Below are 116,926 nucleotides of genomic sequence, written 5' to 3'. Positions count from 1 at the left end.
GCTTTGAATGCACTTAATAGCATTGGTTTTTCACATTGTGATATCAAAGCAGACAATATATTGTTGGTAAACCCTCAATTACAGCCTTTCAAAGTGAAGCTAGCAGATTTTGGACTAGCTACTAAATCAAGTAAATTGTGTAAATACGATACCTTTCAACACTGTAGTCACCGAGCCCCTGAGATTTTCTTGGGTCTGAAGGTCAATGGAGCAGTTGACATGTGGTCTTTCGGATGCACTTTGGCATTCCTGTACCTTGGTAAAAGCCTGTTTCCAGTAAATACTAATTATCAAGTTATGAGAGCCATTTTGATGATTATAGGTATTCCTAATGATTTACTGAATGAAGGAAGCAAAACAGAAACTTATTTTAAACGGGTGGAGTTGGCTTCTAGAACCGTGTGGAAATGGAAAGGTCCGGCTAAATATACAGGAGATGTAGGTTTCCCACTTGATACAACTTATATTGACAAGGAAATCTGGTCTCTGGATGATCTCCCAAAACTGCATAGAGCACCTGAGAAGCCCACTGAAAATGAGGACACCGAAGGATTCATTAGTCTTCTCAAACATATGCTGCAAGTGGATCCAGAAAAACGGACCAGCCCTGATGAAGCACTCCGTCACCATTTCATAACTCAAGAACACTTTTCCTGGGCAAATAATAACCATTCAGCAACTCTAGCACAGAAAAATATGACAGAGATCCAACTCAGTGCTTGCCAAACACAAACAGCATCCAGCGTCAGGGAGAAGCTCACCCCCTTCTCAGATGGAATTGTCGTGGCCTCAAACAAGCAAGTTAAAGATAAAGCTGGTGACTCCGAAGACGTCTTTTCCAGCAACAAGCAAGTTAAAGATGAAGCTGGTGACTCCGAAGACATCTTTTCCAGCAACAAGCAAGTTGAAGATAAATCTAAGGACACAGAAGAAGGCATAAACTATAATTCAGAGATGAAGGAGGTGCATCTAAGAAAACAGGCCGTGTTGAGTGAAAGTCAACCTTTCAAAGCTCAGACATTAAATCAGAAAGATATGACAGAGATTCAACTAAATGAGAAAGAAGATGAGAAAGTTGTTACAGCCAGTGCTGACAAAACATCATCAGCCAACAAGGACAGGTCCACATCTTGTGTGACCAACACTAACAGAGTTGATGGTGCAACTTATGTAAAAGTCTATATTGGACGCAAGCGAGTGAAATGTGGAAAATCACCTGCACCGATGTCAAGACATATTCCTGTCGCAATATTCGAGCGAGAACGACCACAAAATATGTGGCTCACCACAATAATTACCAAAAAATCCAGTGTTGCTAAAACTGGTGATGGAGTAACTGCTAACAATGTGCACCAGCCACACGCAGCAAATAAAGAAACAGAAAATCTTGCTGATTTTCAACAAACTCCAACCAGCTTGAAACAAACTTCTGTCAACTGCTCAGGTGGCATATCTGCTACTGAGAATAAAAACAAACCAGCATCAAAAAACGTCCACAAGACCACGGCAGCTAGCAGAAACATGCCATCCTCCGATATGTCCAACACAGCTGCAGCCAGTCCATGTAGAGAAGACCTTTCGCATTTTGTTGAGGTGAAAACCCGCAAGACGTCTTTAAAAAGGATTAAAAAATTCTTCTCCCAGCTATTCGCATGTTTCAGAGGAACAGAATAAATGGAAACACACAACAGACACCAGTCAACGTTATGTGTCAGACAAGCGGCATCCATCGGGTCTGAGCGTCCTGGACCCCGCCACCCGTCTCATACACCTTTTCCTAGCATGGTAGGTAACCTGGTAACATGGTAGGTAACATGGTAAAACACCCAGCTGAGAATCTGAAATGTTGATATACCTAGTTAGCATTTTTTGCTAGCATACTAACATGCTAGCTAACATGCTATGTTGCCATGACAACAGATCTTGTAACGTGTTAGGGACCCAACAAGTATGAATCCTGTCAAGTTTGGTGCAGTTCCCATGTATTCCTGTGGAGATATGAGCAAACCGTTTTTCATGGCGAGAAGGCTTTTTTCCGTCAGTTGCCACGGTTACACGCTTTTTCCTATTAGAAAGAGTTGAGGAGCGTTTGGTCCCAACTCGTCAGAAAGCTTCCTACCAAGTTTGGAGTCAGTCGCACGAATCCCCTCAAACTAGTTCGTTCAAATACGATGCGTATAAGGTGGAACAAATGACCGCGGTGAAGTTGGTTTTAGGTTGGATATTCGACAGACATTCATCATTTTGTGTTCAATAGCTTCCGTTTCACGCGACCAAAACACGCAATTCCTGACCTGTATTATAGCACAAGATGAGACAAACAAGACACAACCCTTTTGATTCATTTTGAAAGCTCCTTCTGTTATTTATAATTTTTTACAGTAAAAAAATCTATATTTCTTCAATAGCTTTCACATCATGTGACCGAGGGGCCCCAATCCTCAACAAAATTATTCTACTGAGACACACAAACAAGACACACCCCTTTTGATTCATTTTGAAAGCTCCTTCTGTTATTTATAATTTTTTACAGTAAAAAAATCAATATTTCTTCAATAGCTTTCACATCATGTGACCGAGGGGCCCCAAACCTCAACTAAATTATTCTACTAAGACACACAAACAAGACACACCCCTTTTGATTCATTTTGAAAGCTCCTTCTGTTATTTATAATTTTTTACAGTAAAAAAATCAATATTTCTTCAATAGCTTTCACATCATGTGACCGAGGGGCCCCAATCCTCAACTAAATTATTCTACTAAGACACACAAACAAGACACACCCCTTTTGATTCATTTTGAAAGCTCCTTCTGTTATTTATAATTTTTTACAGTAAAAATATCAATATTTCTTCAATAGCTTCCACATCATGTCACCGAGGGGCCCCAAACCTCAACTAAATTATTCTACTAAGACACACAAACAAGACACACCCCTTTCGATTAATTTTGAAAGCTCCTTCTGTTTTTTATAATTTTTTTACAGTAAAAATATCAATATTTCTTCAGCTGCAGGTGGAGGCCTGCATGACCTCCAGCAGACATCCAGCAGGCACCCGGCCTGCTGGAGGACCTCCAGGGCCCCAGTCCCACTCCTCCCCAGCCAGCCTGCTGCAGCTGGAGGCCCGCACCCAGCTGGCTAGAGGACAACCAGAGTCCCCGAGCCCTTCTTGGCCGCCGCGGAGCCGGTTGCGGAGCCGGTCGCGGCGCACCGCCGCGGAGGAAATGCTCCTGGCGAGGGCGAGCCAGTGCCGGGGAGAGGTCCCCGCCGCTTGCCCCCAGAGAGGAGAAGCGGCGGGGATCCTTCCGCACCGGGCGGCCGTCCCTGACCCGTCGGGTTGAGTCCCCCGGGCGGACTGCCCGGACCCCACCCGTTTACCTCTTAACGGTTTCACACCCTCTTGAACTCTCTCTTCAAAGTTCTTTTCAACTTTCCCTTAAGGTACTTATCGACTATCGGTCTCGTGCCGGTATTTAGCCTTAGATGGAGTTTACCACCCGCTTTGGGCTGCATTCCCAAACAACCCGACTCCGAGAAGACCGTGCCGGGGGCCGTTACCGGCCTCACACCGTCCACGGGCTGAGTCTCCATCAGAAGGACTCAGGCCCCTGACCGACTAAGGTTGTATTCGAAGTGGGTTAGGGGTTGGGGAGGACGCCGCCCCGACGCTCCCATGCGCGCCCCGACGGCAGGTCCGTCAGGCCCTCGGACGGGCTGGCGGGAGTGCGCGCGCTGCGGAGCGAGGGGTCGGTGCCGGAGAGGGGGCCGAGCCAGGGAGTCCGACGGACTGGCCGGGGCTTCGACCAGGGTGGAGTTTGCAGCGGGGAAGGGTCGGAGGAGGTAGGGGAGACGCGACGGGACCCGAGGGCACCAGGGCGGAGAGAGGGGGACCCTGGAGGGACCCCTCTTCCGCCCGCAAGAGACCTCGGGCACGCACGCCTCCGTCCTGTCACACCGGTCCATCCACTGCGGAGCCTCGGGGGCGGGCCCTGTGGCTCTCGGGGAGAGAGCCGGGGTCCGTCCCCTCGGCAGGTTTGGCTGGTTGGAGAGGCCCCGCGTGGGGTGCTCAACCGTTAATGATCATTCTGCAGGTTCACCTACGAAAACCTTGTTACGACTTTTACTTCCTCTAGATAGTCAAGTTTGATCGTCTTCTCGGCGCTCCGCCAGGACCGTGACCGACCCCAGCGGGGCCGATCTGAGGACCTCACTAAACCATCCAATCGGTAGTAGTGACGGGCAGTGTGTACAAAGGGCAGGGACTTAATCAACGCGAGTTTATGACCCGTGCTTACTGGGAATTCCTCGTTCATGGGAAATAATTGCAATCCCCAATCCATATCACGAGTGGGGTTCAACGGCTTACCCACGCCTCTCGGCGAAGGGTAGACACACGCTGAAAAACAGAAGGAGCTTTCAAAATGAATCAAAAGGGGTGTGTCTTGTTTGTGTGTCTTAATAGAATATTTTAGCTGAGGTTTGGGGCCCCTCGGTCTCATGATGTGGAAGCTATTGAAGAAATATTGATATTTTTGCTGTAAAAAAATTATAAAAAACAGAAGGAGCTTTCAAAATGAATCGAAAGGGGTGTGTCTTGTTTGTGTGTCTTAGTAGAATAATTTAGTTGAGGTTTGGGGCCCCTCGGTCACATGATGTGAAAGCTATTGAAGAAATATTGATTTCATTACTGTAAAAATTTTGTAAAAAACAGAAAGGGCTTTCAAAATGAATCGAAAGGGGTGTGTCTTGTTCTTGTGTCTCAGTAGAATAATTTAGTTGAGGTTTGGGGCCCCTCGGTCACAATTTGTGGAAGCTATTGAAGAAATATTGATATTATTAGTGTAAAAAAATTATAAAAAACAGAAGGAGCTTTCAAAATGAATCAAAAGGGGTGTGTCTTGTTTGTGTGTCTTAGTAGAATAATTTAGTTGAGGTTTGGGGCCCCTCAGTCACATGATGTGAAAGCCATTGAAGAAATATTGATTTCATTACTGTAAAAAAATTATTAAAAACAGAAGGAGCTTTCAAAATTAATCAAAAGGGGTGTGTCTTGTTTGTGTGTCTCAGTAGAATAATTTAGTTGAGGATTGGGGCCCCTCGGTCACATGATGTGAAAGCTATTGAAGAAATATTGATTTTTTTACTGTAAAAAATTATAAATAACAGAAGGAGCTTTCAAAATGAATCAAAAGGGGTGTGTCTTGTTCTTGTGTCTCAGTAGAATAATTTCGTTGAGGTTTGGGGCCCCTCGGTGACATGATGTGGAAGCTTTTGAAGAAATATTGATATTTTTACTGTAAAAAATTATAAATAACAGAAGGAGCTTTCAAAATAAATCAAAAGGGGTGTGTCTTGTTTGTGTGTCTCAGTAGAATAATTTAGTTGAGGTTTGGGGCCCCTCGGTCACAATTTGTGGAAGCTATTGAAGAAATATTGATATTTTTACTGTAAAAAATTATAAAAAACAGAAGGAGCTTTCAAAATGAATCAAAAAGGTTGTGTCTTGTTTGTCTCATCTTGTGCTATAATACAGGTCAGGAATTGCGTGTTTTGGTCGCGTGAAACGGAAGCTATTGAACACGAAATGATGAATGTCTGTCGAATATCCAACCTAAAACCAACTTCAGCGCGGTGAACAAATGGCAGTGAAATCCAAGATGGCGGGCACACCGTTGCCATGGCAACAGGTGTTCGATTGACGTCTTTGCTGGACTTGGGGTGTTACACGTATGAAAACTATGAACTTTGGTGCAGATCCCATGTATTTCTATGGAGATATGAGCAAACCGTGTTTCATGGCGAGAAGGTCATTTTCCGTCGGTTGCCACGGTAACACACTTTCTGCTATTAGAAAGATTTGAGGAGCGTTTGGTCCCCAACTTGTCAGGAAGCTTCCCACCAAGTTTAGAATTAATCGCACGAATCCCCTCAGACTAGTTCGTTCAAATTCGATGTGTGTAAAGTGAAAAAAATGGCAACAAATGGCCGTACACACCAAGAAGGCGGGCACCCCGTTGCCATGGCAACAGGTGTTTGATTGACTTTTTTGCTCGACTGGGGGTGTTACACGTGTGTGTGTGCCAAGTTTTGTGTTCCTACGTCGAAGTAGACTTTTGGGACCCCATTCATTTGGGGATTTTTGGGGTGTCTAGGTGGTGCTGTTGAGCCAATTTTGCATTGAAAAGTATGCGGACCTTAGAATATCCGAGTTACGCCGGGTTTGACGTGTGTGCCAAAATTCACAACTTTTCATGGGTGTTTAGGGGGTCAAATTTGACGTCGAAATGCTTAGGAGTATAATAATAAACATTTCAGGAACAATAGGGTCCTTCCATACTTCGTATGGCTTGGACCCTAAAAATCAATTTTATCATGTAAAGCACTTTTCCTACCAAAAACACACACAAAGTGCTTTACATGATAAAAACAGTTTATGCATGTTAAATAAAACAAACCATCACACATCAAAGTAGCATAGCATTAAAAAAAATTATTGTTATCTCTGTAGTAGAAAAAAAATTACCAAGAGTCTGGTATGAGTAAAAGTATATACCGTTTTATTACAGGAGAAGTACAGAATACAGAATTACTTTCAAGTTGAGAGCTATCGTCCGACTCCGGGAAGTCAGCAGGGAACTCTGACTTGCTGAATCAAAGAAAAACAGATTTATTCAACCCAACTCTAGCTGAAGGCCAACCATAGAAACTGATAAAGCCAGTGGAGGGAGACTGGATGGCGCCACTGTCTTCCAGTTCCCAGAAAGGATTCACGCACAAACAGGCTGGTATTACTAAACAACTGTTTCTATCTAGCAGGTGCAACCAGTCTCAACATTTCCAAGGCCTGGAAGAGTGGTCAGCCTGACTTCACACAAGCCTGCACAATAACCCAGCAGAAAAGCAATAACTTCAATATTCTGTAAAAGGAAAACACACATTATGAAAATGTAATGTAATAAATCAATAATTGTAATAAATGAATAAAGAACAATGATTATACATGTGGTTATTACATGAGTAAATATGAGTGATTACCATATGCATTAAAATTACTTTCACATCTCTCACACATGTAGTCACACAGACATCCACACATGTAGACAGAACAGTTACCCCCCCCCATTCTAGGAAAGGAAAAAATAAATACATAAATAATAATAATTAACTTCCGGATCTGTTAATTTCTTCTAAGAAGCTGCGCCGGCAAGTCATCCCTGGAGCCACTGCCATCAGAAGCCTTGACACACACACACACACACACTATCAAATAACAATCACTAAACAGAAAATAAATAAAAGTCTTTAACTTACATTTACAGTCTCCACTTAAGCAGTAGGGTCAGAAATATATGCATGTGGTTCTACCTTTAAAAAGGTCAATATTTGTTGTTTTACATCTTATAAGAAAAATGTTATTGCAGTCAATTAACATGTGTAAATATATATATACTTCACCTTACACAAGTTAGGGCTTAATCATCAAGAAAATTAAACAGAAATGAGAGTTAAATCTTTTCATATCTAATGTCAGAGCAGGAATAGATCACTCTTCTTTCAGCCACTAAACTGAAGGCTGATTAATTTTAAAGATGGACTTTCATAAGACTGCACCACTACCTTAAATGATTCCATGGCACTGATATCTTCTGTATAATCTGTTATATTTACATGCATAGAAAACAGATGGAAGAAAAAACAAGGTGCTAACGTTATGCTAACAAGTCGGACAGCTTGATTTTCACTGTACCAAAAACACAATCTGAAATGTTAACCCAACCTTCTGCTTCTCAATCAGTTATTTAGCTAAGTGCAACTGAGACGATCCGTGTCCTCGAAACTGGTCTCCCAACATTTTCACCAACACAAGGAACATGAGTTTCATCCCATGCAACAGCTGGTGAGACACACACGATGGCTGGCGGGAGCAGTGGTGGTTTGTTAGGCTCCACACCTGCTCTTTCATTCCTACTTTTGTGCAAGTTCTTTTGGCTAATCCTGGCTGCGTTTGTCCATACTGTTGTACAGCATTGCTCCTATGAGAAAGAAATCAACAACTGGATAAATAATCCAGAAATCTCAACTCCAGACCATAGCACAGAAGACAATGGATACACCTGCACATGGCTAATTTGTTTGCAGCTTCTCCAGTCTTTCATGGATTATTACTTTAACCTACTACTGTTTAACTCATCATCATTGTCTCAGAGATAACAATATGAGTGACTGTTGTAACTGGTGAATTTTTGCACTGACTGGATCAACCTTGCACAGTTAAACTCCTCATCTTGTGTCACTGAAAACAACTGTCACTACTAATCTTTGCACTGGACTATATTATTTGCTGGCTATTCTCACTTCTTACTGTGTATAGCTAAATACCTCCTTGTATAAGTCTTGTAGATATTGAAATTTTTATACTGTTTTTTATTTTTTTGCTACCTTAAGAAGCACAACTGCTAAATGACTGTACAGCTGCAACACCTAAATTTCCCAGCTTGGGATGAATAAAGTACTTCTATCTATCTATCTATCTATCTATCTATCTATCTATCTATCTATCTATCTATCCATCCATCCATCCATCCATCCATCCATCCATCCATCCATCCATCCATCCATCCATCTATCTATCTATCTATCTATTGGACCATGCCTGACTGTGATGAAGCACCAAGTAGTCTCATAAGCACCTCTCCCATGATTGTAATACCAACCCTGAACTTTTTTGGACATGGATATCATGTTGTTTATTTAACTTGCTGTCAACAAAATCAAGTACATCAAGCTACAAGCAAGATTAAACAACATACAAAAAGCAGGAAGAAAGTACGGTCATTACTACTACTTCTGCTCCTGTTAGGTGGTGACATGCAGCTAAATCCTGGCCCTGGTCCAAGTAACAACAGTTTGGGTCAGTCTGATGGTCTACAGACTGAGGCGTGTCTGCAGCGGCTACCAGTGGCCTCACATGGAACTGAAGTGCTAAGGACTTCTACTACCCCTGCACGGGATGGAGATTTCTCATTCAACTTGAATCTTCACACATTTCCTACTGCTGCAGCACAGGTTGGAAATATTGAATTCTCTACTATAAAACAGGATACAATGAGGAGTAACTCACAAAAACACTACTGCAGCTCTGCTCCTCACTTTAAAGGATCTGCAACATCAAATCACTCAAACAACATCACTGGACCTGCAGCACAAAAGCAACGAGAACTCAAATATTTTCAGACAGTAAATCATGCAAAGGTGATTTGGGGACTCAAGGGTTAAAACAAAAGGTATATTTGGAGGCCAGCTTAATATTAGAAGTATTTATCAAAGAGCGATGAAGTTAAACACTTACTGAGTGATTCTAATTTAGATTTTTTAGGTCTGAGTGAAACATGGCTTAATGGTAACATTCCAACAAACATGACTGACGTCCCTGGTTACACATGTTACAGAAGGGATCGACAGGGTGGAAAGGGAGGGGGTCTTGATTTATATCCGAGACATTTTTAAATGTTCTGTTATTGAATTGGATGCTTGTGGTTTAGAATGTCTGTTTTTAAATGTTGTGCTATCACCTACAATGAAATTTAATATAATGGTTTTTTATAAGCCACCCTCTCATAAAGTTTTATTTTATGAATGAATGAATGAAATGAATGAAAAATACTTTATTAATCCCAAAGGGAAATTCAATATTGTAGTAGTAGTAATTTTTTAGTAAAACAATCACATTAATTAATTAAGGGCTTTGTTCTTCAGCCTGATAGCTGCTAGAAGGAAGGATCTTCTGTATCTCTCTGTCTTGCATCGGACTTGAACAAGCCTCCCACTGAACACACTCTGTTGTTTCGTCACGGCGTTGTGTAGAGGGTGTGAAGGATCTTCCATTATACTACAATTGCTGCTGCCACCTAGCGGCGCATTCTAGAACAAAAGTTAGATTGTTATGGTTAATATAAAGTTATGGTGATTTTGATAATTTGTTGAAGTCATTTAATGCACAAACTGAAACCATTTTAATGGGAGATTTTAACATGAATTGGATGGACAATAATAAAAAGGAAAAACTCAAAGTGATTGCAGCAAAACATAAATTGCATCAGATCATAACTAATCCAACAAGAATCACCAGAACTAATAAAACACTACAGATTTAGTTTTCGCAAACAAACCAGAACACATGATTAAAATTTACAACCTTTTAACGGGTCTGTTTGATCATAATATGACCTTAATTGTCAGAAAACTGACCAAAAAATGACTACGGACAGGTTTTTTTGGACCAACAATAAAATTTCAACAAAATGGAATCCCTAAACAGAAAATGCTCCAATTTAAAAATGAGCTCAAAAACATAAATTGGGAGAATCTATTACAAATTGAAAATGTAAATCCGTGTTGTGATTTTCTAATGGAGACACTATCGAATACAGTTCAGAAGTTTACATGTTCATTTAAAAATAATAGGAAAAAAACTAATTTACCCTGGATAAACAATGATAATAATAAACATATGAAAAAGAGGAATTTTGGCATTGAAAAAATCAGCCCAAACAAAATTACAAACAGATATGCTTGTCTTTAAAGGACTAAGGAATAAAGTGGTCAGTGAGCTGACGAAAGCAAAGTCATCTTATTTTATGAAACTGTTTGCTGAATCACGGGGTAACAGCTCAATTATCTGGAAACACATCAACAAGCTAACCATTAGAAAGCCTATTCAAACTAAATCTATAACCAAACTAAATATTAATGGAAAAGTTAGTACTGATGATGTGGAAATTGCAAACGTATTAAATAATTTTTTGTTAAATCTGTGGAAGAGCGTGTCGCAAATTTTAATACCTGCCTTGTGTCATGTGAAGAGGTGACAGATTCTCCCTCATCTTTTTACATCACACAGGTAGATCAGGACAAGATCAATACAATTATCAACCAGCTAAACAATTCAAAAGCTAAAGATATATTTGACTTAGATACTTCGCTAATCAAAATGCATAAAGCAATACTGACAAGACCAATAACACATTTAGCAAATCTATCTCTTAAAAAATGTAAATTTCCTCAAAATTTCAAAACAGCTGTTGTGACCCCAATTTTTAAATCAGGAGCACACGATGATGCATGTAATTATCGACTCATTTCAACTGCACCAGTAATCTCATAAGTTATTGAAAAGCTAGTAGCTAAACGATTGATGAGCTTCTTGGACAACAATCTCCTCCTAAGCCCTAAACAATGTGGATTTCGACCAAAATATTCAACAGAAATGGCCATATGTCATTTTACAGAAGCCATTAAAAGTAGTTTGGATCAAAGTAAAGTCGTTGGAGCAGTGTTCTTAGACTTTAAAAAAGCCTTCGATACTGTCAACCACGAAGTACTTATGATAAAACTGAAACAACTAAATTTCTCCCAGTAAGCGTTAAATTGGTTCAAATCTTATCTTAAATCTAGAAAGCAATGCATTAAAACAAATATCAAACCTGCTATACAAAAATGTAACCTAGGTGTACCACAAGGGTCGATACTGGGGCCTCTGCACTTCTGCTTGTATGTAAATGATTTATCTAACATCTGCAAAGATGCTACCTGCCAACTGTATGCAGATGATACTATCATTTGAGTAACAGCAGACACTCCTCAACAGGCTGCAGAATTACTAACTAAGCAGTTGGTTGGAATATCTCAATGGCTGCAGGAAAACTGCCTAACTTTAAACTATACAAAAACCGTTTCAATGTGTTTTTCTTTAAAGATAAAAACACAGAAAGAGTTTAAAGTATATATAGACCAAAGGGAAATTAAGGAAGTTTCTGAGTTCAAATATCTTGGGGTAATTCTAGATTCTAAACTTAGGTTTGATGCTCATGTTAGGAAAATGTCCAAAACTATCAAGACTAATATAAACTGTTTCCCTATGATAAGGCCCTATATATCTACCAAAGTAGCTCAAATGTATATGCATGCAATGATATTATCACATATGTCGTACTGCTCTATCATCTGGAGCCAGGCTTCAAAATCTGCCATGAAGCCTTTAATGTCATTATATAAGCAAACTCTAAAAGTATTTGATCAGAAACCAGCAAAGTGGTATTATTGCCAAATTCTTAAAAAATACCACATACTGAGTTTTGAAAATTTTCTTAATTTTTCTTTCGTGAAAACAATATTTAAGTGTATGAATGGTCTTGCCCCTGATGTGATTTGTCAGTTAATACACAAATATAATGAAGGCATGAGAACAAGAGCTGGAGTGAGTGGGAACTGTAGAGTCAAAAGGTGCAGAACCACTCTGGGACAATCATCGTTCTCAGTCAAAGGATCACAGTTATGGGACACTTTACCACAGGATCTAAAGTCACTGTCAGACATGAGGCTCTTTTCTATAAAACTGAAGCATTGGCTGAAACAACAACAACACTGTGAACACTGAAAACTTGATCTGGACGTTTTTCCTATCCATGTATTTTACTTTAAATGTAACTTGTAACTGGACTGTACTTCTACCTTTGTCGTTAACTTCTAACTCTGTTTATCTAGATCAAAAAGCCTAACCAGGGATGGGGGCAGTAAATTAGCCTTTGGCTAGAAGCCTTGTGTACACTGCATCTGTTACCTAATGGGTGATAATGTAAAATTGTACTGTCTCTGCAAAAACAAACAAACAAGCAAACAAACAAACAAACAAACAAATAAATAAATAAAAAGTCTGGCTTTCCCAGCCAGACACGAGGCCAGCATGTTTGTCCCAGTGAATGAAGTTTTAGGACAAAATGGGACCTCCTTACAAGCTATAACAACAACGTTTATGTCCTAAACTACATAAAAACATAAATCCAAAAACACCTGTCGCTAACTGAGTGTGTTTCTACTGTAATAATGGGTAGAAAAATAAAATGAGTTCCATTTTATACTCACTAGTTTTAAGACCAGGTAATACAATGTCTAACTAACATGCCACCCAAAGGAGTACCAGTCACACCCACGCCCTGCTACCTGGACCTGCCTGACTGTCTGGATTTAGAAATAATCACCAGAGTTTAAGCACTAATGTGACACAATGATATTTAAAACATTTTAGTAAACAGGATGCGTAACCTTCACATCTCTGCTACGGTACAATAAAAAGAAAAATCTAACTTGCTGATTAAAAACCACATTATGAGCAACTTAACTGCCTTTCCACTAAAAACTTGCTCTAATCTTAATTAAGATTTCATGTTTTACAAATAAAACTACTGCTGCTTTATTCTGTTTTAATTCTGTTTCCACAATCCACCAGTGAGTTTAAAAAAAATAATCATCTGCTTTTCTGAAGCATCACCAGCAGAAGGATGTGGCACTGATTGCATGTATTGGCAGTCTTGGAGAGAGCTGGTAAAAGGCTCTTATCTGGCCACATTGGGGATTATTAATGCAGCTGGTCTGCAGCCATAAGCATCATTAGGAAAATGAATCCCAAAGAATTCCTAATGAAAAGACAAATGGCCTAAATATCCCAGCCTTGGCTGGGGAGGGGGGCTTTGCATTTACATCTTCATGATCTAAGAAGGCCTCAAACACTCAGACATGTCTGTAACTCAAAGAACTTATCAAACACACACTCATTTCTCTGATGATTAGCTTCGCTTCAAGGTTGATAAATCCTAACTTTGAAATAGTTTAGAACTTTTAAACTCTAAAACTTAAAAGTTCCAAAATCTTCTCCAGTGTAAGAAAAATCATTTGGTCTTCAGGACAACCTCAGTTTGAAATGATGGACAGTCTCCATTAAATACAAGAGCAGGGACAGCTAAGACATGGTCTTAAAGATATGTGCAGAGGAAGTGAGCTGGAAAGAGTTGCATCATGGGAAAACTAGGAAAACTAGAACTTCAGGATAACTCAGCAACACCACTGTAACCAAACCTAACCTTTGTTTAAATCCAACACTGAGCTCTGCGCTGACTGAATTTAATAGCAGCGCAACAGAAAACATGAACCTGATCTCTTTTTAATGACATGCAGCAAGTTCAAATAAGTGGCTTCAGTGATAACTTGGGACTGATGGCTCAGCCACACTAATGTCCACAGATTCAGTGATCAATTAGATTATGCAACTCTTCCCATTTGACACAGCTGAAATATATTGATATTATATTAATATATACAGCAAAATCGACCCTTTAACAATCACAAAATCAGAGACAAGAAAACATCTAACCCATGCAATACAAGCTGATTGCTGTTTTTGTGGTGCTGTTCATAATAACACAGATTCCAGATGTACTAGTGTAGCTTTTTTAAACAAAGGTGAGTTGTACTCCCTACATGCCAGCCAAAATAGTCATCACAACTACCTGCACTAAAGAAAACGATCATTTCTGTAAAACAAACAGAAAATCCAGTTTGAACTGATGAAGGTGCCATTTTCTATTTTCGGTGTTGCCGACAGTCTTAAGTTAGTCTTTCCTTTGCTGTCTTGTCTCGAAACTTATATCCACAAGGATTAAAGCCCATTTCGTTGAAAAAAGGAAACAAAACACAACAACAAAAAAGTTTCTTATTGTGCTTTGTGAGCAGTTTTCTGTCCAAAATCACAATTTTATGCCCAGTTGCATGGGTTCGATTGGACAAAGATAAATGTCAGTTCTTTTTCTTCATTCTTAAGTGCCAAACAGAAAACTTCTCTTCATTTTAATAAAGCCGCTCTCTCCTGTTTGCTTACACCAGACGCACCGTTGCAGCAGGACAAGACATGGAGTTAGAACCCCCATACTTTATAAACATAAAAACATAATAAAATAAACTTAATATCATATATCAAGAAATCTTATCAAATCCAATTTTCTCACTGCACAGCTAATTTCACTTGATTATAGTCTGAATTTTCTTAAATAAACTTTTCCCCTAACATTAAGGTGGATAATTTTCCAACTACTGGAGCAACAATCTGAGGCAAATCTTTCTTCTTCAACCTTTGCTCAAGACTTGAAGACAAGATGGGAACAAAGTGTATCTGTTACCAGTACGTGGCGCTGTAGGCTGCGATTCTGTTTTACTCCACAGCGGCATCATCATGGTCACAGACAATTTCACTGACATAAGTCTGAAAGAGGAAGAAGAGGAGGAGGAAGGAAGAGAGACAGTGGTAGGCCGAAGACGACAGGAACGGAGCTGTTCAGCATGAGAGTGGAGGAATAAACTGTTACAGATCACCTTTGTGTCTGCAGACATGTCCTCTCGTCCTGAGAGCAAGACAGGTAAGCTTCCCCTCTGACTTCTTCCTTTTAACAGCTGTTTGCATGTCAGCATAAACGGGTTAAAAACTCCCACTTCCTGTTACTTTCCCTCCTAAGATTAAGGTCTAACAATAAATGACATGATGATGTTTTCCTCTCTTTAGCCTCTCAGCTTGCTCATTCTCTCACCATGAAACTGAAGGGAAAACTCAACACACAGCTAATCAAACGCTCTGAGCGAGTTAAACACACCCCATCACAGAGAGTCAAACCATCGGATCTGAACCTGAACCAGAACCAGAACCAGGTACACACACATACACTGTCTGCTGGGCAGACAGAGGCAAACTAGAAACATAAATAACTTTTCATTTCACAGGAAAAATCCATCCCTAATTATAATAGGATTGAAATGGAGTTTGGGTGGACATACTCTAAAATCTGAACAAATTTCCATAAAAAAATTGATAATATTTTCTAGGATTGTGAAGTCAAAGCGCGCTGAACTGAACAAATAAATATAATATTAATGTAATAAAACTAAAACTGTGATTTTAGAAAATATGTAAAAAACATCAAACTATAGATGAAAACAACAAAAGTCAAATCTTAAGTTTGTCCTTAAGTTGTAAATAAACACTGAAACACATTGAACGATATAAGGAAAGCTAAACTTGAACTTAATGAATAATTCTTGGTGCAAAGACTTCGCTTGGAGAACTTTGAACATGGCAACAAATCTGGAAGGTTCCTGGCTAATCAGTTAAAAACAAAAAAGCAGAAAACAACAATTTCCTCTGTAAAGGATAAAGAAGGAAATATCAACCATGAGCCTGACAAGATAAATAACACTTTCAAAGAATTCCAGAAAACATTAAATGCACCACAACTAAACACAAAGATGAGAATATTTATCAATTTCTTCATGGCATCAAGCTTCCAGGATTGAAACTTGAAATGGCCTTGGATTCACCTCTTTCAGTCGGCAAACTCCATGAATCTCTCCAGCATATGCTCAATAATAAAGCTCCAGGTCCAGATGGTCCAGGTCCAGATGGTCCAGGTCCAGACGGTCCAGGTCCAGATGGTACAGGTCCAGAAGGTTTTACAGCAGAATTCTACAAAGAATTCTGGACCACTCTGGCACCCACTTTCTACAATATGATATTAGAAATAAAAGAAAAACAAAAACACCTTCAAACATGAACCTAACTAGTATTACTCTACTATTAAAACCAGGTAAAGACCCGACACTTCCATCCAGTTACCGTCCAGTTTCATTAATAAATGTAGATCTTAAAATAATCAGCAAAGCTTTGGCCAGAAGGATAGAAAAAATAACGCCTCTAATTACACATCCTGACCAAACAGGCTTTATTAAACATAGACATTCCTCTACTAACAGCAGATTATTCTACTCTACATAATCTGGAATCCACAGTCATTTCTTTAGATGCAGAAAAAGCATTTGACCGAGTTTTGGTCATCTATCATAGACTGGATAAAAATATTATATAACAACCCAAATGCATGTGTGAAGACCAATGATCAAACTTCTCCAAGTTTCTGTTTGCAGAGAGGCACCAGGCAGGGCTGCTCGCTTTCTCTTTCACTTTTTACTATTTTTATTGAACCCCTAGCTGCTGCCATAAGACATTCATTCATTCATTATCTGTACCGCTTAGTCCATTACGGATCAAAGGTAAGCTGGAGCCTATCCCAGCATTTTATTTCTATCGGTTAACAGATGAGAGGCAGGGTACAACCTGGACACCAGTCCATCACATCTTAATGCAGGCAAGTTGGAGTGGTGGATGGTGTTGATTTTATTACTTTGTTCTCTACATCCTACCTGAAAATGAGCAAGGCTAAGAGTTAAAAATTCATGATTAGGGTAAAAAAAAAAGTTGTAAACTTATTGGTTTGGGTTCCTGTCACATGACATGGTGCTCACAGTTTTTAAACTTGGACCATGGAACTCCATATGTGGACAAATGTTTGGACTTCAGAGGACATGTTTGGCTTCAAAGTATCCTGGGTTTTTATTTCTATCAGTAAATCATTCTTTTTTTGTTAAATTTGGAATTTGTTAATTTCTCTACGAGGAAAGATTTAACAGATTTTATAAACTGCATGATAACTGTATTACAGATTCACAAACAGAAGCCAAACAAACTGGATAAGTTACAGAAGTGACATCATTATGACATCATAAACACTGTATTGGCTGATGGGAAGTGTGTGTGTTTGTTGAGTCTGTGGGTGTGTTAGAAGACCAACAGCGGGCCGTCATCAGCTCTCTGCAGTACCTCAAAGCTCTGGTGGACAGACTGGGAGTGGACAAGCCTGGGGGAGACAAATTGGTCATGGACCAGTCTGTGGTCGGCGGCTTGCTGGGCGGAGCCTCTGGAAGAGTCTTGGAGGCGGTCCACACTCTGGTTCAACTAGAGCCACAGCTCCACAACAGGTCGGTTCTTCATACTGTTCTCAAAACATAGGCTTCAGAGACTCTTCTGTGTCCTCACCTGTCTGCCCCCCCTGCAGTAAGACTGTCTCTGCCTGTCTTACTCGTCTCTACCGGTCCCTGGCTCAGCTGATGCGCTGGGCAGATCGGGTAGTGATGCTGCAGGGCATCTCCCATGACAACGAAGATTCCTCCGAAAGTGCTACCACAGTGATCAGAGCTGTGCTGGACAGTGTCAAGGTGAGGACAGATATTGTCTTCCTATTTATTTTCTTGTTTATTTTAGTAATGAGATGGACAATGAGAAGTCTGTTTTAGCTGTTTATCTGTCTTTGGTCTCATGTCTGTCCCGTGTCTGCTGTTGTCCCTTCCTTTTCTGTCACATCATCTCAGTAGCTACGTTTACATGGAGCACTTTAATCTGATCAATCGTCCAATCAGAATAAAAATGTGTCATGTAAACGTTTTAGCTGATCTGATCGGCCTCGATCGGAAAGAATTTTCAATCCGATTGAGAGGGGTGGTTTAAACCTTTTCATGATCGGATCACCAGGAAAAAGTAACCATGTGTACACTCATTCTGATCGTTTTGAGGTGAATGTTGTCTCTGCGCAGGCTTGAACCACGTGGAGGTTACGTGGCGGATACAACGTTTTTGTTAGAAACTGGACAAGCCAAGGATTATTGTGCATTTTGACAGTCAAAAGGTCCAAAATTAAAACAAACAAACAAACAAAAAACTTTTTCTTCTGAACTAGTAAGCACTGTGCATGTCAAACGCATTATGATATTAAATCTGTTCAATACGCAAATACAACTGATCAAATCACTTGATTTAGCGTCCGTGTAAACATGTCAGCTGGAATCTCCAATCAGGCTGATTTCAGTTGGATAGATGAAATATTTGTCCATGTAAACGTAACTAGTTTTTTAGTGGACGGTGTCAGCTGGGGGTTAACAGTGGGACAGACGTTAATCTGTCCACTCTTTACTGTGAACTCTTTTGATATTTAATCTCCTCCTGATCAATTAAGTCACTTGAGTCTGTCCTGTCCTTTTCAATTCAATTCAGTTCAATTCAGGCAGCACAAAAATAAAATAATGTCAAGGTACTTTTACTGATGCAACCCCTTCAAATATAATACAATTTAACTGAGTTTATTGTAATCAATTAATAATCAGATTCAATCCAATTTATTATATAATCTAGTTATAATTAAATCAGATTTGCTGTTTTCCAGTGATAATGTAATTTAATCCAAGTCACTGTAAATCTTTTAGAATCCAGTTATAATTTTATTCAATCAAATTACTGTAATCCAATTATAGGCCAATCAAATCATGTTCACAATAATCCAATTATTATCAAATTATAATCAAATTTAACCAAAATGACTGTAATTCATATGAATAAAATTTACTGTAAACCAATCATAATACAGTTTAATCAGTCACTTTAATCTGATTATAATCCAATTCAACCCATTTTACTATGATTCTGTTATAATTCAGTTATAATCCAATTTAATCCAAGTCACTATAATCTGATGAAAGTCCAGTTCAATTCAATTAACTTTAATTTGATTATAATTCAATTATAATTACATTTGATTTAGTTTATTGTAATCGAGTTATAATCTAATTCAATCCAAGTTACTATAATCCAAATACAATCCAATTCAAGCCAAATTACTGTGAAGGTATTATGATTCAAGTCAATCCAATTCAGTGTAATCCAGTAATAATCCAGTCAGTTCAATTTATCATACTGAATAATCCACATTAGTCCGATTCATAATAACTAGGCTCAGTTTATAAAATTACTTTTATTTTCCTGTGTCCATCAGGTGTTGGTTCGACTTGTTGCAGAGAGGCAAGAAGGCTCCGCCCCCTTGTCCCCTGTCCAATCACAATCAGAAGGATTTGGTGACAAGGACACATCAGACAGCACATCAACCTGTTTGATTCCTGCACAGGATAATGAAGAAGTGAAGACTGATTTAAAAAGACTAGAGCCCCCGATACCAGCGCCTCCCAAACCCCCGATGCTCCCCCTCCAGGTGACACCCCCTCAAGGAATGAGGTGATTCTGAACTCAGATTTGATTCGCTGACTGACTGTTGGAGATGAGTTTTATGTAAAATGATTATCGATATGAGCTTGTTGTCCACTCTGTGTTGACTGGTTCAGATCACTTTGGTTTAACTTGCGTCAACAAGACTGAGCTGAGTTGGGTTGGACTAGGTTAGGTAGTTTATGTTGGCCTGGTCGAAGTAGTCTGTGTTGGCCTGGGTCAGCTGGGCTGGTTTGGTCTGGGTTAGGTGATCTGGGTTGATCTAGGTCAAGTGGTCTCGATCAGTCTGAATCAGGGGATCTAGGTTGGTCTGGGTCAGGTATTCTGGTTAAGTCTGGGTTGGATGAGCAAGGACAGTCTAGGTTGGTCTAAGACATGTGATTTGGGTCAAACTGGCTCAGGTGTTCTGAATTATTCTGGGTCAGGTCGTTTGAGTTGATCTGGATCAGGTGATCTGGGACAGTCAGCGTCAGCCTGGTTCAGGTTTTTTATATCAGTCTGGGTCGGAATGTTTGGATTGGTCTGAGTCAGAAATAAGTCGGTCTGGGTTGGATAATCTGGGTCAGGCTGAATCAACCAGGATCAGGTGTTTGAGATCAGTCTGGGATGATCAGTGTCCAAACGTCTGTCTTGGTCCAAAGATCTGAGTCGGTCTGGGTCTGGAATGGGTGATCTGGATCAGTCAGAGTTGGAGTGGGTCTGGTGTTTTGGGTCTGTCTTGGCCAGTCTAGGACAGATAATCTGGGTTGTTCTGGGAAAGGTAGTCTTTGATTAATGGGACTTTCATTTAGTCAGAAAGCAGGCATCTGTTTGCTGAGACAGTCAAAGAGTGTGAGCAGAAATAAAACCATGGATGAAACAGGAAGTAGACTGTATCATGCCTGCCACACACTTCCTCTCTGTAACAGCAGAAGAAGAAGTGGGAGTGGGGGAAACAGACAACAGCAGACAATCTCAGCGTTTTCTTTCTTTCTTTTTTTTGTCTTTTTGTGGAATTAAAAACATTGATGGTTTCAAAGTCTCATCTTTTTATGGGCTGTCTCCAGATCTGAGCAAACTGCTGAATTCTGCTGCTGTGGTTTGGATGTCTTCATGACTCCAGTGTTGGCAGGTTTTAACTCAAAGGTAGTTTAAGAGTCTTTTAGAAAATGAGCGTTGATTTTAAATGTGACAACAGGCTCACAATAGACTTTTGAGTAGTGTTTTGTCAAAAGATGGTGTTAAACGAACAAGTTTCAGTCGTTTATGGTCAGAAACACACTTAGCTTTGAATCAGGCAGCCCTACAGAACTAAAAACAGGTATTCAGAGAAAAACGTCTGACTGCTGTCACTGTGCTGTGATTGGAGGAATGCAGATCCTCTTCATCACAGTAGGAGTTTGGTCCTGACAGGTAAATGAACTGGAAATTTTTCACACCCAAATACAGCAGAAAGTCAATGGACGTTTACAGGTCGATGACAGGTGGCGGTGAAATGTTTAACTTTAGAAGCTAACTTTTAGTTTTTCTCTGTCTGTCTCAGTCCTCCAGCTCTCCCTCCTAAAAAACGCCAAACATCATCCATTCCCAGCCCTGCTCCCTGCAGGGTTGCCATAGTAGCACCCATGATACGAGAGCCTGAAGTATACACAGAAGTTAAACAGGTATGCCCACCTGATTTATGGTAACAAAACACATTTATATTCACAAAATGGATGTAAACAGAAACAATCTTCAACCAAGTTGGGTTTTTTTTGTTTTGCCAATTTTGTGTCATCTGAGAATGTGTGCACGAAAGGGCAAATGTGTCCTGTAGCCAAAAACACTTTGAGGGGTCAACAAGATAAGAAAAGTGCTAAATAAATCTGAGTGTATTCAAGTTTATTCATCTAAATAATTACAAATCAACAGTGACTTGACTGTTAGTAAATTTAGAGTAATCTGGATCTGTTATGGGTCTTTACAAATTTGATAGAAATACATTCATTCATTCATTTTCTATACCGCTTCGTCCAATTAAGGGTCAAAGGAAAGCTGGAGTCTATCCCAGCAATTTGCAGGGAAGAGGCAGGGTACACCTTGGACAGGTTGCCAGTCCTTCGCAGGGCCAGCACAGAAAGACAAAACACTGCTCACACTCACTCCTTAGAGTGATCAATTAATCTAATATGCATGTCTTTGGATGGTGGGAGGAAGTCAGAGTACCCAGAGAGATCCCATGTATACACGGAGAGAACATGCAAACTCCACACTGAAAGGCCAGTCTTCGAACCTCCCCAGCCAAGGCTCAAACCAGCTACCTTCTTGCTTTGACACCACACCACCATGCAACCACTGAAATCAATAGAAAAACAGTTATTAAAGAGCAAACACACCAAACAACTAATACAGTTGTGGCTAAACAGCTAACACAGAAATAACATAGTTAGCAAATGGAGTATTTTATTAGGTTTAATACATGTTAGACACACGTGAGCATGGTTTAACACGTGTGCATGAGCAATGTCTGTGTGCATATGTGTGCATGTATGCAGCTGACAGCCAGTGGAGCTAGCATCTGTTACAGTATTGTACACATAGACGCTGTCTCATTGCAGACATACATCTTCTATACTGGCCAAGAAAAAAGTTGTGGCATTGTGGCAAGAAATAACAAAAGCTAGGACCACCCCTGCTTTAGAGTATTTGTTTATTCCTTTATCTTTTTTTCCATCCTTTTAAAGGGATGCAGAATCAAGTTGATATCTGGCTTTAGCTGGACAAGCGCAGCGTGGTGCCAAAGACAGAATCCCTGTCAAAATATAGAATATGCACCCTTCTGGTGTATTTTATTCTGCTGGGAACAGCATTGTTAACTTTTGTCTATGAGCTGCATTGTGCTCGGGGGTGAATCTCTAACAGGACGCATGGTTTCTGAATCAGCATGAAACAAAATAGACAAACATGGCACCTCAGAGGCCCTGAGCTATTTTAACTCACAACACCACATGTGAAAGTGACAAAGCAGAACTGCACTGTCCTACATCGGTTTAAGTAGATGCACGCTCTTTCTTTTACTGATAAAATTCTGACAGTAAACATCCTGTTAACTCAGCCCTCCTTAACATCTCTGAGATGTAAAAAATGTTTGTAGATGTCTTATTTCAATGATAAACATAATATTGAATTAATAAAATAGTAATGAAAAGAAAGATTTCTAAAAACAAATATTCATGTATGTTAACATCAGGGTTCTTACCATCAAAAATTAATGAAGTAAAATCTTCTGAGCTAAATAAATAAATACATTTCACAGTTCAGCTGAGAGTCTGAAACATGCTAGTCCCACAGATTTTTTTATTACCTCTGCCGAGATAAAAGTCATGTATTTGGCGGCACTCGTTTGTCAGCAGTATAACTCAAAAGTTATGGATGGATTTTGATTAAATTTTCAGGAAATCTCAGAAACTGAATAAGGAACAAGTTATTAGATGGGAGCAGAAGGAAATGGGATTTGGGAGTGATCCATATCACTGCCTGGATCCAAGATTTTTTTTAAAGGATTCTTCACTATGGCGAGATAATTTTGATTAAGATTGGTTAAGATGGTTAAGATTGAGATTAATTTTGCCATTAGAGCTTCTAAAAGAACAAAAAACAAAAAACCCCACAATCATTGACAAAAACAATTACAATAACTTGGTAGAGGTCTGCACTTTCAGAGTGCTTCTAGTTTATTTCTATTTTATTTTTGACTTCCCACTGGGGTATATAGCAAGATATCAAAGACACTGAACATGGTCTTTATCACTGTTTCACGTCCTTCATGTTACAGAATAAGTAATCTGAGACGGTATGTAGTTCTCTTGGATTTAAGTTCTGCCTTTGACTCTCCATCATATGGACGGTTGGGATTAAGGATTCAGCTCTTAATTTAAGAACCTTTCTGCTTTCTGAAAAAAGAACCTTTTCTGTCTGTCAGTAAGTTCACCTCAGTGATTCAGCTCAGTTGCGTAGTTGTGGTGTACCACAGAGCTCATTAAATGACTATGCTGATTATACATATATATATATATATATATATATATATATAGATAGATAGATAGAATGATAGATAGATAAGAGGTGGGACTCGATTAAAAATTTTAATTTATTAATCACAGGCTTTGTAATTAATATATTTTCCTTATTAACATAATATTTCTCCCAAAGAACAACATTTTTTAATTTAAATGGATTTTAGTGGACAACAGACATTAATATTGTAAACTCAAGCTCTAGTAATGTGTGGAAAAATGTATTTAACTGCATTTCAATTCGAAACAGTAAAGAATTAAATAGAAAACATCCCTGGCCCCAAATAAACAGACATAAAGTTAAAATGTTGTTTTAGGTACTTTAACTAGTTGCTCCAGCTGTTCTCTAATTAAAAGTCTTACATTTTACAATACTTTTCATTTTTTAAATGTTTTCCTCCTTCATTAATAGACATGTGATGGTAAACCAGAGCAGGATCAGCAAGCAGCAGCTTTGCAGGTTTCATTTTCAGTCTGGTTGTGGAGCAGAGGTGATCATCTCTGACTGCAGCTGTGAGTGCTAATGGACGGGGGAGGCGGGGGAGGCGAGGGAGGCGGAAACGCTGCACATTGAGAAGAAGTAAACTATACATGCTTTCACGTCAGTTCCAAAAGTCTCAAATAACTCCAGAAAAAGTCACTATATTTATCTCTAGTTGCTTTTTTAAAAAAAGAGTCACTTGATGGTTCAGAAAACTTGTGTATATATATATATGTGTGTGTGTGTGTGTGTGTGTGTGTGTGTGTGTGTGAGTGAGTGTGTTTTCTCTGTCACCAGTTAGAATGCATTTTCTGTTTGTTTAAAAAAACATTCGTGTTCTCATGGTTATTACTGTGTGTTGCAGGAGTTGGATGATGACTGTTTGAAGCGACTCTCTTCTTGTTCTGCTGACTCTGCTGCCCACAGCATAAACTGTGGTAACACACAAACACTTACCGACACACACTCGTGTTTCTTTTCAGCAGCAGAGGGGTGCGAGTGAAGTCACTTCCTGTCAGTTGACATTTCCTGTGTGTGATGAAATGTTGTTCAGTAGAGCCTCCTGCTGGAGCAGCTTTAATATTTAAATATCTCTTTGTCTGTTGTCTCTCCATCCATTGCCTAAACCAATTTGCCAATCAATGTTTGCAGGCTGGTCAGTTCGGCAAAACATTAAAACATATCAATAAAATCAAAAGCAGGTCTGATCAGCATTTACGCAACAGATGTCACATAGCCGGGATGTATTAAACTATACTATTAAACTATAAAATAAAAAAAATGTAAATCAGTTTGAAGGAGAAGAGAGATAAACTGCTTCAGAAGTCAAAGGATAGCTACATTTAAAAAAATGAACACAGGAGAGTCGATGCTTAAATAATGTGAATAAATAATGTATTCATGACCAAAACGTCTCACTTCCACTCATGTTTCCAGACATTTACACTGATCTTTTTATGTGATCTTAAATCTTGGCTGCAAGAAAACTTGATGTCAGTGTTTTCTTACAGCTGATATTCAAGCTGCATTTCTTCTCCCAGTTACACCAGCAGTTTTCATCCCACTGACAAACATCAAAATGACTGCCTGGTCATATGATATAATATTCCAGATGTTCACAGAGATTAAAGTATCTCAGTTTTCCTCTTATGGATGTCATCTACAGTTTTTTTATCCTCTTCCAGGTTTATTTTCCTGTTAGGACAACTACTTCTATTAAGTTACCACATCGTAGCCTATCCTCTCCTCTGGTGTCCCTACACAGGCGAGTTTATTCATCACAAATTAATTTTTTTTCTGAACTTTTTAAACATCAGTTCAGATTTTCACAATTTCGTTGTTATTAAGTTTACATCAGTGAAACCTGACTCATCGCTTAATTTATTCTGACTTCATAAGTCCCGGATCAAACACCTCGTCCCAGTATGAGATTAAATCATTTACAAGTACACGTGTGTGGAGACCCTCTGGTGACATTTGTAGAAATAAAATGAATTGGTGGCCATGCATTTCTAATGCATGACTCCAAGATTTTATCCTGTGGCCTTCCATTATTAAGTCATAAGAATGAGATACGTAAGTAATGGCTGCAGATTGCTGATGCATAAACAACTTGCCTAATGTCTGCATGTTGATTTCATTTCTAACTGTGCACCCAAGTGTCCTGTTGTGATAAATCATAACAGACTGCAGGATATTATTATAACGAACCATCTCTGTATATGATGTTTTGGGTGTTTATGTAGGATGTATGTGCATTTATCTTTCTAACGGGGCTGCCAGCTGATCTGATAACAGGTTCCTGCTGCAGGAGCGACAGCCATTGACATACAATCCTGGACAAATTAGTTTAAGATGAAGATTTAAACACAGGACTTAACAGACATGAAACAGGCAGATGTCAGTGCTGATGACTTGATCTGAAACTAATAAAAAAGAAGGATGAAGAAAAAACGGGTGTGAAACAAGAACAGGACGTAAACACAACGGAACACATTAAGGGCTCTTCTGCGCCCCCTACTGCCAAAACAGAGGAAATTTGACTTCATATGACTGTTTTCACATCAAGACAAATGTATTTATCAAATGTTACCTTAAACAAGTCGCCTGAGACTCTGTGGTTGTTCTGAACATTCATTCAGTCTGAGCCTAAAACAGTGTTTTAACTCAGTGTCTTGTCCACAGAGGATGATCCAGACTATGACTTCCTCAACACAGACCTGTCCTCCTCCGAGACACTCCCCCCTTTCCCTGCATCCTCCTCTCTGGCCCCCGCTCTCCCAGAGAAGAGACGACGCAGCTTTGCAGGTGAGGGAGGACACATCTGACCCCAACCCCACTTTTCTCTTTGTCTGTTTGACTGTCTGTCTTCATAAACCAGGAATAATCAACTCCCAGACCCCACCCTCCTTTGGATTTGACTCCACCCCAGAGGACCTGAGCTCTGCAGTCAGTAAAAATGTCACCGGTCCTGATGAACCCGTTTCCTCCCCTCTTTCCCCCAGCAAGACCCCTCCCCCCCTTCCCGAGAAGAAACGGCACAGTAAGCAAAAACATAGCTGCTGATAAATGATCAATCACTGTATCTGGATGTTAAACCTGAATTAAGCAATCTGCCTGTTTACATTTCTATCTGTGTATCTGTCACCCTGTCTCCTTTTGTCTTCCTGTCCACATGTCTTCCTGCCGACCTGCCTACTTTCTACCTGTTGGCCGGCCGGTTGGCCTGTTTACTTGTCGACTTGTCTATCTGTCTGTGTGTCCTCAGTCCATCAGTATCTGCAGATCTGTTCGTTGTACAGTGATCAGTCTCCAGTCCTATTCTATCAGAAGCCTCCGGCTTTAAGTCAGAAATACAACAACAAACAACGAGACCTAGACGCCACCAATCAGACACATAAGACTCACCTGGAAACAAACTTTGCCCCCTCACCTGAGCACCTTCCTGCTCCTGCTCTACCACCAAAGAAGAAACAGCAGGTGAATGAAAGAACCTGAATTTTTATTGTGTGTAAAGACATGAGAAAACTACTTTACCTTGTCAGGAGTCTAAAAACCTGAGATCAAACTCACCTGGCATTCTGTTTCACTGATTTCGTGCATTTTTATTTGTCATTAGGATTCAACCAACTCAGAGAGTGAAGACTGTCAGAGTGGAGACAGGTGAGACCTCATGCACTCACCTGGTATTTCACCTGTGCAGACATATATACACTCATGCACAGGCATGTACACACATACACCTGTATACACACCTGTGGACTTTCACAGCCTCAGTCTCTTCTTCTCTGCAGTTCACAGAGTGACCAGCAGGAGGCGGAGCTCAGCCAGAGTAGCAGTGAGGAGGAACTGGTGGAGGAGTTGTTACTGACCAACCAGCAAGAAGTCCTTGACAGAATCACCATGAAGTCAGAGGTAAAGCTTCACCCTCTCACCTGTTCACCTCATGTCATTAATCACACCTGTGTCCTGACTCTGACCTCTGTCTTCTCAGGACGAGGAGGGGCCAGATGTTAAAGCAGCCTCTCCTGAGATCCTATTGGTCCATGCCACAGAATGCAACGGCACTGGTCAGATTCATACACATTCATTCATGACATGTAGCATCAAGCACTTATTTACAGATGTGTGTGTGTGTGTGTGTGTGTGTGTTTGCAGAGCAGGACCTGTATCGTGAGGCCTTCCTCTGCACCTACAGGAGCTTCATCAACCCCTTTGACATCATCAGCAAACTGCAACACAGATATCCTCAAACACTCCACCTGCATGAACACCTCAAACACTGCAGTCATATTGAAGTTTCCATGACAACACTATAGTTTCATTTGCACCCCAAAAAACAGAGTATCAGATCTGAAACAAGAAAGAAGCTCTCCAATTCCTCTGATTGTTTACACATGCAATGCAATGTTGAATGTGATTATTGATTAGTTTTAACTGAGTGAAGCTGAGGAATTGACATGTCGACAATGACAGGAAAACAACAGGATGTGACATTCATGTAAAAGTAGGACTGGCCTCTCCGGTCTGTGGGTAAGATAGCCTGCGTATTAACTATATGATGTTACAATGGGCTTATATAACAGCAAGCACAAAGGATTGAACTCGAGAACATAATTCAATATAACCAACTCATCTTGTATGATTCCAATCTGTTATTACCTTATTTATAAAGAAAGCTAGCAAGAAAAGATAACCATAACATAACAGGTTTCCCTGTAAAAAGCCTTCACTCTGCAGTGTCTGACCTCAGCATACCACATGATGGACTGTCTGATTATTTTAGGATGGTGGGTTTATGTTGGCGTAGAAATCCCAGACTCAAACATAACCAGAAACAATTAAAACAAATCATTACATTTATAAGAATAATTACACATATGCTCATCTGGCAATTCAGATTCTTCAGGTGAGACCTTTTCCTCAGGATGCCCAGCTTAAACCGTGAAAGCAAGCCAGTAGAATCAGGTGCTTTTGTGTTTTTTTGGGACTTTGGTACCATTTTCTACTCTGTTTAACAGAAGGTTAAGACAGTAAGAGACACATTAGAACAATTCTTTAATAAAAAGCTTTTTTTTACTTGTTCATCCCACCTATGCAGGAGTGTTTTTTTTTTTTTTGTTTGTTTTTTTTTTACACGAACAGCTTGAACCCAAAGTGAGTCTATCTGTTGATCCAGATTGTTTGAAGTGAGTCCTTATCCTTCAGCACATACAGACACCTGTGTGAACAACAGGAATCTGCAGACGTAACAGCTGCCAAAAACACCTTTCAGCTGCTGGTCAGAGTGGTGGAAGACCTGAGGTGAGAAACACAGAGGCACACACCTACCCAAACTACTTATGGTAAATGATTTGTACTTTTAGCACTTTTTTAGTCATATGTTGACTACTTGAAGTGTTTTTGCACTACTTGTCACATTCACCCAGTCAAACACATGGTCACACAGTACTTCTATTGGTTTATACGAGAGACTTGTTAACGTTCACAAAACATTTATACCCCGATGGACACATCAGGAGGCAATATGATGTGTTTTGCCCAAACACACTGATAAGACAAGACGTATAGTCTAGGGAATCCAGGCATTGATTCACTGACCATCCGGTTAGTAGATCACTGCTCTTCTACAGGTGGAAAAGCAGGAGACTGCCGTTCATGTCCTCTACAGCTAAGACATATCCCCGTCACAGACAACTTTCTCATGAAGTATGAGATAACTTGGCCAAACTAAGACTGTTCTTTTTCTTGCCACATCAAGAACAAAAAGTTTCCTGTTCTTGCAGAGTACGTAACAAACTTAAGTTAAAACCGCTCCAGTCCAGTTTGAATCAGAGCCACCAAGGCATCTGAACCAGGTTCAAGATCTGGACTGAACTCAGGAGGACTTAGAGAACATGTCACACACTGCATGTTCATTAGTGTGTGTGACTTTGGTGTGTGTGTAGTGCTGTAGAGCTGGAATCTGATTTGCTGCTGCTGCTGATGGATCTGGTGTCCAGCCTTCTGATTGTTGGAAAGCTGGGACCAGCCCACCTGCTACACTCCAACATTCTGTCTAAGATGGAAAAGAGGTGGCAACTGATTGGCTCTCATCAGTTGGTCCGTCCGCTCGCTGCGAAGGGCGTTGCTGCCAGGTAACTGTCACCTGATTGGATGAGAATACCATATGTTGGGCTGTTATTGGCCAGTATTTACCTGTCCATTTAAACGTCTGACAGACCAGGAACTCTGCTGGACTTTGGGAGTCAGGATTTAGCCGAACAGCTGACTCTGCTGGACTCTGACCTCTTCTACAAGATTGAGGTATGTAGCTTTCCGTATCTCACCTGTCAATTGTACATTACCTGGCTTTCTCACCTGTTGGTCCAAGACTTGTTTGTTTCAGTCCATCACCTTTCTGTCTCACTTTGTGATCTCGCCTGTATGTCTCACCCATATGTCATGTTAGTCTAAATCCCACCTGTTGTCTTACCTATCTAGCTTCCAGAGGTGTTGCTGTGGTCCAAAGAGCAGAATGAGGAGAAGAGTCCAAACTTGACAGCATTTACTCAACATTTCAACAACGTCTCCTTCTGGTAAAATGCTGAGCCAGTGACTGATAGTGTCAGTCACTGCCCTGGATGTTTTAGATGTTTCCTGCATCTCAACACCTGGCTCAAATGAACACGTCTATAACAGATTCATTCAGATCTAGATGATGACCTGAATCAGCTGATACAGTGTTGAAGCAGGGAGCCACCAAGCAGAGAAATAGACCCTCTTCTTCACTTGCTTAATCAGATTTCTGCTTTCGGAATTTCATGTAAACCCTTTCAGATAAGCCAACTCAAAGCTTTTCGAAGATTCAGCTACAGTTTTAATGTCTGGGCTCTGAGGTCCTGATAACAACATGTTATTATTTACTATTGATAAGCTGATCAATCACCTGTGTGCCACCTCAGGGTTCGGTCAGTCATCATCCTCCAGGACAAACCTCACGACAGAGAGAAGCTCCTGCTGAAGTTCCTAAAGATCATGAAGGTAAACCATGCTGATGAAGATGACGGTGATGTGTTTGCAGGCATTTAGCAGCATTAAGACTTCTTTGTGACTGATTTATATTTCACACTATGTTTTATATTTGGATAAACCTGCTTTTAGAAGTTGTAGTGAGTCTTTCAGACACCACAGCCTGAGGTATTCTTGCTCTTTACTGAGGCTTGTGATGTTGATAAGTTTGGATGAATGGGTTCAAGGGAAGGTAACCTCCCTGTGAAGGTCTCCTCTCCATGTTGTCCTCATGCCTACAGGTTTTCTGTAAAACTTTTTCCTCCCTGCTCTCACCTGTTGTGTTTGTACTGTGTTTCTGCAGCATCTGCGGAAGCTGAATAACTTCAACTCATATCTATCCATTCTGTCAGCACTGGACTCTGCCCCTCTGCGTCGCCTTGAATGGCAAAAAAACACCTCTGAGGTCAGTTTGGGATCATTGGTTTTATTCAGTCTTTGGTCAGTTTGCAATAGTTCATTTAAGGTCTTTTCTTTTGGCTTGTTCTCAGACTCTGGAGGAGTTCAGCTCCTTGATAGACAGCTCATCTTCTTTCAGAGCCTACAGAGCAGCTCTGGCTGAGGTGGAGCCTCCCTGCATACCTTACCTGTAAGTCAATAACCATATAGGCTATATGTAAGGGATAATGCCTAACAAGGTGTCTATTCACTTCGGACGGTTCACGCGTTGTCCATTAATTAATTGTCCAAGAAAATAAATAAATAAATAAATAATGCGTTAATGTTGTTTTTTACCTGTAAAATCATAAGTTTTTCACAAGAAGCGGCTGTGTCGAATTTTTTGTTGTGACGCGTTGCCAAGGTAACCTGCTCTGATACAGAACCTACAGCTCAGTCGACCGCAGTTATGTTATGTGACACAAACATCTCAGAGGGTGGGTGCAGCTCTTACAGCTTGTGTGTGTCCAGAGGATGATGCAACATTTTGTTTCAAACAGTCAAAGTCCACAGATAGTTTCCTACATCATTCAATAAGCCTGCAGGCTGCTCTGATCTGGCGTGTCTGCTGCCCGGCGTCTGAGTTTCTGTTGCCACAATAACCAACTACCGTTTAGTCGGCGCAGTAATTCACAGCAATAAGGCTATTTCGCTGGAACTTCTTTCATAGGTGTCCATTATCACTTTTTATTGGACACCCTCCAGCCAATCAGAAGCGGGTATTCACCCAGACCATGGTATAACCACAAGTATACCCTACCAGTAGGTCTGTGCCGACGTCTGCCCTTTCAGTTGGTAAATAGCCCCCCGTCTTTAGGTCAGTACCCTGTTGAGCTACCACATACCTGTTTGTGCCTGTCTTTTCAGGGGCTTGATTCTTCAGGACTTGACATTTGTCCACCTGGGGAACCCTGACTGCCTGATGAATTCACAGGATTCAAAAGTTAACTTTTCCAAACGCTGGCAGCAGTTCAACATCCTGGACACTCTGAGGAGCTACCAACAAGTGTCAGTTAGCTGCAGTACTGTTAGTAGTATTTGCTGTAGTATTACTGTGTACTGAGTGTTCTTCTGTCTGCAGGCGTTACTCTCTGCAGCCTGATGATGACATCATATCGTTCTTCAATGACTTCAGCGATCACCTGGCAGAGGAGGCTTTGTGGGAACTCTCCCTTAGGATCCGCCCAAGGAATACCCCTCGAGTCAGTCAAAGATGAGGTGAAATAGTGACATGTCTTTCATCTGCTAACCAACCATGGACCAACAGGAGACGGCAATGTTCATCAAACCTGGACACAGACTGGATTAACCTTTGCTAACATGGACACCCACATAGCTTACTGGTTGTAGCAGGTGGATAAACCTGGTGCTAACCTGAAATGAACAGCTACACCACTGGATTGGTGCTCATATGGGGATTGTTAGGGCTAGCAGTATCTTAACTTTTTGTAATCAGGGTGATGCAATATCTGGACTGCTCTTAACTCTATTCTTTAAACAAATGCAGACTAGACCAGTGCCAAGAAATATTATCCTAACTAGGTGTTGCCACCTATTGTTTTCTCCTGCATAAGCCTCATCACACACACATCTGCACCACAAGAGGTTCATGTCATTTGCTTAATTTCAGCCTCCTAGTCTCCCCCATTCCTCCTGTCCATGGTTTGGAAATCCTTCACAGCCACATGTCTAGATGGACATCTCACTCCAAAGAATGCACAATGAAACCAGCGTTTAAAGGAAGATCAGAGTAATAAACTACAAAACTTTTATTCAGACATAAATTGTTGAAAGTTACCGATTTCGTTCTGTCAATATTTGTAAAGGATGTATGTAAGAGTGTTCATTTTTTATTTATATCTTATTTTTGATTTTGTACTTTAATTGATCCTAACACTGGTTATCAGTTCAGTCATCAACTAGCTGTTCTGACTCTGGATATGTCCAGGTTGATGTAAAACTGGCGGCCATTTATTCCTGACAGATGAAAATCAGCTCCTTCAGCCAAAGCAGGTCAGAAAGATGAAAGGTCAAAGAAAAGAAAAATCAATCTGATCACAGCCACATTAAAACAGGAGTTTTATTGTGTTTTATTAACTGAATGTGTTGCAGGTGTGTTGTTGAGGAGCATGAGAAAGATTAATCATCAGGAAATTGGTATGATTAAACACTGGCTGTTGAAATAATCTCAGGAGCTGATTAAAAATAAACTGAAAAGCTAAAGAAAAGAACAATCATTTTTATAACACACTGGAGGAAAAGATTGTAGGAAATCTTGTCAGTGACAGTTGTTAAAAATCAGTTCCAGATCTTTTATGTAGTTTGCAGAAATAAACTTTAGGCTAATCAATTTTACTTTGTGGTGATCTGTCAGTGAAACTCTAACTTTCAGACAGTTGAACAGAGATGTGAAAACCCTCACCCTTGTTACAGCCATGTTTGTTTTAATTTTTTTTTCTAAGAGATCTGATTGGTCAGGAGACTTGTGTTTATCTTTAATCTCAGAACCAAATCTGGTCCGGAGCAGGTGAGGTTTCCAGCATCTGTTGTGATAAAACTGTTTGTGACACCTGGCCAAACATGTTCTCACGCTGGTCATGCCCATGGTGATCCTGATGCCTACAGCTTCCTGGTCACTTACAGAGGTCAGGTGGGTTCCATCAGTAAAGATGGAGATCATATTGCCAGATATTTACATGTTGTTTGAACTTGTTCCTGGTGGAGTCCATCTACAGGATTGAGCCAAAGATAGAGGTTGCCTTTGCCCTCAGCTTTGTTATCCTGTTGAAGGATTCCTAGGTGCAGCTGCTGCTTGGGATGCATGGCATACTTGGTGGCTCAGAACGGGGAGGCATCTGCAACCCAGAGACTTAAACCTGCTGCAGGTCTGAAACCAGCCCAGGATGCTGTTCTTCCACCAGGAAGGAGCAAAAACGTCTGTTACTGCTGCAGGAAAAAACCAACAGTCAAACATGATTAGACATGGGAGAAAACATTTACCCTGAATGATGCACAACGAAATTCTGCAACGTAACAGCTCTGTGATTTTGATTTGTTTGTTATGTACATCCATGGAGCTCCCGTTGCCTGTAGCATCCCAAGCCTGCAAAACCACACCAAACTTTTTTTACCAAACTTCTTCTTTACAGCAGCATTTCAGTTTACAGCACTGCATCGTGTGCTAGCAACTGGATATCAACACAATGGATGCTTTAATAATAATAATGGATTATAGTGTTATAGTGTTTTTCAAGTGCTTTATGTTGTGTTTATTGTTCATTCATTCCTCATTCATACCTGGTGATGGTAAGCTACATGTTTAGCCACACATACCCTGGGCCAGACTGACAGAAACATGTCGCCGCTAATCTGCACCAAGGGCCTGTCCAGCCGTCACCGAACATTCATACACCAGCGATGCCAACACTGGAGGCAAGGAGAATGAAATATTTTGCACAAGCACACAACATTAGATTGAACCGTCAACCCGTTCTACCACCTGAGCCACTGCCGTTTTGAGCATGTACCATGGCTGATTTAGAAAAGAAACCCAAGAGAACATTATTGGAGGAACAGAGGAAAAGATTGATATTTTATTTTTGCTCACAGTTGGTTTAAGTTAAGGTTTTGAATATCTTGGTATCTATAATTTATAATAAACCTGAAACAGCTTCCATTTTGCTCTTAAAAAGGCTGCATAATGACTTTGAGCCGTGGTCTCATGTGTGAACCATAACATGCTGCATTTAGGGGTTATTAGCAGCCACATCCAAATATACTGGAATGATTTTCTTTGGTATTGATCTGTCATGGTGAGTTGGTAATATGTGCAATTTTATTTTTAAGAATCAACACTGAAGGCCTGATCTATGTTTCAATCAAGTGGACTAAAGATCTGAAATCTGTCTAAAAAAAAAAAAAGGGATAGATTTATAAACAATTTGATTAGAGGAAAATAAATCCCTGGCACCTAGAGAAAATGGTGATTGATTAATGTAACAATATGCCACAATTAACTCACTACAGTAAGTAGAGAAGATGGAGATGGGTGTTTAACTACAGCCCACTTATTATTTAAGGAGTTCTCCACATTAGCTGTTCATTCCAAAGCTACAGTATGTCCAGCCGGTATTATTTCAGACAGCTTCACAAATCCTAGTTTGCCATCCTGTCCTTATTTATGTCTGTTCTCTAAAGCCCTGAGAACTGCTCGATAGCCATAATGAATGAGCTGGCTAAAGTCATGAAAACAAGGAGCAACATCTGAGTACAATACATCCAGAGTAGTAGTGCCAATGAGGCGCTGCTCTTGACATTTTTCCACATATTAGGAACTACAAGGGCTAAGGTTGGAGTCTCAACCTTCTTTCCAGCAAGTTCTTTGAGGAACCTAAATATCCAGTTCCACATAACCAAGGTATGGGACATCTTGGCCGTTAGCTCCTTCAATCTCCAGCAGGCTTGATTTCTTGTTGCCTCAGGTTGTTTTCATAAAAGGACAAGGGAACAGTTGCAACTTGAGACCCTGTGTCTTAAAGGCAACTAAATGTTTGACCTGTAAGAGTCACTTCAGCAGGGCATTTACTCCCCAGTAATCTTCTGGAAGTAGTGTGTAGGGGCCCTTAATGTGTCTGTTATTTACAGATTTCCTATTTGAGGGACAGGTAGTGTCTGCTTCAACTCCTGTTTGTCCCACAACGGGAGTTACTTTTAGTTTAAATGACTGGGCTCTGCAAGACCTTGCTGTCTTTGTTGCAGTTGTCTTCTTTTTTATGCCACCAGAACAGGATTTGCTTCATTATTACACTTGGAAGCTACATATCCATCATCTCCACATTGAAAGCAATACCATGGTCATGGCTTTGATGTGGCAGTTTTCCTGAAGAGGGCCCTGCCACTCGCTGCTCAGCAGCACAACCTACTTGTGTGTTTGTAGGTTTGATATCTTGTTTTTGCTTTTCTTTTGTGTTTTTTAATTGAGCAACTTGAGCCTGCAGCTCAGCAATTTGCTTTCTTACAGTCACAGTTGTGACCAGACTTGCTGTTTGGGGACTCCTGGTGGTTGTTTAGAAACACCCAAATGTTTTTTCTTACACATGGCTTTCTTTGCATGTTTGTCTTCTTCTGGGTGTAGTAGTAAGAGAAGCTCAGCAAATGGTGGAGGCTTTCTTACCTTTTGTTCAAGCTCAATTTCTGCAATAAGGGAATCATCCCAACAGCCTTTACACAACTGCTTTAACAGCTATCTATCAAATTTATCAGGAGAACTACTTGGAGTCTTTGGACGTAGATGAATGATTTCTCACCTACATTCTGCAGGGTGCCCATAAACTTGGCAAAAAGCTCGTTTCTATCTTCTGCTGTGCCATAAGCTGAATCAAGGAGTTGCAGATACAAGCTTGTGGTGCTTAATTAAGTCTGAGGCTGGGGACAACAAGCTATCTACAATTTTTCTGGATCGATTCAAGTCAGACAATGCTGGGTCTGTCAGAAGAAGCTCTACACTTCAACACCTAGTTTCATAGTGTGCTTCATTATTTGGATGTGGCAATCAGTCTGAGAAAGCTCAAAGATGCAAAGAGGTATAATGTGAGGACTCCTCATTCCTCGCTATAGGTTCTACCACAACCTTTTGTATTTCATGTGGGTTCATGTTGCTAGAAGCTAAGTTTGAGCATAAACTAGCTGGCGATAACAGTTGTCTTGTCTGTTGCTCATTGGTCACATTTTGTGCTACTGAGGAAACTCAGTGCACTTCAATGGGAGCAGCAGGAGCAATAACAGACTATGTGGTGATTGGAACTGAGCTCACAGTTGGTGTGGAATCTTCGTCATTATGGTTCAAAACAACATCTGCTACAACGGTTGCAGCTGTAGACCTCAACTTAGATAACTCATCTTGCAAAACCAGCTGGAATGGTTTCTCTGTCAATATAGCTATTTTCTACAGCTCTGAGATATAACCTTCAGTAGCACTGCAGGTGTGTAAACACTAGCTAGTGCACGGACATGGAATCTCATAACAGATCTTGTGGGACAAGTGGCAACACAAGAGTGAGTCTCTGCAATGTAGTGACAAATGTGAACTTAACAAATACACTGTTATGAAACTCCGAACTTTAATTAACATGGAGAATCCTGTTACTGGATCTGTGATTTCTGTGAGATCCCGAAAAGGGGTTTCTGGCATACATCACTGTCCAGCATGTGGGGGAGAAGATCTAATGTGAAAAGCGCATGTTAAAAGATTTTGTTGATTCCTTAGAAAATAAAAGGTAGTTTGGTGTGAGTTCATGGATCGTGCATGGCTCTACTGACAGATTTATGGGTAAAGGCAACCTCCCTCATTCAAAACAATAATTTAGGTGCAGCCAAAGTGTTTTTCTTTAAGGGAAAGCTAATCCTCTGGCCTTCTGTTTAAACTCCAGCTGTGACAGTTGTTAATCGATAAAATTTCAAACACGATTTTTCGAGGTGTGTGTGTCTCCTCTTACTGCCGGGTCCTTTGTCTCACCAGAATTTGCTACAGGCAGAAAAGGAACAATACACCAATAACAGGAGTTCTTCATCTGGTTTATTAGCAGCCGATAAAGCAGCCGGCTGCTGTCATCACGTTCCTTACAGGTGTAGCATTAATATGTGCGCATGAGCTTCAGAGTGTGTATCTGTTGTCTCCAATGTGTGTTCCAGGAGTGTTCTTCACTCAGTTGTCTTTGTTTGTCATCATCTGAACACGACAACTCTGACCCAACCAGCTGCTTGAAACGCTGACACACACAAACACACACATAGTTAATCATATGAAATGCATTTGTTTTTGAATGTGTGAGATGTTTGTGTGTGTGCATACCTTCACAGCAGCATCGCTGGTCTTGACAACTGTTTGTTTTATGGTGCACTTATCTGTGCAGATGGATGCTGTTGTTGTCCTGGTAACAGAGGATGGTGGGTCAGCTGAGCTGTTGGTGGATGGTGACAGGTACAAGATGTCAGACCAGACTCTGACACACACACACCCCTCTCACACACACAAACACAGCTCTAGTGTCAGATGCTACCTGCTTCTTCTGCTGAGTTTCCTTCCTTTTTTACCTTCGGTCTCCATGGTAACAGCGCTGTCTTCACTGTGCTGGTGTGTCACTTCTAAATCGGTTTCTGTGGAAACTGAATAAAGATGAAAACTAATAGTCTGGTGTTCCATGAGCCAAAATGGTCACATGAATCTCCACTCCTCCATTGGTTGCTGCCTTAATCAAATTCAAAGAGACTTTTGGGCTTTCATCAACAAACTCATCCAGACTTGTGCTACTAGACCACCACGTTCCTCTCAGGAACATCATCTGGTTCTGTTCAGTGTCAGTCCAGACTGTTCTCATTTGTGCTTTCATGGTAGTTGAACATCCTACCAAATGCTATCAGAGCCGAGGTGTCTCTCTCTGAAGACTTATGTCTTTGGAGAACACCTCCTCTCTTGACACCTTAAGCCCATTTATGCTCGATGCAGAAGACGGATACGCAGATGGATGGACAGTTTTGTCCATCCAACTATAAAGTCTTGGGCTCCTCGAGGTTCTAACTGAGCCCTAGGAGCAGCCAGAAGCAGCTGTTTAGCACAGTGGTCCCCAACCTTTTTTGCACCACGGACCAATTTAATGTCAGACTATATTTTCATGGATCAGTCTTTAAGGTGTGGCAGATAAATACAACAAAAGAATTAAATGCATTAAAACAGCTATTTTCTAAAAAATAATAATAAATGTAAATCTACTGTGTATGCAACTTTATTAGCAGGGTCCGGATCACGCCAACATCAAAACATGAGTAATGGCCTCTCAGCCCCACATTCCCTGGTCGTAAAGGTAAAGGTTAAACATGCCTTCAACATAAGATACAACACAAAAACAAATATAAAGTGTGTGGAAAATACAAAAAACACCATAGCTTCGTAATTTTGTTTTGGTTGCTGTCACTGCAGAAAACCCTGCTTTACACAGATAGGATGTCAGAAATAGCAACAGGGTGTTCGGTGCTATTGTGGTGATCTTAGGGTATTCTGCCGTGACTTTGATCCAGAAAACTATCAAACTTGTTGTCTCAAAAATACTTTTAAGACTGCTGTCATTTGCAAAGTCCAGCAGTTGATCTTCTTCTTGCATTGACATGATTTTAAAAGTGTATTTTACTGACGAACCATTCCTGTTGTTTGAAAATGTGTTCAAGCTGTTAAAATGTTAACCAGCCAGTAGCATGTTCTGTAAGGATAAGAGAAAAATGAACTTTTAAAAACTGTTTTACATACATGCTTTTCTTTTCGTGCTCACCGTCATGTTGTTTACCATCGCCATTAAGTATAAGCGTATTTTGCTGTACTGGTAAAACTGAAAGAGTGGAAATCGGTTGCAGTATACTTAGTAATCCCCACAGTGATGTGTGTTGTGAGTAAATGTAATATTTTTGTCCTCTTAGTTATTTTAATTTGTTTAAGACCAATTGATATTTATTTTATGAAGACAACTTTAATGAAGTTATATGCACTTTCAGTTTAAAATTTTAAAAGTTTAAATGCAGGCATTTTGGGTGAGTTAAACATGATGGAAGATATTGCTGCATTTCTCTGCTGCAGATTCCTCCCCAACCCCAGTCACTTTGCTTTAATTCAAATCAAGTTGCAGACACCTCTCAGGTTATGGGAAGGACACACGGGAGGCGCCGCCTCTTTCTGTAAATGTTTTAAATAATCGAGATCTCAGTTTCAGTTAAAATAATCGTGATTATCATTTTTCCCATAATTGAGCAGCCCTACTAACAGCAGGAGGGTGGCAACTAATGGGCAAGACACACGGGAGGCAACCAAAGACGGCGACAGGCGAAACTCATCACCACCCTCGAAAAACTGAACACACAGGACACAACGGCAGCGACGGCAGCGGTGCTGTGTGTCGCGCTCTGAGATCACTTTTCTCCAAGAAATTTTATGGTTATGATATTGGAGGGAATTTTGACATTTTCAAACCAGTCGTTGACAAAGTATGATGGATGAAGAGTCAGGATATTTTGCATGAATTGACAGAAATCTTGCTGTTTACTGTACAAAAGAGAAAGAAAACCTTGGGTTCATCCAAGTTTACAAATAGGAAACAGCATTATGAATTTCATCATTTGATGACCTCAAAGCTGATCCAGATAAATCCAGAATGTTTGGACAAATTCACCCTGTCACCACATGGCTGCCTTTTCATTTACATCTCTATAATCTTTGTGTGAAGTATGGGAAAGTGTGGGAAATTCAGACACAGCTAGAAAGATCTGTTCTTCCATGTTGAAAGTGTATAGCCTGCTGTCATTGGTCAGTAAATGAAGCCCCTCACTGGTTGGTTGTAGTGCCATGTGACAGAGACAAAAATTTAACATTTTTCAATTTTCTTGTGTCGCGTTGCAAGCCCCATGAGCACGTCTGTGTGAAAGACACAACATTTCAAATGCATGAATGTCGCCTGTCGCTTGGCTGGAGTAGGACAGAGATTTTCGCCTCATCGTGCAACTTCCATCCAAAATGAATGGAGAAGGAGCGACATCGCCTCCTGTGTGTTGAGCCCATTAATTTGGCCTGAGGCCAAATTTTTTCAGACCAACTGGGGCCAAAATTATATTTTCATCAGGCAAAACCTGTTTTATCCAACAAAAAAACCCCTTTTCTTATCTATACTATTACATCTTTACAAAACTGTCATTTAATATCTAAGAATTTCAAATCAACTGACTTTGCTGCAGACTGTTATTACACACACACACACACAAACACACACACACACACACACACACACACACACACACACACACGCACACACACACACTGTCATCTCAAAGATCACTTCCAATGAGTAGAAGTTACCTGCAGGTATGAGCAGGGCGTCCAGCTGATGGAGCAGATTCTCTGATAGGGAGTGCAGAGATGTCACAAACTCCTCCCCTCTGGCTCGTACACACTCCTGTTTCCACAAAAACATGCACACATTGTAAGACTGCAAGTGTGACAACAGATATCACTGTGACTCTACCCCCCTTACCTGCAGCTCCAGGTATACAGAGCAGATGATGCTATAGAGCTGCTGCTGTCTGAGCTCCTCTTTGCTGTTCAGCACCTGCAGCTCTTCCTCACTGAGAAACACTTGCAGCTGACGGACATTCACACTCTGACCCACAGACACACAAACCCATCAGTTTCAGTCAGAACCTACAGAACCTGGAAATTAATGGTCTCTGTCAAAGGTAGAGCCAGACCGATATGGATTTTTTGAGGCCAATGCCGATTCTGATATTTAGCAGAAAAAAATTCAGATAACCAGATAATTCAGATAATCAGCTGATAATTAAAAAATATGCATGAATAAAATACATTTTATTTTTTATATTTGCAGTGCCTTGGCCCCTGTACAGCCCTATGTCTAGCAATGCCCCTGCCCTCACAGTCTCTGAAGCATAACTTATCGAACAAGAAAATCTTTTTTCAGATATAGCCCAAATAAACCCAACTGTGAGCAATGCCGGAGTGGCTAATATGTATTACTGCACATCTGAACAAAGCAAGGAAGCTTTAGTCTTAAGAATGCAGGAAACTCCTGTTGTTTAAACATCAACACAAAAACTTAAACCTAGCAGCAGAAAGACGTAAATCACTTCCAAAAAACCAGTGACATTGCTACACATACTATCTCCCTCTGATAGTACCTGGATATTACCTGCCTACAGCACCAAAAGACTTGGAGTAACGTCTGTCTCCTCCCTAGCTCTCTAGCAGAACCTGTCCTCCTCCTCCTCTCCTCTTTAGTTCACCTCATCACCTCTGCTTCTGTGTTATGATTGATTCTCAGACGTTTAAGATTTGTGGTCTTCACACACACTTTGCATTGTTGCTGTTTGTGAAGCTGAAATATCTCCACTCATCACTGCATGTTGGACTGATCACTGAGCAGTGAATGAACTGTGCTGCTGTGACGTGACACTGCGCCTTTTTTGCATATGCTTATGGCAGGCGGAAGAAGTTCCTACCTATCCTGAGTCAGGCTATATAAATGTTGGTAAAGGAGATATTTCAGTATTGACCTGCACATCACTACTATCCACACCATCTCCCTCTGCCTGTTTGCGTTTCGCTTAAGGGGTTTTGGCTGGTGCACCGACCAGTTCCTTGCTCCCCGACATCTTCTAGAGCTTTATTAGTTCAGTAAATGAGGTTAACAAAATGAGTAACCTGACTAGATAACGAAAATGAGGGATAGATTGTAGGAGCTCTAGTGTCCTCCGACCATTGCGTCTGCAGGTCACTTCTGGTCCCCCGACATCTCCGATTTCTCACACTGAAATACACATCAAGAGCAATGCCGGAGTGGCTAATTGGGAGGGTCGAGGGAATTCCCGGTGGGTCCCCTTACTTATCTGTGGGCAGTCTTGGAGAGATTTGGCCTAGGGAAGGTGTTTATTGCCATGATTTGTGTTTTGTAAGTTAACCCTACTGCCATGGTGTCCACGAATGGGTTACACTCGAGGCCCTTTCCCATCTTTTGTGGGACCTGCCAGGGATGTGGTTTATCGCCAAGTTATTTATTCTGTCGCTGGAACCGTTTGCCCAGCATCTGAGGGAGAATCAGGTTGTTGCCCCTATTTGGATTAAAACCTCGCTGCATGCTATATCGGCTTTTGCTGATGACAGTTCAGGATGCTGTCCAGCTATAAGATCAACTGGACAAAGTCAGCCCTGACGCCCTTGAATGAATCTGCTAAAGCGGTAATTTTGCCTTATGATATCCCCATTAAGACAGAGATCACATACTTGGGCATCCAGATTTGACCTTCACTGCACAGCATAGTTAAAATGAATTACGAGAACATTTTTAAAGAGGTGGAACATGACATAGCTATTTGGACTAAATTACTAGCTTCGTTGCAAACAAGGATTGCCTCCGTCAAAATGAACATGTTGCCTCGCCTCAACTTTGTTAGCAAGGTGATTCCACTCCTGTCGACGGTGGGATACTGGAAGAAAGTTGACTCCCTGTTACGAAAATATATTTGGAATAGTGGACATCCCAAAGTTAAACTCTCCATTTTACAGTGGTCAAAGCAGGATGGTGGGCTGGCTTTTCCAAACTTTATGAGGTTTCACCAGGCCTTTCAGCCACACCCGCTCAGGACATGGCTCCTCTCAGACAGCTTGGAAAGACATAGAGGAGGCAGTAGTGCTTCCATGCAAACTTGAAGGGGTCTTATTCTCAGGATTAACCATCAACCAATGTATGTTACATTTTGGGCCTGTCATCACAAATTCGATAAGAAACTTCAGGGTCGTTGAGAAGAGTCGGGGGGTATTATGGAGGAACAAGAATATTACCTATATTAAAGAATATTACCTCAGGGAACAAGCCGTTTGAATCAGCATCATGGTCCTCAAAGGGAGTTTACAACCTCGGGGATGTATTTGACACAGGGGGGGTGCTTAGCTTCCAGACATTTTGTTCTTTTTAATTTGCCAATAACATCTCACTTTCTGTACCTTCAACTACAGTCAGATCTTTGTGCCTGTGGTTTGTGGATGAACTCTAAGCTGCAAACACACCCTATCATAGACTGGCTGTCTACAACGAATGCTAGAGGACTTGTATCAGTTATGTATTCACGACATCAAACACACACACAGAAAGAGCTACCCCTGGCTAAGCTATGGTCTAGAGACTTGGCTGTTGCAGAAGGGGACATAAACTGGAAGAATGTCTGGGAGAGCATATTTTGAGCATCCAAGAACCACAATCACCAGATGATCCACTATAAGTTGTGTCAGAAGACCTATCTGACACCATCTTTGGGGTTTCACATGAAGCTGTCAACCAACCCGAATTTTGCTCCCAGAATACACCAGAAACATTTAGGTATATGGTATGGGATTGCCTAGGGGCTTAAGGTTTCAAATAGTTAAAATTGTTAGTTGGTTTATGTGGTTTGATCTGTTCATGCGAAACTATATCTTCTATATCTTCAAACTATATCTTCAATAAAAAAAACAAACAAACAAAAAAAAAACAATGAAATCGGAGGTGTGGCGTGAGAGAGTGTGAAGCCACTCAAATGCATGAGTCTCACAGCCAATGCATGAGAGTTGGCAGGTATGCATACAGTAAGTTGTTGTTACAGCTTGAGTCACATTCTAGTATTTTCTAACAAAGTAAAACTAGAAGTGACAGGACATCATGACAGTTGCTGAAGACAGAGAGTAATATTTATCATTGAAACTTTTCCTTCCTCTCACGTTGTTTCTCCTTAAATACATCACAACACAGCTGATAGAGTTAACGAGTTACACTTAACGCTATTTCTGCAGTTACCTATGGGCTTTAAAGCTGTTAGCTAATGCTATGCTAGGTTGGCATAACACAGCAATGTTATTGCTGACATAAACAGACAGGAAATAACTTAAGCTAGGTTAGCAAAACTTTAACAATGGAGCGTAAATAAAAAGCATGACTGATGCAACAAAGCACGGGTCACTGTCATGACACATGGCAAATAGAGTGACACCAAAACTAGAGACATGTGGAGTCATTCTAAATTTTATGTTGCTATAAACATATTTGTTGTTATAGTCCACTCTGCCCACCCCTGTAGTACGACCTAGATGTAGCTACTGCTGTAGTTACTGACAGCGGTGAGAACTGAAGACTGAATGGAGTTAGAGCTCCATCTAGTGGACAAATGGCAGAACAACATCATTCTGCATGACACCCGACACTTGACATTTACTATTTTAAGAGAACTTAAGAATATATTAAAGTGTAATCAGCAAAATCCCGGCCGATCAATCGGTCTGGCTCTTGTCAGTGGATTCTGTAGCTTAGATTTGTACCTTTTCCTTCGTACTAGCTGCCATCGCTTCTTCCAGCTTCTTCTTGACTCTACATACCTCATCTCTGAGCCATGCCTCATGCTGTTGCTCATGGCTACTTATTAAGGCTGCAGGTAATGAACTCAGCAGCTCCCTGAATTCAGACATCTGCTTCATTAGATCTGAAGGTCAGAATCGGATTCAGGTTGAACATTTGGGGAAAACAGGAAACATGTTCAAATATAAATATAAATATAGTAAATGAATTAGAAACAGAGCTGGTCCAGTTCTAAGGATCTTAAAGTGAATTTTTGGTCTGAGCAGCTTTATTCTTCACCACAGTTTGAACCCTTTTAGAGAAGCTTTTTATCATTTCAAATAGTCTTCAGGAATAGTTCTTCAGACTTCTTGAAGGACTTTTCAAAGCTCTTCTTTGGATATTTCTGCCTTTTGTTCTATTGTCTGTCCAGATGATCCTACACTGCTACAACAATGTCAAAGTCTGGTTGAAAAAAAAAAAGAAATTATCCAAAGAAAAACTTTATAAGACCTTCAGAAAGATGGAGAACAGTTTATCAAGACCACTTTAACACTAGAAGTCCCACGATTTTCAGTTTCTTCTGCAGTCTACTCTCCCTCTACCACTCTCAATCACCTCACTTGTTGACCTTTTGTTTTTCAAATTTGGTACTCAGGCAGGTTTTCAGACCCAAAGAGCAGACAGTACTCAACACAGGCTTTTGACTCTGCACCTCACAGAAATGAGTTGAAAACTGCACTGATGAATATCTTTGTTCTAAATCGTAATTTTGTATACAGAATATTAAATCAGAGACTGCATGTCCATTACATTTAAACAGAAATATACAAATTTACAAAACCCACCCTCTTTCATTCTGGAGTTGCTTGCAGTGAGAGGCACCAAACAGGTGTGGGAATACTCATTGCCCCCCAACTTGGCGCCTGTACATTAGGGTTTACCCCAGTGGACAAAAGTGTAGCCTCCCTCCACCGTCTGGTGTTGGGACGGGTCTTGACTGTTGTTAGGGTTAGGGTTAGGGCCGAACAACAGTTTCGAGTACCCACCCTTCCGGGACTCCTCATTCTGCTGGGGGACCTCAGTGCTCACGTGGACAATGAAAGTGAGACCTGGAGAGGCCCCTCTGATCTGGGGTGCTTGGGGCTTGCTGTCCTCTGGTCCGCCTGGGGTGTCCGCAACGGGGCATGGTGGGTGGGTTATGTTTGACGTGACTGTGTGATGGTGAGTGTTTGTGGGTATGGTACAGGGAAGGGTGTGAGTGTGGGGTTATATGGGGTGCAGATTGGAGTAGGTGGAGGTTAGGGGGAGGGGGTCGATGGCGCCCTGGTTCCCGGGGTGTGCGGCTGGAACATCGAGGTGTGTGCTGGCCTACGCCGGGTGGTTGTCTGGGGGGTCCTGGTCCTCCTAGGCATGGTGCAGGCCCTCTGCCTTTGGGGGTGGGGCGGCCGCCTCTGGGCTCCTGGGCCCTTCGCTTGGGCTGCCCTGGGTGGCGGGTCCCTGGCGGCTGCCGATCTTGGCCCACTGGGACCTGTGCCCCAAGACCGTGGGGGGCTCTTGCTGGGGCTCTCCTCTGCCGCCCTTCGGGTGGGGCTGCAGTCGTCTTCATGGTGGGGTAGCTTGGGTTAGTGCTCCGGGGCTGCTGCTTGAGGGTCCGGGTCTGCCACTGACCTCCGTAGAGGTGTGGTCACATTTGCACGATCTCACTCACCACTCTTCATCACTGATCACTCCTTTTTCCTCATCCTCTGCATGCTGACAGTCACTGAGTTGTCCAGTGGGTTTATACACTAAGAGATAATTCTTCTTTTTATTTTTCCTGTGAGTTAGTATCTGGTTGCTGTTATGCTACTTTCATGATATGTCTTTGATTTGGTTATTTAAAAACTCTTAATGACTAGCAGCTCTGTTTTTTTTTGTGTGTGTGTGTTTCTGTTTTTGTTTTTGTAAAAGTTGTAGGAAGTTTTCTGGTGTGTTCATGTACAGGTGTAACAGTTTGTTGTCTGGTGATGGTGTGGACTGAAGGGTCATTTCCTTCTGTCTGTGATGTTTTTGTCTCCTTTCTTCTTTGCCTTTTGCATCTTTTTGCCATTTTCCATCTTTTTCTGTCCCCTCTGGTCAGGTCCAGCAAGATTACATAGATTCTGTGATTCAAAGTAAATAAATAAATAAATGAATCAGATTATCAAGAGGAGCCTTACCCATTGGCCTCCCCTTGGCAGAGCAAACAGCAACCAGATTATCATTTTGCTTGCTATGATGCTGGACAGGACAGAACTATGCAACAAGTTCTCTCCATGTCGATTAAGGTTTCTCACGAGTGGCCTCCAACAATAGTTATTTTTCCCATCAGCCACTGTAGGGCTAGTGTCATGACATCACGTTCCCATGCCCTATGGACTTCTAGTGTTAAAGTTCACAACATATTCAGAGATAAGGATATGAGGACTAGATCAAGACTCTTGATTGGGTCTCTGTATCAGGACTCTGAATAGCAAATCTGGATCAGAACTGTAAATCAGGTCTCTGGATCTAGATTTTGAATCAAAACTGCATTTGTGTTAACCTTCTCTGCTCATGCTCAAAAACCTCCTGGCCTGTTCCTGGTATCCCAGCAGCCTTTCCTGCATGCTCTCAGCCCATTGGTCCAGAGAATCAGGAAGCAGGTGGAAGCAGCTGTGATGTTTGCTGCTATAGAAGTCCTGATGGACAGAGGATCTTCTTGTTAGTTCAAGTGGACTTCACTCAAAGGTCAAACTGTTCTCCAGCCAGACTGAGCACATCAGATAATAATAAATGGTTGGTTTGAACAAACAGTCAGAATTTTTGCCCCACCATCCATGTCTGTTACCTCAGCGATCTGCAGTAGGGTGTCGTTGGTTTTCCACAGCACAGAATTCATTGATGAGCTGAATGAGCTGAAAAAAACATGATCAAGGAAATCTGATGGTGCATTTTGTTCTCCTCCCGCCTCTTCCAAAACTGAGACTCGCTTCCAACATAAAGTGCTCCCCAAAGTATTACCTTCAGTTTTCCAAGACTAATCTAAGATGGATCATTAAAGGAATGTGGATAATGTTAGTAGAATTTCAGCAATGAATTTTATGTTATGGAGAATTTTAACAGCTAACTATGATAATTTTTTTGACCTTAACCAGACATCTTATTTCAAAGCAACAGCAGGAAGGCAGGTGAAAAGTGAATGAATAAAAAGTGAAAAAGAGCAACAGTCAGGTTGGTCAAACACCAGTGTCACACTCAGAAGTCAGAGGTCTGTACTCTGCGTCCTCTCCCTCCTCTCCTTCTAATACAACCGTGTGTGTTGCGCTCTTCATCGAACTACACTCACTGTGAGCTCGACTGGTCCTCGTGTTTGGATCCAAAGATCTGGAGCTTTTTCTTAGACCTGATGGACGTGCAGCTCTTCCTAACAGTGACACACACACAGAAAGAGAGACATATGGTTAAAAAAAAAAGGAGACAAATATACATAGTTTACTGCCTCCGAGTCATGACGAATGACTGGTTATATTACTAGGACCATATTAACTCAATAACTGTTTACACTAATTAACTTAGTGAAGTCACAATCCAGAGTCAACTGGTTAAAATGTAAATTCTGGCTGTGTCTCTACTCAGGGGTTAAACCTTGCAAAAATAATGTCCACCACATCACGTAAGAGCCTCATAGTCTCCATCTTTACATGATGAAGGGGTTGGTGCATCACTGAGAGCCTGAGAATGAGCTATGAGTGCTTCAAAAACCTTAAGTGCAACATAAACTATATTTTAAATAAAAAGGAGAACACTATCTCCTGTCAGATGAAAGAAAATGGACCATCCTGTGAATAAAACAGAGGAAAAGACATAGAACACGTCACAGAGCAACATGTCAGATAAATCACTGCCTCTCCTGCTACTCACACTGCACAGATTATATTAAAAAATAGTTTTAGGTTTGGTTCACTTAAGTACAGTGTGAAAGCAAAGCACACCAAAGACAGTGTGAAATATTACAGAATTTATCGTCCAACTGAACCAAATCCCACAGACTATCCTGGTGTGAATACACCTTAAAAACACACAGAACTGAAACACATTCATGGGAACAAGTCAGACTCATGTTTTACTTTTAGTGTTGTTTTAATTAGTTTCTTTCTTTCTTTTTTTTAATCTCGCTTTAGATTTGCCTCGACAGTGAATGAAACCTGATTTCTAATTGTTCACAATTTCCATGTGAGTTTACCTGAGTCCACCGACAGAATCGGCTCCTCTCTGCTGATAATGGCCCGGACTCTGACCTGCAGACACACAAACTGATGTCAGTCAGAACCACAGGAATGCCGTCTGTGATTTGAACCCAAATTCTGAATTTTTTGGTTTTGATCAATCAGGCAGACAGATGAGTTTATATTTGATAATTTAAATAATCCAGCAGCAGAGCAATAAGCAAGTCAGTGTTCAGAATTCAGTTTACAATTTCACTGGAAATAAAACGGATTTTGATCGTTTTTGGACTAATTCAATTTGTTTCCTTTTGTAATATTTTATTGAAGGATTTTGCAACTAATCAATTTAATTTAATTTAATGTAATCTAATTATGACAAGGAGTGATGCATCCGTATCATGCATTAACAGAATGAGTGATGGTGAATTAATTTGCCTTTGCATGAGTTAAGCTTCCGTCTTGAACAGTCGATACAATTTAGCTGCATAGGATACAGATATGCATTTAGCTCCCTCATTAATTGTTTAACACCACAGCTGAATTGATTTCAGTTTTCTTCTTTGTTCCACATTTTACTGCTTTGTCACAAGAATCCGATTTAAATATAATTTTTGCATACTTTCTGATTTGATTTGACTGATCAATATCTTATATTGATTATGAAAATTAATATTTTATATAAATAATAATGTGTTATGACACTAAATCCACTACAATGGCTTTGCGATAATATAACCCCTTATTTGCAAAAGTTTCCCTTATATTTTTCCACCAAATTAAATTTCTGCAAAAGCTGAAATTTAATTTTGTGAGGGGAAAAAAAACCTAAAACACCCCCTCTTCAAATAGATCATTAATAGTGTTTACACTTCTTGAATCCCACTGTATCCAACACACAGATTTCTTCCCAATATAGACATCAGCATTATACCACAATGATGAATATCTTTGTGGAGTGTGCATGAGTTTTTTTACATTTTATGTACTCTGCTTCTGACAGCTTTTGAATGTATAAGTATTGGATTTGTGACATTTAGACCTTTTTGTGATAATACCACCATGAAAGGTGAGCATGTTTCCTATCTTACTTACATCCAAGCTGATGCAGCTTGGATGGAGCTCTGTAGCTTTCAGAAACTTGTTTGGCCAAAAACTAAATAATACAATCTAAGATCTGGAGACTCAGTTTTAGACATGGTCTTTTCCCACCCCAAAGAAAATGTTTTATTACCTCCATCAAGGCGGAGGACTTATATTTGTCAGTAATTTTTTTCCCTACAATATGAGTTTTATCTTTTGAAGTAAGGGAATAAAGTTTAATGCGGAAGGCTGTTGTCAAATATTTAATTCTCTTGCATACTAATATAAATTTAAACTTGTGCACCATAGATAACATACATGACTTGGAGAGAGGAATTGCGTCAGATTTGTTTGCTTCAGTTGATGGAATTGCCAGAAACCAGAAAAGTTAAAGGCTAGGTTCCCACTGCCAAAATATCAGACGAATTTAAAAATAATTTATGTTCATTATCTCCTCCTCTTACTCCTCCTATTTCCAGGGTGTGCTCTAACAGACACTGCTAGAACCTCAAAGAGGATAATAATTGTAATTATTTAATTTGTATTCACTGCTGCCTTAGGTTCTTTATACAAAATTCTTATCCAATTACCAAAGTCCTAGAACTCTGTTCAACATATGTAAGGCCTCTCCCTCTCCTTAAGCCTGGTACACGCACATAATGATTTTTTGGCTGTTTTTGTCCCGATTTTGCCGAACTTGGACGGCAAACACTCGATCATCGTGAGATTTCCCTGTACAATTATCACTTGGTCTGAGGTGTGTTATGAGCAGATTTGTCCCGATAATCCGCACCGAAATGGGTTGTAGCCAACAATCGGAAATACTGAACATGTTCAATATAATATAACATAATCCTGACTTCATGAAGGATTACACATATGCAAAAATGACCCCCAAATGGCACTTTTTTCAAGATGGCCAACTTCCTGTTTAATTTAGCCTGTAGATCTTTTAGACTTTTTTGTATGTCCTGGTATGTTATATCTATGTGATGAATTTCATGCATGTCCTTTAATGTAGGTGGTGAGGCTGATCAATTAAATTATTGTAGGAGGCGTTATAGTGCCATATTGCAACTTTTCTAGTATATGTCAGTTTGACTCAGTTTCAGGCCTGACCACTATCCCCCCTGCCGAGTTTGGTAGCGATAGATGGTACAATGGGTCAGTCACAGTTACCAGCTCTTCCTGTTTCATGACGTCATACCAATATTTACCATGGTTACGTTTGGTGAAGAAACTTCAGTTTTTTTTTATGGTATCAAGAAAGGATTTGACCTGTTGTGAAGCACTGTCACGTGAAATAGGTTCATTTCTGAAGAGAAGGACCCCAGCGTATAAAAAAAACACTTTCTGTTGCAAGGACAAAGTGGCACTAAATGATTTACTGACTTTTTGAAACAGTGAGTGGTGATATGATTTTTTTTATTTATTTATTTATTTTTTAATTTTATGAGATTGAGTGGCGAGAGCACAGAATTCTACCAGGTGGAACTTTCTGTTAGGAGTCTGTGTCAGTCCATCAGACCTCTGACACACAGCTAAGCTAAGCTTAAACGTTAGCCTGCCCACAAGCAGGCTAGTTCTGGTGCTATTGTGTTTGAGGCGCAAACATTACATGAATAAATAAATGGGCCTTGTATGCATTTTCATAAACAGAATAAAGGTTTCACATATCAGACACTTTGTTTCAATGAATCTTCCAGCTCTGTAGAATAATTTGAAATAATTTAGCCAAGTTACAAACATCCCAAGTCTGGGTCTAATGAACCAGGAACATGAAGACAAATACACACTCACTCCAACGAAGAATCTTCTTTCTCTCTCTCTCTCTCTCTCTCTCTCGCTCTCTCTCTCTCACACACACACACCACACACACATATGTATATATATACATATATATATACCTTCGTACACTGCCATATTTGTTTACGTTCCGTACATTCTGTAAGGCTTGATTCTGTACTACATGTAAGCTGTATATTGTAAAGCAGATCACAGTAACTAAGTCTGGCCCTCCTCTATTTCCTACATCCCCATCCTCCTCCGCTCCAACTCAACCGTTCTTAAAGGGGCCACGCTGTTCTTTTAATAGTGCTGGAAACACCACCAAATATGGGCCAAATATTATTGGAGGTGAGACAGTTTTGGCTATGTGGCTTTGCTATTTGCTAATTGCAATGTTTAAAGAATTTCCATTTTAAAAGGATTAATCGTTCAAGCCTACTGGGAACCAGGCAGCTCTCAGTATTCTTGATCCCATAACAGTGATTCTGAAACCGTTAATTTAAATCAGATTTATACACAGCATTGATTTAATTAGTATACAAACTAAGTGTTGTTTCATCTATACCTGTTTACACTGGTGACCTTTTTAAAGCTTGAACTCAGAATTCAATACAAACTGATAATTAACAAAAATCAAGACCTTTTTAATCTAAGAATTCATAAATCTAATTAAATGTTATTAAATGTTCAAGGTCTAACACACCTCAGTCACAAACAAAGACCAAGTTTGCATTTTTACCAGCAGCTGTTTCTCCTCTTAGGTGGTTCTCTGTAGCAGAATCCTGGACCAAACAGAGCCTGTTGTGTTTGGAAGAAAAGCATTTACTCATCTTCATCTCTGAAACATCAACACCACTTGCAGAACTGCAGGAGGAGCTTGAACACACACCTGTTCAGGCACATGATGACATCAATAACAGGGTCATCCAGGAGGTCCACACCTGTCCTCGTTGGATTCAGTAGACCAGGAGGTGGGGAATGCTGGACCTGCGTCCTAGATTCAGGAGGAGCTGACGAGGCAAAATCTTCCTGCAGAAACATACGCAAAGATTTATTCTGACAACTGATAAATGATGAAAACATGAGCACAACACTGATGATGATGATGCCATCGACGAGAAGGCCAATAGGTGGTTCTGAAAAACAAGATGCAGGAAAGGTGAAGTGGAGTATCCCCAGTGGGCTGTCTGGAGGTGTGTTAAGTCAGGTATCCCATCTGAGGCTATGTCCATACGGCACCAAAGCCGACTCAAGTGTGAAAACGGTGTGAAAACTGTGGCAAAAACTAGGAGAAAGGCTTCAACAACCACACAAAACAGCTGTAGTACATACTACAAGGTTGTGGGGGGCGCTACAATAATTAAAGAGTAACACTCCAGAGCCACAACAAGATGTAGTGCATACGCAGATAATGACATTTCTTCCTGCTCCCACTGTTGATGGTGCAGCAGCACAGCACTGTGTTGTAAAAGCCATGCATTTTGGTGCTAAAGCTGTACACAGGACTGTCTGGAGCGCCACAACACAGCTGGTCACAGACGTCATTATTGTCGTTGTGTTTGGCGTGTTCATCATGTTAAGTTATATCTCTGCCTTAGCACATGCGCAGTATTTTTCGAGAATGTTAGGGGTTGTTAAGCTGGTTAGCAATAACAATGGAAGTAAAAGTTCTTCTCTAAACATTGTCTAGTTATTGGATTTTACATTGGTAGCAGAGGATGGCTGCTGCTGGCAACTACAAGATTCCACCACCATTTAATGAGAAGACGTCATACAAAACTTGGAAAAAAGAGACTGAAATATGGAGAAGAGTCACCAACCTCGAAACAAAGAAACAGGCGCTAGCAGTTACCTTGTCGCTCACCGGCAGAGCGAGGGAAAGTGTGCTGGAGATTGCCGCCGATGGCTTGAATTCTAACACTGGTATGCTACACTCCTGACAAAATTGGAGAGAGTGGTATGTCTATGGTGGATTACATTGTTGAGTTTGAGCGACGGTACAAGATAAGTTTGTTTAAAATGGATCTCCCAGATGCTGTGCTAGCCTTTAAACTTCTGGATACGGCTGGTCTCAACGGAAAAGACAAACAGCTAGCGCTGACAGCTTGCTCAAAAGTCTCCTTTGCTGATATGAAATCAGCTTTGAAAAGAATTTTTGGAGATGTCACGTGAGGGGGCAGCAGCTCGCTACAGATGAGTGCAGACAGTGAGTGCGTCTATTACACGAGATATCCTCTTAAGAATGAAAGCAAATCCAGCAGCCTGCAACCACAAACAGCGATGCACAGTACAAATCCTATTGATAAACGTGGCAGGAGAACAAGATGTGCAATTTGCCAGAGCACATTTCACAAGGACTGTCCTCACAAAAAAGAAAGTGTGACAGAAGATGAGGGACAAAAAGGTGAATACAAAGAATGCAATATCACACTATTTTCCACTGAAACTTTGTCTCATGCAGAAATCTTCATGGTGGAAGCTCTAGGGTCAGCGGTGATTGACACAGCCTGTACAAGAACAGTGTGTAGGGAAAAGTGGCTTGAGGATTACACAAATGGACTGCTACAAACTGCGTTATACAAAGTAGTGGATGAAATAAGTGCAAGGCCACTTAGATTTGGTGATGGCAAAGTTATTCACTCCACAAGAAAAGTGACTCTGCCAGAAAACATAGGACAGACCAGGTGCAAAACAGAAACAGAGGTTATCCCAGCAAACATACCAATGCTTTTAAACAAAACCTCACTGAAGAGAGCAAATGCTGTGTTGGACATTGCACATGACAAGGCAACAATGTTTGCGTGGCTCAGCAAGGTAGAGCGGTCGTCTTTTAACCCGAGGGTTGCCGGTTCGATCCTCAGCCAAGTTGAGTTCATGTTGAGGTGTCCTTGGGCAAGACACCGAACCCCTAATTGCTCCTGATGGGTCGTGGTTGAGAGCCTTGCATGGCAGCTTCCACCATCAGTGTGTGAATGTGTGTGTGAATAGGTGAATGTGATGTATAATGTAAAGTGCTTTGGGTATCATCCCAGGTACAGTAAAGCGCTATATAAATACGGACCATTTACCATTTTAAACAGCCAGCTAAACTTGAGCAAACATCCTCTGGGCACTGTTGTGAGATCTTAAGAGACAGTAGTCAAGACAAAAAGGAAGCAAGTGAAACTCAGACAAAAACTCAGCCCTCAGCGAAGGTGTATGCATACTTAAACTTTGAATGTTACTCTAATGCCTCTTTCAACTATACCATATTTTTGTTTTGCTGTATGTTCTTTAAGACACACTGCAATGTTTCATGTTAATGCAGTGCTTTACTAAAAAAAAAAAAAAGGGGGGGGGGAGATTGTTAAGTTATATCTCTGCCTTAGCGCATGTGCAGTATTATTTGAGAATGTTAGGGGTTGTTAAGCTGGTTAGCAACAACAATGGAAGTAAAAGTTCTTCTCACACTGATGTCATATCCTCTAGTGGTGCGGTTAAGCTGTCCTCACAGTACCACAGACGGTGGAGGTTTCAAACCTATCCACCGTGGTACGTGGTTTCAGACATGATTGGTTTCATGGAGGCTAATCTCTGGCTTCGTGGGGATGAAAGGGTAGTTTGCTAAAATACTTTTGCAGTTTCACTGCAATTCAGCGTTGTGGGGACGGCCCCTGAGTTTCATCATACTGCAACACAGTGAGAACTTCTTCACCTCTCAGGATCACCCTGATCATCATTCTCTGACATTCTGAAGCTACAGAAGAGAAATGACACTGCCAGTTCTGCCAGCCGCCACTGCCATGATACCACTTGAAGGTGACATATTATGCACTTTATTCCGAATCTGAAACAATTCTCTGATATCTCAAAAAATTTCGGCATCCAGCTTTGGTCAAATCAGCGTTTAGTTTGAATGCAGCAGCTTCTCTCTCACCCTGCTCAAGGAGCCCTTCAGACCCTCGCTGTTGTTTGAGAAGGCAGAGCTGGAGACAGAGGGGAGGGAAAGCCGAGCAGCTGTTGTTTCTGCCCATCACTCCACTCAGTGGGTCTTGGCTAAAGTGATTGACACAACTTCTGGAAATGGAGTTTGATCCCGAGCACGAAGCTGGTTCTGAAGATGTCTGAGCACAAAGACATCAAGGGCTTTTATATAAAACCTGTAGTATTGCTTCGAGTGTAGCTTAGTTATATGCTACATTTGTTAATGTTATTGGCTATCAAACATCTTCCTTTCGTACAGTTTGATGCAATAAATGGTGGCATCATGAAGCTAATCCTCCTTTGATGCTAATAACAGTAAAGCCCAACATGTTTTACTGAGTCACATTGTTTTGCATGTAGCTGTCAGTTAGTTATAGCTGCAGAAACCAGAACTTCTTCAACAACACTCATTTGAAAAGGGATTTAAAGTCACTTTTCAGATGAGCTGGTTCTGGTGCTGATTTGGAGCCAGAACCTGCTTAAGCACTGGTTCTTTGACTTTCCACCGCCCAAGCACTGGCTCCTGGCTCTCAAAACTGGTTCAAAGCAGGCACTTTTTGCTTGGCCAGAGCTAAGAACCACTACGCGTAGGTTGCGTCAGCAGTTGGGGCGGAGTTATCTCGCCAATAGAAAAGCATTGAAACACTGAACCACCATCTTCAAACAACTGATTGTAAAAACAAAGTTAGTCCAAAGATTAAACCCAGTGTTTCCTGGCATTGTGGCTATCCTCTGAAATTCAACATTAACTGAAGGGGGCCAATCAGACAAAGATTGCTTTCGGACCTCTACAGAAGGAGATTCTGCAGCAGGGTACAAAAGAACTGTCGACCAGCTAATAAATGGGCCCTTTGCTGTCCAAAGTGTGTACGAACCATGAGCTGAAAGTACCACACCTCGTCCTGATTGGTTTAGTTTCCTTACGTAAGCCTTCCCCTGTGTCATTGGCCTCATTGTCATATATGTCATGTGGGAGACCCGGGCTCGAATCCCACAGGGAACATATTACAATGGGGCAAATATTAACACCTTCGAGTTTGGTCCTTAAGCAAGACCCTGAACGCTACTGCCTAACCACCTCATTATGAGTGCAATCGAACAGAGAGACATACCGGTTTAGACATTGCCCGGTCAAACAAGGTCTGCATATTAAGGCGAGAAATGGGATACTGGAAAACAAAATAGACATCTTAACATGAGATGCTAAAAAGGAACTGTTGGAATGTTACTACTCTAGTAACCCTAGTGAGCAGGGCTACATGAAGAGAATGTGGGATATAAGGATACTACTCTAACATCACAACAACTCATAGCTCAGTGTTCCAACATCTGCAAACGGCAACTGCTATCACAGTTAAAGACTAAAAGGCTGGATGGATCAATACACAATGGAGACACAGGTTTGGCATTGGTAAAGATACCAGAGGAGCAAAACACCAGCTGCTGGTTAATAGAACTGTCGCCCAAGACTGCAAAACCAGACAAACCAACCTGTGCACTGCCTGGATTGATTACCAGAAAGCCTGTGACTCAATGCCACATACATGGATCTTGGAATGCCTGAAGCTGTCCAAGATCAAAAACACTCTAAGAGCCTTCATTGCAAACTCAGTGAGGCTGTGGCAGACCACCCTTGAGGCCAACTTCGAGCCATTTGCACAAGTCTCCATCAAATGTGGTATATACAGAGGAGATGCTCTGTCCCTGCTGCTGTTCTGCATAGTCCTGAACCTTCTTAGCCAATTCATCAACAAGACTGGTTATGGCTACCGACTCAGGAATGTGTCCACCATCAGTCACATCCTCTACATGGATGACATCAAGCTGTACAATAACAGTGAGCGAGATATTAACTCACTAATCCACACCACCAGGATCTACAGCAGGGACATTGGAATGTCATTCAGACTGGAGAGATGTGGCCAAATGGTAACAAAGAGAGGGAAGGTGGTCCATACAGAGCGCATTGAACACCCAGAAGGCAGAATAACAGATGTTGAGGAGAGCAAATGCCAACCATGAAGAAGCCACAAGGAAAGCTGTCACAGCCAAATTTCTGCAACAAGTAAGGCGAGTCCTGAGATGTCATCTCAATGGCAAGAACAAGATCCAGACAATTAACAGCAAGGCAGTGTCAGTGATCAAATGTCCTGCTGGCCTAATAAGCTTAACAAAGGAGGAAGTTCATACCACAGATGTTAAAACATGGAAGCTGTTCACCATGCATGGAGGGTTCCACCCCAAATCCAGTGTCCAGAGACTATACAGACAGGCCAAGGACTAGTGAGCGTCAGGGCCACTATCCAAGATAAAACATCCAAACTCCATAAATACTGAACGAAGATGGCCCCAAGGGATGAAGCACTAAGTGAATGTCTCAGGAAATGGAACCTGGAGGAGAATGAAATGGGTAAACTATCATGGGAGGACAAACCCCTGCAACGGATGTACCACTGACAAATAGCCGAGCCGCTCTCTTTTTTTTCCTTTTTTCTTTTAGCTCTCAAAGATGTCTAGATGAGGACATATGATCCCCCTAACAATGCATGTGTAGTAATTATTACTTTTTTAAATTAATTGGCATGTATTGAACTGATAACATGAATTAAAAGTATAATATAATTCTTTAGTCATGACAAAATATATCAACAATGCACATGCATGTTATCACTTTTCATTTCACAGGTGCATTTGTGGAAATGGTCTAAAGATGTCTATAGAGCCTGAAAATATCTGATACCACAGGTAGGATGGATAATGGTAGTATTAATAATGACATTACTTTCTTCTCAAAGTTCCCTGTCATTTTTCAGTTTCGATTTATCAAGGTCAAATCAAAGACATCAGCAGATTCCAAATCAAGAAGGAGGAGAACCAGGTCTGAACCTGATCTGGATCCAGTAGGAGGAGGTGGACTGGGTCTGAACCTGAAGCAGATCTGGTTTGGATCCAGTAGGAGGGGGTGGACCGGGTCTGAACCTGAACCTGAAGCAGATCTGGTTTGGATCCAGCAGGAGGAGGTGGACCGGGTCTGAACCTTAGGCAGAGCTGGTCTGGATCCAGTATGTTTAAATTTCTATTCCAGGAATCACCAACTCTAGACTTCTTGAGCCAGTATCCTGAAGGTTTTCAGTATGTCCATGCTGCCACACACCTGACTCAAATAACTGGTCATTAAGAGGCTGGTGCAGATCTTGACAACAAGCTGTTGGAGAACTATTTCCTTTGAACCTGAAATGTTGCAGCAGGGACACATTGAAAACCTGCAGAACACTGGCTCAAAAAAGAGAACGAAGGTGGACAACACCACAGTGGATATTTTCAGTGTCAGCATTTCATACAAGAAATGCTTCTTCGGCTGTGAGGGAAAGCTACATTTGTTTAAATTCCGGAAGGAAACAGCGGCTAGACAGCAATGGATGGAATTTGTTTTTGGGAGACAGCCACAGAGTTGCGCTAAGGTTTGTATTTGTAACCGGCGGTTCCCCAAAGACTGCTGAATGAATAAGAGCCAGTACGAGGGATTTGCGACCGGTTTTAGCTGTAAGGAGCGTCTGTTCCTACAATCAAGGACCGTGTTTCTGATCCTGAGCCACAAGCTGTGAGTAAAACCAAATAAGTTGTTTGTTTTGTTTTGATAGTTAGTGTGTGAGCAACAGTCAAAAACACCCAGCTCATTAGCCACATGAAACAATGAATGTTTATGGAGCGATGCTACAAATTAACAACCCAGCCTGAACCCGATGTAGCTCCCATCCAGATCAAGAAACATCTGGCATGGAATACTTATTGCAAGCTAAATGCCTCAGATCATTTTCACGTTCTACATTATATCAAAATATTATGACTGTGTGAACAAATTTGCATACACAATAGTTGTATTGTCATGTCAACAAATTAACATAGAAAATGTATCACCATTCTCTAATCCTAAAGACTGGCTTAGCAAGAGTAGCAAGAAATACAGCTAACTATATTGTAACAACGGACAGAAGTGTTAGCAAACAGCATCATTTTATTTATTTATCTTTACTTTATTTCTTGGCGGCAGACGTTTTCCACCTCTGTTGCCATTGTGGTACATTTGCCTCATGTACACCTAGTACAGGGGCATGTACAAATATATAAGGTGAGTAAAAGACGGCAAACAACGTTATATCGGACTAGAGCTGGTAATAAGAGTATTTACCACACAGATACATCTTGCTATATCTGTGTGGCTGTTCACTCTTGTTTTCAGGCTCTGATTCGGGCTCGAACATGTACTGTTGTATTTTTTTGTGTTCATATTTTTTTGTGTTTATATTGCTTCGGTTTGTTAATGAGTTCTGCTGGTGTTTCTATGACGAAATCAGTTTATGTGCGTCCGCATCAGGGGAAGGCGGGGCTCAGGGCGAAAGAGTCTCATTCTGCTTGTTTCTGGCAGAGGCTGATCTGAGGGCCTATGAGATGGTAGTGATAGAAATGTGAATCATCATTTATTAGTGAGGGACTTGTTGAGCTGTTCCAGGCCCACAGGAGCCATGTTAACTGCTTCTGGAGCTTCCTGGACTGAAAAATCTAGATGGTTCTGTCCTCCTGCGTATAGCAGTATTCGGTGGATCAACAAGAAACAAGGTATTAACACAGACATCAAGAACTTTGCTTTTAATGTTTTATCACAGACAAAGAAACTTAAACTGCTCAGGAATTTATGAACCAGGTCAACACGTCAACGCTGTCCAAGGAAAGAACTTTCCCAGCATGAAGTTAAACTGTGCTTCAAACTTTCAGAGTAACTGAAAACAATGACATATCTGTCATTAGAGTAATAAACTATCATGCGAACTACACCAGTGTTCCAGATGTAGGCCCAAAACTGAAGACCTGGACATGAATCCCTCGCTACCCTCTCATAAACAAACTGGCCTCATCTCAGATTATCTTCCCCACAGGTTTTCTACCCCAGTGACACAGAACAGGTCACCTCCTTTGGATTTCTTCTTATAACAAAGACTCACCATAACTAACATTTCAGATATGTTTAAAACTCTGCAAAGGGTTTGATATACTTTGATTAAGAAGTATTTCTGAGGAGACCTGGGAAGAGATATAACGTATTCTCTGCTATCAGTTTATTCGTGTCATTTGCCATTTTGTAATTATGTATGACTCAGGTTGGTCTTACATCGTAACGTGACGCATTCAGTGAATGCATCATGTTTAAAAAAAAAACTAAACTAAATTAAAAATGCCTTTTGTGACTAAAGGTTGTACAAACATAATCGACTTGGGAAGAGGTCCGAGGCTTTCAGTTGTCAATGTACAACAATTATCATAGTCCAAAGAAGAAACAATATTTAATTCCAGATTTAAAGATATACGTTCTTACTTATTTTTCTCTATTGTAGTATTATTTATGTGCCAAACAAATGACTATTCTGCTAAAGGACAGCTGGAAGACAAAGCTTGCTGGATGTGATTCCTGTTTTTTTCTAAACTCTCTCCACTCAGGTTGAAAAGAAATGTTCATATACAGGATTTTTTAACATAGCTTAGAGGGATGTAGAGTTTACTTTATTGTTATATTATTTTGTTATTTTGGCATGAAAAGATAGAAATAAGTAAAACAAAACAAAATATATTTGAGGAGTGTTGAGGTGATTTACCAATTTAAAATCCAGATACTGACAACGCTTCATGATTTCTTCACTGACTGATGACATCACAGGAAAAAGCTGACCTGGAGACACCTGCAGAACAGGACAGAATCCGGGTCGTCATTGAAACCCAACGACGTGATTCATCAATATGATGTAAAATTTATCATTCAGCCATCAAACACAGAGGACACAGCATGCAGGCAACAGAAGAAACTCCATCCTGTGACCACACATACACCTGCAGCTTCATCATATACCTGAATATCCTCCATCATCACCCTCACATCCTCCAACTTTTTGTTGATCACAGACTGATGCTGGTTACTGAGGGCTGCCTGCAAAGATAGATGGGTGGAGATAGATGGGAGAGGAGAAGGGTGGATATGGACAGTCATGTGTAGACAGATGGAGACAGGTACCTGAGCCTTGATCTGAACCTGGGTACTGCTTGTGATCTTGTGGATCTCTTCTGTGAATGTCAGCTCAGACTTTAGGGAGGCGAGTTTCTCCTCCAGCTGAGCCGACGCCTCCGTCACCTGCAGCAGAAGCACAGTTTGCTCTCAGACTGGAAACCTCAAGTCATTTGTTATTTGCACGGCATTCTTCTAGTTAGTGTGTCCAGCCTCCACACATTTACTCACCACACACTTCAACGCAACTATTTTCGCTCTGTCCTCATTTTCTGAATCTGGGGTCTGTACTACAAAGCTGGATTTTTCTTATCAAGTTAATTTCAGTTAACCAGATGCAGGTTCACTTCTTACTGGGTTAAATCACCATGGTAACTTATGTTGTCAACAGCTAACCTGCTCCAGAACTGGTTCTGTATAAGAGATCGAGTATAAAAGCACCACCTCCTGACAAAACAGCTCTTTTGGAAAAAGGTCTGCATATTCTTCGAACATCCTGTCGATGTTGGTGCGTGGCTCGTAAAGGAGTGCTTGGATCTATCATTGAAAATAGATGCAATCCTTTTGATGTCCCCAAAAACATCCTATACGAAAGGCACAGATTTTCATTGGATGGACTGTGCTATATTCACTTCCTGTGGGCTGCAAACTATTTAAAATAAATTACACTGATGTATATATATACATATATATATATATATATGTATGTATGTATAAGGGCTGTTATATGATTCCAATTTGTACCAGATCAATTACAGCTTTCAAATGAATTAATCATGATTAATCACAAATTTCAAATAATTTCAAAATTAGGTTGCAAGTTTTTAAATGCCTAAAATTGATATACAAGGCTCATAATGGCTTCTAAAGGTTAAAATTAGTTTTGTTTTTGTGATGTAGAGCCATACTGGTGCTTCTCTATGTCACGAGAATGTAGATTGGCGGGTCTTCGTCTTGCAGGCATAGAACGCCACGCCAATGCATATGGATGGTGAAATGGTGAAATTTTGCTACTTTCAGACTTCTATTCTTTCACAGTTTCTCATTAAATATTCCTGCAATGGGATGGATTTGTGCTTTTGAGGGGAGTAAAAGTAACACCTGACTTTATTCTTTACCTGCTGATCCTCATCTGGCAGCAGACAGCAGCTCAAATTGTAGCAGCGGCAACTTACAGTGGTACATCTGCCGCAACATCTGCTGCAACATCTGCCGCAAAAGTCCCCACAGCTTTCCAGAGCTGTTGGAGCTGTTGACAGACCAACGCAACAGCAGTAAGAGCTCAGACTGTCAAGGTTCAAGACCTCCTTGTTCATGTGTAGCTGAGGAGATTCAGGAGGGGAAAAGTCTTCCACTTCAACGCAAAAAGTAGGGGGTGTAGTTACACTTTAATCTGAATCAACTGAACTTTGAACTAGTTTATGAGAAGGATGAACTTGCAACACTGATGGACAATCAGAGAGCTCAGTCACTGATCAACCCAATGCTTCCACCCCACAGCATGGTCAAAAGAGTTTTTACAGAGCACAGAAGTGATTCACCTTCTGGAAACTCCTAGACTCGAAAGCCTCCAGCTGGGCCCAGATGTATTCCTCTGTCTCATTGATGGTTCTGGTCTCTGTCCTCATCCTCCTCTGAAACATCTTCATTTCCTGAGGAGCAAAGTCTCCACCTTCACTGAACATCCTGCAAGAGGAGAAAATTTCTATCTGAAGGGGATTTCTTTGACTTCCTGCTGCACCTGCTGAAGGCGGGGGTTACCTGAAGGAGGTCAGGAAGTGTGCGGTTCTGCTTCTGGCCTCATCCAGCTGCATCCTGACCGTGTTTCTGAAACCGGTCTGACGGCTCTTGGTATGTTTCATATGTTCATCCAGAAGGTGCTGCAGGATGGAGCTAATGTCCTCCAGACTGCAAACACACACCCACACAAACACACACACACACACACACACACACAAACACACACTCAGAGCTCCAGCCTCCAGAGCTAAAGTTCATCAGCTAATCTAAGATCAGTTTTTACCATCGGCTGCTGCGTGCCGTCTGAACGTCGTCCTCCAGGTTGGACAGTTTGGTGACAAGCTCCTGGTTTCTCCTGCTGATGGAGGTCTGCAGCTCCTGCAGATCCATTCTGCAGGAGTTCAACATGTCCAACATCTCCTCACAGTGGGCATCAACACACTGCTGATGGAGCTGCAACTCAGCTACACACACACACACGGGCAAACATGCACATACACACTGGATGTAAAATATTGGTTTGAAGACAGGACACATAGTTCCCATTCCAGAAAGCAGGTTCAACAAACCCTGAGTCTAATCAGAAACTCTAAGCCTTCAGTTCCAGATAAACTGCTTTGAGTTGGTTCAATCACAACTGAGTATCTGTACCCAAAGTTAAGAACCACAATAAAACAGCCATCTTTTAAAAGGAGTTCCGATAATTAGAGTCACCATGGCAAGTACCAAAGTGTACTGAAAATTTCACCCCATTGGAGTAAGGGGTTTTCAATCAAGCCCCCAAGGAGTATGTATATGTGTACATATATATATATATATATATATATATATCTTTGTTCCTGATGAACACAACTTGCTGTGATGTTTGTTTATGTCAACAGTGAATGATGTTCGATATGTACGGCTGGAGAATTTCAGTGACTGTAAAACGGTACTGCTGGATGACATATTCATAAGGAAATTACAGCACATCTGTCTGAGGTCTTAAAGTCCTCCCTACACAGTCCTCCCTACACGGAGCATTCCGTATTAACTGAATTTCTAAATCTGTTAGAATAGACTGGTGCACACAACCCATATCTGACCCAGGTTTAGGTGGAAGTAAACAGTTAGCAGATTTAGAAAACCCTGACTTTCCCCTCAAATCAGGGTTAAAGTTTCAACAAAACATACACTTTCTGGAATGGGGCCTTGGTCCTGTGTATGTATGTGTTTGTGTGGGTGTTTGTTACCCAAGCGGGGTTCGTAGATGTGGGTCTTGATGTGTTCAGGTTTCAGCTTCTGTAGCTGGACTTCCTGATCTGAGCACAATGCCTCCTTCCAGTTTGTTACCATAACAGCAGCGGATCTGAGGCAGTCGTGGAAATGCTGCTCAAGGTGGTCCAGAAAAAGAGTCCTGGTTCTGGACGATAAACACACACAGGGTCAGTCCTTCAGACGTAGACCGCTGTCTCTGAGAAGACATCACTGTATCACCTGTGTGTGTGTGTGTGTGTGTGTATGAGAGAGTGTGTGTGCACCTGTTCAGTGTGTATGTGAGCAACTCCACAGGTAACACACTCAAGTGTGTTTCCTGATGCTGGTTGGTCGATATGTCAGGTGAGGCAAGTTTGAAGGTGGGGCCAGAGTAGACCACGCCTCCTGATGATGTAATGGTGACAGAGGCCCTGATGTCACAAAGCTCAAGCAAAGAGGACTCTGCCTGAAAAACCACACACACACACACACACACACACACTGTGTAGGTATTTAATGAAGCAGTTAACTGATTGTTGTTTAATGACCTATGATCAGTTCTACCTCAGTCAGCCAATCTTGGGAGGTGTATGCAGAATGATCTGCATCATTCTGGAAGCTGATTGGATATTTTGCCATCATCTCATCTGGTGTCTGTGTTGCAACCCGCCCGCTGACTTCTAGACAAATAAACAAGCAATCAAAGAAGTTCAGAAACCAGATTGAACCAGTTCAAATCTGAGTCTGAGTGAGGCTGACCTGGACCCAGCTGGTCAAGCTGGATGCTGCAGGTGGATGATGGATGGAGGTTCTGCAAATCTTCTGGACTCTGAGGAGGAAACAGCTAGTAAATTCCCAATGAGCCAGTAGCCATTTGGGATTGTTGATCTGTCCTACACTCAGGGACATGAGCAGAGACAATCCAGCGGACTGTTCCAGGAATGTTTTCTGACATTGTATTTTTAGTTGCATGTTTGGTTCTCTAATGTTCTCCAAATATGTTTAACCTTTATGCCTTATCAAAGAAATTTGTGTAATTGTGAGGTGAATCCATTGAGATAAAATTTTGGCTGTGATTGTTTGCCAGCGATGCAATTTAGGGAGTGTGTGTTTCAGGTTTAAATATATATATATATTTGAGTTTCATCCATTTCCACTGTATTTTGACAGTGTGAGATGTTTTTGTTAGGTTGCTATTGTTAACGAATTTTTAACTAATTTCTTTAAAGTAAAATAAAGTAAAATAAAAATTACAGACAGGCCAGGAGCAACCGTCCCCCGACTGGGTCATACAGGACTGCAGCCAATGAGCCACCACTAACCCCAGAAGGCACACCCCCCACATACCTAGGGGGGAATGAGGGGAGGGAGAGGAGGACAGCGGGAGAGCCCAGACCCATGGCACACCACCCCCAGGCCTTCCCCACAACTGCATGTGATCCCTCCCCACCCACACACCTATGTCCTTGGACACTCCTGTTCACTCTAGCACACACACACACACACACACACACACACACACACACACACACACACACACACACACAAACCTCCACACACACATCATGCCCTGTGGAAGACATCCCCGGTGGACCAGAGGACGGGAGCCACAAATCCGGTCCCCACCGCCATCCCCAGCCTCCCCCCATCATCTCCCACCCAGATGCGACCCACTGGGCATCCCCGAGGACCAGCAGCCCCACATCAGTGCAGCCACTCCCCGGGGCAACCACCTCCCCCTGCCCAAGGGTGTGAGAGGTCCCCATGGCCCTCACCCTCCCCGCTCATGACTGTTTGCGGTGTGTGACGTTTGCAATTAAAACTGAGGAGCAGGGACCACATTGTGCTGGGAGCAAGGCCATATTAACAGCCCCGCCCTCCATGGCTGTGTTTCTTGTGTTTCGGTGTGTAATTAAAACCGATAGACGAGTCGCCACAGGGTGCAGCCAAGGAGGCCACTCGTCCCTCATGAGTATCTAAAGGCCGATATCAAACCTCCACTTTCTTAGTAAGATTACAGAAAAAGCTGTCTTTCAACAGCTACACAACTTCCTGACACTAAATAACTTTTTGATTTTGGCCACACCACAGCATTGAGACTGCTCTAGTTAAGGTCTTTAATGACATCTGCTTGAAAACAGATAGCGGAAACATTTCTGTCCTGGTACTGCATTTGACACGGTGGAACATAACATCTTATTAGACCAGTTAGGTTGGACTTTCTGGCACTACAATTAACTGGTTTGAGTCCTATTTAAAAGACAGGGACTTTGTGTCTATAGGTAACTATAAATCTAAGCAAACCAAAATAACCTGTGGAGTTCCCCAAGGCTCCATCCTGGGGCCACTGCTGTTCAACATCTACATCACTGATACTCACTTCGGTCCTACAAGGGCCGCAATCCAGCAGGTTTTCCATGTATCCCTGCACCAACACACCTGAGTCAAATTAATGAGTCATTGTGTAGAACCTGATTGGCTGTTAGAGCCACCTTATTTGACTCAGGTGTGTTGGTGCAGGGATACATGGAAAACCTGCTGGATTGCGGCCCTCGTAGGACCGAAGTGAGTATCAGTGCTCTACATGCTATGAAAAACAACAAAATATGTTACCACAGTTATGCTGATGACACACAAATCTACATAACCATCTCACCAGGAGACTACAGTCTGATCCAGACTCTGATCAACTGCATCGATCAAATTAAAGATCGAATGTACCAGAACTTTCTTCAGTTAAATGAAGACAAAACTGAAATAATAGTTTTTGGAGCCAAGGAAGAAAGATTTAAAGTCAGTTCTCAGCTTCAAACAGCTAAGTTCAAAACTAACAACCAAGCCAGAAACCTGGGAGTAATCCTGGACTCAGACCTGAATTTTAACAGTTATATTAAGACAGTTCTGAAGTCGGCCTGTTATCACTTAAAGAACATCTGGAGGATTTAAGGACTGATGACTCAGCAGGATTTAGAAAAACTTGTCCATGCGTTTATCTTTAGTAGACTGGACTACTGTAATGCTGTCCTAACTCCTCACCAAGACCAGGAAAGTAGATCCTAGAACTCCAGTCCTCAGATTTACACTGGCTTCCTGTCTGTCAAAGAACTGACTTCAAAATCCTGCAGTCAGTTTACAAAGACCTGAATGGTTTAGGACCAAAATACACTGAGGATCTTCTGGTTTGTTATGGCCATCAGGGTCAAATCTACCTGTGGAACAAACTCCCAGAAAACTGCAGGTCCACTGAAACTCAGAAGTTTTAAATCAGGGTTAAAAGCTTTTCAGTTTGCTGCCTCTTGTCAAAAGTCTAAAATTCCCCACACTGGAACTTATTTCTTGCATTTTATCTTTTTTATTTTAGCTTGTTTCATACTGTTTTTATGTTATTTATTTTATTTTTTATAAAGTTTGTTTATTCCTTCCTGCACCGGCTGTAATGCTTTTAATGTTTTATGTAAAGCATGTATGTAAAATTTGGCTTGCCTTGGAAAAAGTTCATTGTACGTCCAACTTCATAATAGTTTTTAATAGAAATTCTTTCATCCGAGTTTATTTATTCAGTAATTAAAACAGTTCTGTGGCCAGAAGGCTGTCAAAAATAACACGTTGACAGCAGTAACTAATTTATGTAATTAACTGCGTAAATTTTTTAACCGGAATTAATGCTCCCTCACACAGCTCCCCCCCTTTCCCAGTGAGAGGGTTCAACACTCACACTCTTCATTTAAAGAAAAAAATAAGAAAAAAAAAAGTTTCCTGCAGTTGTGTACTAGTAAACCTTCGCCTCCTCTGCTTCTATTCCTCCTCTCTAATGTTGTTCCGTGAACGGCTGTTGGTGATCAGCTGATCGGCTTCTCTGGTGCTAACACCGTCTTTCTTGTTGCGCTTGTTTATTATTCATCTGAGGAGGAAACTAGTGGTTCGTGGTTTGTCTTACATTTAACCCTAAGTATTGTTATTGGACGCTCTAGCAATAGCAAAATTCATCAGTCTCATGTCAATCAGACCCATGTCACTGTCACGTGAAGCTAAAGAATAAAATAGAATTTATAGACCTCTTAATAAAATAACACTAGTATCGGAGCTATACTTGGTTTCGGCAGATACCTAAACACCAGGTATTGGAACCGGTATCGGACAGAAAAAATTGGAACATCCGTACTTTAAATCCACAAATATCCAGAGAAAATTCTGTTGCCAAACAACTTTCTACCCATGTTCTCTTTACATTGGTTTCTGGTTCCTGTCAATATCAGCTCATGAGACCCACAGGAGATGTCAGTGTCAGGTTCTGCACTTCTGACCGTTTTCATGACAGTTTTTACAAATTGATGGGGTTACTATGGTAACTAGATATTTCTGTATCTAGGTCTGTAGGTGTGTGTGTGTGTGTGTGTGTGTGTGTGTTGTGGTTGCCATGGTACCGGTTGATGGGTGTGGCTGAGGCTGAGGCGGAGAAAGGAACTGAGGCTGCTGCTGTAGGAGAGCACCTCCTCCTTGAAGACAGCCGGGAGATGATTCGGGACCTCCAGCAGATCATTGAAATGCTGTCTGTAGCTGTACACACACGCACACACACACACACACACACACACACACACACACAGAAAGTTTAGACTACACAAAAAAGTTCTCTCCACAGGAAAAATCTTGTTTTATTCTCTTCGTCCTACTTCACTTCAGAGAAAGTTTCTGTTTTTACACATTTTCAGAATTTCAAAAAACATCCTGATTTAGCAGATGTGTGGCGTACCTGTTCTCAATGTCCTGTAGGTAAACAATGGCTTCATCCAGACATGTCTTCAGACTGTCCTCACTGCTCCCCTGACGGAGTTGCCTCAACAGGTCGTCCACATTCTCCTTTTTCATCTGAAACACAGCAACACACCTGAAAACCTGCTGACAGGTGCTGATAGACCTCGCCCCCTCAGAGGTCAACGATGTGTCCAATTAAAGGGAAACACTACAGCCAGCATGTCTGTAACTCACCTTTATGTGTTGTTGTTGTGAACGTCTCATGTCATCCAGGCGTTCATGCAGTTCTTCTTTTCTCCTCCGTAACCTGCAGTTGTGCGTCTCCCATAGCAACGCTGCTGCTTGCATCACAACAAACACACACCTACTGATACTGAGAGCGTGACGGGCCACAGAGTCCCTGTACACCTGCAGACAGGACAACAGGTAAACAGACAGGTAAACAAACAATAAACAGATAGAAAACAGGTAGTAAATGATCAATAAACAAACAGTTAATAGACAGTAAACATACAGTAAACATATTGAATGTACAAAAAACAGATATGAAATAGATAGTAAACAGACAGTAAACAGGTAAAAAAAAGCAGACAGCAAACAGCTAATGAACAGCTGAACATAATGAGTCCATCTGCAGAAACTGTTTCAGACTTTCAGGTTTGTATGACCGACATGTAAAGCAGCCAATCGAGCTTCATAGTGAGTCCGGCGTTGTCCAATCAGAGAAAGGAGCCGGGAGCTGACGATGTCGTTCACCTGCTCATCTGACAGCTGCAGAGCTGAGAGCGCCTCCTGGAGAAAGAGAAAAACACACACATTGAGACAGTTTCAGTTAAGATTGTTTCTCACAGCCCATCTTGTTGCCATGCAGAAGGCGGCACACATTCAGTCAGTTATTCACATTCACAGTCAATAAAACACCTGCTACTGTTATCACGACCCCGTGTTGCATAACCCGGTGTGTGCGTGTTCATGGCAAACCTATAAAAGGCATCATCTACTGAGCTGACGTCCCAATGAAAACTGCAAAACAGAGAGCAACTTATTTTTCCCAGGCTGATTATGGGTCCTCCTTGAGACTTGAAAACATATTCCGTGCTGTGCCTTGTGATAATTTTCATATATATTGCCGTAGGCTCACCACAAAGGGGTATACTTATTTCACAGCCAATAAGAAGACAGTAGAGGAATGGGTTCGGGATGATCGTAAGACCTCCTCACCCCTGTAGAGGAGCTTGTGATGAGCATCAACCAGGACCACCAAGTGATGGAGGGCATCCTGGGGGATACATTATCAGATCTGGGCCCAGATTACTGCAAAGGAACTCTATAAAATCCACCTCCAGTGCCAGTTTTCAAAGGCAGTCTGGAAATGGAATACTTAAAATTGAAGAATGAGGTAAGAAATACATGAAGAGCTAGGCCAAAATTAACAGCCTGTAAGTGAATGATGACATTGCATAACATAGTGTTTCTCTTTTCGGGCAATTAAACATGCAATGGGGAGGTTTCCAGACAATAACTGAAATAAAATTTGATCACACACATGGTTCCTCAAATCATTATGCTGGAGATAGGTTAGGTATAGCCTGAAAAATTTACTCCTTACCAGCATATGCTTTTGTACTAACTTACCCAGATTAGTCATTTTGGAACACAATCTCAAGATTACAGTTTAATCTAGGTTAACATAACCAGCTAAACCAGTACACCTGTTTTCTGGAATACCTGCCAGATCTTTACCTTACAGCACTCCACCTGTGCCAGGTAATCCTGCAAAGTTTGTTCAAAACCATGACGCAGCTCATGGAGGAAGTCTGCATGAAGACAGTCTGAACACACACACACACAGAGACACACACCATGTTAAAATAAAAACTAATGAGGACATGACTTCATTCAGAAAAATTGCATTGGCAATGACTGATGCTGGACTGGATTACATAACATGAGGGTAGGTGTGTACAAAGTTACCAATCTGTTCATTAACAGCTGTCAGTTGCTCGAGCCAATCAGAGACCAGAGCAGGAGAGCAGGTGGGTGGGACAAGGAAGCTGAAAAAAAATTGAATGGATATGATTGGACATAGAAAAATAGGTGGAGCCTGTAAAACTGATCAGCCAACGAAAGACATTGTTATTGTCATCATCATTATTGTTGTTACCTGATCTTTCGAATGATGTCACAACGTGTTTCATTCAGACCATGTTGGGCCATTTCTTTCTGCTGGTCTGAGACCAGCTGTTGACCTTCAGCGCTGATGCAGAGACTCCTGCAACACAAACTGTGAAATGCTGAACCAGCTGACAGCTCATCCTGAATTTCCAGTACAGCAATATTTGGGGGGTGTGGTAGCCTAGTGGTTAGTGTCTATTCTTCTGCCTAGCCTAGTGGACTTGGGGCTGGAGCTGGAGGTTCAAGGCTGTCAGGCACACGTCAGAGCTCGGCTAAATACTTAGCAACTTTGGCGCTCTGTTTAGCAAGTTTTCAGACCCTTTTACCGACTCTACTTCAAATAACCAACTAGCGACAAATCTAGCGACTTTTTCTGGTGTTGTTGGAGACTTTTGAAGATGGACTTGAAATCATGAAAGGAAAAACGTTTACTTCTCAATGAGTGCAAGATGCTACCACAGGCCCCTCCCCGTCCAAAAGAACACAGCCAGTTAAAAGCTGCAGTTAGAGTTCCTTGACTCGACTGAAAGTGATTCGTGCAAAGCAGACACTGGCTGATTCCGCTCTGATTTACCTTCAGATACATAGGCATATTAATGAAAAGTGTGGTGGAAAACATTTAAAAAGTAAAAGTACTGTTGTACTTTTGTACTTGTGTAATTAGAGAACAGCTGGAGCAGTTAGTTAAAGTACTTAAACATTTTTGTTACTGTTTTGGTTATAAATCCAATTAAATGCATTTTTCTACTAGAGCTTGAGTTTACAATATTAATTTCTGTGTATTATTTGATTTAGTTATCCACTAAAATACATTTAAATTGCTTTTTGGTGCAAATATTGTTATTAGAATCTGACTGTTATGGATATTTTGAGGCCAATGCCTTTTCCACTATTTGACAGAAAAAAAATTCTGATAACTGATTTATAGTCTGATTAATTTTAAAAATATGTATGAATATAATATCTTCTGTTTTATTTGTTTTAAAATTGTATTGTGAATTTTTCTTTCTATACAGAATGCATTATTATAACTCCCAGGTGTACTGATGAATTTATCTTTAGTTTATATTTCTTCTCTATACCTTTAAGGCCATCCATAACCTCACCCCTCCATATCTGTCCGATATCATCCACATCGCCCCCCCATCTCGCTCCCTCCATACATCTCACTGTGCCCCCTGCCTGCCTCAGCACCATGGGGAGCCGAGCCTTCAGTCTGCCACCAGACATCAGAAACTCTGACACTCTTCACCTGTTCAAAACTGCCTACTTATTGTAACCACTAAACTGCAAATTTACTCTGCTATTCATCCATTTCTGTATTTCCTATGTTCTCTTAGTGCACTTTGTTGTTTTTATTCCTGATTTCCTTTTTATATGTTGTTGAGGGTCTTGAACGGTGCTTTGAAATAAAATGTATTATTATTATAATTAGATTTAGACCATAGGTGTATGCTATATATATATAAGAAATATAAGGAGTGAAGTTACTAGCAAAACATTTATGCAGCCCTCTGATGCCCTTTCATGATAAATCACATTTGTTTCTACTCCATTATTTTTGTCAGCATGAAGTCATTACTTATATGAACCAAAATAAATCCCTTTCTCAGATGTCAAAACATGTCGACAGAGTTGTATTTTAAACTTAAAATGGTCACAAATAGTCTGGGACTGATGTCACTCCACAACAACACAGGAAGTTGCTGTTACAGTCTGAGTCACGTTCTAGTATTTTCTAACCAAGTAAAACTAGGAGTGACAGGACATCATAACAGTTGCTGAAGACAGAGAGTAATATTCATCATAACTTTCCCCTCCTCTCTGCTTCCTCCTGAAATGCGTTTCAACATGCAGCTGATGGAGTGATGAACGTTCGTTCTGTATTCTTCAATATTTTCTACACTTAATGTTATTTCTGCTATTACTTCTGGCTTTAAAGCTGTTAAGTAATGCTATGCTAGGCTGGCATAATCACAGCGATGTTATTGTTACATGAACAGAACTTAAGGTAGGTTAGCACAAATTTAGCAATGCAATGTAAATGAAAAGCATGACAGAAGCAACGAAGCACAAGTCACTATCAGAGTTAAACTGATAGTGGAGACATGTTGAGTCATTCTTAATTTCACCCGTCCATCCACTCTCTGTACCACTTGGTCCAGTTCAGGTCATGGCTAAGCTGGAGCCCATCCCAGCAAGTAACAGGTGAGAGACAGGGTACACCCTGGACAGGTCGCCATTCTGGTTGGTCTGTGTCTGTGCCTTGGGGTCCAAATCCTTCTCTGTTTGAATCACCGTAACATGTTTGTTGTGTGCTGTGAACATACACACAACCACCTGATGTGCTACTTTTTGTGCTTAAAGAACTCTCCGTCGCTGTTTCTGATTAAACAAGATGCATACAGTAGTTTTTTTAAATAGTAACCATATTTTTGACCCGGCTACGTGTACTAATATAAATGTGCGTGCACGTGACGTGTGAAGTTGCGGTGCACGTGCAAAAAAAAGGCTCCCTCAAAAGCCCCAGTGTAATTCGATCCCTGATTAAAGGTTTTCTAACAGTCATACGTGTCCTCATAGTCTGTGTATGAGGCCCAAAAATGAGAAAATTCTGTCACTTTCTCACTCGCTTGCTCCACTTTTTAGCAAATTTGTGTTCAAATGAGGGGATCTGAGATTTTTCCCTTTGTGACCTCACGAAAGGGAAATAACTACTTCCCCCAGTAATGGATAGTGCCATTGACCCCGCCCCCCTTTGAAAACCATTTTTAATCATGATTAATCATGTGAAATGTTGCAATTAAGCACATTGCTACATGCAAAATGTACTTTTCCTTTAAAAGAAGGGCTGCTACTATATGAAGAAAGTGCAGTAAATTTTGGTTTACAAACACTAAATCAGGGGTCTCCAACCTGTGGCTCCAGAGCAGAAAGGGGCTTTCTGGACCTTCCACAATAGCTCTTAATACATGGCTAAAATGCTAAAGAACTAATTCATGTTTTTAAACAGCAACAGTTTAAATAGTTCTTAATATATAAAAAAATCTAATATTTATGACAAAGAATAATGCAAATTTCAGGATTTACTAACTAAAAGGAAAAAGTCAGGAGGAAGAATTTAAAGCTGTGAAGCTGCTTCCTTCTAAACACAGAAGGTACTGTACGTGAGTCCCAATTCTGGGTCTGTGCATTTCCAAGTGCAGATTCATCGGCTACATACTGTACGTCATCGTGGTGCACCAAGCACTGTCCAATTTGGAAGGACCCTCTGAATCCACCCAACAACCTGCACTTCGTTTGGCCTGTAACGAAGGCTGTTGGTGATGCATCCGTTTTTCTCCCAGAATTCATTGCACACAAGATGGTGTGAAACAAAGCTCCAAAGAGTTTCTTTTATTTATTTATGTTAAACCACACTTTAGTAGAAATGTGACAAAACGAAGTGCATTAAATGCATGTTTGTTAAACGGTGGCATTAAAGTTCTATAATATTTTATATTCATGGATTTTTTTTAGGGATTAATGAAGAGTCTACCGGCTGGAAAACAACAGAGCCTCAGATAGGTTCTTTTCTTTTCTTCTTTTTTTGTTTTCACATTATTACTCGGTCAGTGTGATATGCAAATAGTAATTTTAGAGGTTTAAGGGATTCATCGTCCTACGTTGCTGCATTGGGAAATTCTTGTTGGCTAGGTAGGCTGTCCCATTTCACAAACGGTAAGCAGACTTTGAAGTGCAGGGTCTAGACACATTGATGTGTGCAGACTACGTAGGTTGCCGAGTGTCCTATGTAGTCTACACACTTTGAAGTATGTAGATCCTGAATTTGGACATAGCTAATATCTGTATAATATCCTCCGCTACCGGGAGTTAAGGGGTTAACATCCAGTTTTACAGGTCTAAAGTCAGATCTGTAAGTCTAGACTCTTAACTGACAGCTCAGTAAAACCATTTCTATGACTATCAAAGACAGTTAAGACAACAAACAATTAAAAGACCGGGTACACAAAGTCCCAAATAAAAAAAAAAATGTAAACAGAAATTATTGGCTCCCCATGTCCACCTGACATCATTAACACAGACAAATGACACCTCTACTGAAAACACACATCTCACAGATTCTAAAACTGCATGTTTCATCTCAAATCTATGACCAAGATTTACCAAAGCAGAGGCAAAAGAAGGCCTGATTTATGCTTCACATATGTAATACAAGGTCATAAAATGTCTTACCTATGCTGTCTTGCCTCAGTACTTATATCCACTAGGATTAAACCGCATTTAGCTAAAAAAAAAAAAAAAAAGAAAGAAAAAAGTTTCTCATTGTCTTTTGGGAGCATTTTCCCATCCAAAAATCACAAAAGAACCTGGGCCTCAGCCAGGGGAGGTTGGAACAGTGGCCTTTCTGTGTGGAGTTTGCATGTTCTCCCCATGTATGCGTGGGTTCTCTCCAGGTTCTCCAGCTTCCTCCCACCGTCCAAAGACATGATGTTAAGTTAACTGTTCACTCTAAAGTCTCTCTAGGAGTGAGTGTGAGTGGTTGTTTGTCTCTCTGTGTTGGCCCTGTGATGGACTGGTGACCTGTCCAGGTGCCTCTCACCTCTTAAAATGCTGGGATAGGCTCTTGCTTACCCGCAATATATATATATATATATATATATATATATATATATATATATATATACATATTTGTCTTTTTTCAGTTTCTCTTTTGATATATATATATATGTATATATCAAAAGAGAAACTGAAATATGACCAAGAAAAGAACAGGCCCTACAGGAAAACATGAAATCAGCAATAACGGGAAAAATCACATCATGGACTGGGAAAAGGCCAAAGTCATCCACACTGAGCACAATGGACACCAGTTGGATCATGCAGCCATGAACCGGGATGAAGGGGCTTTCCTGCTTTCTTAGGAACTCCTAGGAGGATGTTGTACCAGAGAGAACAACATCCTCCAGCGGCACGCCATCAGCAGGGGTGGCATCAGCCTGTCACTTTGATGAGTTGGATTGACAGGTCGACACCGCCTCAATGAACATCAGCTGATATTTACATGTCACACACCACCCAGTGACACCTCTGATGAAGACGGGAGGACTAACCTCAAAACATCAGGTAGGCTTATGACAAAACTAAGTGTCTGATAACATAAGAACTAAATCAGCTATAGAAAATTATATACACTATGAACTTGATTGGATTACTAACTCAAATCAGCTGATCTGGAACTGAAAACTCAGAGATTCTAATATGACTCAGCGTTTGTTAAGCCTTTTTTCTGGATCGGGTCCCCTTTTCTATTACACTTAACCACTGAAGATCGCATGAGATCTTAAACGTACCTGAACTGGCTGACAATGTCATCCACTTTACTACTCTTCCAGAGGCTCAGACCGTCCTCCCAGAGATGACGAAAGACTGACTCCCTCTGCAGATTCTCCTCTTGCAGGTGCAGAAGCAGACAAGCAATGCTGCGACGGTTCGCTAGCAGAGACTGATTCAACATCTGAGACACAAAGGAGGACCATAAGCATTTACTCTGGGAGGCGAGAGAGGTCAGAGGTGGCCAGGAGTTACCGTGGCCTCGGTGTGGATCAGTCTATGGATGTCGGGTGGAGACAGGAAGCCAATCTCCTCCAGCAGGCAGCAGTATTTCTTGAGAACAGCTCTGATCTGTGGCATAAACACAGAAAACACAAACTAAATATGTGATATGTTACTATGTCGGAGTCATTTTAATACTCCAACAGCCTGTTATCACAAGATCAATAACAACATTCAGGTTATGAGATGATCTGACTTGCAGTCCGAGCAGATAATCCCCTCTGCAGATAAAATCATAAGAATTGTGGAAGTGGAAGCACATTAATGAACATCAGACATCCTCTAATAGAACCTTGTGGTGCTTCCCTATTTGTTTTAGAGCGAAAGATAAAGATTCAGAGAGCAGTACATTAGTCATATGACAGAGACACATGCATGTCTTCATGCTCTGGATCTGCTTTTACATGATTGAACCAAAGACGGGCAAGAAAACTAACTCCTCTTCATCATCAGTGTCAGTTCCAATTTCATCTATAAAAGTGATCATTGCCAACCCTCATACCTTGAGGAAAACTCTGCTCTGAACTGAATCTGAAAGGAGCTCCATGTAAATCCATCACGGAAACAGCAGCTCAACACTGTCAATATCAGATCATACAGAGAACGAAACATTAACCCCTGATATTCATCTGATGGATGGATGGATGGATGGATGGATGGATGGATGGATGGATGGATGGATGGACAGATGGATGGATGGATGGATGGATGGATGGATGGATGGATGGATGGATGGATGGGTGGGAGGGGGGGTGGATGGATGGATGGATGGGTGGGAGGGGGGGTGAATGGGTGGGTGGATGTTCATCCAGCAAAAAGATGTAACTAATCTCAGATCTGATGACACTGTAGGTCAGGGGTATTCAATTGGTGGCCCACGGGCCAGAACTGGCTCATCTGTCCATTTGAATCAGCCCACTGCCCATCTACCCATACATAGTAAATTAATAATTTAATATCTACAACTAAGCTGTAAGCGTATTTCTTCGTGTTATTTTGCATCACTACATAGCTCTGCCTTTTACACTGTGGATTGATGCCCAAAGACATCATGTTCTTAAGAAAACATGTCGCCAGACAAAACAATAACAAAACCTAAAATTACAAGTGAGGTTAGTTTTTAACATAAAATGGCCAGACAGTGTTTTTGATTAGTTTTTATCAGAGAACTTGATACTAGAGAATATCAATTGTTATAGAGTTTTTTAAATCAGAAACCGGTCATATTTCCTTTTCCTTTTTCCACTAAAAACCATGTTGTGTTAACAACATAAGAGTAACAGTAGTATGGCTACACCCATGGAAAAATGTAGTTGAATAGCCCTTCTGTAGATAAAACTAATCAGACTGAACAGAGCAGTAGTGCTTCAATACCATCGTCACCATTACCACTCTGAAGCTAACTGTCACGGTTTTAGGCTAGGGTTGGGATTTCCCAGCCACATCTGGCTCCCTAGATAAGCAGGAGTCTCTGCTGCTCACTGCCAAATCGTCAGTTTCCTCCCGTATGTTTCCAGTCCTTCTTATCTGCCTGTTGACTTTTTTTTCTACCTTCCTGTAGTTTTTTTGTACCTGCCTGCTTCAGCCCGGTAATGTTTGCTCTATTTTTTGTGTGGCTCTCTTGGACTTTGAACTTCAGATTGTTTAACAGATTCGATTTGGATCCTGGACCAAGCTTATTTCCCTTTTGGATGAATAGAAGGAAATACTGGCCTTCTTGGAGTACTCTGCCTGAATCAGAATAACCCGGCGCTACTAACCCTCTAGTTCTTCTTACAGTAAACCCCTGTTCAACAGTTGCTCGCAGCTTCCCGGAGGCAATTCAAGATCAGGATCGCACCACTTCTGCTGGTACGTTATTTATATACCTGAGACATTGCCCTACGGTCATTCAGTTCTCAAACTCTTACGTCCGCAGACGAGCCCACTGCCAAGGACCAGATATAACAATCCTGAGACATCTTCCTGTGCACAATAAAATCTTATTCATCCAATCCTGAGGTCTCTGATCTTTTGTGGGTCCAATCTGCTGCAGGTTAAACTACAGACACAGCAGCTGCATCTACGTCTTTTAACTGGATCAGCACTTTATTTAAACAAATTTCCCAGCTTTTCTTTCCATATACAGATGAACCCACCAGTTACTAACAGTTGTGATCTAGCGTCATTAAACATTAATGTTTTAAATATATTAATAATAATCAATATAAAATAATTATTTCTATTAATATCTGGAAACCTCAGAGCACCACAAAGCTTTTTCCCTTAATGGAAGCATTGAAAACCATTACAGTCGTAGATCAGTTAATTTAATAAATTAATTAATTCAACTTAATTAATTCAAATCAGTCTTAAGATGCTATTAAGTGAGTTCTCATTCGAAGTGACCAAGACATGATTCAGAGGAAAAGGCACAAACGACTAGTTAAATGTGAATATTTTTAACTAGGCTATAATTGCATAATATCAAAGGAATATTTACATAAGGTAAACGGGAAGCAAATGAATTATACATGGGCAGGAAGTATGCAAGCGTGATACTTAAACCAGACTCTTATGGTAAGATGTATAGCAAAATGAAAACAGAAGTTAACTGACTTTCTGATTTCTGAATCCCACGGAGCTAACTGGCATCATCTGTTTAAGATGAAAGCTTAACTCCTAGAAAAGCTCATTATTTCACTATGACCAGGTCTGTAAGACAATCATACTGCATTTAAGTTGAGACAACACTTATAGTACTCTTCTGGTTCTGTTTGGACCGAGTCAACCCTCTTACAGTTTCTGGTGAACAATTCTGGTGCACAGAGGAAGCCTTGCTGGTGGTTGAGTTCCAACTAAAGCTCCCAGGAGACTGAAGGTCCATTACTTGTGGTGGTCTGCAGGGTTCTCCCTCTCATTCAGTCTTGTCCCGAGATGCTGCTGGGTCTGAGGTGTCAACGGTTGGTGTATAGTAAAAAGTTTGCATAATAGTTTTTCATCCCAATGACAGGTTTGTGGGTTTGCAGGTTTGTCTAGAACTCAAAAACCAAATCATGGTTTAAGCAAGGTTCAACTCCCACTCTTTGCCGAGACGAGCCAACCGGTTTCCCTGTTAGACATCAATTCAAGTCATAAATTCCTAAATGGGGGCTCTAACAGCCAACTCTCCCCCTCCTTGGGAAGACGTTTCTATGTCTCTGTTAAGAGAAATCCATCTAAAAATAAAAATGAATAAACATTAAAAGTAAACTTCTTGATGGGTCCCAACTGTTCCTTTATTACGTGCAGGAATGCGCTGCAGTTATCCACCAGTTAATCAGCTGTTTTAACACAAACATTACACATGAAGTAAAAGGTTAGTCTGACCTTGTCACTTCGTTGTCTTTCACATTCGCTCAGTTTGAGGTTCAGCTCTGAGATTTTGACCTTCTTCATCGTCACCTCCTCCTCCACCTCCTCCCAGAGAGCGCAAACCTCCTGAGAAATGCAAACACACACGCAGAAGTTTTGCAAGTTAAACACAGCTGAGTTTTTTTATCCAGAGGCAATCAATGTGGATTTAATACCTAAATATTTTCCTTTGATATTTTTGAACATTTTTCACACACAGATTTATTAGCCAAGTTTACATGTACACAAGAAATTATTGTTCACATGCCTGTTATATCAGCAGTACGTCAACATCACGTAATGCTTCACTTTAAATTACAGCTTGTATTACACTGTTCGTTTTACTTAATAAATTTCATTTTAAAACATATATTTAAAAAGTTATGTCTAGTGGAAGATGGAGTGAGACCAAAACAGAACTGGAAAGTATGTGATACAAATATATTGCTTGGGATTTTAAAATAAATTAAAATGAATAAGTGTGAGAAACTGAAATCAGTAGCAATAAATACACACACACAGCAAGACGGCAATAAATACACACACACAGCAGTGTTATTTACATCAGCAATCACGGTTTCCAGAAAACCAGGCAATTCTGCACATGTCAAAATGATTTATGTAGTTCAAATGTGTAATACATGCAAACACATGTCATGATCAGAATAACTTTTTCGGGGTCCATGTAAATAGTATAGAGGCCTGTACTATGAAGTGGGATTAAAATACCCGGGATATCTCTCTTTAGGTTGTTTTACCCAGACATTTGCAATCCTGATAAGAAGTACTACGAAGCTGAGTATCAACTCGGTAATTCAGCCCAGGGTTTTTCCATCTTGACCACATTAAAGTGGTTGTATTTGCAGCACATGACCAATCGCAGACATTGAGAAAACTTCACCCTGGAGCAGCAGACAATTATTCTTGAGGAAATATGAAGAATTCAAACATCATCCAGGCAAAAAGCAACACAGTTGTCATAGCAACAGCCAATAAGAAATGTTAGCAGAAAATTTCTGACTTAAATTCATGATTATACAAAATTAATTCAGTGGAAAATATAAACGGACAGCAGTCTGTTCACTCAATTTCACTTTATCACAGCCCAGATGTTTTTGGAAGAGTGTTCCTCATGTTTCTTTATATTTATTATTACCTCTGCCATGGCTCCTCTAGGGTGAAGTTTGCTGCTTTGCAGGGTTTCTCCATGTCTGCGACTGGACTGAAGCCAACTTTTATGTGAGTACGCACTGAAGATGGAAAAGCCCTGGGCTGAATTGTCTTGGCGGTGGTCATGTACTTTGGCTTTGGTTTGTGTCTGTCTGCCAGCAAAAAACCCCCAAAGGTTCTGAACGGATTTTGATGAAATTTTCAAGAAATCTCAGAAATGGAGTAAGGAGCAAATGATTAGATTTTGGGGGTGATCTGGATCTCTGCCTGGATCCAAGAATTTTTTAAAGGATTCTTTACTATACAGAGAACTTTGCAGGTAGAGCTTCTAACTCAAAAATAATGACCACAATCATTGGCAAAAAAATAAATTAAAATATCTTGGCGGAGTTTGAGCTCTGAGTGCTTGTAGTTTCCATTGAGTTCTTCCATTGAGGCTGTGAGCCTATTAATTCCTCACAGTGATGGCACGAGTAGTTGTGCGTTCCATAAATTCATGGTTCTGCAGTCATGCCATGTGTGACCATTAGCTATTATTAACCTCATTATTTACATGGAGCTAAACAGATTTGGGAACAAGTCAAAAACAAGTACAAAAACATACTTCAAAGCGCCCAGTGACAAGGTAAATTTCTTCATAAAAAGGATGCACCTATCCCTAAAAACGTTTTTCTCTAAGTACTCCTTTCACGATCAGCTTGCCAACGTGGACAGGATGTTCTAACAATGGACGTTTTTCAAGAGAACTGATTGGTCAGGAGGTAGTGCTTTTATAGTTTTTATCCAGAGCATAACCTGCTCCGGCGCACATTAGCCTTTCAGTGTAAGTTACCATGGTGATTTACCCCGTGAACCAGTGTTGTAGTATGGAAAACCCATTAAAAGAAAATCCAGCTTTGTAGTACAGGCCTCATGTCTGATCGGAACTGTAACCCAATTGAAGATATTATGCACGTGTGAACATGGCTAATGGATCTCAGATCAGTTTGATGCCTTAATGACTCAAACTTTTACCTGTGAAGAACATAACATCTGTATGAGTTAAACATTGTTGTGTTAATAAAACCTCAACAGCAGTTGGTTGCTCAACAGAAGAAAACCATCTTTCTCCTTCTGCATATGTTCATGTCGTCATTTGTTCATGTATTCATATGTTATATGCATATGTTGTCGTCATCTTTTACTATGTTCATATATTTGTGTTGTCATCTGTTCATTTGTTCATGTTCTAATGTATTCATGTGTTCTTTGTACCTGCAGACTGAGGTTTTGGAGAGTGCGCATTCTGACCATGAGGGTTCCCAATCTGCGGTTGGCATCCTGCAGAGATTCCAGCAGCTGCAGGCTGAAGGTCCTCACCTGTGTCTCACACACCTGCCAGACGTGAAGTGAGAGCATTAGCGCGCACTCACAGTGGTCTTTATTTATCAAACAAACTTACGACAGAAATCTGTGCACACGACCATTTCCACGCAAGGTTTGCCATTTATCAATTTGGACGTGAATGTGGGATACGATCAAATCTCACGACAGGTCTGAGATCGTGTACGGAAGTTTGAGTCGGTGTGGGTTAGCAGTTCAACACAGCAGATGCTGAAAATAATAATTAAACAAACCTCAAACCGTCTTCTCAGCATAAGCAGCCACATTTTCAGTACTTTTCAGAATACACCCATTTGCAAAAAACAAAGCACATTAAAATGGATTCCCAAAACGAATAAAATAAAACAGCTCAATGATACTGCTTGGAGTGCACACCGATGCACTCTAAAAAGGATTTGGGAAAATAAAAATGATAAACAGTCTAAGCTCAGACATGACAATTAGAACAGCTTAAATTTAATAGGCCCATAAATCTTTCATTTGAAATGATGAATACAGAGATCTGTGTTTGCAAACAAACTCATACCAATATTCACTCTTGGAGCATCTCATCACCCCGCTGGCAAACCTGCCACAGAGCCGGAGCGCAGGTTCAACAGTGCGCACACACACACACGTGCGCGGTGGAGTGCTGCGTCAGGTTGCTCAAGGGAGGGTGGATGCGTCTCAGACCAGCGAGGTGAACGCTCCTTTAGTCTCTGGAGAAAGTCTGCGACATTATTCTGTCCTGTGCATCCTGCACACCATGTTCTGTTAGTGGAGCCTTTTGATGCCCCGGCGCAGCCAGAGGAGCAGATGTCCAGAGAACCAGCCCAGCACAGCCTCCACTGGGGAGGAGGAGACAGGAGCTGATCGGCTGTTTCCATACCGAAAAGTTGTATAACTGCTCTATTTAATCAGTAGGCTAATGTTTCCCATGCATTAAATGTGCAGTTCTTTATTGGACAAGAGGAAATATAATTTTCTCTTTTGGAGGCTAAAAGTGGCTTCATAGAACAGAACCCTGAACACAATAATGCTAAGCTACAGCAAGTAAACTCAGACAACGTTTAGCGGTTTGAAAAAGTTTTATTTTTTAAGGTTTTATTTAATGTTTTTTATTTATATGGTGTTGTTTATTTTCAAAAATGCAAATTAAAGAGTTGTGACTTGTGACAAATGAACAAAACATTAATTATGGGTATATATGCTACTTACTGAGAATTGCATTTATACCTCAGTTGGAGTCTGTTCAACAACAGCGTGGCTATTAACGTCTCCGTGATCCTCTTCCATGTAACGTTTTTGTTCATACTTTTGACTCTGGTTTTCAGGCTGCCAAACAGCACCTCTTTATTCTTTTCCACCTCACAAGTCAGGCTTTTTCTCTCAACCCCAGAAAAGTTTCTTTTTTGGCAGAAAGTCTCCTCTACATGTTTTGATCTCACGGGCAAGGCCTCTGGACCACGAATAAATGGGGGCGTAACATGTAAATGACGGATTCAGCCACCGCATTTATCAAGGCCCGATCATTCCTATGCTGGAATCGGTCAGATACGAACGTTTCATGAAGAACACGCGGATCCAATCGTAAGATCATTTCTGCGCTCATTTCCATGTTTGTTTGATAAATGAGGGCCACTGTCGTCTAGGTAAGAGAATATACCTGGGACAGGTGAGACATGTGTGTTTCCAGCTGTTTCACAGCTTCCTGATTTTTCAGACTTTTCTTCTTCATCAGCTGATTGATGATGTCAGAGCACTGACGGTCAACCTCTGAGAAACAAAAAGGAGCAGAGCTACAGCTGTGATTGGCTGACAGATAAAAAGACAGTTTAACATCTACTTCTGTCAAATAGTGGATCTCTGATGGCTCACATCTACACAATAAAATCAACTCTGGGTCAGATGAGTTCAATCTGAGCGATGCTGCCTGGACCAGGTCACCACTATCCACTCAGTGCTCTACATTCCAGAGACTGATGGACAAAGTCCTGTGGGACCTGAACGCTGTATCTCTGTTTACTGTCTGATTTGATAAAACATTCATGGGTGATACAAACCTACTGAGTCAGGAAGGCTGGCAACATCACTGATGACATCATCTTCATCATCCACCTGCTGCCTCTTGCTGGAGTAAGAACAGAACCTGAGAGATTGATGGACAGATGTGTGAGAAAGAGACATAACTAGAGTGTGTGTATGTGTGTGTCTGTGTCCACCTGCTGCTACAGCGTATGTTACTGTCCTCAGCAGACACACAATCCATCCTCATGTCTCTTCGTCCGGCCAGCAGACCCCTGGACAGCTGAGCCTGAAATATGGGACACACAGTGAAATCATTGCAATGTTGGTGGTGACATCTCTGTGACATTCCTGATGGTAGTTTCCTCTGGTCATGGTTGCCAATTTTTGCCGACTTGTTTTTCTATAAAGTCGTTTGGAAATACTGTCAGTCGCAGGTTTTTGGGCATGTTTTCTTAAGTGTTGTTGCTTATTTGGCCTTGTCCTGCTTCCTTTATAAAGCTCTCGTTATTCTCTGTCAGATGTCCACAAAAAGGCAATAATTCCTGGCTGCAGATCAGGAAACAAGGATGCAGCAGTTTTCTTTTTTTTTAGAAAGTAGTGTCCACAGACCCGTTTCCTTGGTTACCACGCTTATCTGAACATTAGGTGGGAGGTAACTCAAAAGGCATTTTGTGCATAAAGTGTGAAATACGTGCTTGCTTTTGTTTACTCCCTCCTTTTTTCCCAGCTACTTATCTGTATAAATATGATCTGTAGTTTTAAATATGGTCTGTAGTTATAAACATGATCTGTAGTTTTAAATATTATCTGTAGTTTTAAACATGATCTGTAGTTTTAAATATTATCTGTAGTTTTAAAGCTGATCTGTAGTTTTAAATATTATCTGTAGTTATAAACATGATCTGTAGTTTTAAATATGATCTGTAGTTTTAAATATTATCTGTAGTTTTAAATATGATCTGTAGTTATAAACATGATCTGTAGTTTTAAATATGATCTGTAGTTATAAACATGATCTGTAGTTTTAAATATGATCTGTAGTTATAAACATGATCTGTAGTTTTAAATATGATCTGTAGTTATAAACATGATCTGTAGTTATAAACATGATCTGTAGTTTTAAATATGATCTGTAGTTATAAAAATGATCTGTAGTTTTAAATATGATCTGTAGTTATAAACATGATCTGTAGTTATAAACATGATCTGTAGTTTTAAATATGATCTGGAGTATAAACATGATCTGTAGTTATAAACATAATCTGTAGTTATAAACATGATCTGTAGTTTTAAATATGATCTGTAGTTTTAAATATGATCTGTAGTTATAAACATGATCTGTAGTTTTGAATATGATCTGTAGTTATAAACATGATCTGTAGTTATAAACATGATCTGTAGTTTTAAATATGATCTGTAGTTATAAACATGATCTGTAGTTATAAACATGATCTGTAGTTTTAAATATGATCTGTAGTTATAAACATGATCTGTAGTTTTAAATATGATCTGGAGTATAAACATGATCTGTAGTTTTAAATATGATCTGTAGTTATAAAAATGAGCTGTAGTTATAAATATGATCTGTAGTTATAAACATGATCTGTAGTTATAAATATGATCTGTAGTTTTAAATATTATCTGTAGTTTTAAATATGATCTGTAGTTATAAACATGATCTGTAGTTATAAACATGATCTGTAGTTTTAAATATGATCTGTAGTTATAAACATGATCTGTAGTTATAAACATGATCTGTAGTTTTAAATATGATCTGTAGTTATAAACATGATCTATAGTTTTAAATATGATCTGGAGTATAAACATGATCTGTAGTTTGAAATATGATCTGTAGTTATAAAAATGATCTGTAGTTATAAATATGATCTGTAGTTATAAACATGGTCTGTAGTTATAAATATGATCTGTAGTTTTAAATATTATCTGTAGTTTTAAATATGATCTGTAGTTATAAACATGGTCTGTAGTTATAAATATGATCTGTAGTTTTAAATATTATCTGTAGTTTTAAATATGATCTGTAGTTATAAACATGATCTGTAGTTATAAACATGATCTGTAGTTTTAAATATGATCTGTAGTTATAAACATGATCTGTAGTTTTAAATATGATCTGTAGTTATAAACATGATCTGTAGTTATAAATATGATCTGTAGTTATAAAAATGATCTGTAGTTATAAACATGATCTGTAGTTATAAACATGATCTGTAGTTTTAAATATTATCTGTAGTTTTAAATATGATCTGTAGTTATAAACATGATCTGTAGTTATAAACATGATCTGTTTATGAATATGATCTGTAGTTATAAACATGATCTGTAGTTTTAAATATGATCTGTAGTTATAAAAATGATCTGTAGTTTTAAATATGATCTGTAGTTATAAACATGATCTGTAGTTATAAACATGATCTGTAGTTATAAATATGATCTGTAGTTATAAACATGATCTGTAGTTATAAACATGATCTGTAGTTTTAAATATTATCTGTAGTTTTAAATATGATCTGTAGTTATAAACATGATCTGTAGTTATAAACATGATCTGTAGTTATAAACATGATCTGTAGTTTTAAATATGATCTGTAGTTATAAACATGATCTGTAGTTTTAAATATGATCTGTAGTTATAAACATGATCTGTAGTTATAAATATGATCTGTAGTTATAAAAATGATCTGTAGTTATAAACATGATCTGTAGTTATAAATATGATCTGTAGTTATAAACATGATCTGTAGTTATAAACATGATCTGTAGTTATAAATATGATCTGTAGTTATAAACATGATCTGTAGTTATAAACATGATCTGTAGTTTTAAATATGATCTGTAGTTATAAACATGATCTGTAGTTATAAATATGATCTGTAGTTATAAACATGATCTGTAGTTATAAATATGATCTGTAGTTATAAAAATGATCTGTAGTTATAAATATGATCTGTAGTTATAAACATGATCTGTAGTTATAAATCTTAGCCGCTATGATGCCTGACAGGAGCTTCCATGTTGTGGAGAGACAGGTTATTGGCCGATAGATGGATGGGACTGTTCCTTTCTGGGGATATTTCAGTATCTGGAGTGATGTCCCTTGGTCAGCCATTCAGGTTGGGTCCCATCCCTGAGCAGTTGCTTCATTTGTGCCGCTAGGAACTCATGGAGTGAATTTAGCGCCTTTAACCAGTATTCATGGGTCATGTCGGGCCAGGTGCTGACCAGTTCTTCATACCTGAGATTCTTTGCTGGATGTCTGCCACTGTGATGGTAACTGGGCCTTGTTCAGGGAGGAAGATGACACTCTTAGTTCTTTTACCACTGTGCTTGACTGTTATGTGATGCCTCCTTCTCCCATATGTTTTTCCATACCTCTCACCGGGAGCAACTCCAGAATGAAAGAGGGTCCAGCCCCTCTCAAGGACAGTGGTTCCAGAGCCCAAGCCGTGTGTCAAGATGAGTCCAACTATATCTAGCCGGAACCGCTCAACCTCGCGCACCAGCTCAGGCTCCTTCCCCACCAGAGAGGTGACATTCCACATCCCTAGAGCTAGCTTTTGCAGCCGAGGATCAGACCGCCAGGGTCCCCGTCTCTGGTAGCCGCCCAGCTCACACTGCACCTGACCCCTATGGCCCCTCCTGCAGGTGGTGAGCCCACGGGAGGGGAGGCCCATGTCACTCTTTCGAAGCGAGCCCGACCGGGCCCCATGGGCAAAGGCCCAGCCACCAAGCACTCGTCTAAGTGCCCCACCTCCAGGCCTGGCTCCAGAGGGAGCCCCTGGTGACCCAAGGCCGGGCAAGGGAAACCTTGGTCCTTGCTTTGTCATCATCATAGGGGTGGTTTGAGCCGCACTTCGTCTGATCCCTCCCCTAGACACCTGTTTGCCATGGGTGACCCTACCAGGGGCATGAGCCATAGCCGCTAGGATCGTCAGGACGCACAAACTCCTCCACCACAATAAGGTGGCGGCTCAGGGAGGAGAACGATTTTTCTATTATATAACATTTTTTAAAAGCGGCTGGTTAGCTCAGTTGGTAAAGCATCAGTCTCATATGTGGGAAACTAGGGCTTGAATCCCACAGGGGACAAATATTAACACCTTCCAGTTGGGACCTGGAGCAAGACCCTTAAAGCTACTACCTAACCATTGTAAGTCGCTTTGGATAAAAGCATCAGACAGTGATAATCCACTTTGGTGAGGTCCCGCACAGTAAAAAGAAAATAGTTCAGTAAAATTAAATACCTGCGTCGAGGAAGACTTGTATATTGTTTGGATGATCATCTGCTTAAATTCATCTCTTTGGTTTGAAGTGACTGGGTCACTTGGTTTAGAGGTTATTGAAGAAAATAGGTCTCATAAGAAATTATTACATTTCCATTAAATATGAAGCAATCCAAAATATCTGGCATCCTATACAAACACAAAAAAGTTATCTGTGTTATTTGTCTCTGTTTGTGTCAGAATTCTTCTTTTCTTTGAAGACATTGGGTCATATGCACAGTTTATTGAAAATATTGTTTTACCTCCTTCATGAGAATTTTCCGCTTTACGGATATCTGTTGAATATCCAACTTAAAACTTATTTCACCGCGGTTATGATGGAGGTGACCTGAGAGTGGAGCCTGCACTGGAGCATCTCGCCTTACCAAAAGCCTGAACTAACCTGCTGATAAAAAGATATATATATATATATATATATATATATATATATATATATATGTATATATATATATATATATATATACATATATATATATATTACACAGAGAAGAGAAAAAAAAAGTCAAACACCGATGCTTTTCAGAGTATGCTCAGACCATGATCATCAATAACTGTTGTGAATTTGGGGGCTGCAAGTGATTTGGAGTCAGATATATATATATATATATATATATATATATATATATATATATATATATATATATATATATATATATATCTTTCTTTTTATTAACAGGTTAGTCTAGGCTTTTGGTAAGGCTGCTTGAGAGGGGTGATTTCATGGTAGGGGTGCTTTTGTCGGCACAACACCGGAACCGTCTCCACAGTGCAGCTTTGCAGCCAGATCCTTCCGAAGAGCTGGTCTCTCGCGCAAAGCTGTCCGTCACTCGCGCGTGTGGATTTTAATTTGATTTTATATTTTTATGTTTGCTAAGGGTTGATGAATTCATGCGGGACTTTAGTTAACCTGCGCGTGAGTGTTTTTTTTTTTTTTTTCTCCCAGTTTATGGCATAAATGTATGACAATACTAATACTGTCTGACCCGGCCCTTGCTCACCTGAGCGTCGAACAGCTGCCGGTACACCTCCCCGCTGGGAATCGCTCTGCTCTCACACATATCGACGGTCGGTCTGGCTCCTGCTGCCGGGTCAGAGCACAAGATTCCCCGCGACGAAGGAGAGTTCTGACCCTCCAATGGGTTGCTTTTGCGCGACTTCATAAAGTTTTTCTTCTCGGTTAGTTTGTCGTTAACTGCAGTTACTTCAACAGCTCTAGAAGGTTTCCCGTCACCATGACAACAAGTGGAGCGTTCAGGATCCGTAAGAGAGTCGTTAATCTGATACTCAGAAATATAATTAGTATGATCGCAAGTTATTTTGTGTTTTTAATATTTATTGTTGTAGTCGTTTCAAAGAGAAATTTTCCGGAAGCCCAGAGCAGTCGTGCTTGCTTCCGTGATAAGGGGATAATTTATCTCGAGAAAAACTGTTTGCTTTCTTAAATTAAGCAATTTCCTGAGACCTGGGAGAAAAAAAAGTTTTTCTTTTTTAATCTTTTTATGACAATTCAAGTATTGTGGTCACAAGAAACATGTTGCAACATTTTTTTTCAAAAACAATGTTTATTATGTCTTGCTTAATACACATTGTTATGGTGCAGCTATAATAGTGTATTATTATTTGTATGGATTTTTAAAAACATCCTTTCATTTAATGACCACTTAACAAGATTAAGACAGTAAACGAAGAAACATGAAAAACGTGAAAATTGAAATTCCCTCCATTTTGAAAAGACACTGCATGTGCTGTGTTGGTCACACCCCCACAACAGGGGCATCAGAAGAGAGTTCAAGATGTTTTCTTAAAGGAAAAGTATTAATCACATACATACTATAAACCAGGGCTACTCAATTTGGTCCTACGAGGGCCGCAATCCAGCAGGTTTTCCATGTATTCCTGTACCAACACACCTTGTAACGTGAATGACACGTTACAGCGGTCAGGTGACGCTTCTGAGGCAGAGAGAAGATTAAATAATCGTTTTTGAGCCAGAAGATGCTCAAGAGAAGCCAGCATCACATATTTTTGACACATTTAACTTAACTTCCTCCTAATAATAAGCTGTAGCAGTTAATAATTCAGTTATGGAAATTAATCAAAACATCTTGTCTGCAGATGGAGTGCAGCTTCACCCTGCTCAACTTTTTAAATTCCTGATGGATGGACACGGTCAGGAGTCTGTTGGAAGACACAGTCTAATGCTGGATGTCTTTCCTGTCTCTAATGAAGTCCAGAAGATGACCTCAAGTACAAGAGTGAGGTGCTAGCAGCACAGTTTAACATGCTGCAGATATCAGTGTTAAAGAGGGCTGTATCTCACTGTAGAGCACAAAAAAGGACTTTGGCTACGTTCACACTGCAGCTCTGATTGTTCGCCTGTTTGTGACTCATATCAGATTTTTCCCGGCACAAAAAAGCATCCATCTTTACTGACGTAACACTATCCATTGGGTGACGTGCTCCTCTGTGCATGCGTGTCACTTCAGGGCCACGTACCGTTCACACTAAAGTGTGATTCAGATCACATAAAAAAGGTTATGTGAACGATCACAAAGAAAAAAAAAAAAAATCAGATTTCAGTAAAAAAAAAAAAATCGTATTTGAGCTTTAAGACTTGCAGTGTGAACGTCGCCTTTTTCTGGGTGGCTGCAGCCTTCGTTAGCAAACCCAGAAAAGCGATGTTCTGCTGCCACCGGGGAACGTCAGAAGAATGTTACCAGTTTAAAACGTAAAGTGGAATGATTTGAACTGAAGCCATCCTGTCGGCCATCTTTATGCCCAGTTGGGGTGACAACAAACAAACAGAATAAACAGGTTGTGATTCTTTCACTGAAATCTGGGTGAAGTGATGTCAGTCTGACTCAGTGATGTCACTGCCGCTGCTGTCGTCAAGGTTACTGGTTGCGCACTCTGTCTTGTTGAACTTTGACCTCAGGGCTCGCTTTCTGTTGTCATGGAAACAAGAACGCCTTCAGATGAGTTCTGGCTGCAGGAAGTTTCAGGTCAAGTTTAAAGACTGAGACGCTCACCTGCGGTACAGGAAGTTGGGACGAGATCTGAGGGTGAGACATTCGCCTGGTTGTTCCTCCTGAACATACATAAACAAAATTAAGTGTCTCCACCCGCCAACTCTCAGCACCACCTGAATCTGAGTTGAAATTACCCATGATGCACCACTGCTGGGGCCGTGTTCCGACTGTCCTGTTCCTCCCACAGGAACACTGTTCTGGTGCTGTTGCTGAGCTACCACCTCCTCATTCTCCCCTGACATCCCGCTGGGAACCTCCTCCCTGCTGCCTGAGAACAGCAACAAAAGACCACATGACATCATTCCACCTCATATGACATCACCGTCGCTCTGGGACCATTTCTCAATATGTGTACTTGTCTGTATACTTGTATTCTTATTAAACATCATGGATCAAAGCACAAATACTTTTTAAAAGATCGCATCCAATCACGTACGCTCCAATTGCTCCATTCATTTAATTGAGAACGTCAGAGGTGACCTTATATCCCAGAATGCAATGCAGTACAAAAAGAAAGACGTCAGAGAAGAAAGCTCTTAAACTTTAAATTCTTTTTTTAAATATTAGTTTTTAAAAATTTCTGATAATGTGGGCTTTAATCATTTTAGGCAATAATATTTTATTTTATAATTTTAATTATAATTATATATATTTTTTTAATTGTATTGTACTACATCTGGTCCTCAATTTTGCCGCTTCCTCCTTAGCTTCTAGGTTTATGTTTGTAAGAAAGTTTTTATTTAGTTCATAAAAGCCTTTAAATTATTATTATTTAATATTTTAATCAAACCTTCAAACAAACAACTGAATACATAACCAAAATGAAATAATAATAATAAAAAAAAGACTTCACTAAGTTCCTAACTTTTTCTCCACACACACTCGTCTACACGGCCTGTACTACCACACTCACTGAGCCTCATTCGCTAATATCTTCTTATGAATGTTCTTAAATTCCTCCTTAAGTTGTACTTAAAAAGTATTTTTTTAACCAGAAATCTTCATAGATTTACAGCCAAATTGTTCGCATCTTTCCTCTTAGATAGGTGAATACCAGTCTCTAACTTAGTTGAAAGGTTGCCAGATGGCACAGCCTGATTTGCAGGTAAACACCAGCATGTCTATAAAAAGTCATGAAGGCTGACGGATCACCTTCAGACACAGAGACAAGGAAAAATAAAGGTAATGAAAGGAAAATAAATAATAATAAAGATGCACACTAAAAGCTGTTTGTCCTCATTGTCAAAGTGATAAACTGGTTAAACGTGCTATCTTGTGTAACCGCAGGCTGAATTTATAGGTTTGTTGTTGATTTGTGCCCTGTCATTACAGAATACGTGAGTATTTTTCATACGATTCACAGTTTTGTGAGATAAAAAAATAGTTTGTTGTTTGTTGTGGGATTCGTGCTCCGGGTTGCTGCTGATCCCCCGGTTCTCGGGACCCCTGGTCTGTCATGACCTTCACAAAGGCGTAGTTGTATTTGTTCGATCACACTCATCTTCAAACACTCTTCATTCTTCATATACTAATAGCTACTTATCTGGTGTATCTTTATCTCCTGTTTCTTTTCTCCACTCCCCTTTTCATTGTTTTATCCTTTATTTATTTATTTATTTGGGTTCATCCATTCAGGTCCAGCAATATTATGTAAATTCAGTAATAAACAGTTATTCATAATAAATACATAAAATAGGATAAGAATAAAAAAAAAAGCCCTATACACATAAAGCTCCTCTTGCCAAAGCAAATTTGTTTGGCACAACACAGCAGTCAGACCATCCTTCTGCTGCTACCATGCTGGACAGGACAAGTTAAAAACAAGAAGTAGAAAATGAAAAAGAATCGGCTCGTAGAGCTGGCTCATTCACCAACAATAAATCAATACAAGTAGCTGTACCTGAGAGTTCCAGCAGGGGGCAGCAGAGCTGAGAGCATCTGATTAGCTTCATGTTAAGAGTGACAGCAAATGATGTCAGAGCTCCGTTCCCTAGCTGGTCACCTGACTAACCATACACCACCTCCTAACAGGTCCCATGACACATTTTAACACACAACGTCTTTCAAACCTTTGATGACGCTGTCTCCAGGCTCCTCCTCTTCCTCACTGCTCACACTCTGAGAAAGAAAGCATTCCTCATTATCATCATCATCATTATCACAGCAGCCTCCTACTCCTTCTCACCTGCTTAGAGTTAAAGGTGATCTTGCGGAGGCGTGTCCTTAACTGTAACTCCTCCCCCTGTGACCGCAGAAGGCGGAGCTCCAGCTTGTCGGACTGCTCTGAGAGCTGTCTGACGCGCTCCCTGTACTGATCCTTCTCCTGCAGGAGCAGCCGCGCCTCCTCCTGCTGCTGAGCCTGTGAAACCAGAGCCTATAACAGGAACCAGAGTTCACCTCACTGACGTCAACATCGTAATCATCATCCTCTCCCTCCTTACCTTGTCTCTCTCCTTGATCACCTCCTCCAGCTGACGCAGGGTTTGCTTGTTTTGTTGACGGTACATCTTGACGTCTCCTTTTAGCTGAGCACAGCACAGCTCCAGCTCTTCCTTCTCCTCCAAATTCTGCAAACATACATGATCTCATCAACATTTGACTGATCCAGTCTAAACACATCAGGGGCCTCATGTATGAATGCTGCATAAGCGTTAAAATGTTCCATACGCCATGTTCCAGGTTAAAAATTTGTGTGACGGTGTGTACAGATCCACTCAAAGTTGTTTTATGTACATCCTGACGTATGCATGGAACATGGTGTACGGTACATTTTGATGCATATCCAGCATTCGTACATGAGGCCCTAGATATTCCACTACCCCTGCACATACATGGAGTTTTTATGAAGCGCATCCAGTAATGTCCGGCTGAAAGCATTATGTGTGGAATGTTTGCAACTTACATGCTTCAATGAATGCATCACAAGCAAAAAATTCTAAAACTACACATCTACCTGAATGCATCACAAGCAGAATGTTCTAAAACTGCCCAGGTTCCTGAAAGCACCATAAGCTAAAGGCTCTAAAAATACATGTATCCCTGAATGCATCACTAACAAAATGTTCTAAATCAGTGGTGGGGAACCCTGGACTTGAGCAATGACATTCCTGCATGTTTTCCTTTAATCCCTGTGCTAACACACCTAATTTAAATCAAAAAGACATGGAAAACTGGCAGGTCTATGAAAGTATCCTAAATACAGCAAAGCTGAAATAATCAAAAACTACACAGGTCCACAAATGCATCACACACAAAATGTTATAAAACTACATGGTTTCCTGAATGCATCATTAAATAAATTTAATTAAAGCATGCTTGATTTCTTCACACAGCTCATATTGTATAAAATGTTGGGGACAAGCGAACAAAATGGCTGTCAGACTTCTAGAATCACTATACAAGCTATAAAAATCTTTAGTAAATTATGTCACTTTAAATTTCAACCTTTTGTTTTTTCTTATGGTGCTGAATAAACGTGGGTTTGTGTCTGGGTGGGTCGGGGGGTATAACCATGTAGAGTAATTGTATGGTTTTAGTGTGCCCTACCACAGGACTGCAGATGTAAAAAAGCCTAAAGCCAACTCTGGAGAAACATTTATGTTTGAATTTATACATGGTCCTACAGTATATGCTGTCTGAACTCCTCTGCAAAGGCTGTGTTTTATTTCTTTTATTTAGTTTTCCTAACTTTTTTTTCCCTATCCCAGTTATCTCAGGCAGGATAAGTTATGACTGCAGCACACTTTTGGACAATGGAAAACTTTTATTTCATGGGGATCAGGAGTGGAGATCCGGCGTGATAACAACAATGCAGGGAAAGAAAAAGCACCGAGGTCGTTGAGGGTCAGAATGGGTTGAGAGCCCAGGCCCATTGCCCACCTCTGCCCAGCATCCTACTTGCTAACATCCAGTCCCTGGAAAACAAGTTGGATTAACTAATGGGACTTGAGGAACTGCAACATTTTCTGCTTGATCAAAACATGGCTCTGATGACTGGGCCATTTCATTGTCAGAATCTTTCTCTGTTTTCTGCAAGGACAGAACAGAGGAATCAAACAACTCTAAAGGTTTGTTTAAAGGTGAACAACTGGTGTGACCCCCAAAATACTAAAATTCTCTCCAGCTCGTGCTCGCAGGATTTGGAACAACTATCCATTCTGTGCCAACCATTCTTTCTTGGGATGCCGACAAGCACTATCAAACCTACGATGGGCTGTATCGCCACCAAACCTCATTTAAATAAGTTATGCTGACTTTTTATCAACACGTCAAGTGTGCCACCAGGGGGAAGAACATCTTGGACCACTGTGACACACAATTCAAAGAGGGCTACAAAGCGGTGTCTTTGCCTCCTCTCGGAAAATCGGACCACAACGCTGTTTTCCTCGTGCCAAAGTACAAACAAAGGATGGCACAGGTCTCCAGGAGGCAGGTGAGGCGCTGGAACGACCAGATGGAGGCTACGCTGCAGGACGCTCTGTCGGATGTCGACTGGGACATGTTTCAATCCAGCTCGCGGGATATCAGTGAGTTTACGGAGGTGACGACAAACTTTTTTACTAAAGGTTAATAGGTATGAACAGCCTTGGATGATTGGTATTTCACTGTCCTCTTGCACGTGACAAATAAACAACCTGAAACTTGAAACTACATGAGTCCTTGAATGTGTCATAATTGACATCTTCTAAAACTACACAGCTCCCAAATTGCCTCACAGGCACAATGCTGTATAATTACACAGGTCCCTGAATTTGTCATTATTCAAATATTCTAAAACTACATGTCACTGAATGCATCACAAGCGTATGGTTGAAAATTTTCTAAAACTACACACAGATCCACAAATGTATTACAACCAAATGTTGTAAAAGAACATCACAGCAAGCTTTTTCTAAAACTGGTCTCTGAATACATCATATAACCTTCTGTTTGTTCTGTTTCTACTAGGAGTGGGACTTTAATGCTTAATTACAATTAATTAATTAAAAAATTAACGCATTTAATTGCAGAGTGAATTCCAAACAATGTGGAACATTTGTTAGTGCACGAGTTCCTGGTACACTGGTCAACCAGTACACATGTCAGAGCTTTGCTAACAACTTAGCAGCACTTTCTTTTTGTCTTTGACAGTGAAATGTTGAGAGAATCTGACTTCTCTGACTCATTTCTTCTACTGTTGGTCTTCCCACTGCACCTCCTCCTTCTGCTCCTTACCCTGCCTCTCTGCTCCTCTGCTCTGTGGAGCTCCCTCCTCAGTCTGAACACTGTAGTGAGGAGGTTCATCTGAGGAGGAGCTGGACTCTGCTGCAGCTGCTGCACCTCCTTTGGCTTGCTGTCCTGCTTCTCCTGCTTTGTCCTCTCCTCCTTCTCCTCCTGCGCTTCCTCTTTCTGCTCCTCGTGCCGGTTGGGATGGAAGAAGGGGTCTTTTGGCAGACCAGGTATCTGAAAGAAACACATGAATCTGTAAGATGACCTCACTTTTACTCTTCGGGTGAATGTTTAGAAACGGTGTATATTTGAGGTGTTGGTTGCTCTGGAAACAGAGTCAGGTGTGGGGGTACCTCCTGCATGGGCCTCAGCGTTCGTTGTCTCAACAGTCGAGTTTGATTCTCTGCTCGCAGCACAGTGTGCTTCAGACGCTCCACCTGTGCACAAATCAGAGGTCAGAGGTGAGAGGTCAGGGTTTATGTCTTTGGGGGGTGCAGGGCTGGGGGTCAGCTGACCTCTATCTGCAGGTCTCTGTTGGCCAGTAAGGCGCTGCTCTTTTCCTGGTTCAGGTTGTTGATGTCCACCATCAGGCTGTAGTTGTGGTCTCGGAGCTGCTTCACCTCCTCGCTCAATCGCTCCCGCTCATCCCGGATCTTCTGCACACGCTCAGTCAGCTTCCTCAACTCACGGTCCTTCAGTTGCTGCTGGCGGGACCACGCCTCCTGAAGATGACACAGAAACACTCTAATCGTCCATCAAAGACTGTTCCTCAGAAACATGGTTGCCTTGCCAACCTGTTCCTGGGCAACAGAGCAGGCCTGCTGGCGACGCCTCCTCTCGTCTTGCAGCGCCCTCTGCAAGCGGCTGAGCTCAGACATCAAGAACTGAGTTAGACCCGATTCTCCAGCCGTGTCTGAACATACCACAAATAAAAGCAATAGTCAAAGGATGACAGACAGACACACTGACAGACAAGTACACAGATGGACAAATGAAAAGACGAACAGGTGGACAAACAGTTGGACAAACAGGTAGACAGGTGGACAGATGGACAAATACACAGACAAGCAGACAGACAGACAGACGGACAGGCAAACAAACAGATAGACAGGCAGACAAACAGATAGACAGGTGAACAGGCAGACAAACAGACAGATAGACAGGTGGACAGGAAGACAAACAGATAGACAGGTGGACAGGAAGACAAACAGATAGACAGGTGGACAGGCAGACAAACAGATAGACAGGTGGACAGGAAGACAAACAGATAGACAGGTGGACAGGAAGACAAACAGACAGACAGACAGACAGACGGACATGCAAACAAACAGATAGACAGGCAGACAAACAGATAGACAGGTGAACAGGCAGACAAACAGATAGACAGGTGGACAGGAAGACAAACAGATAGACAGGTGGACAGGCAGACAAACAGATAGACAGGTGGACAGGAAGACAAACAGATAGACAGGTGGACAGGAAGACAAACAGATAGACAGGTGGACAGGCAGACAAACAGACAGACAGACAGACGGACATGCAAACAAACAGATAGACAGGCAGACAAACAGATAGACAGGTGAACAGGCAGACAAACAGACAGATAGACAGGTGGACAGGCAGACAAACAGGTAGACAGGTGGACAGATGGACAAATACACAGACAAGCAGACAGACAGACAGACGGACAGGCAAACAAACAGATAGACAGGCAGACAAACAGATAGACAGGCAGACAAACAGATAGACAGGTGGACAGGCAGACAAACAAATAGACAGGTGGACAGACCGATCAGGATGCTGAAGGTCTTGTTGGGCTCCTTCCCAGTGATCCGGCTGTACAGCTGAGGATAGTCTAATTCCAGACTCTCGAGGAAGGCTGTGTAGCCTTTGACCCCAGTCCTCTGCAGTATGTCCAGCAGGGCCCCTGTGGGTCAAACCACACATGACACCAGAGCCAGACCTGAACCCACAACCGGGCTCTGACAAGTTCTGAAGGACACATCCGGCAGACCAAACTACCAGTACCCAGTCTGTACGAATCAGAACACAATCTTGATGAAAGACTAAAGCTGACCTCACACCCAGAGAATGGGTTGAATTTTCACCAGCTGTAGAGGAAGTGAAATCGTAGCAGGAACTCAGCAGGATCTGCTGTTGCTACAACTTCCACATCAATCACATGATTCATCTGCATGAGTCTGTGACATCATCGCAAGACCAGTTTTAGATCAAACTGGTTTCAGCATCTTAAAGTTCTGAGAAGCAACTGGTTCTACACCTGACTCCGGAACCAGAACATTACCAGTTCAGTAAGATGACCCGGTTAAAACCACAGCTGGTTTGTTTCAGTCTGTACTGGTGAAAACGTACCAACTTTTCTCCTCTTGATGATGAGGGTCGGATCATTGAAGAGCTGTTCCTCATCCTCGGCACTGATCACCTAAAGACCAAAAACAACCAAGTAGCACAGAGGATGAAGGATGGGATGATAAGGAGGCCAAGCCAGAACAAGGAAGAGGAGGAGTACCTGACACTGGCGCAGGTAAGGTGTGATCCTGGACGGATCAATGGTTTTGATCAGCAGCATCCTGAAATCATCGAGCTGCAGCCAGCAAAGGTCGTCCTCACACACTGCCTCCATCAGGATGAACAATACAGACACACACACACACACACACACACACACACACACACACACACACACACACACACACACAAAACACACAGTTTAGTTACCTGCTGCTTTCAGACACACCTGTCTTTCTCTATCTTGCTTCACTTTCACTGAGCTTGAAACAGTTGGACTAACTTGTAGTTTCTGCTTCAGGCTCCGCCCTCTCTGACTAATAGCAGTGTGATTGGTTAACACTTGGTGACTCCACCAATCACATCACAGCTGCTCAGTGCATTAAACTAAGGTGAACCTCTAATTCTTCTACTACTGATCACATCCTATCAGAGAACATCAGACATGGTCAGTTTCTGGTGAGGTTCAGATCTGGTTCTAATCAGGTTCTGATCAAGTTCTGGTCAGGCTTAGGTCAGGTTCTGGGCATTTTGTGAGAAGAAACCTTTATGTTTCTGTAAAATCTGAATCTTTTCATCAGATGTCTTTGTTCACACAAAAAAGTGATAGAAAGAGGAAGAAATCAACAAAAAGAGAAGTTACAGGATGAATGACAAGCAGCCAACAGGAAGCTGACTGAAACAGGAAGTGATGTCATGGACACGATCCTGGACAAAACATTTAACTGAAACACACAGAAGGGGCTGAGAGACAGGCTGTGCTCACTGTCCACAGGGTCCTGACTGCAAGGGCGTAGGTTTAAGTTAGACATCTGTAGGGACATTAAAGTCCCCCACAGACAAGTGTTTCATTGCCCTCTGACAGACATTTATTTGTAACATCATGCAGGTACCGAGAATACCAAGAATGGGACATGTTTTTTGAACCAACACAATTTATTTATTGGTCTAAGTCAGGGTTACTTAATCCAATCCTACTCCTGCCACAATCCAGCAGGTTTTCCATGTATCCCTGCTCCAACACACCTGACTCAAATTAATGAGTCATTGTGCAGAAAGTGATAGGCTGTTAGATCCATTTCATTTGATTCAGGTGTTACGATGCAGGAATACATTGAAAACCTGCTGGACTGAGGCTCGCCCAAGTTTTAAACACCTCACCTGTACCTGACTAATTCATTTCTCCAAACAGTCAGCAGAACTTTTATTCTTGATCACCGGCCCATCAAACGCTGATCTGCCCGTTGGTTCTGTTCTTAACCTACACCAAGCTGAACCAGTCAGACACTTTAAACCCATATTTGGCTCCGAGCCAGTGGATGGCGCTAGCTGTCAAACCCGATGCGAGTAAACAGAGAAGAGGCGCAGGGAAAGTGTACCGCTGGATAACTTTTTATTTCCACTGCTTGACTGGCTTTTTCCACTGGTTAAAACCACAAATGTTAAATTTAGGTCTTTAAGTCTTCCTGAACCAAATCATCTTACTGAAAGTGAAAACATGATTTTTTTTAACCATCAGCCATCAACATTAATGTTGCGTTCCAGTTGTACTCGGAACTCAGAAATCCAAGGAATTTTTCCCTGAAATGACGAAGTGATCTTGTTTTTCCAAATGACAAACTCGATAGTTTCAGAGACCCCAGGATTCAAGATTTAAAGATGGCTGCGCCCTGTAACAGTTGTAGTCTATTATTGTCATTAAAATTCTTTATAATATATTTTGTGTCCTTAATGTTTCCAGTGTAACAGCTGTGAGTTGCTGTCATCAATAATTACACTCACAGTGGACTTGCTTGTGAAAAATTGCATCAGTATGTGTGGTTTATTCATTTTTATCACCAAACTGGCTGGTGTTCTCATGGTGCACATTTTTAATGTATGAGTCATTGTGCAGAACTTTGTAGGCTGTTGGATCCATTTAATTTGAGTCAGGTGTGACAGCAACCCTTAGGAATGACTTTGGACACCCCTGATTTAATCTTTATTTTCGATTCCTGCTAACTCACTCCATGATTTTAGTGGCTTTAACGAGCCGTACGGTTGATATTACCATTTAAGAGTGGTGGGGTATTTTCTGCTTTTATTTCTGTGCAGTTTGCCTTTTTATGTTTTTTTTTCTAGTTGCTGTGCTTTAATTTTGTGCATGTAAACTCCCACCTCTTCTGCTGTAATCAACAAGTTAATTTAGATTCAATTATTTGCTGCAAGACGGATACTTTATATTCCAAAACCATCTCTTTTTAAAAAATATTTAAACAATTAATTATCTCAAGATCAATTAATTAAAATACAAAACTTAAATACAAAAAAACCTCTTCCATGAAAATGAAAAGCATTTATAATCTGTGGAGAAACAAATCAAATCTCAGCTCAAACACCATCAAAAACAAAATGCTTGTTTTCTATGATTTATTGTATTGTATCATTGAACATTATTACTGAACAAGAGGCAACAAAAAATTAATAAATAAAAATAAATAAATAAAATCAGAAGCAGGTAAATTAGGTAGGCTCAGAAACAATAGCAGGACCTCACATGGTTTATTGTATTATATGAACTGAATGTAAAACGGTCACAAGCAACCAAACAACGGCTGGGGGCCGTTCTGGGGGTCTGGCAGCATCTGCTTCGGCTGCTCTCGTGTCTGTTTAAAACATGCGTGATTTGTTTTTAGCAGACCAGCTTGCTAATCGTTTGCCTGCGTTGATTATTTGATTAAAACAACAGTGAAATTAATAAAACCCAGAGTTTTCTTCAAAAATATGAGCTAATACGGGAGCAAAGTGAGCTAGCTTATATGAACAAAGTTTAGAAGAGACAACAAGCTGATGTTCCACAACTTTCCTTTAGACGAACTAACCGACCACCTCGCCTCTGAAAGAACTGGGTGACGTACTGTCCACCCCTCTGTTCTCTCTCCAGTCTTAACTTTTTTCTTTTCGTTTTGAACTTTCCTATTTTTGAGACATCCTACCCTCTTACCATCCACTCTGTCTGTAGGCTGAGCTCTGTAGCTGATGGAGCAGGTGGACTGAACCATTTAAGGAAAATATAGAGGGGGGTAGGCGTTCAGAAATGTTTCCAAAACAAAGAAACTTAGTTATTCCAATGCATTGTAACTAAAATGTTTGCGCAATTGTAAGTTTATCATTCAGTATTAGATAATTTTGTTAGTATTACAATTGCATTGAGGGCCCTTCTGGGCCCGTCAATCATGGGTCCCTTGAATCCTTCTCCTTTACCCCCCTTTTCAGCGCCCAGGCAACCACATGACTTGTTGTCTTATAATCCAATTAGCACACCTGCTACAGATAGGAGAAGGAAAGGAAGTAGAGCAGAAGAAAGCCACTGATTGGGAAGCTAACAAACAGAAAACTGTTGACAGCGAAAGTAGACAGACCAGGGAGCACGGGCACGCTGGGACAACGAGCATTACGAGGCGACTGACACACAGAGGCAGGGCAAGAACCCTGCATGCATTGAGCACAAAGATAGTAACGCTGGTCGGAGTAGGCTAGCCGAGGATAGCACAATTGGGAGCGTGTACTAAAACATGTTGTTTTTTCGCGTAGATGTCCCTGCAACATGTCAGAGGACGAGGACCAGAGCTGGCCGAGAGGGATTGAGGCATGGAGTGCTGTGACGCTGGGGGCAGAAGAGAACTCTGCCTGTCCTGTTAGTATGGTAGCCTCACTCCGCCTGCATAGCCTAAAGGCAGATTTATGCTCACGCAGCGTCTGTGTGCGGTCGGTTACGGCGTTGTAGGGAATACATGTCGTTTTGGTGTCGTGTTGCAGGTTCTTCCTCCTCATCTGAAGGTGGCAGCAGGGGTGGTATTGACCGGTGAACTCACCAGGTTGGAGTTCTTTTGATGGTTCTCTTCAGTTCGATAGGTATTTTCTGTTTTAAAACATCTATGGCATCTAGTATGGTTCAGTGTCTTCATTAGCATGTTGAAGAAAACGAAGAAATAATTTGAACAGCCTCTCATTAACTTTATCCACTGAATATTGTTTTTAAAAACGGTGGTTACCACACAAATTCAGCGAGAAGATCCAGATAACCAACAACACGTGATCCCAAACTGGCCAATCACAAGGGAGTACCTCAGTGTAACCGTCTGCATAGCAGGGGTGCACGTCAGGTCTTGAAGAGGTGCGCATCGAGCCTCTGCATAGCTATGCCGAGCCTACGGCAGTTATGCAAAAGCTGCACGACCATAAATCCCCCTTAAGACCCTAATGTGTCATACCCCATGCTGGCATATGCTTTACTGTTTCAAGTGACCTGGGGTCTCATTTATCAAGCTTGCGTAGGAACAAAAACCGATGTACGCCAAATAAAGTCAACTTTTGGGATTTATGAATGATGGGAAAATGTTCCTACCTCCACGGCAACTCTGACCCAGGCGGACACAGAATATGGGAAAACGGGAAACGGCAACACCAACGGTCCAGAATAAAATCAAAGAAATGATGTGAAATGTGAGACATTTGTCCACAATCCACTATTACCTTTTACACCACATGTTAGATATTAAAGCTGTTTGTAGAATTGAATAAAGACACAAATTCGATATTAATTTTCCTAATATCGCACGCTCAGGGGGAAAAAAACAGGATTTTCAGGAAAAATGGAGATTATATTAATAAGAACCTCAACCACTTAAATATGTTCTGTCATTGTAAAACAAAACATGATGTTATAAAATCCATCCAGATAAATAAGATGACAGTCTACAGCCAGCATGTAGCAGTCAGTGTGGAAAGTAGCTTTGGTCCTTCATTCCAGCTGAGCGGGACCAGACTGGAGGCTGGAGGTCTAGAAGTGATGCTACGCTAATGAAACACACAAGAGGAGGATTTCATTTTATTTATTTATTCTTACACCATGCTTTTTTTTAATTGTTGTCCCAATTTCTGTCCAGATGGTCTTTTTTTCCCCCGCAACTCCTTGTCCACCTGGTTAAAAGCGGTGATTGTGTCCCTTAGCACTGCCCACCCAGCTGGAGCACCGCCCACGCAGCTGAAGCATCCAGCAACTAGAAAGAAATATTATTTATCACTAAATAAACTGCCAATCTCAGATGTATCTGTACATATGTATTTTATCAATTAAAACAACTAACTAAATTACCAGTGTCATTTCTGTCATTTAGCAGACACTTTTCTCCAAAGCTAATCACCATGTAAGATTCAAACTTCGGTCTCCTGCATGGCAGACGGATGCTCTACTAACTGATATCCAGCTGTATGTTCTGATATGTATATACGTACGTGGTATGTCTTGCCTTCTGACAATGCCATGACAGGATCAGCCACCTGCTGCCACTATTCTGCCTTTCTGACACCAGCAATGCCCACACCGTGCCCACCAATTAAACATTTTACGTTTGTCAACGTGGTCCATCAGGATCTCTGTCTCACACCCGAAAAAACTCTACATTTTCCCTCCTTTTTTGCTGCCAAGCCATCATGGAAACAATGTGATGAATATGTATTACAGGCATCCACCTGACCATTTATAGCCACCGTGTTGGGCGTGGGAAGGCGTTCCCTCACGTGCGCCCGCTTTAGAGTTGATTCTGATTTATAAACGGAAACAGGTGTAGGACGTGCGTGCGCACGCTTTAATAAATCTGAAAGTAGAAGTGCGCCGTATTTTCTTTTTGCGCCGAAGACGCCACCTGTAGTTTACTTTGCTACACACAGTTTGATAAATGAGGCCCCTGGTGTGTGACAGAGGGGGACCCGCAGACCTGGGTTGGGAGGAAGCCCAGCCTTAAGGCCCGTTTATGCTCGACGCAGAAGACGAATATCCAGACTGACGGACAGTTTCGTCATACGTCGCCGCACTTATACCTCCACGTGTCTTTTATGTTTCCATGGGTAATAAGTTAGTTCATCCACAAGAGGGCAGTGCCGAGTTCAGAGTTCACTTCTGCTTTTTAACCCCGGTTGGTAGTGGTAGTGCAACGGTATAAAGTTGTTTACAAACGTCCATGTCTATAGTTGTATCTGTAAAGGCGAATGGTATTGTTCGCAGCTTGTTTTTCGCCTGTGTCTTCTTCTTCTTTTGGTGCTTTTTATTTGGTGGTTCTGCATCATCTACTTCGGCTCTGTCCCAATACCCACACTAAACACTATGTACCTCTATGAATTGTGCACCTGGTAGAGGTGCACACAAGTGTTCGATTGTGCAGGATACAAGCGTGGGAAAACACGAGAAGTGGGACAGTGATGAGTACGCCATCAACTTGCGGCGTTATGTAATTTCTGCGACACCCATGATGGCGGCACTGATTGTTGTGTACGCTATTTTGCTGATGAAAATGATTATTAAACTGCAACAAACAACAATGTTGAAAAGAAAAGAAAAAAAAAACAAAGGTACCAAAGGAGGCTTAAAGATACACATCCGCTTGCATCTTGGACGGAAAATACCTGTTCTAGTAGAAGTAATTGTAATTACTCTGATTTGAGAATTTTTTTCTTTTTTTTAAATGATTAGACATAAGATATTTTTTTATAGTCACAAGCTTTAATATTATATTTCATCTCCATATAATTCTAGGCTAGAGCATCGCTCCTGTACACAAGCCTGAATCCCACCATTCCAGTTCCTCAGGTGTACTTTGACCCTGACCAAGACCTGAAACCAGACTACCGCTTAACAAGGGATTCAATGAATGGCTTGATAAGTTTTAAAAAGAGATCAAGATCACGGCTGGGGTTATCCACTGGAGATATTGATCTTCGTCTATTGGCTTGCACTCTCTGTGCCGAAGGCAACAGTCGGCCCAGTTGTGCACATAATTGCACAAGTTATAATGGAAAATGCTCACAAAGTCATCTGTTATCCAAAACAGGAGGAGTTGGAGGACATTGGGAAGGGATTTAGCTCGACACAAAGCCTTTGACGAGGCTGTAGGTGCAGTGGATGGCTGTCTTATTCGAATTAAATCAATAAATCAAAACAAAGAGGATTCCTTTTCCTATAAGCACTTCTATTCCATTCACATGCAAACCATCTTTGACTCTGTTTTCTGAACATTTTCACTAGTTTTCCTGGTTCTGTTCATGACACGCGTGTTCTTAAAAACAGCCCTGTGTATCTGAACGTTGAATACCCACCACCTGGCTTTCTTATTCTGTGTGATGGTGGATATCCCTGCATTCAGTGGCCTATAGCTATCATCAGCCCTTACAAATGGCCATTTCAGGGCAGGGTTGAAGAAATATTTAACTGCCATACATGTGCCTACACAATATCTGCCTGACCTATGGTGATGTCTTTGAATCAGAAGATGTGGATGATCAACCCCCACCATCGCTGCCTCCAGGAGATGCTGGACAGGAAGCAAGTGGCAACATGCGGATAGCAAGACTGGCCAGGTTTCTGCACCACTTACTGTACAAGCACACCTATTTGAACATGATTACATTTAGGTTTGGAACTGACTGGCATTAAAATGTTTTCCTGTTGAAATGCTGATTATTTAAATTGTTTACTGTTATGTTTTAGTCAACATTGCAATGAAGTATTATATGCTATGCGGGCTAGTTCTTTTGAGAGTTGTCATGATGGTAACATTTTTAAATTTCACTTAAATTGAATGTAAAATTTTAGACCAAATCCATAGATTTTTAGAAAATTTACATAAATTGAAATATTGAATTGTAATCAGTTCTAATATATTTCAGCTTTAAGGTTTTTTTCTGTGGCCTATAAACAACCTAAAAGATAAAAGAAAAATAAAATAAATGTATTGCTTGCATTTAATCAATAGCATGTGTATGCCTTGTTACCACACTCTTTTGTTTTTACAAATTATATGCAAATAAATTAATAAAAGCCATTTGTATTATTCTGAAAATGTGTTGAAAAGCTGCTGTGGGGGTAACAAACAACTGAGCAGACAATACAGAAACATAACTGGATTCTTGCTGTGGCATGCGAGTGGGTGGGATGACAATACCACCTGGGGGCTTTCACCCCAGGAAATATATTAAAAAAGGAGCCGCAAGTTCTACAAGCACCGGGACCACAGATGGATATATCAAGAGAACTCAATTTATTAATGCAAAAAAAAAGGGTAAAAATTCAGCACACAATAAAAAAGGACTGCTAGTACACCCCTCCGGTCACCGGTGGCTGGGGGAAATCCTGCATTAAAAACCCAAACAACCTGCACAAAAAAGAAACATAACACATGCCAACAAAAAATTATAAGTCAAAAACAATAAAAAATGCAAACAAAAACCAAACCGTGCAAGTTCATAAAACCAGGTTGCATCAAGGACGACCCAGCAGGAGTCCAGCTGTGCACTTAGTCCAGCCGTGCACGTAGTCCAGCCGTGCACTTAGTCCAGCCGTGCACGTAGTCCAGCCGTGCACTTAGTTCAGCCGTGCACGTAGTCCAGCCATGCACTTAGTCCAGCCAGGCAGAGTCGAGCAGGGAGTGTGTGTCCAAACAGGTGCTCAATGGAAATACCCCAGACAAGACAGCAGAGCATTCCAGGACGCCAAAGCAGAATCTGCCTCACAGCGTCCAGCCAACCTACACGTCTAAAAACAAAAACTTCAATGCGTTAGATATTAAAACCAAACTCTGGGTTAGATATCCTACCAGTGGATGAAGCCTCCCCTGCCTGAAGCGGCCACTCGTTTCCTAGATGCAGGGAAAATACAGCCCGGCCCGACGCCCAGGCACTGGAGCAGCTGAGAGGGAAGAGGAGAGTCCACCTAACGAGCTAATACAGGCTGCCCAAACCACGGCTGACAAACTGCAACACTGCTGACAAAGTTGAGGAGTTACTTTTCCCTCCAAGTTCATTATTTTTATTATTTCGCTTCAAGAGTCACATGTTAATTTAAAAATATATATATCTGTTTATCTGTTGTATGTTTACCTAAAACATTTTAATATTGTTTATAGCCGTAAACTCACTCATAGCCTTGAGCACAGGTCCAGTGAAGAGATGGTCATTTTCATACCTAAATCAAATAAAAGTGAACTTCATTTCATCCGTCCCTGTAAATAAAATATAAGTTGTAACACGTTTTTAATTAATGTAAATGAAAAAATTAATTACTGAACACATGTGTAAAGTTGCTGGATGATTTTAAATGTAGAGGGATAAATGTTTTATATTCTAAACTAAATGTTTATGAAATAAGTAAATTGGCTGCTTTACGACTTGTTGAAAACAAAATTTGATGAAATTGTTAGCATAAAATGTCCATAAACAAATATTGCTACTTTTATCTGAAAAAAAATAATAACTTTCTGATATTTAAAGGATTCCTAGTAAGAGGGGAAACTTAGAATATTATTACACATGAATAGCATAGTAAAAGAGGAAATATTTCAATACTTACACTTAAAAACTAATTTTTTTGCCACTGGCACAGGATTTGGATTTCCATTTTCTCACTTTTTTGTTTCAAAATGTCACATGCAGCAATGAATTGTGGGTAATATGCTTCAGCGAAGTCTGCATGGATGTGGACTTATGGGCTCGACACGCCGGAGGCGACGTTGCTCCTTCTCCATAATTTCCTATGGAACTTGTGCGATGAGGCAAAAATCGCTGCCCTCCTCCAGCCAAGCGAGAGGCGACATTTGTGCATGTGAAATGTTACGCTTGTTCACGTAGACGTGCGCATGGGGGCTTGCGACGCGACATAAGAAAATAGAAAAAAGTTCACTTTTTGTTGCTGTCGAATGGCACTAAAACCAACCAGCGAGGGGCTTCATTTACTGACCAATGAGAGCAGGCTAGACAGCGCAGTCTGCAAACACTTTCAACATGGAGGACCAGATCATTTTAGCTGTGTTTGAATTTCCCATTGTTCACGCAAAGTTTATAGAGACATAAATAAAAAGGCAGCCATGTGTCACCAGGGTGAATTTGTCCAAACGTACTGTAGGTTCTGGATTTATCTGGATCGGCCTTGAGGTCATCAAATGATGAAATTCACAATGCTGTTTCCTAATTTGTAAACTTGGATGAACCCAAGGTTTTCTTTCTCTTTTGTACAATAAACAGCAAGATTTCTGTCAATTAATGCAAAATATCCTGACACTTCATCCATCATACTTTGTCACGGACTGGTTTGAAAATGTCAAAAGTGATCTCAGAGAGCGACGCACGGCACCGCTGACGTGGCTGCCGTTTGTCACCTCCCGTGTGTTCGGTTTCACGAGGGTGGTGATGAGTTTCACCTGTCGCTGTCTTTGGTTGCCTCCCGTGTGTCTTGCCCATTAGCCAAAGTGTGGACTGAGGGTGCGAAATGTCCGCTCTGGAGATTTGGGCCACACTACACACTCGCGCCCATCAATGGGAACGCGTAATCCAGGGGCACAAGGGTGGAAGTGCGAATATTGGGACTAGGCCTTCCTGTTCCTCTTCTTCTCTGGTTTGTTCCTTTTGCTGGTCGCGTGGTAGTTCAATACTGCCCCCTCGATTTTCAGTGGTATTGCTCCATCTTGCTAAGCTCCATGAAAACAGACCACATTAGGCATGTAACCGACGCAGAAGACGGATGAAACTGTATAACGGAGTCTGTGTAACCATCTTCTGTGTTCGAGCATAAATGGGCCTTTACTTGCACAGTCCCCCTTTAGCTACCCCTGCTCTGGACGGTGCCATTTTAATCATTTAATATTATGGTTTCTTTTAGCCCCCTTAGTTTTCATTGGACTTTTAGGTTAAGCATTTTTATTTTTATGAGGGCATTATGTTTTTAATTTAATCTTTTATAATGACTTTCTCATAGGGAAACTGTCCTCTCTTGTCCTCCTTGGTAAAAAAAAAAAAAAAAAGGTGTGCTCCCACCCGGTCATTCAGCACCTCCATTTTTTATCTGGTCGGGACCTCACACGTGAAGATAAAAATTCAGTTTTGATCGTATTGTGTGTGGTGTGCTCCGAAAATGTAATCACAGACCAACACACACATAACGATCCTGTCCCGCAACTCATCTACAATCTAGTCCTCCAAGCTGGACAAACGTCAAAACGTAGAAGAAGAACCATAGCAACAACCGGCAAAAAAAGTAGAAGAAGAAACATAGTAACATCCGAAAAACACAACACAGCATGGAAGTGGATATATGGGACGAGGGAATGATGGTGGTCTTGGAACTATTGTTAACAATACAGAACTGAAAAAAATAACAGACTGGAGACGGCGTGAACATGGACTTTATTTACTTCCTTGTTCGCCAGCCAGCTCGCTCGGCTACATTCTGTACCACGTCACCATCCACGCAGTCAGAATGTACGAGTCGTCTGCTTTCCTCAGAAATTGGCTCTGAAATATGAAACATGTTTATTATTCCCAGGTGTCGGCTACGACCCGCTTTGGAGCGGAATATCGGGACAAATCGTAACACAATACTGATGATTGGACAGGGATATCTCACGATGAACGGGCGTTTGCCGTCCGAGGTCGGGAAGAGGCAAAGTCGGGACAAAAACAGCCCGAATATCATTATGTGTGTACCAGGCCTGAGGAAGTACTCTGGCCTTTTTTTTTTTTTCTTGTTTTTTGTCCCAGTCTGTCTGTGATGGCCGCACCTACAGCCACACATTTAAAGGCGGTAACCTCATACACATACACATTTATGTTAGTTTATCGTTTAACACTCTTTACATATTTGGTTTAAATTTAGTTGAAATGCTTTGGATCTTTTTTGTTAGCGTGCACATTAGTGCACTATTGTATTTTCAGCTCTGTTTAGCTTTTTGCTTATTTATTTAAGGTGTATTCTTCTCTCTTACGGCTGCTGTTGGAGACATATGAACGCTTGGAGGCAGAAGTGAGCACCACCATTAGAAGCCAAAAGGAGCAGGAGGTGCCATGGGCCTGTACCAAGCACGAGGGGAGATCATTTATTCCTATTTGAATATTTAGATTAGTTGTTTTTTATTTTGAGTAGTTTGATGTCTTGTTTCATTTTTGGTAGTTCTTTTGTTTGAGTGATAAGTAAACTGTTCTGTTTCCGTATATAGTTTATTAGTATTTGTTAACCCCTCGTGTGTTTGGACGGGTCTGATCAGCCAGTATTTAAGTTCCCCCTCGTTTCATGTTTGTTAGGTCAGTTTGGTTCATGTTAGTTTGGTTTCTTTGTGTTACATGTTAATGTAATAGGTATATTTACTTTAAATAATTGTTTGTTGATTAGTTAAACCTTGAAGTGATGTGTCTTATACTTGTTGAAATTAATAGTTTTCTACGATGACATCTGTTCATATGTAAGAGGTTGAGATCAGTGATCTACTAATTAAGTCTGGGAAATTATCCGGATGGGACTGGTAATGCCTGTAGAGATCAGGAGAGGGAGCTCTCTACGCATGCTTCATTCACGCCAGAGCTGCTGCAGATGAAGCATCGTGTCTTGAGTGTCCTTCCTTAAATCTCCAATTACAGGTATGACGTGAATATGTTAATGCCATGAACCCGTTGGAAAACGTGTTAAAATGAGTTGTAGTTGTGGAGTGAATGTTAAGGGTGTTCTGTAGAAAATGTATTCCCGTTTGCACAGTTTTGTCAGCCATTAGCAGCTAGCTCAACCACGTTTCTCCTAGCTACATCAAGCATACCATGCGCTGTGATTGTGCGGTCCAGCAAGACACAAATGATGTGCGACTGCTCTTATAAATGTATTCAGTTCAAGAATGAGCAAGTGATTAACTCACTAATTATTAGTCTGTTAACTGGTAGACATACGAACATGTGGTATGTAATATTGACATTTTATTCCTCATCTTCAAGTGGATTTTGTGTTTTATTATGTTATGTTATTCATCAACTCTGTTTGGATTTACTGTTAAAAAGGATGCACCATATAAGAAGCGATTAGCTTGCCTTTTGGGGAAATGGATTTTATTTCATGAGGACAGACACTAAATTCAAAATGCTCATAACGGATGTTATTGTTTGTCATAAGAAGATTTGTTTGGTTGTGAAGAATTCAAAAATGAAAATAAATTCACGCCAGAGCTGCTGCAGATGAAGCATCGTGTCTTGAGTGTCCTTCCTTAAATCTCCAATTACAGCCGTCACGGAGCAGAGTCCAGCCGAGGTACCAGGGTGTAACATTTTGGAGGCACCGCTGGGATGAAGGTGATGAGGGTCAGCTGTCCCAGATAGACATCCTTGTCATCATTCAACCCTTCACATCTACAACCTGGTACGACGATAAGGTGTGGTGGTGAAAGAGCTGCGCAGAGGGACTTGCATTGAATCTGAGGTCGACCATCAGGTACCAGGAGAACTGCATCGTTTCTTTGCACAGAGAAGGTTCTTCATCATACTGACACTGTCTTCGGTTCAATGATTGAAATGGATTCATCAGAGTTGGAGGACTTAAAACTCAATATTGGTGCAGCTTTGTACACCTTGACAAAAGATGCTTTAATTGAAATTTGTGGGTTTCTTTCGATTGCTGATTCAGCATTTACCAAGGACTCAGACAAAAATCGATCCTCTCTCATTTCACATATTACCAGGCACCTGGAGAGAGATGGGTTGGTTGAACTAGAAGACCAAGGTATGTCAGAGCTACTTAGCCTGAGTGATAAAATTGTAGAGTTACAACAATCTGCTAAAGATAGTGCATCAGACTATGTAGCTCCCAATTCAACGCGGAGAGATGTGGATATGCACACTATTCAACTCACTGAAGATGAACTGAGGAAAGAGGTGGAGACGCAAGTGGCATTAGCTCTGTCATTACGGAACGAACAAAGTCAAACTAACAAGGCCAAAACTCTTTTGAGTGATGAAAGTAGCGGTATTAGGCAAGGCCAATCCCCTATTCAGTCCATACCCCATAATCGAGTCTCTTTACAGTGGGGAAGAGAATTCAAAATATCAGGCCAGATTGGTGAGCCAGGGCAGAGGGACAAACTCAGTTTCTCAAGTCTAGCACATCAAATTGAACAAGGCATCACCAAGGGATTTCCTGAAATTGAAATAGTTGATGCTGTGATTAGGGCGATAGCACCAGGTCTACAACTACGCAGCTACCTTGAGGGCAAAGGCAACCTTACTTTACCTACCTTGAGGAGGATTCTCAGGTCCCACTACCAGGAGAAGGGTGCGACAGAACTGTATAAACAGCTCACCTCAGAGGTCCAAAATAATAAGGAGACCCCACAAAGCTTCCTGTTCCATGCTTTAGACCTGAGGCAAAAAATCCTCTTTGCTTCACAGGAAGCAGAATCTGGTTTAAGATACGATCCTGCCCTTGTACAGAGTATGTTTCGCCATACAGTTCTGACAGGCCTGCAAAATGACAGCATCAGAAGTGATCTACAACCATACTTGCAACAAACAACGACAAGTGATGAGCTGCTCCTTGAGAAACTTAACATTGCATGTGCAAATGAAGCAGAGAGACAAAATAAAAAGAAACTCCTTACCCAACAGCGGCCAGCTACTGTCCACTCACTTCAGTCTAATGACATGGCTACAGATAAGAAAGGGAAAAATGCAAACGTGGACCACAGCACTAAAATCCAGTCTGATGTATTAAATGAGTTAAAAGAGATGCGGTCTGAAATGGCCTCATTAAAAATTTTAGGTGCTGAAGTAGCACAAATCAAAGAGTCAATCAGACCCCCCAACCCCTCGCAGGCACAGTACCTGGCCCCAACAGTAACGCAGGAATGTTTCCCCCCTCCCCTGTTCCAGCATCCCCCTCAAAGCTGTTGGCCACCGCCAGGCCCAGGACGGAGAGGAGACACTGCTCAGTACCAACAGAGGTTTGCACCACAGCACTATTACCCCACCCGAAATCGTGCACGTCTGCGAAGATGTATTGGCTGCCAGCAAAATGGGAGTGAGTACTGTAGTCATTGCTACAGATGTGGAAGTGATGAACACTTCCTGGCAGGTTGTAGGGCGAGGGGAACCAGACATGAGAGAAATGAATCTTTAAACGACGGAGGGTTACCCCCACGGGACAGGGAGTAACCAGAACCTTTAGAATGTCCCAATACTGTTGCTCCTACTGTGGGCTCAGTGAGAAAGAGCAAAAGTTTAGACAATGTGCATCCTGTAAAACAGACATTTATTGTTCCAAAACCTGTCAAGCTCAACACTGGCCAAAACATAGAAAGCATTGTAAACATTCACAAAAACAGTCAACTCAGTACTCTCATGCAAAGGCAAAAATAACCCCTAAAAAGACAGATGGCAGTCAGTCCAATCCGGTTGCTTTGATAGGGAAGCGGTGCATGGTTGAATGCTACATACACGGCCATAGAACCCAAGCACTATGGGACACAGGGTCTCAAGTTAGTATTATCGATGAGGGGTGGAAAAAGAGATATTTGCCGCATGAGAAACTAAGAGATGTCTCCGAGTTGCTTGATGCACCAGATGATTTGAAAATCACAGCTGCTAATGGCCAAAGCATGCCATATAAGGGTTTTATTGAGGTCGCTTTTGGATTGGCAGCAGAGGGAGCAGACCCCAAAGAACTTGTTGTCCCCATGCTGGTGATGAGAGGTGAAAACCTGTCACAGCCAATTCTAGGCTTTAATGTCATTGAGCAAGTTGTAAAAAGCAGCACCACAGAACTGCCAGATGTTGTGAGGAGGAAGCAGTTACATGAGACATTAAAGGCAGCCTTTCCAAGCCTTGAGAAAGGAGGTGTGGCAGCCTTAATTGATTTGATGACTGCTGAACAGTCATGTGACTATGTTGTGAAAACAACAAAAGAGAAGGTCATTGTGCCAAAACACACTTCTGTTAAAGTTGACTGTAAGGTGCTAACACGGCCACTTAAAGCAGACGCTACACTCCTTTTTGAGCCTGATGTAAACCCTCAGTGGACTGAAGGCCTTGAGTTTTGTGAGACTTTAGTCAAGCTAAGGAGTGGTGCTTCACCTTACATTGTTCTTGATGTGCAAAATCCCACTGATCACGATATTGAGTTGTCAGGAAGAACTGTTGTGGGTACTTTACAAGAAGTTCAGGCAGTGTATCCTGCCACTATTTTAGAAAAACCTGATAACTGTCCCCCCGTATCGGTGAGTCAAGTAAGTACAGAGATCGAGCAGACCACTGACGTCACATGGGATCCACCAATCAACC

The 116,926-nt window shown here is 41.1% G+C and overlaps 3 protein-coding genes across 12 annotated transcripts; 1 reads left to right on the top strand and 2 right to left on the bottom strand.

The window, feature by feature from the left end:
* Positions 1 to 15,079: 15,079 nt before the first annotated feature.
* Positions 15,080 to 33,621, top strand: LOC121649418 (rap guanine nucleotide exchange factor 1-like). Of its 2 annotated transcripts, XM_042000238.1 has the most exons (24): positions 15,080 to 15,247; positions 15,391 to 15,533; positions 16,460 to 16,465; positions 17,482 to 17,693; positions 17,771 to 17,930; positions 19,538 to 19,773; positions 21,287 to 21,407; positions 24,644 to 24,716; positions 26,464 to 26,586; positions 26,660 to 26,821; positions 27,047 to 27,258; positions 27,398 to 27,441; positions 27,573 to 27,693; positions 27,773 to 27,848; positions 27,937 to 28,021; positions 28,990 to 29,082; positions 29,727 to 29,915; positions 30,000 to 30,084; positions 30,262 to 30,356; positions 30,723 to 30,801; positions 31,133 to 31,234; positions 31,320 to 31,417; positions 32,134 to 32,274; positions 32,348 to 33,621. In XM_042000238.1, exons 1-24 carry the CDS (start codon positions 15,220 to 15,222, stop codon positions 32,481 to 32,483), a joined length of 2,820 nt encoding a protein of 939 aa, XP_041856172.1. In that variant the 5' UTR covers positions 15,080 to 15,219; the 3' UTR covers positions 32,484 to 33,621. The 2 variants fall into 2 exon arrangements, with proteins under 2 accessions (XP_041856172.1, XP_041856173.1); XM_042000239.1 differs by lacking the exon at positions 16,460 to 16,465.
* A 2,587-nt stretch (positions 33,622 to 36,208) lies between these two features.
* ccdc180 (coiled-coil domain containing 180) lies at positions 36,209 to 91,229 on the bottom strand. Of its 7 annotated transcripts, none has more exons than XM_041998272.1 (37): positions 91,046 to 91,229; positions 85,938 to 86,029; positions 85,779 to 85,864; positions 85,382 to 85,491; positions 83,608 to 83,727; positions 81,160 to 81,270; positions 77,785 to 77,880; positions 77,550 to 77,713; positions 72,185 to 72,304; positions 71,995 to 72,074; positions 71,764 to 71,852; positions 70,693 to 70,812; positions 70,255 to 70,428; positions 70,019 to 70,134; positions 69,690 to 69,822; positions 66,025 to 66,109; positions 65,830 to 65,945; positions 65,550 to 65,731; positions 65,262 to 65,431; positions 64,313 to 64,493; positions 64,051 to 64,197; positions 63,831 to 63,975; positions 62,299 to 62,415; positions 62,137 to 62,214; positions 61,886 to 61,969; positions 53,164 to 53,303; positions 53,014 to 53,072; positions 49,423 to 49,477; positions 48,526 to 48,603; positions 48,028 to 48,094; positions 47,743 to 47,878; positions 45,161 to 45,321; positions 41,334 to 41,459; positions 41,159 to 41,255; positions 38,325 to 38,430; positions 38,117 to 38,225; positions 36,209 to 38,033 (listed from the first exon to the last, which is right to left on the bottom strand). In XM_041998272.1, exons 1-37 carry the CDS (start codon positions 91,205 to 91,207, stop codon positions 37,899 to 37,901), a joined length of 4,347 nt encoding a protein of 1,448 aa, XP_041854206.1. In that variant the 5' UTR covers positions 91,208 to 91,229; the 3' UTR covers positions 36,209 to 37,898. The 7 variants fall into 7 exon arrangements, with proteins under 7 accessions (XP_041854206.1, XP_041854211.1, XP_041854207.1 ...); XM_041998277.1 differs by having other exon boundaries at positions 38,117 to 38,195; XM_041998273.1 differs by having other exon boundaries at positions 38,325 to 38,421.
* A 280-nt stretch (positions 91,230 to 91,509) lies between these two features.
* On the bottom strand, positions 91,510 to 101,055 carry card9 (caspase recruitment domain family, member 9). 3 transcript variants are annotated; one of them, XM_041998318.1, is made up of 13 exons: positions 100,815 to 101,055; positions 100,658 to 100,727; positions 100,074 to 100,211; positions 99,079 to 99,197; positions 98,800 to 99,006; positions 98,638 to 98,721; positions 98,291 to 98,518; positions 95,518 to 95,643; positions 95,262 to 95,450; positions 95,146 to 95,194; positions 93,211 to 93,344; positions 93,077 to 93,135; positions 91,510 to 92,992 (listed from the first exon to the last, which is right to left on the bottom strand). In XM_041998318.1, the coding sequence occupies exons 1-13, from the start codon at positions 100,926 to 100,928 to the stop codon at positions 92,899 to 92,901; spliced, it is 1,611 nt and encodes a 536-aa protein (XP_041854252.1). In that variant the 5' UTR covers positions 100,929 to 101,055; the 3' UTR covers positions 91,510 to 92,898. The 3 variants fall into 3 exon arrangements, 2 of the variants coding, with proteins under 2 accessions (XP_041854252.1, XP_041854254.1); XM_041998320.1 differs by having other exon boundaries at positions 95,262 to 95,435; XR_006011949.1 differs by lacking the exons at positions 91,510 to 92,992; positions 95,146 to 95,194.
* Between the last annotated feature and the right edge of the window lie 15,871 nt (positions 101,056 to 116,926).

This window comes from Melanotaenia boesemani, chromosome 11 (assembly GCF_017639745.1).
Source record: "Melanotaenia boesemani isolate fMelBoe1 chromosome 11, fMelBoe1.pri, whole genome shotgun sequence".
Classification (NCBI taxonomy): domain Eukaryota; kingdom Metazoa; phylum Chordata; class Actinopteri; order Atheriniformes; family Melanotaeniidae; genus Melanotaenia; species Melanotaenia boesemani.
Note: the sequence above shows the minus strand (reverse complement) of the source record. Positions and strands in the feature narration are given on the sequence as shown.

Bases quoted from the DNA above. Each gene is read 5' to 3' on its own strand.
- ccdc180 (XM_041998272.1), bottom strand. From the start codon at position 91,207: ATGAAGTCGCGCAAAAGCAACCCATTGGAGGGTCAGAACTCTCCTTCG. The intron at 71,853-71,994 runs GTAACTTTGTAC...GTGTGTGTTCAG, and splicing joins AGCTGTTAATGAACAGATTG to ACTGTCTTCATGCAGACTTC. The intron at 41,256-41,333 runs GTAAGGGGGGTA...TTGTGGAAACAG, and splicing joins CTGTATACCTGGAGCTGCAG to GAGTGTGTACGAGCCAGAGG.
- card9 (XM_041998318.1), bottom strand. From the start codon at position 100,928: ATGGAGGCAGTGTGTGAGGACGACCTTTGCTGGCTGCAGCTCGATGAT. The intron at 98,722-98,799 runs GTCAGCTGACCC...ATTTGTGCACAG, and splicing joins ACAGAGACCTGCAGATAGAG to GTGGAGCGTCTGAAGCACAC. The intron at 95,195-95,261 runs GTGAGAAGGAGT...TTTCTTTCTCAG, and splicing joins TCACCTTTAACTCTAAGCAG to AGTGTGAGCAGTGAGGAAGA.
- LOC121649418 (XM_042000238.1), top strand. From the start codon at position 15,220: ATGTCCTCTCGTCCTGAGAGCAAGACAG. The intron at 17,694-17,770 runs GTCGGTTCTTCA...CCCCCCCTGCAG, and splicing joins GAGCCACAGCTCCACAACAG to TAAGACTGTCTCTGCCTGTC. The intron at 19,774-21,286 runs GTGATTCTGAAC...TGTCTGTCTCAG, and splicing joins ACACCCCCTCAAGGAATGAG to TCCTCCAGCTCTCCCTCCTA.